At 42.4% G+C, this 118,862-nt stretch overlaps 1 protein-coding gene and 1 long non-coding RNA gene across 4 annotated transcripts; one reads left to right on the top strand and one right to left on the bottom strand.

Annotated features, from left to right (window-relative positions):
- Nucleotides 1-13,123: 13,123 nt before the first annotated feature.
- On the bottom strand, nucleotides 13,124-114,011 carry Rab30 (RAB30, member RAS oncogene family). 3 transcript variants are annotated; one of them, XM_036193254.1, is made up of 5 exons: nucleotides 113,809-114,011; nucleotides 32,653-32,753; nucleotides 27,957-28,040; nucleotides 21,936-22,119; nucleotides 13,124-15,823 (listed from the first exon to the last, which is right to left on the bottom strand). In XM_036193254.1, exons 2-5 carry the CDS (start codon nucleotides 32,743-32,745, stop codon nucleotides 15,573-15,575), a joined length of 612 nt encoding a protein of 203 aa, XP_036049147.1. In that variant the 5' UTR covers nucleotides 32,746-32,753; nucleotides 113,809-114,011; the 3' UTR covers nucleotides 13,124-15,572. The 3 variants fall into 3 exon arrangements, with proteins under 3 accessions (XP_036049147.1, XP_036049139.1, XP_036049155.1); XM_036193246.1 differs by lacking the exon at nucleotides 113,809-114,011 and adding an exon at nucleotides 66,167-66,350; XM_036193262.1 differs by lacking the exon at nucleotides 113,809-114,011 and adding an exon at nucleotides 32,993-34,347.
- A 201-nt stretch (nucleotides 114,012-114,212) lies between these two features.
- Nucleotides 114,213-117,764, top strand: LOC118586138. The gene is made up of 3 exons (XR_004945293.1): nucleotides 114,213-114,985; nucleotides 115,279-115,759; nucleotides 116,827-117,764. It is a non-coding gene; the product is annotated as an uncharacterized LOC118586138 (long non-coding RNA).
- Nucleotides 117,765-118,862: the final 1,098 nt, after the last annotated feature.

Here is a 118,862-nt window from a genome sequence, read left to right as displayed (position 1 = left end):
GACAGACTGTAGGTTGAAGGTTATGTGATTGGGTTGGTTTCCCACTCCCTCTACTTGAAGTCTTACCTGGTCACAGGAGATGGCCAGTTCAGGCTATGTATCTGCTATTGCTAGAAGTCCTAACAGGAGCCATCCCTGTAGATTCCTGGGAGATTCCCTTACACAAGGTTTTTACCTGACCCTGAAATGCCCCCCCCCTTTCAATACTCTCTCTTCCCTAAACCTGATCACTCATGTTCCCATTCCCACCTCCCTTCAGTCTACTCTTAAAATCTTTTGTATTTCCCCTTCCCAGGAAGATCCATACATTCCTCCATGAACTCCCCTTGTTACCTAGTCTGTCTGGGTCTGTGGATTGTAGCCTAGTTATCCTTTATTTTATAGCTAATACCCACTTATGAGTGAGTACATACCATGTTTTTCTTTCTTTTCTTTCCCCACTCAGGATATTTTCTAGTTCCATCCAATTGCCTGGAATCTTGGAATAATTTTGGATGTTGAACATCTCTTTTTTTAAATATATTTATTTATTTATTTTTTTTTCATTTTATAAACCAACCCCAGTTCCCCCTTCCTCCCCTTCTCCCGCCTCCTCACCTCCCTCCCACTCTATCCCCATCCACTCCTCAGAGTGGGTAAGGTCTCCCATGGTAGTCAACAAAGTCTGGCACACCAAATTGAAGGAGAGCCTAGCCCCTCCCCATTGTATCAAAGCTGAGCAAGGTATCTCACCACAGGGAATGGGTTCCAAAAAGTCAGTTCATGCACCTGGGATAAGTCCTGGTCCTGCTGCCAGGGACCGCACTAACAGATCAAGCCACACAACTGTCACCCACATTCAGCAGGCCTAGGGATGTTGAACATCTATCTCTAAGTGGTTTGTTGTTGTCGACTATTTGAGATTCTCCTGTTGAGAATTCTCTATTAGATCTGTACCTAGAACAAGATATCTAGATTCTTGAGTTCCTTATATATTTTGGAAATCAGCCCTCTGTCAGATGTGGGTGGGTGAAGATCTTTTTCTGTAAGCTGCTGTTTTGTCTATTAATGATGTCTTTTGCCTTACAGAAACTTTTCAGTTTCATGAGGTCCCATTTATTAAGTGTTGATCTTAGCATCTGCACTATTCATGTCCTGTTCAGGAAGATTTTTCTGTGCCAATGAGCTCAAGACTATTTCACACTTCCTCTTCAATCAGGTTCAATGTATCTGGATTTATGTTGAGGACTTTGATCCACTTGGACTTGAGTTTTGTGGAGGGTGACAGATATGGATCTATTTGCATTTTTCTGCATGCAGACATCTAGTTAGACCAGCATCATTTGTTGAAGATGCTTTCTTTTTTCTATTGTATAATTTTGGCTTCTTTGTCAAAAATCAGGTGTCCATAGATGTGTGGACTTATGTCTGGGTCTTCAATTCTATTCCATTGATCCACACATCTTTTTATACCACTACCATGCAGTTTTTATTACTATAGCTCTGTGGTAGAGCTTGAAATCATGGTGATACCTCCAGAAATTCTTTTATTGTACAGTATTGTTTTAGCTATCCTGAGTTTTTTTGTTTTTCCATAAAAAAGTTGAGTACTGTTCTTTCAAGGTGTGTAAAGAATTGTGTTGGGATTTTAATGGGGATTGCATTGAATCTGTAGATTGCTTTTGGTAAGATGACCATTTTTACTATATTAATCCTACTGATCCATGAGCATGGGGGATCTTTTCATCTTCTGATACCTTTTCCAATTTCTTTCTTCAAAGATTTGAAGTTCTTGTTGCATAGGTCTTTCACTTGATTGGTTAGAGTTACCCCCAAGATATTTGAGATTATTGTAAAGGATGCTGATTCTCTGATTTCATTCTTTTTTATTTTACTTTATTTATTTTATTACATATGCAGTGTTCTGTCTGCTTGTATGCCAGCAGGCCAGAAGAGGGCATCAGGTCTCATTATAGATGGTTGTGAGCCACCATGTGGTGCTGTGAATTGAACTCAGGACCTCTGGAAGAGCAGTCAATGCTCTTAACCTCTGAGCCATCTCTCCAGCCACCTCTGATTTCATTCTTAGCTCATTTATCATTTGTATATAAAAGGGCGACTGATTTTTTTTTTTTTTTTTTGTTAATCTTGTATCTAGCCTCTTGACTAAAGGTGTTTATTAGCTGTAAGAGTTCCCTGGTAGTTTTGGGGATTGGTTATGTATAGTATCATATCATCTGCAAATAATGATACTTTTGACTTTGGAGAAGGAGCTGAGGATTCTACATCTTGATCTACAGGCCACAGGAAGTGAACTGTGTGTCTCACTGAGCATAGCTTGAGCATAGGAGACCTCAAAGCCCACCCCCACAGTGACACACTTCCTTCAACAAGGCCACACCTACTCCAACACAGCCATACCTTCTAATAGTTGGCTGGTACTATTTTGAGACTTGTAACCTGTCATTCTATCCCCTTCTTGTCTGTTAAGAGTTTCTGCTGAAAAATCTGCTAGATTCTGACGGAGTTGCGCTTAAGTGTGACTTGGGACTTTTCTCTTGCAGATTTTAAATTTTGAACTGTAATTGACAAGTCTGATAACAGAGTGCTGTGGAGAAGATCATTTCTGGCTGTTTGTAGTTGGGGTTACATTTACATAAGCCTCCTGATTTTGGGTGCCTGTGTCATTCTCAAGAACAGAGAATTTTCTGTTCTCATTTCATTAAATATGGTTTCTATTTAACTATTTTGTTTTATTTCTTGAGACAGGTTTGCTGTATAAACCTCAAACTCATGATCTTCAGTTTCTCAAGTACAGAGATTATAGGTGTGTACCACCATGCCCAACATCATTAATAGGATTGCTATGTGCTTAATCTCTTGTTTTGAGTATACTAACAATATAGGTGTTTAATCTTTAATAGTGTGCCAAAGACCATGAATTCTCTCTTCATTCTTTATTTCTACTTTCTTCTTTTTCTGAAGCAGGGTCTCACTATGTACCCCTGGCTGACATGGAACTCACTTATGTAGACCATGCTGACTTCAAACTCACAGAGATCCATCTGCCTTTGGCTTCTGAGTGCTGGGATTAAAGGTTGTGACACTATGGCCAGCTGTTTCTACTATTTTTAATTAGTTTTTCAAATGAGCATACAAAACATTGGGTTTTATTGTGGTATTTTCATATTTACTTTTTTGGGTTTTGATGGTGGTGGGGTTTTGTTGTTTTGTTTTGCTTTGCTTTGCTTTGTTTGAGACAGGGTCTCTCTATGTAGACTTGGCTGTCCTGAAACCATGTAGACCAGTCTGGCCTTGAATTCACAGAGATCCACCTGCCTCTGGTCTCCCAAGTGCTGAGATTAAAGGCATGTGCCATTGTGCCTGGCTTTACTTTGTACTTATCTACATTTTTGTTGCCTTTTTTCTGAATGGAATATTTTAAAACACCTGTCTTCCATGTAGATATGTTGTTTCATTATTTTTTTGAGATTTTAAGTTGAATCTTTCATTTGTTCTTTTGAGGCTTTCCTTTCCAAAGTTTCTGTTTGGTTCTTTTTCAAAATTTCTTTGCAGAATCTTTCATTCATATCCAAGATGTATTCCTAATTCCATCTAACCTTTCATCTGAATTCTTTTAGATCACATTTTTTATCAAGCATTCCCCTGAATTATTTGTCAGACCTTTCATCCATTTCCATTTCTTTGGAATTTGTTGCTAGAGAATGATTTTTAGAAATTTTTTTAATATGATTTGGGTTTCTGCATTTAGATTTGTATATCTCATGGTTCTTTCAGCTGCTTTTACAGTGTGGCTATAGTAAGTGGCATTCTCCCAAAGATGTGCAGGTATCAGTTTGTTTTAAACTGTTAGCTTTTTTCCAGATGGACAGGCACCAAAGTATAGTCTCCTGTAATTTCTTTATAAAAAAAGATTTACCTTAGTACTTTACTTTATGTATATGAGTGTTTTGTCTACATTCATGTATGAGCACCATGTGTATGCCTGGTGCCAGAGTAGGCCATTTTGGTGTCAAATCCTCTGGAACTGAAGTTACCGACTGTTATGAGCCTCCTTTTGAGTGCCAGGAATGGAACCCAGGTCCTCTGCAAGAACAGTAAATGCTCTTAACTGCGGAGCCATCTCTCCAGCCCTTCCCTGTATTTTCTCTAGGTATGATTAGTGGATGTGAACAGGATATGCACTGTTTGGGCTCTGTGGTCCAAACACACCAGCAGTCAGGCAGAGTGATGTGGAATAAACTTCTAAAATCTACATCAGGTGGTAGTGGCATCCTTTGGTGGTGTTGATGTTGGCTGTATTGTGATAAGGGTCTTTGGCACTGCCTCCACCAAGTAGTAAGGAACCTAAAGTACTTATGGTGGTCACACCCAGTCCTGAGAACAGTCCACGGTCATTAGAGCATATGGGGCCAATAAAAGTAGGAACTGTAAAGCAGCAAGGATTGTAGTGTTCTTTGCTGCTACTGTAGAAGTATTAGGAGCTGTACCCTTGCCCCTGCCCCTGCCCCTGCCACACCATGAACCAAGATATGAACCATTGGCTAGGGCTTTTCTCCTTAAGAATCTTTGAACTGGGGGGTTGGGGATTTAGCTCAGTGGTAGAGCACTTGCCTAACAAGTACAAGGCCCTGGGTTCGATCCTCAGCTCAAAAAAAAAAAAAAAATCTTTGAACTGAAGTACCTCCACATATGAGCTTAGTATGTCACAGTCACTCCCAAGGAAACTTCCTCTCTGGACCATATAGTCTAAGACAGTGTAGCAGCACAGAGCTAGGGCATTGTTTCCAGCTACCTCAGCATGCCCTTGTGAGTGGGCATTGGTGGAAGCAAAACTTCCCTCTCGTTGTTTCTGACACCCATGTACTGAACTGAAAGGAGTGGTTAGACCATCATGAGAGACTGACAGGTGTGAATCTACATGGTTTCTCCCATTTCTCATCTCAGAGTGCAAGTCTGTTGATCTTGCTATCCTTTTCTTTTTTTCTTTAAAAGAGGTGTTTCTTTAGCTCGCAGTTCTAGAGGTTCAGGGATAGCACCAATACTGACTGGGGCTTTTATAAAGGCATAATGGCAAGAGCACATAGAAGCCAGAGAGGAGATCTCTCTCTCTCTCTCTCTCTCTCTCTCTCTCTCTCTCTCTCTCTCTCTCCCCCCCACCCCCTGTCTCGACAAGGTTTCTCTGTGTAGCCCTGGCTGTCCTGGAACTCACTCTGTAGACCAAGCTGTCCTAGAACTCAGAGATCTGCCTGCCTCTGCCTCCCAAATGCTGGGATCAAAGGCGGGCACCACCACCGCCCGACAGGACCTCTCCTTTGATCTTTCCCTTCTCCTGTATTTTGCGTCACCCATCCATCCCTACAGTATAGGGTGCTCGATGGATTTTCATCATAGTCACTTTGCTGAGCCAAGTTTGGTTCTCTACTAGGATACTAAGCACTGAGCTAGTGCCACAGAATATGTGTGTGTTATATCCCAGAAATTGTATATGCAGGGGTTTCTGATATTCCTTTTCAAGATGGCTCCTCACTACAGTTCATGGTAGGCTTGCTGAAGAATAATATGAAATCATTTCCCAAAGCAAAACTACTAAGTAGATTTCAGGCTTATCCAGTTACACAAGCCTACAGGGGTTGCAAAACTTTGCAGTAGCCATTAATGTAAGCAGCCTTGCTGGTGGTTCATTGGAACTATTTTTTTCCTCCCTTAACCCACCAGAGGGGCAGTAGATGTCTGGATAGTTCTCTTAAGATACTATTGTCCCAAGATCCTGAACCTTACAGAGTTCCAGGTACTAGTCCATTGATTACAGTGATCCTCCATTATCACTCATCTCAAAATGCAGCAATATTTTGTTGCTTTTGTTTTTCTTTACAGTAGAGCTGGTGAGTGTTGAGTGTTCCTAATCAGCTATTGCATTCAGTCCAAGTCATGCATCTGTCATATGAATGTTACAAGACAGAAGGTGAGAGCCAAGTATTGGAGATGTGTAGTCGCAAGGTTTCTCCAGTCTTGCCCGGCCCCCAGGTCCCACAGCCGCTAGTACTGGCTCTTTCTGTGTACTGTGAATATATGTTGCTATGATTGGTTAATAAAGAAGCTGCTCTGGCCTGTGCAGGATCAGGTAATAGCCAGGCAGGAAATCCAAGACATAGAGAGGAAGAAGAAAGAGTGGAGAGAGATGCTGCTAGCCACCACCACAAGAAGCAAGATGTGAAAGTACCAGTAAGCCACAAAGCCATGTGGCAACTTATAGATAAATAGAAATGGGTTAAGTTATAAAAGCTAGCTAGCAGCTGGGCAGTGGTGGCACACGCCTTTAATCCCAGCACTTGGGAGGCAGAGGAAGGCGGATCTCTGCGAGTTCAAGGTTAGCAGCCTGGTCTCCAAAGCAAGTTCCAGGAAAGGCGCAAAGCTACACTGAGAAACCCTGTCTCAAAAAACAAAAACAAAAACATGATTACCCTAATGTTATACTGAGACAAGAATACAGTTAATACTCCTGGTTACCAATGTATTACCCCATCTAATGCATCATCGGATAAAGCAACTTTCTCATCACTATCAGTAACTAACATGGATGATTTTCACATCCTGAATATGACAGAGTAGTCTCGTTTAATGTTATAGCCTAAAGAAACTTTAAAGATAATTTATTATACGCTCTATCATAGAGGAGAAAATACACAAAATGTTCAATGACTTGTCAAAGGTCTGCCAGCTAGAAAACCAACACTCAGACTCAGGATCTGGAGCCCCACATGCAGGGCACATTTCACATTAGACTGAAGGATATGAGTGTACTTGAAGCTCATTTGGTTTTGACATATTGACACGTATACAACTCTCCAAATGGGGGCAACAGGAAATGTTTATTTATGTACAAGTACACAGGAATCAATTTCCATTCAGCTTTGAAAAAATCATTACAAATAAAAAGATTTTGTTAAATACATTCATTCTTCACACACAAAATACATCCTTTACACTTTTAGTCTCATTACTTCTTAATAATAAAAACTTAAACTAAAACAGTCAGTAGGTTTGGCGATTGGATGATCTTTTTTCCAAGGAGGAAGATCAAATGTTGAAATAGCTGATAAGAAACCATACCTTTAAAATGCTCCTTCCTTGATTGAATGATCCTACAAGGTTTAATGAATGCCTTCTCCAGTATGATTGGTAGCTGTCTTTAAAGGAATGCTGAGCAATTTGGAATTCTCAGTGATGACAATATAATTTCTACAAAGACTGAAGGAGTCCTCATAAAATTGATAACCATATCAAAATGACATCCTCACAGAAAGATTCTCACAAATAAACCTGACAGCTAGGCATTATTCAGGGGTCCTGAATTTAACCAAGATCATAAGTTTCATTCCACAAGCAGGACTTTAAGATGTTCTATTTAAATAAATACAAATTTTTTGATTTGTTAGTCTAATTGTTTTTGAGATGTGTAAGAAACCATATGAACATGTACAAAAATTATATAAATGTTCTAGCAGCATTACTTATGCTAACCAGAAAGTAGAAATAATCTAAATATCAAAATGTGATTAATTCACAAATAAAATAATACACACACACACACACACACACACACACACACACATATACATATATACACATACACACAATGGAATATTACTTAGCCATAAAAAGAATATTCTGTCTCATGCTGCAACACAGATGAGCCTTGAAAACCTTAACAGAAGCCAGGCACAAGAGGCCACACATTGTATGATTATATTATATGAAAGGCAAATCCATAGAGACAGAAAACAGATGGACCATTGCCAAATGCAGAGGAAGGAGAAAGTTTGGCTGCTAATGGATACAGAGTCTTTTGGGAATGACATATTCTGAAGTTAGAGAGCAGTGAAATGTACAATATAATGAGTATACTAAAAACACTGCATTTTATACTTCAAAGCGGTGAGTTACTGTGGATTGTATGAATGTTTAAAAGATATAATTTAACTTTAAAATATTTTGTTTGGGTTTCTGGTTTGTCTTTGTCCCCTTTTTGAAAATGGATTGAATTTTTTTTATAAATCTTCTTTCTATACAATGTATTTAACTAATTGTACTTGAGTTACAAGTGGTTTATATTTCTAATGGCCTTTTTGTTAAGTAAAAATAATACATGGACACAAAATATATATTATACTGTTAATATCTGCATATTGACATTTAAAACCAAGAACTATACTTATATTAAAGTAGATTATTAGAATTTATATAGTGATATATATATATATATATGTGGAGTTTACTGAGATCTTATGCATAAAACCAGTAGCCATATATTAGGAATTGAGTTCATAAAATTCACTGGTCAACCTGTTTGCTGAAACTGTATATGTAAAATATCTGTGTTTTAATGGAGAGATTATGAAAATGAAGAAAATCAAGGATTTTCTAAGTCTTCACAAAGCAGCTTCTGTAAATACTTTAACTAGCTGTTGAGATCTCCAGAATTAAATATTTTGCATTTTATTTCATCCCTATGCTAAAAGTCATGCAATAAAGTGTGTGCAATAATATACAGGGCATACTTTTTTTAATTCTTGTCTTAGTTCTTTATTGAAATTTTTAGCAGAATTTTTTTCTTTTCTGAAAATAGCAATTTTACTCATGCACTAGTTGAAATCGCTTTGTGTATCTTGTTTACCCACCGTCAAGGGAGCGCTAACCATCTGGTATGTCTAGACGGACACTCCAATGAGCAGAAGTTAGAAACCAACATTCCAATCATTCGAAATGTTTTATGTCAGGGACCTGAAAATCCCAACCAGTCCTTAAAAGATAAAATTACTTAAAAATTTCATTTAGCAAATCAACTGACATTCATTGTCAAATAGTCTACAAGAAAGTTCCACTAACATTCTGTAATTGTATAGAACATGAGAATATTTATTCCTAATGATTACATTCCAGAAGCAATATGCTTAGCAGCTGTTTTTCAGAGGGCTTTATCAAGTTTATTATTATTATTATTATTATTATTTTACCCAGGCATAACTGTGTAATCTTAAACAAAAGCTATGTGCCAATCACCAACTAGTGAATTATTCTAACCAAACAGATTCTTTTCTTACTCTGTATATGAATTTTTGCTCTATTGGAAGATTAGTACCCCAATTTTTATTTAAAAATGTAGCACACACATAGAAAGAAGGATAAAAATATCTTGGAGTATTAGTAATACATTCATCAAGTGATGTCATATATGGAATTAAATTCTAAAAGCAGATCATATAACTGGGATTTATGATTCCATTTTTACGTACAGATGGAAAGAAGAGCCACACAGCCAGAATTACTCTTTCTTGGTCATTCACTATACATTATTAGTAACAGGAGAAATGCACAAGTAATTGAAGAGCTAATCAATAGTATCATTATCTAAATCTGATCCCAGTAAGAAACTAAGAGTCAACAACTACCCTGATGTTCACCAAGAGGATAACAATAACCACCTTAACACGCTTTTATGACCTAGTTTTCAAACACAAACAAAGGGCAATAATAGACAGCAAATGTGACCCCTTAAAGATAACAACCAGGGCAGGTCTTCCCGTGGAGAACGAGGCCAGGAAGAGGTTTGCATTGCACTGTGAGGTATTTCAGTTCTAAGAGAGAGTTTCCTGATAAGGAATTTACAACCCTGGAATCATCTATTGAGACAGAATGTCTCCCAAGATATATGGAAAAAAACAAAGTGAATCAGAGATTTCCTTGTAGAAATAGAATTCTTTTTTTTTTTTCTTTTTTCTTTTTTTTGTAACAGACTGCCCCAAACCATTTCTTAAAGTCTAGAAATGGAGTCTCCCTTTGTTTCCCAAACTCCCACCTTGGCTTCCCCAGTTCCTGGGATTAAAGTTACATGTCACTGCCCCTACTACCAAAGTATAAAGTAGGTAGAGAAAAAACAAAAACAAGACCAAAAAACCCTAATATTTGAGTTCTTCCTATTTGCTGAGCAATGTATTTTGAATTTATCTCATCTAATTTTCAGCATATTCCTAACAGGTTCATCTCCCAGATGGGAAAACTCCTGTTCAAACTTTGCCCACAGCCTCCACTAACTTTTATATTGTAGGGCTGCATACAGCTAACCTAGTGCCCCACTGTTACACCTCTCCCTTTATCACCTTCTGGTGTCACCACTGACCAAGAATTTCATTGGAATGTGGCTCAGCATCTGCCATTCTGCTTTAAGTCAGTGGAAAAGCAAGACCAAAAATTAAAAATTAACTCATACACCGGATGAGGCCAAAGAAGAACTGGCAACCAGCCTTTGTCTTCAGATTTCCTCTACAAGGAGTCAGAGAAAGTCCCACCCAAATTAAGTATGTTTCTCCCCATACTGATGCAAGCGCAATGGTTTGCTTTTGTAAAGACTAAGGAAGAGCCACCTGTTGGGCTGGAAAGTGTGCATACTATTTACAAATGGAATTTTATAAATTATAATTGGCAAAAACTGCTTTAAGTGATTTTATTTTCAAGTTAAAGCCCTGTTTTGTTACTTTGTACATAAAGCCAGTTGGCCTTCACCCTTTCAAACTCACTTTCCCCAAAATCAAGAAAGCTTATCAAATGTCATTTGAGACTTCAAGCAGATCTTAAGGATGGATTTCTGCCAGTGACCCTCCTATCTTCCTCTCATGGAACACTGGACTACTGGGGAACTCTTTAATGGAGGATCCTCTTACACTACAACACTTCTAAAATCCTGAAGAGAAGACATTGTGTATTAAGCCAAATGAGATGAATAATTTCCATGATTTCGCACAGCCCTGGCCTAAATGATACATACCTCTCCCATTTTTAACATGGAGGCCATTTTGATTTCAACAGGGACTGACAAGGCATTTCTAGTTTAGGACGTAATGGCAGATCAGTCTTCTTGGCCTAAGGATACATAGTTATCCTTTTCCCTAGACGGTAAGAAGCCTTTTCTTTCTTTCTTTTTTTTTTTAGATTTAGTTATTATGTATACAGAAGAGGGTGCTAGATCTCATTACAGATGGTTGTGAGCCACCATGTGGTTGCTGGGAATTGAACTCAGGACCTCTGGAAGAGCAGTTGGTGCTCTTAACCTCTGAGCCATCTCTCCAGCCCGCCTTTTCTTTCTTACATGTCATTAGTTGTTGGTCAACATATATTTAATTGAGCATAAGGAAAGGTACTACAATCTAGAAATTTGAGTTACTAGAGCATCTGGTTGAACCCTCAATCAACAAGGTAGGTCATCCCCACATGTTCTTTACAGTTTATATCTACCCTTTGCTTGACAGCTGCTACCAGAGGGTTCCAATGTTTTGAGAAATTCTCCCCCAACACAGAGCCCAGTCTGTGGCTCTAGAGTTTTTGTGTGGTGGTCTGCATTCTACCTCTTTGAACTTTGAAGCATCTACTAGTTATATTCCTCTCTATGCCACATCCCACAAAAATCCTTCAAATAATCAACTATCTTAAATGTTAAGTTCATTTACACAGCAAGTTATCCCTCCCTTTGTTTTTAATTTCAAAGATCACCAAGATAGCCAGGGTGGTTCACATCTATACTCCCAGTAAGACTGAGGCAAGAGAATGTTCAAAGCCAGTCTGAACTACAATGTGATTTCTATGTAGACTAAGATCTGGTCTCAAAACAACAACATCAAAACAAAACAAAAGAGGCAGTACCTCCCAGGAGTAATTATACCAAGTACATCCTGAGATTTAGGAAGGAGATGAAATGCCAGCTACATTATTCAATATTAATGACTGATCTGAAGGGATAATATCAAACCAATATTGCCTGTGTGCCCAGTGTAAGGGAAGGCAGTGTTCCTTTCAAACACAGATAAACTCGTGCCACAGGAACAGAAAACCCAGAGGAGAAAATATATCTTCGTTTAGTGTTTAACAGTAATTGCTTAGGTGGAATACATTTTGTCAGAAGGAAGAGATGTGAAGCATACCTGTCAAGACCATGGCTGAAGGAAGAAAGTAAACCATGGCAGTTAAAAATTTTTATAACAAAACAAAACAAAAACCAAAAAACGTCCAAACCTACAATTTCTTCCAGAAGCTAACAGGAAAGCGATCCTTTACGTATGTGCTACAGAGCATCCTGTAGGATTAAAACTCAGAAACTCCCTATCTTTAAGGCCACTGGTATCATACATGGGGAGTGGGGGTCGGGAGACAAGTTCAAAAATGATTCGCAACTGATATCTTTTCAGAATCAGTCTAACCGAAAGTTGATGCTATGGGACAGCTCAAAGAGCAGACTGGCAAATCCTTGACCTAACACTGGGAGTCAGTCACTAGGGTCCTTCCAAGGAATACTTTCATGCAAAAAAGAGAAAGAATCTGCTTCTTCCCTCCATCAAGCCTCATTGCCTTGAATCATACTAGTCCAAACATCCCGTTTGGGTCAGTGGTCTCTTAGTTTCACAATCAGAGCTTGATGTACTGTCATGCTAATACATTTGTTTCATGTTTAGTTATTGTCTTGCCACTTAAGGAAGATGCGGATATCAAAAAGGACTAAAATATGGGTGAGAAATGAAAGCCAGAAAAGGCCAATGATGTCAACTCTCAAGTCTACACAAAAGATAATTGGCTCCATATAAGTAAATATTAATATAATCCAACAGATCTAATAAAAGACTACAAAGGAACACAGCTTTGTATAGGAAAAGGAGAAATCACTAAGTCCTTGAGGATGCAGTCTATACAAAACCACACCAGACAATTATATGATTCTATAGATCTTTTTCCAGCAGGACTCTAGAACCTGAACATGTGTTTTCATTGGAAGCTATAGAAGATTGCCAGGTATTTAATACTTTTATTTAAAAAAAGAACAATATCATATCATAAATGGAAGAAGAGATGGTCTTGTCAGGATAAGCCAAACTACATTACAATAAACCAAATCTTGGTTTTTTTTTTTTCACCATTAAATAATTTTATGTAAAACTGGCTTATCAGAGCAGATATTGCCCTGCCAATAAGAATTATTAGGCAAAATAATATTTATGTCCTTCCCTAGATTAAGATGACTCTTTCTTAATTATCACTTTAAGGACTTTCGTTTAAAAAAACAAACCAACAATAAACATCTTGGCAATGAATCCTTTATTAAACTGGTATTTATTGCACCTATAATATTGTCAAAGATTATTCTCAAATTTGAGACACATCACTGGACAAATATCCAAAAGGCCTAATCTGAAAGTCATAGAACTGTGGAAGGTAAGGGTCCAGCTTCTCAGGTGTCCACACTAACGGGCCAAGGACTGATGACTGTGATCTCCTGAATGTCTCAGAGACCCAGGGGAAGAGGGACCTGGATAGAGCTCCTGAGGTGCTTCTGAACCTGGAGGGCTATACACTTAAGAAATAAGAATAACATAACATAAACATGACCCCAGAAACTGTTATTCTGGAACTAAATTAGTCCATTCTAACAAAGCCCTTAAAGTTCACAAAGCAACATTATTTTTAACAGTGCTGTGAGACAAGGCTGAGTCATCATATGCTGAGGAGATCAGAATTTTTTGGTAAAGAAAAGTAATAAATCTAAATTTAGGGACATTCTCTCACAGTAGAAAGATAAATTCTTCTGTAACCTTGATTAGTTTATCTTTTGATGCCTTTAGTTGTTGGCTTAATAGAGAAGTCAAGGTAATGATAAATGATTTTGATTTTCAATTCAAGTGATTTTTCTCCCTGTATAAAGGAAAAGCGGTGCAAACTTTTGGCACGCCTTTCTCTTTCTTATAGAATCAAGGAAAGCATAGTGAGCAAGTTACAATACCAATGATGGGTAATAATACACACAGTCCCATGTGAAAGAGATTGGACATTATGGAATCTGCTAGATAAACGCTAGGAATGTATTACCAATAGCCTGCTGTGTTGACTCACTGCTTTACAATTCAGTAGCTTTCCAAGAGTGTCGTGTCAGGTCCAAGATTGTCACCATCAATACCAACAGTGGAATTACATGTCATATCCTCATTCAGTGATTCATCACTCAGTTATGCTATACAGCAAGCCCAGAAATACCTGACGGCGCCAACAGCGTACAGACTTAATTGCTATCACAATTAGCATTCATGAGCATGAACAAATTGGAAGGTATCAAATCATGGCACTGAAGAAACAGGAACCCATTCAGCAGCACATCTTCCAATCTGAGACCTGTTTTGAAATTGGCTAAGTAAAGGCATATACACCTCCATTTGAATTGGAGATTTGTGGGAACACATGCACACCAGGATGGGAAGGAAGAAGAGGGAGTGGAAAGGGAAAAGAATGCGTTGTCATGAATCTGAGATCAACATTAATATAAGATGGTAAATGACAACACGGCTTGCTTCCCAAGCAGGCCTTCCCTAAGTTTCTTGAAGATACAAAATGGTTTGTGAAACTTTTCATCTGTTGCTATTCTCGCTTATCATACTAAAAGTGTCTACAAAATCCTAAACCTTGGTCTAGCCAAGGACAGTTCCAGAATGGAGAAGGCATGACTTGTTGGGAAGGACTGTGCTCTGTCTGGAACCCTGCTCTGTAGTCAGTCCGTATTCCACAGTATTTTGGTCATATCTGCTCTGTTTTCTCATGCTACTCAAAATGTCTCACAACTAATCTTTTTATTTTAATGTCATCATCCATTGTATTTTTCCCCATTTTTTTCAGACTTCGATTTCCTTAAAGGGCAGGAAAGGTGTTTGAAAGAATAGGAAAAAGTTAAGAAATTTCAAGGAGAATATGAAAGAAAAAGGATTCTCATGTGCAAACCCATCCTAGAAAAGGTGGTAATGAAGCTTGAAAAAGATTGCTGATTCATGGATTTCCCCCATTTTCTTTTTATTTCTAGGTAATACACCTAAGGGTATCAATATCAATGTAGTAAAACGTTTGGTCTGTGAAATACCATAATCATTAGCACCAAAAGGAGTCATGGAGCTTGTATATGTTATTAGACAATAATTTTTACTGTTGGTCATGAGAAGAGTTTTTGTTTTTACATCCCAAAAGTTTTGAAAGTGCTTATGGACAAAAGAAATAACACTTTTCAAAATCTCCATGGGGTTGTCAATAAGTACCACAGAGACAGAACTGGGCCTTTCCAGTTTTGGTTTACCTGGTAGACAAGAAAACCATGGGCACCAGATTCCCACTGAAGCCTAGAGAACAGCCCCCTCATGCACCCGCTGAAACACAGGAGGGATTCCTACAGTACATGATCCCCTGCACTGTGTTCAGGAATGCATTTTTACTTGCTTTTTAAAAAACAAAAGCAACATGCTCTGCAGATCATGGAGCATTTAGTGCAATTTTCTCCTTGCTCCAATGCCAGACTGCAAAAGGCTGAAACCATTATGTGTTCTGCTAATGCTGGCCTGCAGTCGAGGCCCTTGGCCTGCATGCTTTGTAAGCTCTGGAGCCTACAGGAGTCAGAAGGTCCAAGAGCAGGAGCCATAGTCATTGCCAGATTCCCTAGCAACATACGGCCCACCAAGGCAACTACTGATTCCCTTTGATTCTCTTTGCCTCAGCCTTTAGTTGAAATTACAACAAGTCAAATAGCTGATGCTTTTCCCCTCTCCGGGTAAGGGTGAAGATACATTGTTCACCAGTGTGTTCTGTCTTGCTTCACTGATGAGTCGGCATGCTAAGTCAAGGAAGAGTTTCTCCACATTATCGGATTCCTTGGCTGAAGTCTCCAGGTAATACATGTCCTGAGCCTCTGAGAATTCCTCTGCCCTCTGCTGGGAGACCTCTCTCCTTTCAGCCAGGTCGATCTTGTTGCCTATAACAGTGGTAAATTAGAGAAAGAACAGTCACTTGACTTTGTTTAGGCTGGGAAGCATCGAGATTCAATTCCAGAGCTGAAATCAATGGCCAGATTAAACGGATAGACAGGTAAAGCAAAGCAAATGTGACCATGATCACAGGAATGTTTACCATGCCATTTGTAATGACAAAGACTGGAAACACCCCAAACTCCTTGTATTAAGGCAATGCAGGCACCCAAGTATTCAACTTAGTAAAGGAAACAAGCCAATGTGGAATAGTTTCTACAATGTCATGAATCAAGAATACCAGCAAAGAAGCAAAGCAGGACAAGTATTATCCGCAACTGCCTAAATGGAACACTTTAAAAATTCCACCGTTTGCTTATTTTTTTTAGAAAATAATAAACCAAGATTGTAATTTAAAAGACAGTGGCTGCAGCCCAGGCAGTAGTGGCACCCATCTTTAATTCCAGCACTCAGGAGACAGGAGCAAGAGGAGCTCTGTGAGTTTGAGGCCAGCCTGGTCTACAAAGTGAGTTCCAAGACAACCAGAGCTATTACACTGAGAAACTGTGTTTTAAAAAACAAAACAAGACAATGATTGCCCAGAAAGACAAAAGTAGAGCACAGGAGAGGCAGAACTCAGACCTCTCTGAGCATATTCTGCTTTACAGATTTGACTTTAGAAGCTTACATTTTACAGAGTTAAACAATACAATTGTGTAATTAGTACAAAATTAACATTTAAAAGCAATCTGTAAATATTAAACGTTTGTCATATAGTGGCACAAGTAGAGACAACTATTTCAAGTAAATTGAAAACATGATTTAACCCTGCATCCTTAGGTGTATACACTAAGGACAAAAAGGAACTTAAGGACAAAGTCTTGAACTCATTCAGTAATCATCTTGCAATGGCAGAGCTGGGGTTGGGATTAGGAGGCTGTTACATGTGTATTAAGGGATAAAACAAGTCATTAATTATGCTGATGTCACTTGGAACTGGTATTTTTGACATGAAAAAAATGAAATATAGGCATGAGATTAATGATATTAAGTAAAAATTTTACAGTTTTAAATTAATGATCTAAGTATCTGTATGAATAACTCATGGTATGTTTTATATTTTAAAAGTTTTCTACTCCTTTTCCAGGTCAGCTGACAAAAGTCAACTATGCTACCTGGTAACATTGCTTAAATGAGCTAATTTATAAGTTACTCTGTGTATGAATTATAAATACATAGTAGAATGCCATAACATTGGAAATTCCTGACTGCTGATTCTCCATGACACCAAATGCCAACCTGCTAGCAAGCCAGGTGAACTGTCCTTTGTCTTTCTCAGTGAATGTGATTTCATGTGTGGCTTAAGACTGTCCTGTGAGTCAGAAGACAGCTTGTTGAATCTACTAAGACAACACAATTCATCATATCCATGTGTACATGTCAGCTTTCAATAGGAAACAGTTTTGAGATGACCTACACATAAGGACAACCCAACACTGAGCTGGGGTTCCTAATTATAAACTTCCCATTAGAAAGAAATGCCATCTCCTAAAGACATGGTCACTTCTAGGTCTGGGGCATGAAATGATGTACCTGAGACTTTGCCATGGCAGAGAGCAAGGAAATTGTCCCAAAGGCTCCTGAAAGTCAAAGGGCTTTGGGAGCTCATCTGAAGAAGCTTCTTCCTGTGTCAATGATGAAACAATGGGAACATGGGTAGTAACCACACAGGATATGCTGTATGCACACTTCAGTTCAGAAGTCCACAGCATATTAAAATTACAAATGAATTTCAGTTCTTCTCTTTGGAAGATCCTAGGAAACCAACTCATTACATTGGAAACCACTGAACAAAGGAAATAAAAGGCTAGTCATGGTGATTCAGGTCTTTAATCCCAGCACTTGTGAGGCAGCGGCAGGCAGGTCTCTGTGAGTTTGAGGCAGCCTGGTCTACATAATGAGTTAAGTTAGTTCCAGGACAGCCAGAGAACATGGGGGTGGAGGGTGGGGAGCTGATCCTTCCCTATCTCCCTTTAACTCTTCTTTTATTTTCCTTATTTAAAATGCCCAACAGTAATGCTTTGACCCAAGTTCTCAAGTGTTTCCTGTGGAATACAAGGACAGATTGGAACTAGGGGCATTCAAATGCTTCATGGCCAAGGTTCCCTTAGGCATGAGTGTTTTCAAGACTGGGTCTGAGTACCAGCTCTAAAGAGGCAGCTACTTCACCAGCAGCCAGGAGGAAAAGTTGAGAGGGCAACTACAGAGTATGGCGAGTTGACCTCACATTCTGTTCAATGTCAGATAGAATTTCTTATCTCAGCATCAGTAAAGTTAGGACCCCTAGTATAATTCCTGGTATGTGTACACACCAGTCAAAATGCTTATCATAAAATGTTTGTTCTAGCAAAAACTACCGTCATTCAGACAACATGGCAGCCTACAGAATGGGAAAAGACTTTCATGAACTACACATCTAATTGAGGGCTAACATCCAAAACATATAAAAAAAAAAAAAACTCAAGAAACTATGTATCAAGAAAACAAATGACCCAGTTAAAAAATGAGATACAGATCGAAACAGTAAATTCTCAACAGAGAAAACTCAAATGACTGAGAAACATTTAAATGCTTAACATCCTAAGCCATCAGGAAAATGTAACTCAAAACTACTCTGGGGTTTCATCTTAGGCTGGAAAGATGGCTCAGCCGTTAAAAGCTAGGCTAACAACCAAAAATGTAAGATTTCACCTTATGCCCATCAGAAGAGCTAAGATCAATAACACATGTAACAGTGCATGCTGATGAGGATGTGGAACAAACGAACACTCCTCCCTTCCTGGTGGAAGTGCAAACTTATAGAGCCACTATGGAAATCAATATGGTAGTTCCTCAGGAAGGTAGGAATTGTTCTACTGCAAGATCCAGCTTTGCCACTCTTGAGCATACACCTAAAAGACACTTAATCCAACCACAGAGACATTTGCTCAACTATGTCCATTGCTGTCCTAATCAAAATACCCAGAAACTGGAAACAACCCAAATGTCCCTCAACAAAAGAATGGATAAAGAAAATGTGGTTCATTTATATAATGGAGTATTATTCAGCCATTAAAACAAAATGAAATCATGGAATTCACAAGTAAATGGATGGAACTAGAAACAATGATTCTGAGTAAGGTATCCCAGAGCCAAAAAGACAGATATATGTATTCACTTACATGTGAATATTAGTTGTTAAGTCAATAACCAAGATACAATTTATAGAACCACAGAGGTTAGATATAGAGTAAGGGACTAGAGGGGACAGACGGATCTCGTTACAAAAAAGAAATAGAGCCAGGCAGTGGTGGCACACATCTTTAATCTAGCACTCAGGAGGCAGAGGCTGGCTGATCTCTGTGAGTTCAAGGCCAGCCTGAGCTACAAAGTGAGTTCCAGGACAAGCACCAAAACTACACAGAGAAACCTTGTCTTGAGAAAAAAAAAAAAAAAAAGGAAAAGAAAAATAAATAGAGTAGATATTTATGGATAGATGGGGATGGAATGGGAGGATCAAGTAGGGGGAGGGAAGAGGGAGATGAGGGAGGGAATAAAGGGAGAGACAGATAAAATTAAGGGCCAGTTGAAAGATAGTATGGAAAACTAATACAGTATAAGCTTTCTAAAATATATACATAATGAAGGCAACCTAAATGACATCACTAGCCATCTCTTATCACTAAATGAAGCTTCCAGTACTGGAATTGCATTACATCTAATTGAGTTGTTGGCCAAAGGGATCCCATAGGAATCCACAAATAACCTAGACTTTTGCCAAGACTATAGGTTGCTCTGCAAAAACTAACAAGGTCCCATTGCTGAAGTCAACACCTACACAACTCATTAAGCACAGAGAAGTCGAGCTGGTGCCTACATTGAGCCTTCACCCCTACATTCTAGCATCTTTGGCACAGAAAGGTACTCTACCACTGCACACTACCAAAAGAGAAATGTAAACACCAAGCCAGTCACAACCCTTTGATCTATAATACTGTCTTGCCCACAAGATATGTTAGGGCCATGGTGGCACAAAGCTTGTGGACGTAACCAACCAATATCTGATTTGAATTGAGGCCCATCCCACAAGATGGAATCCATACTCAACACTGCATGGGTGGCCAAGAACCAGAGACTTGATAGCCCAGGGAGGGACCTAGAGTAAAACAAAATTCTACCATTCTTTGAAGAAAAAAAAAGTAGCAATAAAATGACTCCTAATGCTATTTTGCTACACTCATTGATCAGATCAGTGGCTTGCTCAGCCATCATCATCAGAGAAGCGTCCTTCTACGGCAAGAGGAACAAATACAGAGACCACAGGCAGACATTATACAGAGAGTAAAAGACCTTGGAACACTCAGCCCCAAATGGTATGTCTCCAACAAATCCCTCCCCTCGGGACTCAGGGGACCCTGTGAAAAAGGAAGTGGAAAGAGTGCAAAAGCCAGAGGACACACACACCAATGTCCTCTAAATCAGCATGATCAAAGCACATACGAACTCACGGAGACTGGGGCAGCATGCACAGGGCCTGCAAGGTCTGCGCCAGGTCTTCTGCATATATATATGGCTTCCAGTTTAGTGGGTTTTGTTATGGAACTTCTGAGTGTATACACAAATGGATCTCTGATTCTTGTGCCTCCTCTTGGGCTCTTTTCCTTCTGTTTGCCTTGTCTAACTCCAATGTGTTAGTTTTTGTTTTATCTCATTTTATTATCCCTTAAAAGCCTGTTTGTTTTCTAATGAAAGACAGAAAGGTATGCATCCAGAGGGAGAGGAGGTGAGCAGGAACTGGGAGGTATGGAGGGAGGGGAAACTGTAATCAAGACATGTGAAAAAAAAAATTTCAATAAAAGAAAAAAAAATAAAATGTTTGCTCAGCTTATTGTTAGCCATAATTTGTAACTTAATGATGCTTTCTGTAGTTTTCTATATTTCTAAAATTCAAATCATGAGAATATACAGCCAAAATCCTTCCCAAGAAGAAATTTTTTGTTTTGTTTTGTTTTTTGTTTTTGTTTTTGTTTTTTGAGACAGGGTTTCTTTGTGTAGCTTTGTGCCTTTCCTGGAACTTGCTTTGTAGACCAGGCTGGCCTCAAACTCACAGAGATCCGCCTGCCTCTGCCTCCCGAATGCTGGGATTACAGGCGTGCGCCACCACCCCCCAGCAAGAAAATATTTTAACAAGCAGATAGTTGATGTCACTTTTCATTTTCAACCAGAAGAGTTTATAATGATATGGTCCATTTTATGGCAATGTGTGTTTGTGTATATATGTGTGTACAAACATACATTTGAAGACCAATGGTCTAACTTGTTCCTCGCCTTGGTTTGGTTTTTGTTTTCTGTATTACAGTCTCTCAATAAGACCTGGGACTGCATGGTTAGGCTAGGCTGGCTGGCCACTGATGCCCAGGGGTCCTCCTGTCTCTGCCTTCTCTGAGATTACAAGCAAGGTCATGGCTCCCAGGTTTTCACACAGCTACTAAGGATCTAACTCCAATACTCATGCTTGCATAGCAAGTACTTGACCAACTCAGTTATCCCCAGGCACCTGTAACTCCATTTTTAATGAGAGCATTTTTCACCATAGAAAAGCAAGGGTTATTTTCTGGTTTCTCCCCATTAAACAGCCCCCCACCTCCTACAAAACAAACTACAGCATTTCCATTAGTGGATTCTGAAACACAAGAGGGAGGTCTTAAGTCAGCATAAAGTAAGAAGAGAAAAATTCACCAAAGTATATATTTTAAAAGAATAACTGCTTCAATATGAATTCTTCATCAACTTGAAAGATTTATTTATAAATTTATAAATTTATTTATAACCCACCATCTTGTTAACTCTTTCACCTACACTGACAGGAAAATCAGCAATATTTTTGTTTTATTTTTCTAAATTATCACCATGGGACAGAACTCACTTTATGTCCTCCTCAGCTGCATAACTGAATGTTGATTATGTAACTCAGATAACTATATAGTATGTTCTTGGGAGGTACCAGCACATAAGCATTATATGACCATAAATTCTCTGATGCATTCAAATCAATATCCTTCCACATTAGCCCTTACTTACCCACTAACACAGTGATGACCTTATTGCTAGCATACTGTTCTATCTCTCGCAACCACTCAGGAAGGCAACGGAAGGACTCCTCACAGGTGATGTCATAGGTAAGGATCAAGGCATTGGCGCTTCGGTAATAACTTTGGGTGATTGAACGAAATCTCTCTTGACCTGCAGTGTCCCAGATCTGTAACTGTAGAGGCATAAGACAGGTATCAGCTTGGAAGAACAGAAAGCAAACAAATAAACAAACAAACAACAACAACAAAAAAAACCAGCATTGCCTTGCTATAGCTCAGAAATGGGAACATCACCCAAACAATGTCATGGTTGTTTTCTGCCCTGAAAACATTTCTTTCTTTTCACAGTGAAGTATTTTTGGTTTGGGGAAGAGGCTTATTCTCTTTCCTGCTTTTGTTTGTTATTTAAGACTTTTTATTGTTAAAAAAACCTTATTGTACATTTATTATATTCCAAGCTCTATTCTATTCATTTTTTATGTAATAACTCAATCTTCACAATGGTCCTATAAGGTAGGTACTATTATAGTACAATACTTTCCTCATCAGGAAACTAAAGTATAGAAAGATCTATAACTTGCTCGATGTCTCACAGACAATTTAGCACTCACTATGAACTCTGTGTTCTTGCCAACAGGCTGGGGACACACACACACACACACACACACACACACACACACTGTAATAGAGAGAAAGCTGTTGCTCTGTGGTCATTGGCATTTCAGTCAGTAACCAAGAGAAAGAAAGCACAACCTCCCCAACGTTTCCAGCTTAAAATTCTAATGAACAGCTGGGTGGTGGTGGCGCACACCTTTGATCTCAGTGCTTGGGAGGCAGAAGCAGGCAGATCTCTGTGAGTTCAAGGCCAGCCTGCTCTACAAAGCAAGTTCCAAGACAGGCTCCAAAGCTACACAGAGAAACCCTGTCATGAAAACAAAATTCTAATGAACACATCAAGACATCCCCACTGTTGATGGAAACAGAAGTGGTGCTGTCACAGTCATGTCCTCTACCCCACACTAAGTCCTGTGACCTTAGTCACTTTTGGACTCCATTGTGTTAAAACAGGGTTTGATAAATCATCTACTATTTCTTTTTTTTTTAAGAATTTTTTAAAGATTTATTTATTTATTATGCATACAGTGTTCTGCCTGCATGTGTGCCTGCAGACCAGAAGAGGGCGCCAGATCTCATTACAGATGATTGTGAGCCACCATGTGGTTGCTGGGTATTGCTGGGCATCAGGACCTTTGGAAGAGCAGTCAGTACTCTTAACCGCTGAGCCATCTCTCCAGACCCTACTATTTCTAAAGCTAGCAAACTGATGGTTCAATTAAAAAAAAAAGGAAAAATACTTCCCAAATCTCTTCCCCCAACCTCTCTGCACAGATCACACCACAAATGGGAGACAGAGCAGAGTGTTTGGGGAGATAAGAACATCACCATCAGCTTCCCTCCTAACTATAAAGCCACAGGTCACAGGTAAGTTAACCTCTTTACTATTTCCTCAGGTAAGGCCTTCTAGAACCTTCTGCCACCACAGTCTCCCTTGCAACACTTTGAATCATTTCCCCCTCATAGCAACTGACATATCTTAATCATGTACTTGAAACAGTTTGTTTAATGCCTGTCTGGCCTACTTGATCTAAAAATTCATAACAGGAGGAGGCAGGGCCTTGTTTTCCTCACCAAATACAGTACACCTGGGACAAAAAGCAGATGCTGACGTTTTGAACTGATGATATCAATTGTTCCTTACCCCTTTCCAGTGAGGTAAACAAGCTTAATAAAAACTGTTTCTTCCACCCAGGTGCCCACAAAGCTGAGAGTCAGACTCCAGGTCTTCTACTCCCACCCTGTTGCTTTTACCATTGCAAGTTCATTTAAATGTACATTTACATCCAGCAGTCACTTGGTGTCACCCTGGCCCCATAGCAGTTTCTCTGAAGACACTGAGTAGTAAGTGGTAGCTCCTGCCTCAAGCCAGCACACACATTCTCCTTTTGATTTGAAGTTGTGGCAGCTCTTTGATGATATAAACTAAAGTCTGTGTGTGCTTAATGCAAACATACACATGACAGTTTAGGCTGGAACAAAAGCTATTTCTCTTCTCTGCCTCAAAGTAGGGCCATGGTCCTCTTCTGCCAAGATGTGCCTTAGAATAGCAGGCTATTGTTTTAAAGCCCCACTCAGCCTCTAAAACACTTTTAACTGGATTAAGACACTGTCAATCGTTAGGAAGCACTGTGTGACTGGAACATCTTGGGATCCGCTTTAAGCATCAAAACATTTTCTAAAATAGTGATTGTATGACCTTGCCAAGATATACGCCATCCTCTCATAAAGGACTGCCTGTGTCTAGCCTGACAATTATTAAGGATGCTTATATTCCATCGTCTATCACTCAAATTAGTCTCATCATCATCTCTAGAATCCACTGTCTCTTTTCATCTTTTCCAGAGCACTAAGTATAAGATGACTAAAACAAATCCCTGATCTAAGAGATCATCGTAAGAACCCAAATCCACAAGTGATCAGCAACGTCCTCTTAAAGAGGAGCCAAAGAACAGTGTCTCCAAACGTTAGTCTCCCATCTGTCAGCGTGCCACCCACATTGCAGTCCTGGATTTCCTTGCCACTCTCAGCTAGAGCACAGGGCTGCCACACTGCTCACCTGTTCTCTTACTGCACTGCTGTTGCCTGCCCCTCTCTTCACTTGGCTAGGCTGTCCTCTTAAGTAGATTAGTTCTTTGAGGACCAAGGTTATCTCTTTGACTTCGTATCTCTGCTTCCTTCCTAACACAGTCTATAGTGGGCACAGCAGAATAGTGGTTAACGAGATGAGCATAGGATTGTGAAATCACAAAGGAGGAATTGATGAGCTAGTCTTAGAAGATTAGTGGGGTTTGAGAGATCTGAGACAAAATGTTATCAGGGCCAGATTATCAGCAAGTTCCAAAAGTCAGTGATGCTTCACCTACCATGCTGCTCTGCACAATGCATCTACTATAACACAAGATGGGCAGACCGATCATCAAAACAATGAACATTTAAACCTATGTCCATGAATCTCCTATCTGTGTAACTTAGGTGTGATTAGAGATAAAACAACCTCTTCTATCAAGTGGTGGTAGTGCGGGCCTTTAGTACCAGCACTCAGGAGGCAGAGGCAGGTGGATCTCTATGAGCTCAAGGCCAGCCTGGTCTACAGAGCAAGTCCCAAGATAGCCAGAGCTACATAGAGAATCCCTGTCTCAAGGGGGAAAAATAACAACTCTTTTAATCAATCTAAGGTTAAAAAGTAAGCTGACCTTACATTTTTATTTATTACTCACTAATTTGTGATATGCTGAAAAAAATTAAAGGATAAGATTGAATATCATCATTTTATAACTTTTTTTCCTTATGCATGTTTTCTTCTTTATTTTTATATCTCATTCTACATGTTGCTTTATAAATAAATCATAGGCAGCTTGAACTGGATTGGCCAACTCCCATTTCTTATGAAATAGTAGCAATCTAAAGAGGTGTTAATGGCAGCAATTGAGCTGGAAATATAAAAATAAGTAAGTCGAAAGCCCTGCTCTTGGGAGCCTGTGGTCCTGTGGTGGAATCTAATGAAAAAAAAAAAAAAAAGATGGAATTTTAGCCATGTAATAAGCACTTAAAAATGAGATCAGGGCTAGCAAAATGGCTCAGTGAGGAAGGGCCAAGTTTGATCCCCATATTCTTTGGCCTTCACATGCATGCTGTGTGCTCATGTACACACACACACACACACACACACACACACACACACACACTCAGAGACACAAATAAAAACATTTTTAAAAATTGAAGCCATTGTTTTCAAAATAGAATAAATGGAATGGCTAAGCTTGGAATTCATGGATGGAAAAGAGCCTGCTCCGTAACCATGGGACGGTTCCTTATCTTCCCTTGCTCTTGGGCCAAGCTTAGTACATGGTAGGCACTAACATTTCAGGCCAAACAAATGACCTCACAAGTATATATGCAAATGGGAACTCATATCTAGGGGAACCACAGGAAAAGGTGGTTATCCTTTCCTGATCCCTTAGGTTGGCAACTACCTCCCATAGAATAAAAGAAAACCACAAAAGGCTCTTCCTGTCAGTATCTCTTCAGCCTGCTCCTACCTCCTTCCTGTCCCCACACCCTTGCTCCTTCTCTTCATTTTAAATAGTTTTTCTGACCTTCTGGTTGGCATTTATGTAGATTTTACACCCAGTATCCCAGCTTTCTGTTCACCATTATACTTGGTATAGATGTCTCTATGGTAAGGACCTATTTCAAAGAGTCAGGACATAAGGAGATAAAGAGGGTTCCTGTCTCTCATCAAGAGCCTCATATCAGCCCTTGTTTGTGATGGTATTTATGAACTGCTGAAAGAATGCCAGGGAGCTTCTCTTACCCTTCCCAAGACACTCATAAGATGCTAAGTAACAATCGATTGGTTGAAGAATGCAAATAACACAAACTAAAGGGGATGCTTTGACACTTAGCTACATCTCTAGTACCACTATATCATGCTGCAGATGACTGGGATCTTTCCATGGAATTTGACTCTGAAGATCTGACCAAGAAGTTTCAATAACTGAATGGTAGTGCTAAACATCAGCATCCTTACCTCCTACCATGTAATTTAGTGTCTCTTCACATTTTTAAAATGGTTTCATGTTTAACTATGAGAGAGAGAGAGAGAGAGAGAGAGAAAGAGAGAGAGAGAGAGAGAGAGAGAATGTGTGTGTACATACGTGTGTGTGTGTGTGTGCACGCGCGTGGGTGTGTGCAGGCACATGTGAAGATGACTATGTATGCCTGTGAGTGTAGGCTAGAAGAAAATATCAGACAGTTGTGAGCAGCCTTACATGGGTGCTGGAAACCAAACTCAGGTCATATACGAGAGCAGTATGCACTCAACCTCTCAGCCTTCTCTCAGCTCTTCACTTCCTATTTCTTTCCATTACCTCCTTTTCTTGCTGCAAGGTGATGAGCCTATTGTTCCTTTGTTCCCCTCTTATCCCACAGGAGACCCCATGGAGTTAGGAGAGTATAGGTTAGCAAGTGAGATTTAGATCCTGCTTGTTTCCCTACCTCTACAGCCATGATTAAGTAAATTAATTAATTAAGTAAGTAAGTAACCACTGAAGCTTGTATAATAAGGACAATATCATCTACTTCCCAGAAATCATACCAAGAGTTAAAGTAACAAAGGTAACATATGTAAAAGCATCTATCAGAGATACTGACTTATAATACATACTCAATGAACATACTACCTCCTGTTTCTGGACATACTATACTTCTTCTAAGTACCAGCCATCTAGAAGCCACCAAGTGGAAGACAGAGTAGAGATCAAAGATCCTTTCTTTGACCTCTAGAGTTCAAAAACAAAGGTATAGTGGGAGAAAGGATAATTTTTAAGTAATTCATGTTTCTGAATTACCTACACTACCTACAATGAAATGTGGGGATCAGGAAGCATTGTCAAATAGAGCTTTTATTTAGAAGGGAAACATTATTGGTCCAACTTTGAAATCCAAAGAGAATTCCTACTTTGTTTTCACTTCTGACATGACAGGGAAATGTGTTTTCCCCACTGTCTTCCTATAAACATAGCATTCTATGTATTCTATGTAAACATGCTTCTGTGTATTTTTTTTCTTTCTTTTGAGACAGGTTCTCACGTAACCTAGGCTGGCCCCCACACTGCTATGTTAAGTTTGACCTTGAATTTGCAATCCTGACTCCTAGGTGGGATGACAGGTATGCTCTACCACACCTAGTTTTATGTGGCGCTGGTAGTTTAATCCAGAGCTTCCTGCACGCTAGCCAAGTGTTCTGCCAGCTCAGCTCCACCCCACTGGTTCATTTCCAGTGTGGGTGTGAATGAAGCGATTTAATCAACGTTATGAAAAAAGGACTGTACTTACTTCCCGAAACTCTTAGAGAACACATCAAAGGTTTACCATAAATTTGGCTTCTTACCTTTACTTTTTCACCATTAATCTCCACTGTCTTAATCATAAAATCAACTCCAATTGTGGCTCCTTGACCTGGGGGGAAAAGACCCTAAAGAAGAAATAATGGCAAGTAACATTTCAGCACATCTTCCAATTAAGTGCATTCTCCCCACCCCCCACCCGCTCCTAATAAGACATTTAGAAATTTGTCTCCGACATCCTTGGACCAAGGTGACTGGCAGAGAGAGTACTCTGCTTAGTGTCATGTCTGGAGGGGAACAGAGAAGGGAAAGGAAAACGAGAGAGATTCTAACAGGAGCAAACGCAGAAAGAATGACCGGGCAGGAGGCTGACTGTAAAGGAGAGAATCTTGAGGGTGCAGGGATAAAACAGAAAACTCACACAGGGGTAAGGCCCGGGCGGAATGAGTCACAAGAATGACATCGGGACTGTCAGGATGGGGAAAGAAAAGGTAAGATTGGTTAAAACAGAGAGGGAGGAAAGTGTGCAGAGCTCTGCTACAGAATGAGAATGAGTGAAAGACATGAAGCTTCTGAGTTCTCCTGGGCCTCAGGACGGTCACGAGCCTGAGGTACAGTGACCACACACACAAGTACATACAGTCCAGACACACACACACACAAGTACACACAGTCCAGACACACACACACACAAGTACACACAGTCCACACACACACACACAAGTACACACAGTCCACACACACACACACAAGTACACACAGTCCACACACACACACACAAGTACACACAGTCCACACACACACACACACAAGTACACACAGTCCAGACACACACACACACAAGTACACACAGTCCAGACACACACACACAAGTATACACAGTCCAGACACACACACACACACAAGTACACACAGTCCAGACAGACACACACACAAGTACACACAGTCCAGACAGACACACACACAAGTACACACAGTCCAGACACACACACACAAGTACACACAGTCCAGACACACACACACACACAAGTACACACAGTCCAGACACACACACACACAAGTACACACAGTCCAGACACACACACACAAGTACACACAGTCCAGACACACACACACACACACACACACACACACACACACACACACAAGTATACACAGTCCAGACACACACACACACACACACACACACACAAGTACACACAGTCCAGACAGACACACACACAGTATACACAGTCCAGACACACACACACAATGACACACAGTCCACATGGACACACACACAGGTACACACAGTGCAAACACACACACATAATGACACATGGTCCACATGGACACACACACACAAGTACACACAGTCCAAACAGACACACACAAGTACACACAGTCCATATGGACACACACACACAAGTACACACAGTCCAGACACACACAAGTACACACAGTCCAGACACACACACACACAAGTACACACAGTCCAGACACACACACACACACACACACACACACACACACACACACAAGTACACACAGTCCACATGGACACACATACACAATGACACACAGTCCACATGGACACACACACACAAGTACACACAGTCCAGACACACACACAAGTACACACAATCCAGACAGACACACACACAAGTACACACAGTCCAGATGGACACACACACAAGTACACACAGTCCAGATGGACACACACACAAGTACACACAGTCCAAACACACACACACAAGTACACACAGTCCAGACAGACACACACACAAGTACACACAATCCAAACAGACACACACATACACAAGTACACACAGTCCACATGGACACACACACAAGTACACACAGTCCACATGGACACACACACACAAGTACACACAGTCCAGACACACACACACACACAAGTACACACAGTCCACATGGACACACACACACAATGACACACAGTCCACATGGAAACACACACAAGTACACACAGTCCAGACACACACACACACACAAGTACACACAGTCCAGACAGACACACACACACAAGTACACACAGTCCAGATGGACACACACACAAGTACACACAGTCCAGATGGACACACACACCAGTACACACAGTCCAAACAGACACACACACAAGTACACACAGTCCAGACAGACACACACACAAGTACACACAGTCCAAACAGACACACACATACACAAGTACACACAGTCCACATGGACACACACACAAGTACACACAGTCCACATGGACACACACACACAATGACACACAGCCTAGATGGACACACACACAATGACACACAGTCCAGATGGACACACACACACAATGATACATAGTCCAGATGGACACACACACACAATTACAAACAGTCCAGATGAATACACACACTATGACACACAGCCTAGATGGACACACACACAATGACACAGTCCAGACAGCAGAGTGGAAGCAGCATCAGAAGAGGGGGCACCTGGCAACCCTAGACAAACCACTCCCCCTCTCTAGACCTCAAAATCATTGAGTCTGAAGTTGCTGTAAGCATGAAATAAGAGAAAATTGCTTGACCTTAAACTGGAAACGTAACAGTTTCGAGAGAATAGGGACATTAGCAAGACCACATGTATAATGCTGTTTACTTCTCACATTTCCTGTAAGCTTGGGGAGAGGGTTGGGGCAGCAAGGACTTCCACCAAGGAAAAAGTCTTTACCTAGTCTCCTCCCTCTTCAGACTGCAGAATTCCAGGAATAAAGCAAAATGGACTTTATTAGCTCTTGCAACTAAGACTGGGACATCTTTAATTAAATTCATTCCCTAACAAGAGAGTTCCTTAATTAAAGTTTGAACTCAGAACACTGAGCTTCAAACCAAAAGCAAAAGCTTCATTGCATGTCTGCAAGTGATATAAATATAAACATTCATAACTTTATTTACAAATATTGAATCGATTTTTCTGTTTGGCTTGGCTCAGACAGAAGGCTGCCAAGATTCAGGTTCATAGCTCCAGCTGTTTGCAGACTAACAAATGCCAAAAAAAAAAAAAAAAAAAAAAGACAAATCTTTCCCAAATCCCTCCCCCCACTTTGTTCCCCAAACTTTCCTATCTTAAAACCAGCTAAATCTAACTCAATTGCTTACTAAATAATAAAAACATACATAATCCTGACTATGAAATATGAACTTTAGGGAAAACTGAAGGGATAGAGAGATAAAAAGTAGACAGAAAAGAAAACATGTTTGTTGGCAGAACTACTGTTCAAAAATAAAAGCACTTCCATTTTTAATGGCAGGGTTTATCTTATTATGATTTTAAGGAGAGTGGTCCCAGAGGTTAGGGAACTATGGAGAGATCATTGGGCCAAAGAGCAGGAGACCAGGGTCCCAGCTTGTCAGCTATATGCCTCAACATCATGAGCATGTCACTGGGTCCCTCTGGATCTGTAAGAGAGGACTGGATTGAATCATCATTTTTAACTGAAAGTGCCCTTTCAGTTAAAAAACACCGTCAAGCAAACGCTAATAAAGCACTAAGAAACAAATCTTTCTATATGGAAAATGTGTGGGTGTGTTCTCCTTACAGAAGCAAGAAAAGTTGCTACGGTTAGGTGGATGTAAAACCAGCTGGAGTTTCCAGTATCTCTCTGTGATCATTTACTGAACTCCAGACACTGGTTGGCTTTTTACTTTTGATTTCGTCAGACCAAGACTTAGAGAACACATGGGCTCCTGTCTGTGGTCATTCAGCAAGGGAAAAACCTTGACATTCCAGCAACTGTGAGCCCTCAAGCTGTTGGGGTTGCCCAATGTGCCACTCTAGTTCTCCACAGACTCATAGACTGCAGTGCAAAGGGGCTTGGAGCTCACCGGCCCATTGCATGCAGTGGGGAGGCCTGGCCAGGGAATGTGGACATCAGGATCAAGACTAGCACTTGGGTTGAAAACCTTGAGCCATACTCTTTCCACAACACCAGGTCATCTTAAGCCTTCAAAGAGCTCACTCATCTCAATGCTCTCAAGGCTCTTGTCACCAAAACAGGTTCTATGCATGATGATCCATAAAAGGACATCACTTGGATTTTTCACTGGGAAACAAAATCACCTTTAGAGTGATTTTTTTCACGAATTTCCATATAAAAACAAATATGTAACCTTGGCCAGTGATTCTCCAGGAGCCAGCCCTGGAGTGGACTTGCACTTAGGTCCTATGAAAAAGAATCAAATCAGAAAGCATATTGGGTTCATTCAGGTTCATCACTGCCTCAGCTCATTCCTACCTAAGAGACCCAAGCAGACTGGTTATAAACAAAAGAGCTCACTTGGTTTGTTGGATGAGAATGGACATAGGCATGAGACATGGGCATAGGACATGAGAAAGCTGAGGTTTAATCTGTATTGGGGCTTTTTAAAAAATGAATTATTTGGACTTGGTTTAATGCCCAGATTAATTTGTTTCCACCTCTAGATGATTATGATCTATTTTATAAGCCAAATCTATTTTTGATACTGTGCCCTGAAAACAAAACCACCTGCCCCTTTTTGTCTGAGGAAGCAAGATGAGGAATGGGAGAAGCCCCTGGCATCCCTCAGGCAATTTAGAAAACCTTTGGCTATAAACTTAAAGGAGCTTTTAAAGGGTGCCTTAAGAACCTGCATCCCAGGCTTTAGTCCTGGGCCCAATCACCCATCCAGCAGATGGTCACCCTTAAGACAGGGCAGACAAACAAACCCAACCCTGGATTCCAGTTTCCCTTACCTGAGTGAATCTTCGAACTAGGCACGTCTTTCCCACTCCAGCGTTGCCAATTAAAACAATTTTGAACAGGAAATCATAATCTTCCATACTCATTTACACGGCTGCAAACAAACACGGGCGACAGTGAGAAGGGCCGGGCAGTCGTCCCCGGGAGCTCAGGCTGCACCAGCCCCTACTCTCCAGAAACAACACCACGTCTTGCTCATTTGAAGAGCAGCTTAAGGCTCTCTCTGGTGACGTTGCCAGCGAAAGAGGAACATAGGTGTGTGGTCACAGATGGACTTCATTCTCCCCAGCTACCTCGTGCTGTACAAAGTAAATGGCATACATGCCCTTTTACCTGGTAACCTTTATGCCTCCAAGCTGTCAGGTCAGAGGTCCTCAAGAGATAAACTGTGTTTTCTTTTTGTGTGGAAAGCCAGCCTAGCCGGGAGGTGCAGACAAGTAGGGAGAGAGCAGAGCCATCCAGAGATTAAGGCAGTGGATAGGCTGGGTATGAAGAAAATGACAGCTGCCAGGAGACCAAATGCAAGGAGGAAATTATAAAAGGTCTTCACTCTCGTGCAAGTCCGAGGTTCTCCGGGATGTTACCAGTGGGGGATCATCCTGCCTTTCCCGACTGTCCCGGTTCTGTCTCCCTCCTACCAAGCACACTGGTGCTAAATAGAACTGGAGTTACATTTAGTAAATGTCTACTTTGTAGATAGAAAAAGTTCATTAAAGGGCATATTGCTTAGCTGTAGGCATTTGCTTCTCCAATTGTGCTAAGAAGAATATTGCCACTGTGTAACTTAGAGGATCATCAAGATTAAAAACAAAGGAGAACAAAAGAAAACAGAAAGCTCCCCCTAGTCTCAGCACCCTCCAAGCCCCATTCTTATGAAGCCAATCATAATCTGAGTGTGTCCTGGGCCTTCCGCTAACACCTGGAGGCATCTGCCCCAAGACCAACACGAGAAAGTGTAAATAACAACTAGGAAGTGAAAAACAAGCTCATGCTCAGGAGGCCCAGGCTGGAGGAACTTTCAAACTCGGCTACATAAAGAGACCGGATCTCAAACAACAAACAAACAAAAATGGTTAAGGAATAATTCTAGCTGACTGCTGAAACTCATTGTGTCTTAGGCAGGACAGGACAAATAGTTCTCTCTGGAAGAAGAAAAAGACAGCGAATCCTGAAGAGACGGGTTCTTAGGAGGTTGAGGGACGCATCAGGCTTACTCCTCCCAGGAGACCTAAATGTCAGTGACATAGGATGGCAGGCGGAGAACCCAACGTGCTGAACCCGTCAATGAGGTGATCTGCTGTGGGTTTCAACAGTCGTTGGGAGATGACCGACAAACACACATGCAGCAATGCTCACGGGGTTCTGCCTCATATCACCGGAACTGCAAAGGAAGAACACTTCCCTGTGCGAGCATCTGAGCCCATAAACAGTGGCTCCACTGCCTGTATGCCTTGCACTATACTTGACCCTTTATGTACATTCCTTCATTTTCAATAGTCCATGGGGCTAATATTGATTAATATTGTGTGTAATTTGAACAAACTGAGGTTGAGAGAAACCAAGGCTAGCTCCAAATTCTAATAGCCAGATTTCAAGTTCAAAATGCACTAGTGATCAAAGACATTCTAACTGTAAAAACCAAAGAGACCAAGGTTCACCTTCTGGCTGTTTTGTTGTTGTTGTTTGTTTTTTTGTTTGTTTGTTTTTGTTTTTGTTTTTTTGGTTTCTCGAAGACAGGGTTTCTCTGTGTAGCTTTGCACCTTTCCTGAAACTCACTCTGTAGCCCAGGCTGGCCTCGAACTCACAGAGATCCGCCTGCCTCTGCCTCCCAAGTGCTGGGATTAAAGGCCACCACCGCCCGGCTGTATTTTCTCAGTTTGTGCCTTTGGACAAATGATTTGTCTTCCCCCTTGACAAAATGGCGCTCATAGCACCTATCTCACTGAATTACGATGGCTGACAAAATCAGAAGTCTTGAGGACAGTACTTGGTGTTGGTACAGCAATCCCCTTAAGATCATTCACAAGTTTCCATCGTCTACTTTCTGTCTCCATTGCTAGAGTCCTATCTCACCACCTCCTTACAACCCTCACAAGGTACACTGCTTTCCCCCAGAGTCCAAAATACCACAGCTCTGCTTTTCTCCTCAAACCTTTGTGTCACCTCCCCCAAGACAGCTAACTTTCACTTCTGCTTCAGATCTCAGCTGAAGCATCACATCCTTTCATGTGTTTTCCTGACCTGGGGGGGGGGGGGGGGGCTGGGCACCTCTGATTTCTACTTTCCTAACGCCTTCTTCCCCTTAGACAACATGAGGCACCATAATTTTACTTCACTATGTCTACCTGTCTACGCGCCTCCACCACTGCTCAGCATCTCAGTGCTTCTTACACAACAGAACTACAACACTCGCTTACTGTGTCTGGCTAAACCGTGGTCCTGTAATCAATACCATCATCACCATCTTCTCCACCCTCTCCACTATCTGACAATAGTAATTACTCAATCTCACAATGGTCCTCTGAGGCACTGTTGAAGTTTTAACTTGTCAGGTAAAGATATGGGGGCACAAGGAAAGTTAAGTGAGGAAAATATCGTGAAGTATCCCTAGATTCCATTTTATATTCAGCTGAAATTTGATAATTAAATTGCCAGTGATTTAAAATATTCCTTAGCTGGACGGTGGTGGCGCACGCCTGTAAACCCAGCACTGGGGAGGCAGAGCCAGGCGGATCTCTGAGTTCAAGGCCAGCCTGGGCTACAGAGCGAGTTCCAGGAAAGGGGCAAAGCTATACAGAGAAACCCTGTCTCAAAGAACCTAAATAAATAAATACATAAATAAATAAATATTCCTTTGTTGGGGGAGGGGATGGGAGGAGAGGAGGGAGGGAAAATCACAGTTGGGATGTAAAATAAGTAAATAAACTAAAAAAAGTAATTCCTTTATCTCCTTCATCTGCTGTTCCTGGCGAGACATGTACTAAAATGAATTTTTAAGACAAATATAGTATTTCTTTGTGAATACTTTTTTCTCTAAAAACATTTAAGAATGTCATTTTTCTTTGATGGTCCATAGTATAGCAGATTTAATGTATTCTTAGTTTTGAAATTTTTAATAAAATCAGTGTGCAAATCATAAAAAAAGAAAGCACTGAGCTCGTACAGTTCATAACTAAAGGAGTTGATAGTCTAAGTCAACCTTGGCTCAGTTGCCCAATAGTGACTTTCGTCCGGTCTGGTGAATAGGAAGAGCTCAAGAATGATGGGATGAGCTGAACAATGCAGGGAGGGCACTTTACACATGACTCTTCCCTTTTTTACCCACCTCTAGTTTCAAATTCAAACCCTTTCTTATTATATCATTAAATAAAGCAGAAATATCAGTGCCCAAATTATACCTTTGATATGAAGGAAAGAAAGAGGCCCAATTACAATCAGCCTGGGATCGCATGATTACCACCTAGACCAAACTACAAAAGTTAAGATACTCTTTCTATAAGAAATTAACTTTAGGGTTGGGGATTTAGGTCAGTGGTAGAGCGCTTGCCTAGCAAGCACAAGCCCTGGTTTCGGTCCTCAGCTTGGGGGGTGGGGGGTGGGAATTAACTTTAATGCTTTGTTGAATGTTTTTGTGAATATATATTTTAATCCAGAGTCTCACACATGCTGATTAAATGCTCTACCACTGAGCTACACTCCAACCATGAACATTTTGTTAAATGAAACTTGGTGGCAAACAAGTTTGGTCTTTGTACAACTGCAGGCTTTGTGTAGTTAAGACAGGACCATGCACTCCAGGTTACATACTAAGGTGACTGTTCCACTTCTAAAACACACTACATCCTTCTGTGGTGGGTATTGTGTTCCCTGAAATATTGTGTGTTCCCCGAAATAAACATATCTGGGGTCAGAGAACAGACAGCCACTAGAACAAAGCCAAAAATGGTGGCTAGAAAATGGGAAGAGCAAGCCATAACAGAAGTTGGGTGGTGGTGGTGCATGCCTTTAATCCCAGCACTTCAAGGCCACTTTAGAAACAGCTAAGCATGGTGACCCACCCACGGCTTTAATCCCAGAAACCCAACCTTTAATCCCAGGGAATGGGGGCAGAAAGAGAAAGGTATGTAAGGCGTGAGGACCAGGAACTAAGTGTAAGGAGTAAAGCATGTAGTTAGTTAAGCATTTGGTTAGTTAAGCATTCAGGCTTTGGAGCAACACAGTTCAGCTGAGATTTGTGTGGAGGAGGACTCAGAAGCTTCCAGCCTGAGGAAACAGGATCACCTGAGGAATTAGCAAGGTGAAATAGCTGTGGCTTGTTCTGTGTCTCTGATCTTCCAGCATTCACCCCAATAACTGGCCTCGGGTTTGAGTTTCATTAATAAGAACTTTTAAGATTCCTGTTATATCCTTCTGTTTGGGCCATAATGTAAACAGCGCAGGTTTTGTCAATCGCTGTGATGAGACAGAATCCCAGGAGGAGGAACCTCAGAAAAATGAACCAAGCTCTAGAGTGACCATAACAATCACACCTTGTCTACAGAGCAAGTGTGTTGCAAGATGTGCTACTGGCCAAGCATATTATAGGAATTGTCCATTCTGCTAATAACAGTAGTAATAGCTGGCACTTGAGGCTTATTGTGTCCTGGACCTTCTCCTACATGTATTTACTCACAGGATCCTCAAAACAACGCTATGATGTAGATACTGTTATCACCTAAGTTACCACTGTGACTCAAAACAGAATACTGCCACCTCCTGTCTTGTGATTGACAATGTCACTGTCTGAAGTTCAAGACTTTGTGCCCTTTGAACACAGTAGTCTAGAAAGCCCTTGCCACTAAAGCATCAACTCCCTACTGATGGGTCTACACACTGATTCCAGGCCATCCGCTGCTGACCGCTATGGCCCCCACCCCCAGCACACTCTCTGTGGGAGCTAGACACCAACACCCCCCCCCCAAACACCACTCCCATAACTCATTTGGCATTCACCCATAGAACTAAGTACCAGGCAGAGGGGGCTGGGAAATCAATAGGAACACTGAAGTGAACTCATGAAATCCCAAATACTATAATTACCACAGTAATTCTAAACAAATGGATGTGTCTCATCCAGGCAATGAAGTTGAGAGTTGTATAAAGTTTCCTAATCCAGAAAATTGAGATGATACTAAATTCCCTATCAAGTTGCACAGTAGTAAGGAAAACATAGGAATGTGTCCCTTTGAACATACAATCATTGAATGTGTTAATTCTTCTGACAAGTGCAGACACTACAGACAAAAGAGAAGAGGAAATTATCTATAATCCTTTTCTTCCGGGTACAACTAGTTTACATCTTGATATACACTTTTCTAATCTTTTCATTTATATAGCCTTATGTCTATGTGATGTTTTATTGTCAAATTGTGGATTTAAAAGGCAATGGTATCACAGCGTTATAGAAAGGTCTTTGTTGCTGTTATTTTTCCATCTGAACTCATGGTCTGCCAATGGAGATGACCACCATGAGAGATGAGAGATGCTCAACACTCGTTCAGTATCATGAGTACTCAAGATCAGAGACAGTGTGTGTTAAAGTGGCCTCCTAGTGACACCACTGAGAAATAGTCAGTGCTGTAACCCAGCCCAGGAGCTTTAAATACATTGATATGAGTTAAAAAGCAACAATAAACAGTCAACATTGTTTAACCCTAGATTTAGCAAACATGACATGACCTGGGAATTTTTTCTTCATATCAGCCTTCTAACATCCCCTGCCCCTGGGGTACCAGGAGACATTAGGATGATCAGCACTGTTTTACAGGATTTGCAATCAGGACTGCCAGGTAAGGTTGCCAGATATGAGAAAATAGAATGCAGCAGAGAGCCAAGATAGAACTTAAATTTCGATTTCAGATATTAAGAAGTATGTTTTATTATTTTCACAAACATGATCTAATGTATACCTCCCAACAAATATTGTATGAGACACATACAAAAACTTCTTGTATGTGGTGACAAGAACGGCGATCAGGACCCTGCACATCCCAAGCTGAGCTACTTATGCATATGAACATAAGAGTGGCTCAAATGTGATATGGGACATACTTACACTAAACATGTTGTTTTTCTGAACCTCAAAAGTGACTCAGTATCCTTATTTTACTACCCAGGAAAGTGTGAATGGGCAGGTCTAGAAACAAGCCTGTAGGTACAACACCCAGAAGCTGAGAAGAGATGGCTAGGGCATGATAAACCAGAGATCTCTGGCAGATCCAAAAGGACCAAATACAGAATGATGAAGGTAACCAGTAGAATTTCAAGATAGCATTACTAGGCTGGAGTTCTTTAGAAGCAGGAGGAGATTCAAACTGGTAACCAGGCTCTGCAGGTAAGGCCCTCTCTCCTCGATAGCTCCTGAGCAGTGAGGCTGTTTCTCCAACCCCAGCCCTCCAGTGTCAGCTGGTGAAGGCTGTGCAGGGCCATCACCCTGCTGCTGTCCTTAAGGACAAAGACAGTGCTTCAACAACTCCCTCTTCTTTACCTGACCTGCTACTGCGTTCCATGACTGTGCATTAAACTGAAAGCTTTTGATCCATCTTTCATTCTAACAAGGTTCTGTCCCAGGGAGCTCATTATTGCTTCATTATGAGGATGCAGTTACTAACCATTACCATAATCAGTGCTGCAATCCCGCTTGCTTTACAGTGGATGCTAATTTCGTATTATTGCAAGTTAATTATTCTCCTCAGCCAAAGATGTCAGACACCTACCTCTGCTGGGCTACTCCTCTTTTCTTTTGGGGGGTGGGCTACTCCTCTTCCATCAGGATATAAATTCCAACATTTTGTTATGTAGCCCTTTACAGGTTATGAAATATTTTAACATGTGATCTAATAGGGACCTCTGTCATCTTCATGGTCTAGACCGCATCATTCATCAGGTTAGGAAACCAGAGGTTAGATAATGGTGTGACTCACTTTGAGTCACACCAGTGAGTCACAAGGTCCTGGAGACTTTGTTTTACCAAAATACAGTATGTTTTCTCAGGTTTCTGGGAATTTAGATCATGATCTTAACACACTGGGTCAGTTTTCTGTATTTTTCCATACAGAATTGTATTTAATCCTTTCAACAGCCCATTAGATAGGTATTATTATTCCCAATATAAAGATAGGAAACCGAAGCTCAAAGAGGTTAATCTGTTAAAGATCATAGAGCTGGGAGATGGCTCAGTGGTTGAGATTACTTTCTGCTCTTCAAGACAACAAAGGCAGATTCTCAGAACCTACCTGCTGGGGTGGCAGGTCAGGAGAGGCTGAACACAGACAACACAGGACACACAATCAACTGCCTATAATTCTAGTTCCAGGGATCCGATGCCCACTTCTGCCCCTTGCAGGCACCTACATATAACTGGCACACCTTCACACACACACACACACACACACACACACACACACACACACACACATGCATAAAATCTTAAAATCATATAGCTAATGAATAAAAGGGCACCTATATTCAACCCAGGACTTAGCTGTGCGTGGTGGTGCATTCTGGTCCCAGCACTCTAAAGACTAGCCAGATGGATGGTTTCAAGTCTGACACCAGGGTGGTCTACATATTATATTTGTAAGAGTAGTTATATGAACAAATTAAAAGTCCATTTGCACAGAAGTGGTTGTGGCAACCAGACATCAATGGACCAAACAGCTTCAGACATCTTTCTGTAAAATTTATTAAATGAAACAAGGTGAGGAAGGAAGAATGGTATATGGAAAGGGGGCGGAGGATACAGTTCTACATCTGTATATGCCATAAAATATTTTTGGACTGTTACAAAATAAACTGGCAACAACAGTTGGCCCTGGAGAGGCTGTGAGAGTTAGCTTTCTCTAGACAAGAACATAACCGCCAACTCTCGAATTATACCCTCTTCTCTTCACAAGGAAAAGCAAGACAGTTTTCCTAATACACTGAGAGATGATCCTTTAAAATATCTGCCTGGAGGCTGGGATTATAGCTCCATTGGTGGAGTGCTTGCCTACATTCAGGAAGGCCTGCGTTCAATCCCTGTCATGACTAATCTTGGTTGTCAACCTGAATGCACAGAATCAACTAAAATACAAGCTGCTAGGCACTCCTGGAAGGATTTTCTTGATCGCACCCTCAATGTGGACAGCACCTTCTGGTGGCAGCTGAGTTAAATGGATAGGAAAGAAGTGTTGCTCTGTGCCTGCTTGCCCTCACTCACTCTTGCTGGCAAGTTCATCTACCCTGCTGGCAAGTTCATCTACCCTGCTGGCTCAGCACCTCTTCACTGTTATTAGAACCTACTTCTTCAGACTCCAACATCACTGAAGATCAACAGCTGTCCAGGAATCCTCTAGGCCTTCAGTGCCACACTGGCACTGCTGATATACGCAGCTAATGGACTACACTAAGCAACCACCAGACTCTCAATCTACCAGTTCAGCCTTAGTTGGACTACCTGGATCACATCCTGTAAGCCAATCTAATAAATCCCCTTTTGATATAGATAGATAGATAGATAGATGATAGATAGATAGATAGATAGATGATAGATAGATAGATAGATAGATAGATAGATATGGCTGGAGAGATGTCTCAGTGGTTAAAAGCACTAGATGTTCTTCCAAAGGACCAGGGTTCAATTCCCAGCACCCACATGGTGTCTCACAACCATCCATAACTTCAGTTCTAGGAGATCCTATACCCTGTTTAACCTTCCAAGGGTCACATGTTTGGTACTGTTCCTTTACAGAACCTTGACTAACATAGTCCCCTAAACTGCATGAAACATGTAATCACAACACTTAAGAGGTAGGAGCAGGAATATCAGAAGTTCAGGATCATCCTCAGCTAGGGTGATAGTCAGCTGCGGATACATAATACACTTTCACCAAAAACAGGGCAGAAGTAACAAGATGGCTCAGCTTGTCACCATGCCTGAGGACCAGAGTTTGATCTCCAGGACCCGCAGGGTAGCAGGAGGAAAAAACTCTACGAGGTGTCCTCTGGAATCACACACACACACACACACACACACACACACACACACACACACGTACACAAACACATACCAGAAATTTTAGAAGGAACCTGAGGAGTGGTTTGGTAAGAATGTTCGTTGTGCAAGCAGGAGGGCCCAAGTTCAAGTTCATACAGCAGCACATGTGTAAAAAGCCAGACCTACCACTCATGCCCGAAACCACGGCACTATGGGGTAGAGTCAGGGGGATCCCTGGGGCTTAAGGCCACCAGACTAGCTTCCAGGACAGTGAGAGAGTCTGTCTAAAAGGAAAAGGTTGGTTGCCCTGTGTCCTTCTCTAACCTCCATGCATGCAAACACGGCCATGAAAATGTATATACCACAAACCTACAACTCTTTCTTTGTCTGCCCTACTCTATCCTTGCATGTGACGGGGCTGTAAGGAGGAAATTAATATATCCCACCTCATTTCTGGAGGTGCCTTCTCCAGCTCATATCCATCACAACTGCCCCTGTAAAACTGCTGAGGTACAGCAGCCCCTAAAAGGTTTAAATGAATCCCCAGGGGTGCCTTGGTCCTGGAGGACATGGGAATGGAGGGGAGGGGCTGGGGAAAGGTGGGGGTGGAGGCGGAAGGGGGGAGGACAGGGGAACCCATGGCTGATGTATAAAATTTAAAACACATAATAAAGAAAAAAAAGAAAGAAAGACTTGAGTGTGTTTAGCTAACATCTCTCAAAAGCAAGCATCTACTATAAGAAGCCAAAGCCAGGACCAAACAAGTTTTTTGGCACTAAGAAGAGCAAAGCACTCACACATTTGTATGGTTTAGGGGTTAATCTGGCTACACTCTGCCATGACATCCTCACAAAGAGGCAGGGGGAGTCAGTCATGTCTCTCCACTTTCTAAAGACAGTACTGGAGAGCAAGGAGCAAATCTCCTCGGGCCAGGCTGCACCTAAATGATGTCACAATGTTCCCCACTCTAAACCAGAGCTGCTGACCAACAAAAAAGCTCTCCGAGTGTAAATCCCTACCAGGCAAGGCAGGGGCACTTAGATTTGAAGTGAGATTGGGAGAGTTCTAATGCAGACCTCAGAATTCAGGCCTGGGGATGTAGCTCAGAAGACAGAGTGCTTACCTAGCACACACCAAAGGAAACCTGGGTTTGATACTCAATAGCACAGAAAACAGATGTGGTGCTCACATCTGTAATCCCGTGACTTAAGAGATGAAGAAAGGAGAATCCAAAGTTCAAAAGCAATGTCTTATACATAGCAAGTGTGAGGCCAGCATAAATTACATGGAGATTCTGCCTTTAAAAAAAAAAGGGGGGGGGGCTGGAGAGATGGCTTAGTGGTTAAGAGCACTGACTGTTCTTCCAGAGGTCCTGAGCTCAATTCCCAGCAACCACATGACGGCTCACAACCATCCGTAATGAGATCTGGTGCCCTCTTCTGGTCTGCAGGTAGACATACAGGCAGAACACTGCATACACAATAAATAAATAAATCTTAAAAAAAATAATTTCAAAAAAATATAATAAAGCCTAATAAAAATGAAAATAAAGCAGGCCTAAGGTCTCCACAACATATTTGCAAAAATAAAAACAAAATATCTTCTTCACATGCTGTATTTTATACTCTTATTTCTTAGAAATAGGAAGTTGATTTGAAAGATAAAAATTAGTCCACAAAATTGCATTTGACCAGCTGGGCAGTGGTGGCACACACCTCTAATCCCAGCACTTGGGAGGCAGAGGTGGGCGGATCTCTGTGTGTTCAAGACCAGCCTGGTCTACAGAGCAAGTTCCAGGACAGGCTCCAAAGCTACACAGTGAAACCCTGTCTGGGGAGGAGGGGGGGGAGGATTGCATTTGACCCGCATTGAAGCAAGCAAACCTTGCAAACCTCTGACTTGTCTCTCAGTTCTTCTTCACCTGCACCGTGACAGGCTGGAGGGGCACTACACTGATTTTCCACCAACAGGCTGGAAGTGGGGGTGGGGAGCGCCGCTTAGAAAAAGTCCTTGGGCCCCCAAGTGGTTAACTCAAGAACTCATTTGTTTCCTGCCATCTGGGGGCAGGTGCTTGATGAGACTTTCATGCACCTGCAAATCCTGGCATTTTGCTTCCTGGGGATGAGAGAAAAACAGCCCTCCTGCTCATTAATCCTCTCTAAGGCGGGAGCTTCTGTCTGCAAAACATGTTTGCTGAACAGATCTAAAAAAGGTCCTTCCAGGCCCAACTTGCTGTTTCCTGCATTTGTACATGCAGGCTCCCTCTGTCCTCCATTCTCCAAAGCAACACTGTCACCAAAGTCTGGGGTCCGCCCCACAGTCCTCTGGGTTGTGTTCTCCACAGCAAGGCCTGTGTCTAATCTTTTCTCTGCAGAAGCCTTTCTGTGCCTGATGGAAAGGAAGGTCGTCCTTATCTCCCTTTTCAGTCTCCTACCACACCCTACCCATCCCCCACTGCCACACCCTGTCTCACTCCCACCTCTATGCCCCCACCCACACCCACCCCTGCACAGGTAATCAAACAGTGCAGCTAGTCAGTCAGCCTTAGGTCTGAGCTATTACCCAGAATGGGCCCAAGCACTTCCCCAGTGTTCCTCCATCCCAGAGGCCAGAGACCCACCAAAGACAGACTTGTCTCCTCCCTGCATGTCAGGCTGGACCCTGTTCTCCGCTATGTCGATTCCCTCTTCACTGGATGCTGGAGCAGCATTTAAAAAGAAGTGCCTCCATGCTCTGGGAGACAAATGGATGAGGATACAACACAGGGGTCCTAAGTCTGTCTCCCAAGAACAACTGTTTGCCTAGCGTCTAAATGCTTTATACACTGGCCCGTTCCATTTGTCCTCTGGGGAAGGAATTCTTGAACACCATCGCTATCAATAGATTTAATAGCTGGGGTGGATAAAGAAAATACAATGCACACACAGTGCATGAGTCTTAGCTCGCCATAAAGAAGAATAAAAAGTATGACATTTGAAGGAAAATGAAGAAAACTGGAGGTGATCATGTTAAGCAAAATAAGCCAGACTCAGACAAATATTGCATGCTTCCTCTCACACGCAGAATCTGCATGACATGGGTATACACACATGTACACACATGCAACATCAAAGTATGAGGGGGACTGTTTGGGATGCAGAAGACACTTGTGGGAGGGAGCAGGAGAAGACGACAGAAATGAATACGGTCAAATAAACGAAGCATTCCATAAAAGGTCGTCGGGAAAACCCCTCACTTCATACAACATACATATGCTAACATTTTTTCTATTATTGTGTGTAAGACAGAGAGAGAAAGTGGGAGAGAGGACACACAGGTGGGCATTAGCTATAGGATGTGTGCAGGGCAGAGGGCAACTTTGGGGAGTCTGTGGTGGGACCAGGAACTAGAAGAAAAAGCATGTAGTTAGTTAAGCATTTGGTTGGTTAAGCGTTCAGGCTTTGGAGCAACACAGTTCAGCTGAGATTCATGTGGATGAGGACACAGAAGCTTCCAGTCTGAGGAAAGACGATCAGCTGAGGAACTAGCAAGGTGAGGTAGCTGTGGCTTGTTCTGTGTCTCTGATCTTCCAGCAATCACCCCAATAACTGGCCTCAGGTTTGATTTTATTAATAAGACTCTTTAAGATTCATGCTATAGGAGTCAGTTCTTGCCTTCCACCATTTTGAGGCAGGGCTCCCCTCTTGTTTCTGCATACTTCTTGTGCTACATGCCCCAAGCTGTCTAGCTTGAGAGCTTGAGGTTATTTCCCATCTCTTTTTTTTTAAGCTGAGGCTCGAACCCAGGGCCTTGCGCTTGCTAGGAAAGCGCTCTACCACTGAGCTAAATCCCCAACCCTGTAATTTCCCATCTCCACCTCCCAGCTTTCTACAGGAGTACTGGGATTATACATGTAAATCGCATCTGGCTTTTTACATAGGTCCAGGGACCAAGGTCAGGTTGTCAGGCTTCCCACCATACTGCTTCCACCCATGGAGCCATCTCCCTGGTACCACAGGAAAAAAATTAAGTTTCTACATCTGTAGAACACTTCTAGATGACTAAGTGCTTTCTTGTGCACTAATTTATGTGTATCCTGGCAAATTCCTATAGAACAGATAGGGTACAAATTCTCTCGTTATACAAATTCTCTCGTAATACACACACACACACACACACACACACACACACACACACACACACACACCTTGCCCTAAGCCATATGTCACCTGCAGGTTTTCTGTCAGAAATGTATCTTGAACACCCCCTCTCCTCCACCCTTGTCCTGCCTACACCATTGTGGCTCAGGCCTTCAACAGCTCACATGAAGCAGTCTACAATAGACTTCTAGCCAGGCTCCCGATGACCTATCTACCAAGTATTTTTGCTCAAAGAGCCTACTAATTCTCAGCCTTGTAGATGGGTTGAGTTCAAATTCCTTAGGTGAATATAAAAAGACTCTGACCCACATGTACATCTCTCCAATTGCCACAGAACTCAAACTACCATCACACAGGTTTGTCTCAAGTACCTGCTGCCTTTGGGCATTCATCCTTGCCTTTCCCTCCTTAGCCCAGCCTTCCTCTTGATGAAGAACTCCATCTTCCCAGATGAAGCGTCCAAGTCCTGCACACAATGTCTCTTTCTCCGTATCTCCCCAGCCCTTGTAAAGACAAAGCCCTCTCATCTAGCACATTATAAATATTATCCATTTTTCTTAAACTCAAGCCAGAATTCAGTGATCATTACTAAAGAAATGAGAAAAATAAGCTAAAGTCAGAAGTATCTTTCCAGGAGTTCTAGACTTCAAGACATCTAGTTAATTAAGAAGCCCAGCAAAGAGCTGCAAGACACAGAGGTCTGTGTGACAGGTGGTGATGGGTAAAAATCTCCAAGAGATGAAATCTGAGGAAAATCCTGAGGTTAAAAAAAAAAAAGTTTTGTTTTCTGGGAATCTTACCCCAGGAACAAGATGTCTAGGAACCAAAAGCAGAAGTCCAAACCTCTTTTAAGATAATAGATAAATAATTAGCACTGGCATTTAACCTAGAGAAGTCAAGGATGACATCCAAACATCAACAAATGAGGAACAAGAGTACAGTTCCCCCCAGAACATGGTTTCAATATTCATCAAATGCCTTAACAAGGTCCATCCTCTGACCCTGCAATTCCACTTCTAGGAATGTTCCCAGGGTATGCACAAGGATGACAAGTCCATTCCAGCATCACTTGGACGAGGCTCTCAAGATGGAGGGGAGAGTAAACTTATATTGTGCCGTACATAAGTAGATACACTTTCAGAGAGCAGAACGATGTAACATGGGTGATGCTTCTTATTGACAGGACCTAGAAGCAAAGCCTCTGGGCATGTCTGAGGGAGTATCCAGATTACTTAATTGAGGTGGAAGACCCACCTTGACTACTTAACCAAATCCTGACTGCAGAGGCTATGGGACTGTTGTCTCAGGCTCCTGCTGCCATGACTTCCCCACTGTGATGGACTGGACCCTCAAACTGTGAGTCAAAATAAGGCCTCTGTTATCTTCAAGTTACTGCTATCCGGTATTACCTCACAACAACAAGACAAGTAACTACTACATCATGAAATAGATCCTTGGGGGAAAAGCACATTTTTAAAATCTTTACCTCAGGCTGGTGGTATTGGGTAGCTAAGGAGGCATTATCAGGCTTGGAGGCCATTGAAAGTAGACTTCCCCTTCACTGTGGGCTTTGGACCCCACCTCCTACTTCCCAGACAACTCTAAAAAGGGAACTATCACAACTTCCCCCAGTTTAAGATTTAAATTATGATATCAATGGATAAAGGTTTTGGGGCTTTGGTGAAGTCCACTGAGGGGAAGTCCTAGTCAAAAGAACAGAAGGGTGAGCTCTGCCTCTGGCTCTTGATAGAAAAATGGCATTGTGATCTGCTCCAGAGATGAGAACATTACATGCTATTGTCTCCTCCCTTAAGAGTTAATCCAGTAAAAAAAAATAAAATAAATAAATAAAAAGAGTTAATCCAGCTATGTTTGTCAATCACCTGCTCAGGAAAGTATTCTTTAGGAAAGCTGATTTATCTGAAGACAAGCTAAGGAGATGGGAGGAATAATTATTCTCTTAGAGATTATTCATTTAGCCTTCCCAGAGCACCCTCCCTCTCAGCAGCCACTTACAGCCTGCCTGCTTTCTGAGTTCTAACTCAAAAGGTGTAACTTCTTGTTCTTAGTTTTCTTTTGGATACTGGCCAAAGCCTTATTGTGTTTTCCCTGACACTCTGGGCTTTTTCCACTCTTTTTCTGAAACCCCCTTCCCTACTCTGTCATGTAGCTGCTTGTCAACCTCCATTGCCAAACAACTGGCATGCTTAGACCGGGGCTCATTTCTATCTTCCTCTTCTCCATCTCCCTCCTCCTGGCAGCTGCTAAGATTTACAGCTTGCCTACCCTGTTTTTGTTTTTGTTTTTTTCTTCTTTCAAACTTTAATGAAATTGTTCTTGAGCTTTTTTTTTAGTCCATTTTTTTTTTCTTTTTTCCAAGACAGGGTCTCACCATGTAACCCTGGCTGTCCTTGAACTCTCTGTAGACTAGGCTGGCCTGGAACTCTTAGATATCCACCTGCCTCTGCCTCCTAAATTCTGAGATTAGAGGCGTACGCTACCACTGCCCAGCCTGAGTTCATTTCTAAACTGCTTTATTACCAATATTAAGAACCCAGAAGGAACCCTGATTTTCCTTGTAACAGCAAGATTAGGAGTAACTTATTTTTTTGTTTATGCATTTATATATTTCCTATGTTTTCTTCAGAAGATGCCTCCTTGAATATCTAGGACTTATTTAGAAAAAATGGACATTATTAAACTATCCTGGGACTCAATGGTGGTAAAAGAAACATACTTGTGGGTACATAAGTGCAATGCTAGTAGTGGCCATTCCCATTCAAATGGCTCTCTAGAACACCATCTAACTAAAGCCATAGAAGGCACACCTTTCATGCAGAGGCTTTACTGCTGGGAATTCACTTGAAGGGAAGAACTGGACAAATGGAAAATGTTAACTGAACAAATGCTCATCACCTCTTAGCTAATAGAGTAAAGAACTGGAAGCAATACAGATGTCCAAGGAGAGTTAGTTCATATGGAACACACACCATGCTATGCAGGGCAGCCATTAGAAATGCCAATTATGACAACTATGTAGAAATATGAAACAATATGAGCAATAGGAAAGAAATGCACAGAGCTGCTCATTGTTAGGACGGCAGTTATGTATGTGAACACGGGAATTTGGAATGTAAAACATATTCTGGGTTAAAATTATGGGATTCCAGGCATGTTATGTTTTAAATTTTGTCTTTTTTTAAACATCAAATACATGTGTTTCTAATGAGAAGAAGCAGGAAAATAAATCGGCAATAGGAGCACAATCACTTCAGCATACAGCATGTCCCTCCATCTCTTTTTCCTTTTTAGTGGTACACTTAGTCGCATCACTTGGGAGGTAAAGGCTGATGAACTACTCTGTGAGTTTGAGGCCAGCCTACTCTACACAAAGAGTTCCAGTCCAGCCAGGGCTACATAGTGAGACTGTCTGGGGGAAAGGGGAGAATCACACCAGGGTGCTGGAGAGAGCTCAGCAGTTAAAAGCACACACTGTTCTTGCAGAGGACCTGACTGGAAATGGACTTGGTTCCCAGTACCCACATCAGGTGGCTGACAACTGCCTGTAACTCCAGCTCCAGGAGATATGACACCTTCTTCTGGCCTCCAAGGGCACACATATAGTGTACACACCCATACACATAAATAAAAATAAAATAAATCTTTAAAAAATATCAAAATAAAACAAAATTAAGTCAATTTTAAAAGATACTTCATAAAATTATTTCAAATTTTTAAAAAAAAAATGGGGAACTGAACACAAGTCCTAAATGAAAACATCTTGGTGATTTGTTTCAAGGTCTATAAAGAGGCATCAACTAATGTTTGTTTTTAAACAAAGAACAATAAGTATGCCACTGTGACAAAACAGATAGATTATAGTTGGTTGTCCTTGCTCTTTTAGGGGGCCTGACACCCAGCTCCCAAATAAATTATACACGTGATTATTATAGATGGATGTAGCATGAATCTTAAAGGTACTTATTAATAAAATCAAACCTGAAGCCAGATATTGGAGTGAATGCTGGAAGATCAGAGAAGCAGAACAAGCCAACAGCTACCTCATTTTGCCAATTCCTCAGCTGATCTTGTTTCCTCAGACTGGAAGCCTCTGAGTCCTCATCCAGAATGGCTCTCAGCTGAACTGCTGCTGAAAGCCTAAAAGCTTAACCAGCCTAGTTCCTGGTTTTCACGCCTTATATACCTTTCTGCTTTCTGTTATTACTTCCTGGGATTAAAGGTGTGAGTCATCATGGCTGGCTATTTCCAGTGTGGCCTTGAACTCACAGACATCCATGCCTCTGGAATGCTAAGAGTAAAGGCGTGAGTGCCACCATTTTCTGGCCTCTATATCTAGTGGCTATTCTCTTCTCTGACCCCAAATAAGTTTATTAGGGTGCACAATATTTTGGAGAACACAATACCATCACACATGGAGTCTTATTCTTAGTTATAAATGCCTGGCCTTAGCTTGGCTTGTTTCTTGCCAGCTTCTCTTAACTTTAAATTATCCCATCTACCTTTTGCCTCTGGTCTTTTTCCTTTTCTTACTTCTGTATATCTTACTTTTATGCTTACTCCGTGGCTCACTGTGTGGCTCGGTAGCTGGCCCCTAGTACCCTCCTTTCCTATTCTCTTGCTCTTTCTTCTTTTCCTCCCAGACTCTCCTTCTCTTTATTCTCTCCACCTATCCTTTTTCCTACCTTGCTACTGGCCATTCATCTCTTTATTAGACCATCAGGTGTTTTAGACAGGTACAGTAACACAGGTTCACAGAGTTAAGCAAATGCAACATAAAAGAATGCAACACATCTTTGCATCATTAAACAAATGTTCCACAGCATAAACAAATGTAAATATTATTCTCCAGCAATAGATTGCTCCACGTGTCTAACACTGCAGAGGACCTCTTAGATCGATGTCAGTATCAGTGAGCCAAGAGCAAGAAAGCATAGGCTGAAGTAGCTGGAGAGCAGAAGGAATTTTACAAGACTCTGAAAGCAGAAAAAGTACCACAGTAAATATTCAGATCAGAAAGGGCTTGAAGGGAACAAATCCAATTGGTTGTTTGTCCAGAATATTTAACCTCCTGTACATGGCTCATGTCCTTATTCTGTCTTTCCCCTGCTCTGACCTTCACTGAGGCCAAACTCCTCTGCAGGCAGCAGCTGCAGAGGCTCCCCCACCCATCCCTCCCCGCCCCCTTTCCTCTGCATGCAGTCCATGCTTTGCTCTGGGTCCTAGTGAGAGGACTCTGGGTGCAGTTGTCACAGAGGGGATCCATTTCTGCAGAAGTGTGAACCTTCTGTGCTTCCAAACAATGGGTGCCCACAACAGAAACCTACTATTCATCAACTGTCTGCCTATGACACTGCCCTCTGTTCCTATGGAGGAAAGCTGCTTTGTTGTACTGGTTGAGATGCAGTATGTCACCAACATAGCAATGTCCCTCATGGTCAAAGAGAAACAGAACTTGGCATTTGTGGCCTGTGATACTGTCTTTAGAAATCAGCCTCTATACAAGCTGCAATGTGACTCCACTGCAACCTGCTAATGAACTAATCCTTTCCTGTCACTGCAACTTGAAATCTCCCTCAGGGCTCCCTGATGCATTCACAAAGTCATCTGCAGGAGGAAATGCAGTGCCCTGATTGAGAGATAGAACATTAAATTCAAACTGCCTAAGTCAGGAGCCTATCTCTGTCATGAGTTATGTGGCCTTAGGCAAATTTCCTATCCTCTTGGTGACTATTCTATTATTCCTCTGCCTGTGTGTGTGTGTGTGTGTGTGTGTGTGTGTGTGTGTGTGTGTACACTTTTGTGTGCGTGCACGTATGCATGGGTGTACTCACCTGTGCATTCATGTGTGGAGGTCAGAGGTTGAGTTCAGATATCTTCCTCTGTCCTTTCCCACCTTATTTATTTATTTATTTAGGTTTTTGGAGACAGGGTTTCTCTGTGTAGCTTTGTGCCTTTCCTGGAACTCGCTTTGTGGACCAGGCTGGCCTTGAACTTACAGAGATCTGCCTGCCTATGCCTCCCAAGTGCTGGGATTAAAGGCATGCTCCCCCGCCACCGCCGCCGCCGCCGCCGCCACTACCACCGCCGCCGCCACCACCACCACCCGGCTTAAATTTGATATTTCGTTTGGTTTGGTTTGGTTTTGGTTTTAGGGATTTTTTTGTTTGTTTGTTTCTTTGTTTTGTTTTTTCCCACCTTATTTTTTGAGACAAGGATTCTAACTAAACCTGGAGCATGGTGTTTGTCTAAGCTAGTTGGCCAACATGGCCTCAAGATCTGCCTGTCTGCCAGCAACCCTACCCCAAGGCTGGAGTTACAGGAGCACATCACCATGCCCAGCCTCTTTGGCTGGAGATCCAAACTCAGGTCCTCATTTTCACACAACAAGCACTTTATTCACTGAGCCATCCCACCCTGCCCTGGTACCCAAGTGCCTTTATTTGTAAATAAGCATTATAATGATATCTACATGTAACTCTGCCTACCAAAGAGCCTGGCATTCCAGAAATGCTCAGGCAAAGTACAGAGCTGTGCCATTATTATTATGGCCAGATTTCCTAGCATGTGCCAATCTTAGCAGGGCATACAAGACCCAGCCCCTGCACAGCTCTCCGGTTTAGTTTCCTGCAATGTCAATGCCATTGGTGTGACTGGGATCACAAGGTAGAGTAAGCTCCTAGAGCCTGGGTCAAAGTGGGCTCATCCTACCACACATTTAGTCATGGGGCATTTTCTGCTAGTTGACTACTAAGGAAGAACTCTGAAGTCCCCTCCTCGGGGCAATTAGTCACCGTCTTTGGTGCCTCCCCCTGTTCTACAGGAACATGTTCATATGTTTCTTGGTTTACTACCCGCTTGCTCCACGAGGCCTTACGACAGGGGCCCTGTGAATTTCTAGTTGTAGCTTCATAACCCGGCACTTCAATAGACTCTAAGCAAATATTTGTTCAGAAAACAGAACGGAAAAGTTGACCAGTATTCACAAAAGCCAAGGATGCTACTCAAAGAAAGTAACCACCAGGATGAGGATGTCAAACCCTCAGACACCTTGATCCAAATGCAAGTTAACTGGAAAGATGATATAACCGCAAAAGAAAAGGTGAATTTCCCGGGAGGAAGCCACTCCGTGTTACAATGCTGTGTCTGTGCACTGGAAGGGGGGCAGGAGGGGACACCCCCCCCACACACACAGAAATGATTCTAAATTAGCCAACGCTGACCACTTAGTGGATGGTGCTTCATAAAACCTTTCTTCAGGAAAATAAAAACAAACAGCAGCAACAACACACACAGAGTGTGCCAGGCGGTGGTGACACACACCTTTAACCCCAGCACTTGGGAGGCAGAGCAAGGCAGATTTCTGAGTTCAAGGCCAGCCTGCTCTACAAAGAGAGCTCTAGAACAACCAGTGCCTCATAGAGAAACCCTGCCTCCGATGGAGGAAAGAAAGAGAGAGAAAGAGAGACAGGGAGAGAAGGAGGCAGGGAGGGAGGGAGGAAGGAAGACAGACAGACAGACAGACAGATAGACAGATGGACAGATGGATGGACAACACAGGTCTGAAGAGATAAGTAATTAAGAGTACTTGCTGCACCAGGCGTTGGTGGCGCACGCCTTTAATCCCAGCACTCGGGAGGCAGAGCCAGGCAGATCTCTGTGAGTTCGAGGCCAGCCTGGGCTACCAAGTGAGTTCCAAGAAAGGCGCAAAACTACACAGAGAAACCCTGTCTCAAAAAACAAAAAACAAAAAACAAAACAAAACAAAAACAAAAAACAAAAAACCAAAGAGTACTTTGCTGCTCTTGCAGAGGACCCAGGTTCAGTTCACAGTACCTATGTGACAGCTCACAAATATCTGTAACTCCAGCTCCATGGAATCCAATGCCCTCATCTGGCCTCTGCAGGCATCAGACACACACATGGTCCACACACATACATATGCAGGTAAACACTCATACACACAAGGTAAGCACTTGCCATGAACCATCAGGGCCTAAGTCTGATTCTCAGAGCCCATATAAATAAGCCAGGCATGGAAACTCGTGTTTACAGTCCAAGCACAGAGAAGCAGAGAGGGGAGGGTTCTCAGAGCCTGATGACCAGACCATCGACTTCGTGAGCTCCAGGCCAATAAGAGACTCTCTCACAAACTAGGTGAAGGGGCTGGAAAGATGGCTCAGCAGTTAAGAACATTTGCTGCTCCTGCAGACAGACCCAGCTTCTATTCCCAGCACCCACATGGTGGCTCACAACTGACTATCCCATATGTTGTACACATAAAGTCATACAGGCAAACACACATCCATATAAAAAACAAAAATAAGACATGATTGAGGACAACATAGATGTTGACCTCAGACCTCTACAGATATACATGCATATCTACACACACACACATACACACACACACACACACACACGTCACAAAAATCAATCAATCAATACATATATATATATATATATGTGTGTGTATATATATATATATATATATATATATATATATATATATATATATATATATATATATATACCTAAAAGAAGTAGCCTTAGATTTGACATGAAAGCTGCTGAGTAAGAAAGACCAGGATAGTTCTGGTGGAACAGTGGGAGAGGATTAGTTGAGGACAAAGAGTGAAGCTCAACCCACAGGCAACTTAGAAGTCCGTATCAAAAATGAGACATAGAAAGTCAGAGCTGGCGATAGGGCTATCATATCAATATGCTTTTAATTAAGAAAGGAATTTACTTCAGAGAGTTTAAGAGATAACATTAGGCCGAACAGTGATTGGCGCACACCTTTAGTCCAGTATACTAAGGAGGTAGAGGCAGGGAGATAATCAAGTTCCAGGACAACCAGGGATACACAGAGAAACCCTATCTGGAAAGAGAGAGGCGGGTGGAGGATTAGAAAAGTAGGAAAGTTCTTAGGATCTCCCTGGAGTTGGCTTCTTCCTGGATTCCTGGTGAAGAAACAATGGAGCGCGTCTACTTGGCACTGAGAAGTCTCCAGGTCAGAGTAGATTTAATGAGAGTGGAAGGACAGAGCTACAAACTGCAAAGGCCTTACAGGAAAACTTAAAGTCAGTAATGTCCCCACGGTTAAAAAAGTAAAACTAAACTGGTATCAGAGGAGCTAGGTCTGCTCTGGGCGCCGCCCCCCCCCCCCACCCCCCCTACCCCCGCTCCCCGCGAATCCCCTTGTGGCCACACCATCACCATCATCTTCAATGCACACAGAGGTCCTCTGGAAAGATGCCAAGCCCCGGTTCTGAAGATAACCACAACAAAGCTGAGCGAACTGACGAAAACATACATCCCCTTCTGGCATCTCTGTGAGCAAGCTCTGTTCTTCATCACAGACTGAATTTGCTTTCAAATGTCATTGATGTTTGCAATATGTCAGGGGTTCCACTAACTGGGGGACCCTTGCTGGTATTGTTACCTTTTTATGTTCAGAGTACAGTTGTTGAGACAATGGAGTCACAGGAAAACCACATTTCCATGTCAGTAGAAAAACTAAGGAATTAACTCTCCAGTGCTTAACAGAGCACCAGAAAGGCTTTGTGATGTCAGTTTACCTTCAACAAGACTAGGATGGAAATGAAAGCACATGACAGGTTGGAATTTTTTTCTTCGATAGTTTCCTTAGGTTGCAAGTGGCCACATGTTCTAGGAAGTGGCCTTTCATCAGCAGCTCCTTTCATTCGTGACCTGCTTATCACATGGCAGCACAATGCTGCTCTGCCTAGCTGCATCGTTCCATGGTTTTCCATTGCCAGTGCCGGTCTATTCCTGCTCTGAGGTCAATGGAGAGCCATCTCCCTCAGAGTCCTCCTGGCCTCTCCTCTGAAATTTCCTAAGACCAGGTTATGTGAACCACACACCTTTAGCTCTTGATCACATCAAATCTTAAAAGTGTTCTCTGGTTCAAGTGTCAGAGCGGAAGAAAGAGTGCTTCAGGGAATTCAAGACACTTACTGGCCTCTGTTAACAGGAGCCATGGCCTGGTAGTGGACCCAGAAAGATTGGGGTTGGAATTGTAGCTCTACCCTCTTGCTAGCTGAAGGGTCCTGAGCAAGTCACTCTCCAAGGCTTGGCTCCTCCATCCAGAAAGTGGAAACACTATTACCTACGTTGAGGCCTGCTGGGAAAGTTTAATGAGGTACTTTGCTAAAATTCCCACCATGGTACTTGGCACATAGCAAGTGCTCCATAAACACTAATTCTCTTGGCCCCAATGACTTTGTAAATAAATGCCAGTTTCTCCCATAAGAAATTCAGGAAGACAGATCATACTCTATATATTGTATTAAACCGTCCATAGTCCCGAGCACATAGCTCAACACACTTGTAGGCCCTTGACTAAGCATTTCTTAGTTTGATCTCAAACAAGAATGATGGCTGTAGATGTGCCTCATATCAAACCAGGTAAAGCCAGTATCGTGTAAAGCAATAGAAAACAAGGCTGCTATAGTCCTTCCCAAGGACTGATTAAAAGTCGGCTTTACTGGCTTCCATTCACCGGTTTGAACCTGGAGTGGGGGGTGTATGCCTTTAATCCTAGAATTTGGAAGGCAGCGGTTTCCAACAGGGAAACTTTTCAACCTGTTTACAACACCCTCTCAGGTTCTCCTGCCCTGCTTCTAACTCACACTCCATGGCCAGTGACCCCCAGGTATCATGGTAATTCTCACTCTTGAGCTTCCTCTTCAGTTCCTTCAGTCACTGTTCTCTTGTTCCTCAGTTAGACTCCCTCCCTCCCAGGAGCTGCCACCTTCCATCCCCAATGCATAACGTAGCATCTCCTAGCTGGTTCTCTCATAAGACCTAGTATCTACTCCTAATTACAACAGTTACCTCAGCATTCATAAATACTTATTTATAGGACTTTCTACTTCATAAAACTTAAAGGTGCTTTGGGGGAAAGTGTTAGAGGCACATAGATACATATGTAGACTCATAGATGACCTAATTCTTTCACTGTGCCAGGCACTCTATTTAATAGTCTGTGAAATGGTACAAACACAATCTACTTGAAGATTGGGATTAAGTTGACACATTCAGTGCTTATGCAGATGTCAAACATGTTCATTTTATATTCTCACTATCTCCTGTTCGGGATCCTACATTGACCCCACATCCTCCCTGGGAGTCTGCCTGCTGCCTATCTCTATGCTCGAGAAATGAGGGTCCTGAGCACCCAAGCTCCCTTGGGCTCTACCCCAAGAACATCCCCACCAGTGTCCTCTGCACTTTGGGGTGGCTCTCAGAAGTATCCAGTGTAGAAAGGAGACAGAACATGACTCAGACATACATGACTTTCCAGAAGGTAGGGGAGGAGGGTGAGATGACTAGGCACTAAAGGCAGTGCCATTCAAAGAGCAAAGGACTAGACACCCCTAGGGACGGACTGGAAAGCCTCAGAGAGAGTGGCATGGAACTGGACCAAAAGGATTGACTGGAGCAGAGGAGCTGTTTCCGAGCCATGCTCCTCTCAAGATGCACATAGAGCCAGCTCTCTACTATTCTCTCCTCCAGGAGATCTGAAGAAAGGAACACCTTGTCACTGTTTAATCCAGCACCCCAAGCTTGCTCCACAGTAGCTCCCTGTACCTCTCCCCCTGAGGGTTATTTCTAACATTTGTGGGGAAGCCCTTTAAGAGACAACATGCTGTTATCCTTTCATGGTTACATGCTTTCATTTTGAACGGGACCTCACACAGATAATACCCTAACATCAGATTTTTCAAGAATGTATTCAGCAGTTTCCAAAACTCTCCCAATGTTTTGTCCAAAGGGAAAAAGTAGAGGAACACACTAGGTGTGCATCTGTCAATACAGAACGAATGATTTCCTTCTCTAGCAGGAAGCAGAGTGCAGACCCTACCTAGCCTTTGTAGCCGAGGAAGGGGACCGCTGCCTGTCTGACCCAGTTCAGCACATCCTTGCTAAGATGTTTACATGCACGAAGCCCTCCCTCCCTCCTCCTTCTTTTCCAACCTGCTGACTAGGTTAAAAAATAAGACTTGAACACAGAGAAATGACGTTCCACAACAAGCTCACAAAGCACATTGTGCTGTTTAATATTTCCCGCACAGGAGTGCCTTTAGAAGATAATAAGGAAAAGGCCCATTGTATGCTTGCACGCCCCACCCCTGGGAACACAATGCTGAGTTATCCAGTCTGTGAGTTAAGAAATGTGTACTGGGAAGGAAGCATTGTAACCATGATGCAGAGGAGAATAAAACCAAGTCCTGCTCCACAGGCCAATGGGGCAGATAGGCAGGTAAAAAAGCCACAGTGGGCAAGGAAAAGTGGAGGCAGCTGGTTCTCTAAATGGGAAGTGAGTAGAAAGGCCAAGGAGACGAAAAAATCCAGGACTCCTCATCTGTGCCTCAGAAGAGAGGTATGTGAAACCAAGAAGATTCCCCAGTGCCCTGAAAATACCTGAAAGCCTCCCAGGCAAACAAATACATATATAAATAAATAAAATCGGGCTGGAGAGTTGAATAGTCTATGTTGAGACAAGATTGCAAAGAAAAAGTAAGGAGCCAACTTCTGGGGAAGCTGGCTCACAGAACTGCATCTAATTTTACATATTCCCAAAACTGTGTAAGAACTCCGTTAAATGTTCTCCTCTCCCCTCTACTAACAAAACCTTGCAAGTACAGACACAGAGGAAGGTGTCCAATCCAGGAAGGTTGGGAGTAGATGAACAAGAAGTGATGATTGGAGAAATCTGAATCCTGAGACATTTGCGGTAAAAGCCAAGACTCAGTTGTTTGAATGCCAGACTCCTCTAAAAGGCCAGGACAAAGCAAGCCCTTCTCCTAGGAAGTAGCCAGGATGCCAAGAGAACATAGGGAAGAGTTACTCAAGGATGTACAGCTCCAGCTTCCTCCTCACTGAGCAAACTCTGGAGGCCTAGTCACTTGGGAGCATCCATACAAAGGTCTAGCGTTTGCTCCAAATGACTCTGGGGAAGAGGAGCCAAGGCTAGAAAGGCAATAAAAATATCCATAACTGACGGTGGGAGTACTTGAGCAAAGAGAACACTGTGCCTCCTCTCTACCTTTGACATCATCAGGATTTCCCACAGTGGGAAGGCAGCATGTTTCGGCCTGGGAGAACCCAGAGAGGTGGGGTAGGAATCAACACCATGGCTACCAAAGATGCAACACGTAGAGCCTCCTACTCTTCCTCCTGTGTCCCCGCACATGGTCAGGTAGATGCTCCTAGTCTTCCTCCTGTGTCCCCGCACATGGTCAGGTAGACCCTCCTACTCTTCCTCCTGTGTCCCGCACATGGTCAGGTAGACCCTCCTACTCTTCCTCCTGTGTCCCGCACATGGTCAGGTAGACCCTCCTACTCTTCCTCTTGTGTCCCGCACATGGTCAGGTAGACCCTCCTACTCTTCCTCCTGTGTCCCGCACATGGTCAGGTAGAATCTCACTCTGCAAAGAGAGCGGAAGCAGCCAAGGGAAATCCTGAAGACACTGACATCAGGGAGTCCTCACGAAGAACCCACAGCAATCTCTCTCCGGTTAGACTCAGAGCTAGTAATGTGTATCTGACTTGTGGACTTTCCTGGCCACATTTTGAAACAGCTCTATTGAAACAGAATTCACGTATCACACAATTGATCCTTTTAAGCATCCAATTCAACATTTGAAAAGCATATTACAATCAATTTTAGAACTCTCTCCTCTCCCTCAGAGAAACTCCATCCCCGTTTGCAGTCACTCTGCGTTCCCGTTCTCCAATCTGGGCAGTTACTAATCTATTTTCAGTCTCCGTCAGTTTGTCTCGTCTGGTCATTTTGTAGAAATGAAGTCATATTCTATGTGGTCTTTACTGAGCAGCTTCTTTCCCTGACTATAATGTTAAGATCTTGACAGCCTTCCTGCCACTCCCCCCCCCGCCATACTCCCCCCACACACTCCCCCACACATTCCCCCACACATTCCCCCACACACTCCCCCACACATTCCCCCCCACACACACTCCCCCCACACACTCCCCCACCACACTCCCCCCCACACACACTCCCCCACCACACACTCCCCCCACACACACACTCCCCCCACCACACACTCCCCCACCACACACACTCCCCCACCACACACTCCCCCACCACACACACTCCCCCACCACACACACTCCCCACCACACACACACTCCCCCACCACACACACTCCTCCACCACACACACTCCCCCCACCACACACACTCCCCCACACACTCCCCCCCACACACACTCCCCCACCACACACACTCCCTCACCACACACACTCCCCCACCACACATACTCCCCCACCACACACACTCCCCCACCACACACACTCCCCCACACACTCCCCACCACACACTCCCCACCACACACACTCCCCCACCACACACACACTCCCCCACCATACACTCCCCCACCACACACACTCCCCACCACACACACTCCCCCACCACACACACACTCCCCCACCACACACACACTCCCCCACCACACACACACTCCCCACCACACACACACTCCCCCACCACACACACTCCCCACCACACACACTCCCCACCACACACACTCCCCCACCACACACTCCCCCACCACACACACTCCCCCACCACACACTCCCCCACCACACACACTCCCCCCACCACACACACTCCCCCACCACACACTCCCCCACCACACACACTCCCCACCACACACACTCCCCGACACACTCCCCACCACACACTCCCACCACACACACTCCCCCACCACACACACTCCCCCACACACTCCCCACCACACACTCCCCACCACACACACTCCCCACCACACACACTCCCCCACCACACACACTCCCCCCACACACTCCCCCCCACACTCCCCACCACACACACTCCCCCACCACACACACCCCCCCACACCCCCACCACACACACTCCCCCCACACACACACTCCCCACCACACACACTCCCCCAATCCCAACACTCCCCCCCAACACCTCCCCCACACACACTCCACCACCACACACACTCCCCCCACACACACTCCCCCCGCCACACACTCCCCCACCACACACACTCCCCACCCACACACTCCCCCACCACACACACTCCCCACCACACACACTCCCCCAAGCACACACGCCCTCCCACACCCACTCCCCCCACCACCACCACAACACACATACTCTTAATCCTGAGCAACACAGCTAAGGAATCACATCCAGAGTGTTATCTTGAGAAAAGTAACCTGAAAAAAGAAAGATAGAAAGATAGATAGATAGATAGATAGATAGATAGATAGATACATACATACATACATACATACATACATACATACATACTAACATACTAACTACAAAAGCAGGGGAAAATACCACTAATGTCCTCATTGATATAACTGAATAAAATGGCTTAGACATGGCTGGAGAGACTGCTTAGGAGCTGAGAGTACTTGCTGCTCTAGCACAGGACCTGGGTGTGGTGCCCAGCACCCCTACAGTGGCTCACAATCATTTGTAATTTTTGTTCTGAGGGCTCCAATGCCCTCTTCTGGTCTCTGTGGGCACCAGCTACCCACAGGTGCACATACATACAAGCAGGCAAAACATTCATACACATTAAAAATGTAAAAACTCTATATCCATAAAACAAAAACAGGACAGTTTAAGAGAAAAGGCTATGAGAACAAAAAGTTCTTAGAAACTGACAACATAATAGTAAAATTCTTAAAAACTCAATTAAAGTATTAAAAGATAAACATGAGGGCTGGAGAGATGGCTCAGAGGTTAAGAGCACTGATCTTAAAAGCAAAAATCAAAAGATGAAGATGTGGAAGACAGAAAAGGGATGCTATGAATGCTCTGGTAGACTAGTATAATGGGCCTGTGGTCGAATAAAATAAGCTCTCAAGAAAGTGAGAAGGGGCAGCTGGAGAGATGACTCAGAAGTTAAGAGCACTGGCTGTTCTTCCAGAGGTCCTGAGTTCAATTCCCAGCACCCACATGGTGGCTCACAACCATCTGTAATGAGATCTGGCGCCCTCTTCTGGCCTGCAGGCACACATGCAGGCAAAACACTGTATACGTAATAAATAAATATTTAAAAAAGGAGAAGGGGGAAATGAAAGAAATATCATAGCAATGTTATTCAATAAGAAGTCAAAGAAGCAAAGAATTCAGATTGCTGAGTTGAAATGATTCAGCTCACCAACCGCTGTAATGATTTTATGAAATTTCAGAAAATGTCAGACAAAGAAAAGATTCCTTCCATAAGTTGTCATCCAGGGAAAAAAGCAAACAGGCTCTATACAAAGAATGAGAAATCGGAACCTTCAGACTTCTTTCTCCACAGCAGCAAGAAGATGAAGCAATACCTTTAAAAGGCAAAGAAAAATGACTTCCAACACGCACTGCAATATCTAGGTGTGACGGCTCATCTTCACTGTCAACGGGGCTGGGCTTAGAATCACCATAGAAACACACCTCTGGGATGTCTATAAGGGTACTTCCAGAAAGGTTTAGCTGAAGATGAGGATCCACCCTGAATGTGGGCAACACCATCTACTGAGCTGTGATTCCAGACTAAAAACAGAGAAAGCTGTCTGACCCCCAGCATTCACTTCCCTCTGCTGTCTGACGGCTGACACAGTGGCCAGGAGCCTGGGGGCACCATGCCGGTCCCTGTAATGAGAAATTGTAACCTCAGATCGGAAGCCACAATAAATCCTTTCTACCTTAAGCTACCTTTGTTGTGTATGTCAGCTCAGCATCTAGAGGAGTAAGTACTACATTAGGCAAAGCACAGACAGATCCAGTCTAGAGCACAGCCAAAGCACCTTCAAGCCCACAGACATTCACTTTCCATTCACCTTCTTAAAAGTTGCTCCCAAGGAGGTCCTTCACCAAGTGACATACAGGTTTCAGCGACTGAGGTCCCCAGTCAGACTACCACACACAGCAGCCAACCAGATGGGAAATCCATGGTACAGGCATGTGAAAGATGGTCATTACCGCCAGCGTGGTGGCGCATGCCTTTAGTCCCAGCACTCAGGAGGCAGAGGCAGGTGGATCTCTGTGAGTTCGAGGCCAGCCTGGTCTACAGAGTGAGATCCAGGGCAGGCACCAAAACTACATGGAGAAACCCTGTCTCAAAAAAACAAAAACAAAAACGGCCATTACCAACCACTCCACCACCAATAAATCCTTTCTTGTCATAGTTCTGTTTTATATGTGTGATTATTAAATTTCAAACGCAAAAGGAGGTCCTTCCTATTCCCATGATCCAGATTCAACAACTGTCAAGAATTTGGCATACTGACTTAATGTACCACATTTATTTTTGTTTATTCAACCTCACAGTACCCCATCTTTATGAATCTCAAAGTCCATTTTTATATCACCTCTCCTTCAAAATACTATTATCACTCCTAAACATAGTAGTAACTTATACTTATCACCTAAGAATCCTTGATAAAATTTGCCCAAGATCTTTAAAAAAAAAAAAAAAAGTTTTTATAGCTGGGCGGTGGTGGTGCATGCCTTTAATCCCAGCATGCAGGAGGCAGAGTTAGGCATATCTCTGTGAGTTCGAGGACAGCCTGGTCTACAGAGCGAGTTCCAGGACAGGCTCCAAAACTACACAGAGAAACTCTGTCTTGAAATACCAAACAAGGGTTGGGGATTTAGCTCAGTGGTAGAGTGCTCGCCTAGCAAGCGCAAGGCCCTGGGTTCGATCCTCAGCTCAAAAAAAAAAAAAAAAGAAAAGAAAAGAAAAGAAATACCAAACAAAAAACCTTTATATATGTTATGAGCTGAAGTGTGTCCTAACCCCCAAAATTCGCACAGAAGCACTAACCAACTCCCAAGCCCTCAGAATGTAATTATAATTGGGGTCAGGGTTTTTGGTTGGTTGATTTGTTTGTTTTTCAAGACACAGTTTCTCTGTGTAACAACCCTGGCTGTCCTGGAACTCTATAGACCAGGCTGGCCTGGAACTCACAGAGACCCGCCTGCCTCTGCCTCCCAAGTGCTGGAGTTAAAGGCGTGTACCACCACCACCTGGCTGCGCCACCTTACCCAGCGGGGTCAGGGTATTTAAAAAAGTAATAAAGTTAAAGTGGCCCCGATCTGATTGGTATCCATACAGAAGAGGTAACTAGGACATAGAGATGGGGGCATTTGCAGGACAGGACAACAAGAATGGCTTCCGAGAAAACTAACCTACAAGGGCCTTCACCTTGGTCTCCCTGCTTTCAGAGCTGAGGGAAAAGTTTTTGTTTAAGTCACCCAAGCCTGTGGTACTTTGTTATGGCAGTCCCAGCAAGTGAATACATAGTCTATCCCAAACTAAAGCAAGATCCCCATACTTCTGCTACTTATATTTCTTCTTTTAGATGAGGCCTTGCTAGGCTATCATTGAATTTCTCAGCTCAAGCAATCATTCTGCCTCAGCCTCCCAAGTACCTGGAGCCACAGATGTGAATTACTGGGTCCAGCTCTGGTTATAATTCTTAAGTCACTACCTTCTTTGAAAATGTCATTAACTTGTTTCAGAAGCCAAGACAGGTGTCCAATAGAATGTCCTACAATAGAATGTCCTACAAGACCTCCGATACAATGTCCTACATTCTGAATTCATGTGTTTGCTGCTCAGAGTATCATTCCAACTGTCATCCTTCCCCTTGTTTCCAGGAAATCTAAACCCTGGCACTTGGCTGACTTTAGGGGTCTACTGTTAGGTCAGGGCAGTCCCTAAGCATTTCTGCATAGTTTCCTTCACCTCACAAAGACTGCACAGGGAAAGCTGCCAGGGTGCTTTTCCTGACCTGCCGAGGGAGAGCTACACACCTCCTCCTTGGTGCCTGTTTGGGTCGGGGATAGGCACTCACTTCAACTTACAGGAGTTTGACTCTGACCTGTTTCCTAAGAGCTGGAGGAAGGCCAGGGAGACTAGAAAAGACAGAGCCATCCACTCTGTGACCACATGATAACCTTCTGATACCCCAGCAGTGGACGACCTTATATCCCTCACACTTGCTCTCCATGTTTCACACTCCCTTCCTCCTTAGAACCTTTCCTAACCCTTAGGGAGATAAAAGCAGACTGACCCAGGGCTTACCTCCATTAGGGTTGTGCTTGCTTCTATTTTTACAAAATAAAACAGCATAGATTTAAGTAATACAAGCATGACTGGTTAAACCACAAAGATAGTAAGGGAAAGCTGAAGGCAAAAGTCAGGAGAATCACTGTTCTGTTTTGTTTTGGGGAGGGGGGCAGTAACTGTTTCCAGGGAATCAACACTTTCAATTTAAGTAACAGAATGATGAAGACATCATGCTGATCACAGAACTTAAAGCACTCCTTAGTTTGTGCTATGTCTCAGGTTAATGTGGCTTGTCTGTGAGCCGTCTACTACAGCTACAACACGAGCTTCTCAGAGTTACAACGAGAAAGACTGGAAATGGGGTTTACAAAAAGGCAGATGAGCACCCCAGGGATGCTCTTTTGGGGGTACCATCGGGGGATAATTATTCCCAAGATCAACTAAGATGGCTTTCTCACCATCTATCCATCAAGAATGATTAGAGAAAAATCTTTCCTTCTACTAAATTACCTAGCGATGAAATATCTGACATCCTAAGCTTCTCCCTGGGAAGCCCAATAATACGGCTTGATATATTTTTCCAGTAAGAAGACTTCCAGCTTGCCCCCAGGGAATTCGTTTGCCTCCGATTCGTAAATGGCATAAAGCTGGAAGGGAGGCCGAACAAACGCTTCAGATGACAGAACAGGCATGCAGCTCGGTGAGCTGGAGTGACAGGTCAAATCTAGCCCAATTTATAAGAACATTTACCGTTGTTGAGAATATAGGATTTGCCGGAGCTTTACATAATTTGTTTCCTTTAATCCTGAGGAGCACTCAGCAAAGTCCAGGCTGGGACTGTAACTGGTACAAGGTCACAGAGCAAGTTAGCTGCAGAATCACGAGTCACCCAGCTCCTGCGGGGCAGGTTTTACTCTCCAGAGAGCTTCTCTCAGCAACCAGCAACTAACATACTAAAAAGCCTGTCACCCTCTGAGAACTGGCCCCAACCCTGGCCCAGACCCCACTGGGCACATGAAGGTATCAGCGATGCCAAAGAATGATCGGGTCAAGCTGATGCCGTTAATGGGGACCTCCATTTGCCCTTAAGAGCTGGCTGTAACCCACCCATCCCCATGTCTGCCTTCTTGTGTATAATTGGAACTCAACAAACTCAAGCTCTACAGTTAGGGGGTCCCCACCCCCACACACACACACAGAGAGACCCCTGAGCAAAACCCCTCTGCCAGGCTGTTTCCCACCTTCGATTTTCTTTCCTCCTGGGGCCACTGGTATGTGATGGGTGTGCAGCTGAGAGAACAGCACACGCAGCTACAGCACAGTCATATCCAATGGAGCAACCTCGAAAGACAGCCCAAGAATTTTAATGAAAACCAGAAAACCCCTGGCTGCAAGGCAGGACTGCAGTCCAAGCCGGAATGCCCCTCCCTCTGCAGCTAAGAATCCCTGAGCCAGCTTCCTCCCAGAGTGCAGAGGGAAAAAAATTCATCCTGCATTCAGTACTGCTTTTCCCAGCAGCTGCTTTCTGGGGTTATTTAGGTTTGAGCAAGGCACATGCTGACTGCAACAGGACCCAGGACCCTGAGAGGCACAGGGTGTGGCTGCAGCAGATCTGGGTGCCAACAGATTATGAAACAGTCTTTTTTTTTTTTTTTTTTTTTTTTTTTTAAGGCTCCTCTTTCCTTCTGCCAAAGCTGCCTGCCTGCCCACAGCTGCATACGAAGCTAGTAGAGAATCTTAACGAGCTTAAAGGGAAGGGACCAGATTCCGAAAACTTGAAAACCAGAGGGAAAGAAGCGTGCATCTGGAGCACTTACAGGCATCAGTGGTGCTGATCTCAAGTGCGTGTTCTCTAGGAGGGGGGATTTAAATTGTGTGTGATGGAGAACAAGGCCAACTCAGGAGGCTGGGTAACTTCTTCAGGGCGGGGATCAAGACTGAAGTTCAGGATGAGTAATGCACATCACAAATACAAACTATAGGCCTTGCTATGCAGCTTGCTTTGTAGACTGCTTGCCTAGAATGCATGAAATCCTGGAAAGGATCCTTAACGGCACATAACCCAGGCATACAGGTGGCACATGCCTATAATCCTATCACTTGGGTAGAGGTAAGAACTACATCAGTAGTTCAAGATGAATTTGAAGCCAGCCTTCATAACATGGGGGTGGGGGGCGGACAATACAAACTAAAGCTTGGCATGTTGGCTCACACCTGTAAATGCCAACATTGGAAAGCTAAGTAAGAATACTATTGTGAACCTGAAGCCAGTCTGGACTTTATACTGAATTCCAGACCTGACAGAATTACTGGGTGAGCCCTTATCTCAAAACAAAACTGTAGTGCATGTGAAACCATGGATTTGGTCCTCAGCACTGGGAAGAATCAAATTCAATACCCCAAGCTGCCTCCCTAATAAAAAGAAGAGGGTGGGGAACGTTCACTAGCTGCACACTACCCATGTGCATGGCACCAAGCTAAGCTTTTCCCCAGCGTTCTATCATGTAATCCTCAGAACAATTAGATAAGATAGGAGTCCCTTCTATCCCCATTCTCCTATGAAGAAACTACAGCTCTGATGTTAATTGGTACCAGGATTTTAATCCCAGGCTAATTCCCACCTTAAGCACTCTAGCAGCCTACAGAAGGAAATAGCTTAAGCGATCATGCCAAGCAAGCAAGCCTCCCAGAGATTGCTCCTTCCCAATAGCAGATCCATATTCTACGCTTACCTTCGGTCCTCCCTGGTACCCTTCAGCAGAATCACAGAGCCACTGGCCCTGGGAAGGCTGATCACTAAACCTCTACTTTCTCAAGCACATGGCTTCTGCAGACTGCATGTGTGGAAGAGGAAGCTGCCACGATTAACCAGAGACCCCCATTTCTGAGAGACAGACAGTTCCTTCCTGCACACTGCTCCACCAACCCACATAATCTTACAGCAGCCTCCACCCAGCCACACACAGGTTCATTTTGTATTCTTAACAGGAGACCATGTGCATCTACCTAGAGCAGCTGTGATTCCCCAAGAGAAGAGACTGTCTAGACAGAGCATCCCAATCCATCTTGACGAGAAAAGAGCTACGTGTTGCCCGGTTTGCTCACACAGATCTCAGGGTGTGTGCCCCGTGCTCTAGCCAAAGCTCTGGACTTGACATTTCTGGGTGGTTATCACCCAGTCCAACAGCTCATACACTGAGTTAGAACTGTCTTCCAAGCCAGGCAAATGTCTCTGGAGGAGGGGGTATCACACCGGAGTATGACATGCTTGTGGACCTTGCACACACAGGCACACCACACACAGTTACGGGAAGCAGACTGAAACCTAAAGAGCTCTTCGATGCACAGTGAGGTTTCATGATGGCTTTGAGGTAGACTGAGCACACATTAGCCAGGCAGCTGGTGACTTAACCTTGAGAATATTCTGTGAGGCAGACGGGATTGCTACTCAGCAAGGGCAGCAACTGAAGCCAGAGAGTTAATATAATTTGCCTAAAGTCACACAGGAAGGCTTAAAGCTCAAGCTCAAACCTGATTTTTTTTTTAGTTGGTTTATTTAATTGGATTTTGTTATTGTTGTTGTTGTTTTCTCAGGGTTTTTTTGTTTGTTTGTTTTTTGGTTTGAGGGGTTTGTTTTGTTTTGTTTTGTTTTGTTTGTTCGTTTGTTTTTGCAACAGGGTCTTGTGAAGCCTAGGCTGGCTTAGAACTTGTTATGCGATCAAGACTAGCCCCCTGTCTCTACCCCCAAGAGTTGGGATTATAGGAATGCCCCCACCACACTCAGCTCTTGTTACGTGATTGGAGCTGTCCTTGAATTCAGGATCTTTTCACCTCAGTTTCCTGCATGCTGGGATTACGGACATGCACTACCACACCTAGCTTCAAATGCCTTTTTAATATGACTTCCACACCCTCCCATTCTGGCAATCAGATGAGAATCAAGGCAAGCCTCTCTGAGGCAGGAGGATTCCAGCTGAGATCTGGAAGATGAGGAGTCAGCCACTTCGGAAGTTGGGAGCAGAAGGAACAGGAAATGCAAGCACTAACTTCAGGATGAGGCTGGAGTCAGCTGGGGAAGGGGAAGAGGCTTAGCAGGACAAAGAAGGTAAATGGTTCAGAGGAGGCAGGCCCTTGTTAACCATGACAATTAACCGTGTGTGCTAAGGGAAATGGGAAATAAAAGACAAGTTTAATGGGCAAATGGCATGACGTGATTCATGCTTTAAAGACATAATACTGAGCTAAGGCATTCAGTCAGTAAAGCACTGGTTTTGCTGAATTTGATCCCTAGAATGGGGGGGGGGCACACCCTGATGATCACATCATAATAAAATCATTATTGTGCATGCTGAATTTAAAAATAAATTAAAAGAATATTAGGGCAGGGGAATTGGCTCAGCAGGTTAAAGCACTCACCACTAAGCCTGACAACCTGAGTTCCATCCCCAAAGAGCACAGATTTGACCTCCATACCCATCTGCACACAAACATATACACATGTATAGACACACACAAAAATAAATAAATGTAATGAAAAAAAATTAAAAGATTTACTTTAAAAGAATATTAAAATGAGAAAAATAAAACAAAAAATAATAATTCTGGTTGCTCTGTGAAGGAGAGACTATATAAAAGAGACAAGAGTTGGAACAGAGGAGGAAGGATTAGGAGGTTTGGGCCACGGTGAGGGTAGCAGAGATGAATTTTATATTTGCAGATAGGTGGGACTGAAAAACTTTGCTGGTGCATTGTATGAAAACAACGGCAGAGACAAACTCATAGGTCTCTAGCTTGAACAACTGGGTGAATTATTAGTGACTTCCCTGTACCTGGACAAATACAGATGAGCTGCTGAGCATGGTACTGCATGCCTTCAATCCCAGCACTCTAGAGGCTGAGGCAAGCAGATCTCTGAGTTCGAAGCCAGTCTGGTCTACATAGAGAGTTCCAGGCCAGGCCAAGGCTACATAGTGAGATCCTGTCTCAACAAACAAACAAACAAACATACAAACAAGAGGTACAGAGATGGCTCAGTGGATAACATATTTGCCACACTAATATGAAAACCTTAGTTCAGATTCCCAGAACCCGTGGAAAGCCAGACTTAGTACCATACATCTATAATCCCAGTGTTCCTATGGTGGGATGGGAGGTGGAGATAGGAGAATGCCAAGAAGCTCATGGGCCAGTGTACACATGAACACACACATGAACACACACATGAACACACACACACACACACACACACACACACACACACACAGAGAGAGAGAGAGAGAGAGAGAGAGAGAGAGAGAGAGAGAGAGATAGATATGGGGGACGAAGGGAGGGAGAAGAGAGAGATTTAAAAATAGAATCAACTAGGTGACACCTTACCTGGATGATTAGAGGGAAGGAGTTAAGAACTGAGGTCAAATCAAATCCTAACCTCTTGATTTCTCTAGTATGGGACAGAAAAATTTCTCAATCTTTTTTTTTTTTTTTTTTTAAGCAATATGCTTGGGTTAGGCCAAACAGTTTAAATAATATAAGCGTCTGTGTGTTTATTTGGGTCTGAGTGGCTGCAGGTCTGGGCGGGACTAGAGATAACTCCAGCAACAGATTTCTGTAGTTTTAAGATAACATTACTCTAGCTTTTATGCCTGGAGTTTCCCGCAACAGTTCCTTGCTATGTCTTGCTTCTCAGAAGACATGTGAGGCTATTAGCTGGTTTCCATCATTACAAAAGGAACCCTGGTTCACTTCTACATGTCATTAAGGATCCTGAAAAGTTCTCTGCTGTAGGTAGAGGCACAGTTAGTAAATTAGATAGCCCCATAGCTCCAATGTAATAGCTCTATGTCCTCTGGCTAGTTATTAAGAATCATTTCTATCTTCATTGTTCTCAGAATAGCTGGGCATAGTGGCTCACACCTGTAATCTCTGCACTTGGGAGGCTGGAGGCAAGAAGTATGAGTACAAAGCCAACCTGAGCTAGACAAAAACCCTAAACAAATAAGCAGTGGAGAGAAGACAGTTTGGATGCTGGACCACAGCTTGGTTCTGACACTTCCTAGTAAAAATGGTGATCTATTGTACGGACCCTGTGCTCGTGCTGACATGTGCTGTGTGAATTGTTGTAACTAAATTCTTTCAGTCACCAAAGAGTATCCACTATTGTTATCCCTGTTTTAAAAATAACAAAATTGTGCTGGAGAGATGGCTCAGAGGATAAGCACACTGGCTGTTCTTCCAGAGGTCCTGAGTTCAATTCCCAGCACCCACATGGTGGCTCTCAACCATCTCTAATGCCTTCCGGCGCCCTCTTCTGGTGTGCAGGCAAACATGCAGGCACAACACTGTATACATAATAAATAAATCTTAAAAAAAAAAAAAAACAAAATTAATATCCCTGTTTTACAAATAATGAGTTGAGAGGCCATTAACTAGTGATTGTGCAAATTATGAAAAAACAAATTTTAAAATGTCAACAGAGTCTGAAAAAATTAACAAAAAGCCATATGTAGATAATTTGGGGTAGGGGAAGCAGCCAACTACTGAATTTAATATCTTAATTTACTGGCTAAACATTTAGTTAATATATCTTGAACACATAGGTGAATAATTGAATGAATGATTCCAAACAAACACAGTGAATTCCTGTCAGGCAGAGTATCAAGACACTAGCATTAAAGAGAATTCATGGCCCAGTGAGATGGCTTAAGGAGTGTTTACTTAAACGCACATGCTACACACGCCTGGTGACCTTGGTTTCATCCCCAGAATGGTCTCCTGCAAGTTGTCAACATATGCACCATGACACACACATATCCCTATGTATATTACATTTCAAAAAAGTTTTTTTTAATAAGGTTTTTGTGTGTGCTGGGAATTTTCTACCATCAAGATATTCTTCAGCTTTGAGACTCAAAGATGCATTCTCATTCTCTCTCTCTCTCTCTCTCTCTCTCTCTCTCTCTCTCTCTCTCGGTTTTTCCAGACAGGGTTTCTCTGTGTGTGTCTCTCTCTCTTTGTGTGTGTGTGTGTGTGTGTGTGTGTGTGTGTGTGAGAGAGAGAGAGAGAGAGAGAGAGAGAGAGAGAGAGAGAGAGAATGTCACATGTATGAGAGTGCCTCTGGAGGCCAGAAGAGGGTGTGAGATCCCTTGAAGCTGGAGGTATAGAGGGTTGTTTGTGAACCACACCATCTTGGTGCTGGCACTCAAACGCTGGCCAAGGTCTTCTAGAAAGACAAGTGGTCTTAACAGCTGAGCCATCTCTCCTGCCATTCAACAACAAGTTTTAATAGGTTTACAAGATGGTTTAGCAGGCAATGGTGCTTGCTACAAACCTGACAACCTGAATTTGATTCCAGAACCCTCATGGTGAAAGGAAGAGATCCAACACCCATAAGTTGTGCCATACAAGTGTGTGCATACATTCACACATATATGAAATCAATAAATGTAAAAAAAAAAAAAAACTATTAAAATGTTAATAAAGACTCATCACTCATCTGCTCTTTTTCGGGATTTGAAAGAATAACTCAAGGGCTGGAGATATAGCTAAATTGGTAAAGTGTTTGTCTAACTTGCAAGAAGCCCTGAGTTCAATCTCCAGCATTACTTAAACTTAGTGTGGTGGTGCACACTGTAATCCTAGCACTGGGCAGGTTGAGACAGGAGGATCTAAAGTTCCTGGTAATCCTCAGCTACACCACAAGTTGAAGGTCAAATCGTGTACACAAGACCATTTCTTAAATAACTCAAGAAAAATATATATTCCTTCAGTCAGGCTACATTCTTTTACATCACCTTTGAATTCAGTTGGACATACTAGATACAAATGTATGTGACAAATTTATGTTCATGTAACTGGAAGAACATTAACCAGAAATGTTCAAACACATCTGCCTTAGGGTTACTATTTCTGTATTGAAACATCATGACCAAAAACAACTTGGGGAGGAAAGGATTTATTTCAATCACACTTCCATATCACAATTCATCATCAAAGGCAATGAAGGCAGGAACTCAAGCAGGGCAGGAACCTGGAGGCAGGAGCTGATGCAGAGGCCATAGACCAGTACTGCTTACTGAATTGCTCCCCATGGCTTGCTCAGCCTGCTTTCTTATAGAACCCAGGACCATCAGCCCAAGGGTGGCCCCACCCACAATGGGCTGGTGTTGGGGAATATTATTTTAAGGTGTGTTACTTTTGTTTATGTTGTTTAACTCTGTGAAGCTGTGTTACTGTGCCTGTCTAAAACACCTGATGGTCTAATAAAGAACTGAACAGCCAATAGGAAGGCAGGAGAAATGATAGGAGGCGGGGTCATGAAGGCCAAGAGAATATATAGAAATAGAAATATATAGAAAGAGAAAACTGAGAGACAAGATCAGAGAAGGAGAAGGACTCCAGAGGCCAGCTACCCAGCTACACAGCAAGCCACAGAGTAAGAGCAAGATTTATAGAAGTAAGAGAACAGGAAAATCCCAGAGGCAAAGGTAAATGGGATAATTTAAGTTAAGGAAAGCTGGCAAGAAACTAAACCAAGCTAAGGCCAGGCATTCATAATTAAGAATAAGACAAACAACAATATCTTGGTATACCAAGATGTTCTCAAATTTCCATAAGACTGAGAAAGCTTGAAAAGAAAAAGAAGAAAAGAAAAAGGACATGGCTCCTTTAAGAGGCACTGCTTGCTGTTCAGCCAGCAGTGCTAAATCAAATGGCAAGCTAAGTAAAAACCGCTTGTGGCAACACAGTACAGGCTTCCATGGCTAGGAAGGTTGAATGCAGTTCCCGACCAGACAAACCTCTGACCAACTGGCTCCAAGAACACACTTGGCTTTCAATACCCAAGAAGTTGGCAGAGCCAGCCGAGAGCTGCGTTCGGAGGATCCAGGTGTAGGTTAGCAGTTTAAAGGTTTGCTAACACAGTCAAAAAAGGCTAAAAGATATGCAGTAAAAGAGGTCCAGATGGGGAAAAAAAAAAACCAAAAAAAAAAAAAAAAAAACCCTCTAAACAGGTTACAGTGTGTTTAACAATGTGTGCAGGCTTAAGAAAAGAAAAAGGGTATCGTATCGTCATAGAAAAAATGAATAGTTTAAAAAATACTAAAGTCTTTAAAAAGAGAGTAAAAGTCATATAAAAGAAAAAGACACATAAGATGGGAAATACACAGGGAGTCTGGATCCTGTTGATTTTGAATTTTTTGATTGCTGAAAAGCAAAGGACAGCTGCAAAGAGACCTGGAATTGAAAGAGGGGTTGTTGAAATAGATCAGCCTGTATACTTTAGGAATGCCTTAACTTCTAAAAAGTCAAAATATATTTGTCAAATGGAAATGAAAAATGCTTTGGAGTTTTGTTCCCACAGGAGATGAGAGGCTGTGGATTCCTTCAGGGCTAATATGGATCTGGTTTGATCAGGTTGAGACTTCCTGAATCTTGAGTGGTAATATCTATCAGCAAAGGTTACTGCTGGTCTTCCTAGGACTTGGTCATTATCTCAAATTTTCTCTCTGGGACCCTAAAGATAATTCACCCACTGACAGCAGGAAATATGGAGAAAACTACTCCCACATTCCCAAGAGTTGGGGGATATGGGTGGTTTTGGGTTATTTGGTGGGTTATGGATGTTTGTTATCATTTAGGAGTATATAGAATATTGATACAAATTTAAAATTATTTTTGTTGCCGGGCAGTGTTGGCACACACCTTTAATCCCAGCACTCGGGGTTAGAGCCAGGTGGGTCTCTGTGAGTTCGAGGCTATCCTGGTCTACCAAGTGAGTTCCAGGAAAGGCGCAAAGCTACACAGAGAAACCCTGTCTTGAAAAACCAATATATATATATATGTTTCTACTTTTGTTTAAAGGACTTTTGAACATTGACACAAATTTAAGGTCATTTTGTTACAATATACTGTATATATGTTTCTACTCTTGTTTAAGGATTTTTGTATATTGATACAAATTTTTTAAGGTTTATTTATTTATTTATTTATTATGTATGCAGACGAGGGCACCAGATCTCATTACAGATGGTTGTGAGCCACCATGTGGGTGCTGGGAATTGAACTCAGGACCTCTAGAAGAGCAGTCAGTTGTAGTTAGAGTTTTCCTGCCTGGCCCAGTCAGGACAAATCTCTCTCACCCACCAGTCCCACAGTCTCTCAGACCCAACCAAGAAAGCACACAGAAACTTATATTGCTTACAAACTGTATGGCTGTGGCAGGCTGCTTGTTATCTACCTTTTCTATCTTAAATTAACCCATTTCTGTTAGTCTATACTTTGCCACATGGCTTGTGGCTTACCAGTGTCTTTACATGTTGCTTTTCATGGCGGCGGTAGGCGGTGTCTCTCTCCAACCTTCTACTTCCCAGAATTCTCTTCTCTCTTGTCCCGCCTATACTTCCTGCCTGGCCACTGGCCAATCAGAACTTTATTTACACAGAGTGATATCCACAGCAGTCAGTGCTCTTAACCTCTGAGCCATTTCTCCAGCCCATATTGATACAAATTTAAGGTTATCTTTGTTGCAACATATTGTATATATGTTTCTACTCTTGTTTGAGGTATTGTACCTATGCAGTTCATTTAAAATAGAAGGTAAACTTCTAGTTTTTGAAAGCTATTATTATGAACTGTTTAGGATAATCAAGAAGCATAGGTTAGTAATTAGTCATTTATAACAATCAAATTTGTAAATATGTTAGGTATGCTTTCCAGATCATGTGGAGATATATTTTAGATACATAGATGGTTTTCAAATACTTCAAAGACCTATAGAATATGGCATTTAAAACTTTTTGTTAACTTAAAGTTTTTCATGACAATGGGACACCTCTGTTCCTGGCAGCACCAATTTACTTCAGAAATAATGGGCATTGATGAAACACCTTATGGAGTTAGCTTTCATTGTGGCAAAGAAACTGTTCTTGCCTTTGACGGCTGACAATGTGCTGTGCAGACTGGACATGCAGGACACACAGGAAAAAAGACTCTTAAACTTTGCCAAACAAGACAGGACAGTCCTTCAAAATTCCTGCTTCACAGAAGAGTCTGCCAGATATTCTGGAGGACACACAGGAAAGTGAGTGCTGAACTTTGCCAAAACAAGGTAGGACTGTCCTTCAAAATTCCAACTATTCCAGCTTTATAGATAAGTCTGCCAGATACTTTAGGCCTGTAGGCTGAAGATGGATACCCCAAAGTTGCAGAGGAACTTAGAGTGACTGTTCAGGCAGCCAAATGTCTCTGTTGTTAAACAATATTACATCCTTCTGGGTCTTTGATAGAGTTGAAGACTAGATAGTTATAGTTAAAGTTTTTCCTAGTTTTCATAGAAAGTAAGTTAGGTGTAAAACTTTGGATTCACTAAGATAGGATTGATAACACATATTTTCACTGAATATGCTAACTACAAATGGACAAATATTGTGAATGTAATCCTTACTTGATAATTTTTATTGTATTTAGTCTTACCATGCTTAAGTTAAAACCCTTTCATTTTCATTTAGACAAAAAGGGGGAAATGTTGAGGAATATTATTTTAGGGTGAATTACTTTTGTTTATGTTGCATTTGTTTAACTCTGTGAAGTTGTGTGTCTTTGCCTCATGGTCTAATAAAGAACTGAATGGCCAACAGCAAGGCAGGAGAAAGGATAGGTTGGGGTGGCAGGTCAAGAGAATAGATAGAAGGAGAAAACTGGGAGGAGAAATCTAGGAGCCAGAGAAGGAGGAGGACTCCAGGGGCCAGCCACCCAGCTACACAGCAAGCTACAGAGTAAGGTTTACAGAAATAAGAGAACACGAAAGGCCTAGAGGCAAAAGGTAGATGGGATAATTTAAGTTAAGGAAAGCTGGCTAGAAACTAAGCCATGCTAAGCCCGGGCATTCATAATTAAGAATAAGCCTCAGCCGGGCAGTGGTGGCACACGCCTGTAATCCCAGCACTAGGGAGGCAGAGGCAGGTGGATCTCTGTGAGTTCGAGACCAGCCTGGAATACAGAGCTAGTCCAGGACAGGCTCCAAAGCTACAGAGAAACCCTGTCTCAAAAAACCAAAACCAAACAAACAAACAAAAAAGAATAAGACTCTGTGCTGTGGGATAATGCTTTTGTACACTGGTTTAATAAATCACTGATTGGCCAGTAGCTAGGAAGGAAGTATAGGTGAGATAAGCAGACAAGGAGAATTCTGGGAAGAGGAAGGCTGAGTTGGGAGATGCCAGCTTGCCATCCAGAGAGCAGCATGTAATGACACACAGGTAAAGCCACAGAACACATGGCAACATATAGATTAACAGAAATGGGCTGAGTTTAAATGTAAGAGCTTGTCAGTAGTAAGCCTGAGCTAATGGCCAAGCAGTTTTAATTAATATAAGCCTCTGTGTGTTCACTTGGGTCTGAGCATCTATGGACCAGGTGGGACACAGGAAAACTTCCAAATACACCTCTGTGTGTGATTTATTAGGGAGCTGGGTGGCAGGCTCCCCAAAATAGCCAAACAATAGGTTGGGCTCTCCCCCATCAATCACTAATTAATAAAATGCCCTATAGGCTTGCCTACAGCTCGAGTTTAGGGAGGCAGTGTCTCAAATGGGGTTCTCTCCTCTCAGATGACTCTACCCTGTGTCAAGGTGACATAAAATTAAACAGTACAATATCTAAATGCAGGACATGGTACCCCAGGACCTGGCAGACTCCCACTTCAGCCAAAGGACACTTAGCATCACCAATAATCTGGACAAATTACTATCACATGCTTTGTCTTGTGATGCAATGGCAAGAGCAGCTATTCAGAACACTTACCCAAAGTATTTAGTTTGCCTATAACCATAAAGAAATTATTAGGCATATTCTGACTGTGAGAAAACAGGGTTGAAAATTTAAAAACTCCACATACCAAAACAAAACTCCTTTTAGATACTTGTAGGTTTAAAGACATTAAAGATACATAACAACTAAATTTAGTACAATCCTAGTTACACACCAGTCATCAAAACTGAGGTCAACTGAAAACAATCCAACCCTACAGGATCCAACAGTTGACTGCAGACCCATGAGGGCCCCCAGCTTACCAAGAGATCCTCCCTCCTTTACTTTTAGAAGAGCCAGTCAACTTACCCTCTGAACTACAAGGTTATAAATTGAAGTTGTTTCACCCAAATGTTTCTATAATTTGTTACATAGTAATACCAAGGTGACTGCAGGCAAGAATTAAATGCAGACTGTATAACAAAACAATGTGGAATCTTTTACACTTCCAGAGTATAAAAACAGTTTTGTAGATATGTGGAAGGAAAAAGGAAATAAATGTGATGCCCCCAGTTTTAATATACATTTATAAAGAAAGACAATGTAGAGGCAAAGTGGGGCAATAGTACATTCCTGTAATCCTGGTTCTTGGGAGTCACTCTCTACTTTATAGTGAGCTCAAAGCCAGCCTGCACTTCACAAGATCTGTCTCAAAAACCCAAGGGAGGGTGTGCTGGTATATTGTGTACCCTAATAAAATTTGTCTGAAGGTCAGGGAACAGAACAAGCCACTAGATTAAATACAGAGGCCCCACAGTGGTGGCACACACACCTTTAGTTCTAACATTTGGGAGGCAGAGATCTGTCTGGATCTCTGTGAGTTAAGAAAAATTCTGAAAAGAAAGGAAAAGGAGGATATGGACATAATAAAATAAAAAAGTAGATTATTAAATCTACTCTGAAAAAAAAGATATAGATATAGCCGGGCGGTGGTGGCGCATGCCTGTAATCCCAGCACTCGGGAGGCAGAGGCAGGTGGATCTCTGTGAGTTCGAGGCTAGCCTGGTCTACAAAGTGAGTTCCAGGACAGCCTCCAAAGCTACAGAGAAACCCTGTCTCGGGGGAAAAAAAAAAAAAGATATAGATATGATACGACAAAAGGGTAGATTATTTAATCTACTCAGAAAAGAAAAAACAGGAATATAGATATAAGATAAAAAGGTAGATTATTGAATCTACTTTTAAAAAGCAACTACTAGTTTTAAATATTTACATTGGATTAGATTTTTGTATATTGTATACAAATTTTGTATATTGATGCCAAGTTGAGATTAATTTTATTAAAAAATACTATACATACACTTCTAATCTTGTTCAAGGTATTATACCTATACAGTTCATTTAACAACGTAATGCAAATTTCTCATCCTTGAAAGTTATTATTATCAACTAATTAGGATATAAAGAAATGCAGGTTAGTGGTTAGTTACCTACTACAATCAAAATTGTAGTCAGGTTAGGTATGTTTTCAAGGTCAAACAGATATATATTTTAGATAGACAGGTCATCTTCAAAAACTTCAGAGATCTACAGAATATGGCATTTAAGATGTTTTAATAACATAGATTCTTTTTTTTAATGACTATGAGACGTGTCTGCTTCTGGCAGCACCAATCTACTTCAGAGAAGATGGTGGGCATCAGAGAAACTCCATATGGAGTTTACATTCTTTGTGGTAAAAGTAAGTCACTGGGCAAAAAAGTGCCTGTACCTCAACTGCTGACAGTATGCTGTCCAAACGGACAAGCAGGACATGAAGGACTGCTAAACTTTGCCAAGACAAGGTAGGAAGGCATTTTAGAAAATCTTTCTTCACATATGTATCTGTCAGATATGCACGCCTTTAATCCCAGCACTAGGGAGGCAGAGCCAGGTGGATCTGAGTTCGAGGCCAGCCTGGTCTACAGAGCGAGATCCAGGACAGGCACCAAAGGTACACAGAGAAACCCTGTCTTGGAGAAAAAAAAAATTACTAATATCTAAGTGAAGAGGATTTCAACTTCCATACACTAATCTGTTTTGGGGTTTTGTTTGTTTGTTTTGTTTTTTTAATAAGAAGTTAAGCAGAGGACTGGGCATGTGGCTCAATTGGTAAGTGCACTTGCTACTCAAGCAAGAAGATCTAAAATCAAATGTCCAGCACGATGTAGAAAGCCAGGTGTAGCCACAAGTACCTCTAACCCTGAACTGTGGGGCCAGAAACAGGAGGATCACCAAAACTTGCTGTCCATCTGCTTACCTCCAGGTTCAGTAAGAGACTGTCTCAAAGAAATAAGGCTGTAAATGATAGCACAGGGCACCCAATGCCCTACTCTGGCCTCCACATACATAGGCATATGCACACACAAAGTCAAACAGAAAAAAGTGCACAGCTCTCTCCATGGTGATACCAAATCTTCGCTTCCAAAAGCAGGAAACACCAGCAGGAACAGACCGTTATCCTTTCTAGCCAGCCGTAGCCCCTTCCTTTATTATTGAAGACCACGATTGCTTCTGAAGAGCGAGGAGAGCAGTTACAGTTATGGAAAGATGATGGGTAGGTAGATAATAGATTTTATTGTTTCGTGCGAATGATGTTTTCTCTCATGTATTTATGTGCAACTCATACATGCCTGGTGCTCAAGGAGGTCAGAAGAGGGCATCAGATCCACTGATACTAAGAAGTGAACCTGGGTCCTCTGCAAGAGCAACAAGTGCTCTTAACTGTTGAGCCAACTCTACAGCCCCAACTGATAGTTACATGAAAGATGAGTTAATAATTAAGGAATGTTTAAAGGTAGGTGTTAATAGGAAACAATCAATAAGGTAAGTTTTCTTACTGATATAATCAGAAACAAATTCATGTTGGGCTAGATAAGATGTAAAAAGAAAACAAAGCTTTGGCAAGAACAAGGGCAGGTCATCAAGCTATTTTCTATGTTCACACATTTCTCCATTGTGAGGGATTTCTCAACCTACAAATGAGCCGAGTGTCTCACATTCCACCTCTGCCCTTAAAATCCCTGAAGTCTTCTTACCAATGGGATTAAATCTGTTTCCCCACAAACAGTATAATAAAGCTTCCTTTATTTAATTTGGATTATCCTCTAAGTAATATGAAATAATTATTAATATTATATATTAGCTTGTATGAACAAACCCAGGGGCCTAAATTCAAAGGATACAGAGCTGTGAACTCAAATCCAAGGACCCTGGCTTTATTATGCCATATAGAAAACCTCTGCTTAACAATGAACAGCAAACAAAGTCTGTCATTCTTTATATAAAAACAGTAAACTACATAGATGACGATTTTTAGAACAATATCAGTAATCTATTTTGAAAAGTCTTTGACTTAGATGGAGATTGACACATAGACCCGAAACTGAACAAGGCATAAAATAAAATAATAAAATAAAATAGAACACTGCAGAATACGCAATTCATTTTTAATATTATTTTATTTAAAAGTTTTTTTCATTTTACATACCAACCACAGTTCCCCTTCTCTCTCCTCCTCCCCCTCCCCTCCCCACCTTCCCCAGACCCCCCACTCCTACCGACTTCTCAGAGAGGGTAAGGCCTCCCATGGGGAGTCAAAAAGATCTGGCACATCAAGTTGAGGCAGGCCTACGCCTCCCCGCCCAACCCTTGCCCCGCATCAAGGCTGAGAATGCTCATTTCTTAATGGAACACAGACTGCATCCACTCCTCCCAAGGCTCAGGGATCATTTTGGAAGAGGGAGCAGAAAGATTGTCAAGATCCAGAAGAGGTGGATGACTACAAGCACTAAGTGTTTTCTGGACCCTGCAGGGTAACTGCACCTATAAAGCATGCACAAAACCTGTACAGTCCTAGCAATGGAGAGGGGAGCTGGGCATGAAGTCCCGTCCCCAGCCAGGGGGACAAGTTTTAGGTGTTGGCAGAGGAACAGGGTGGTGGTTTGACTAGGAATGGCCCCCATAGACTCTTACGTTTGAGTGCTTCACCATTAGGGGCAGTGCTAATTGACAGGGATTAGGAGGTGTGGCCTTGTTGGACCGGGTGTGGCTTTGTTAGAGGAAGTGTGTCACTGAGGGGGACTTCGAGGTTTCAAAAGCTCAAGCCAGGCCCCACGTCTCTCTCTTTCTGCTGCCTGCTGATCTGGATGTAGAACTCTCAGATGCTGCTCCAGCACCATGTCTTCTCACCACGATGATAATGGGCTAAACCTCTGAATGCCAGGAAGCCCCTGTTAAATGTTTTGTTTTGTTTTTTTGTTTGTTTTTGTTTTTGTTTTTGTTTTACGAGTTGCCATGGGCGTGATGTCTCCTCACAGCGCTGACTAAGAAAAACAGCCCATTTTCTCTAAGAGTGGAGCCATTGGCGAGTCAACCATGTTCCAGCAGAAGGCCACATATCCAAGAATATTTGGGTATCACCAGTAAGTCCTGTTGAATTTTTTGTTAAGGATACACAAAGTTGAGTGGATGAGGAAGTGGATATGGATCTAGGAAGAGCTGGGGGATGAATATGAACAAAACACATTGTAAAAAATTCTCAAAGAACTAATAAAAAATATTGTAACTATCTATTACCATTGTCAGGTGAGGAAAGCATTCAAATTACATAAGAACCGGAAGAAAAAAGAAAGGCACTGCAGGATCTTGTGCCTTTTGTGAGTGGGTTGCACATATCTGTCAGAACTAAAGAAATTATGCTGCAAGGTTATTTGTTTTAGGCATTATTTGGCATGGGGAAAAATCCATGTCTGATTTTTCTTGCAGAATTCCTTAGTTCTCTGGCCCACGAACCCCAGGATGCCTCAGAATATAGTTGAAACCACAGCTTTCAAATGACTGTGCAAAAGGTAAATCCTCCACCACATGCAGAGAGAACCTCCCAGCTGCCCACACAAACTCCATCAGCTTCAGAGGCACCAGCCAGGCTGTCACGCCTTCAGGGAACTTTTGATGCTCAGTAGAGTTCTACTGTGCACATGAACTTTTCTAAGTGTCCAGAGAGCATGGAGCACAGCAGTGCAGACCTGTCATCCTAACACTCCAGTGGCCGAGGCAGGAAGCCTGCAAGTTTGAGGCCAATCTGGTCTATGGAGTGAGATCTTACCAAAATAAATACGTAAATAAATATCAGGAACATGGTAAAGACAACGGCAGAGCCATCAGCCTTCAAGGCCCCTGTCTACGTGCTAACCTGTCTGCTTTATAAAAAGAATAGACACCAGAAGACTTGGACTTGGGTCTGGCTCAGCCACTGAGTTCCTATTTCCTTTTCACCAGGAGTGTCAATCATTGAAAGGAATACAAACTTGTTGGCTCACTGATCTACACATAGCTCTTAAGTGAACTGCACATGTGAAGGCCAGAATAAGAAAGGACAGATGCAGGAGACATGGCCCCTGCCCACAGGGTAGCACAAACTACTACAGAAGCAGAAGCAGAGTCCACACAAGTACTTAGTCAATTTGGAGTCAATGTTTGTGAGCACAGGAGGACTTGGGCCTGAGCCTGAATCCTGACTTTTCAACGAACCCAGTGTGTTATCTTTGGCAATTTGTACTTAATCTCTTCAGATTTAACTTTCTCAGCTACAGTACAGGAATGGATAATCACACCAGTCACATTGATTTACTGTTGGAATTTAAATAGATACTGTATATATTACTCAGCAAGCTACAGTGAATATGAGATAAATCTTGGCTATTGTTGTTAATTATATATGATTCTGATCCTGGAGTTCTACAAAACGAGACACACAGCATCCCTAAGCCTCGGTGCTCTTTGTCTGTCACAGGAGAGGTGATAGCTTAGTGATCCTAAAATGCCATCCATGTCTACAAATGTTAGAAGACTCCCCAGTCTCACTCACATGCATGGTTGCCAATGTCTCAATGTCACTGTTCAGGTAAACTGGTCGTAAAAGAGCAACTGCCACCCCATTGTTCTCCGGTGGCCGCCTGAATCTTTTTCACTGCAGTTCCTTGAACTTCCTCATTACCTCCACGTGCATAGATGAGATGTGTTCTCAGAGAAAGAAAGCAGCAGCTGCCGGGGAAGCTGAGCATCTGTCCCATTGCTCTGGGTTGAGGAGTGACTTCTCAAACTTAAGAGTGGGAGGAAGGTAAATGGCTAGATTCAGGCAGGAGCTCCCTACCCATATCTACATGCCACTGTCCGCTTTGTCTCCTTCCCCACATGCAATGCCAACCACTGACCCACAGCTGAGATGCTGTGGTGCTTAATTCTGCATCCTCGACCCTAAAACAGAGTGCCCAGATAAGGATGGGGTAGACACACAATAATTTACCAACTAAGAGTCACATTCTCTCTGGATATATGTGCAAAGAACCTCAGCACAGGCTCCTTTATGATAAGTCCACAATCCCACTCTGTTAGGAATGAACTCTATGACCTTGGGAAAGGAGGAAGCAGAGATAATCTTCTCGATCATTGGTAAAATACAGAGATCAGGGCTCAAACTACAGCTTGTAGGCCATGAGTTGAAGCCTCCATGCCTAGCTCTGAATGACCTTTTTCATTCACAAAAAAGATTATAAAGACACCATACATATTGGACACCATATGTGTACCCTATTGCCCATTATATTTACTTTCTGGCCTTCTACAGAAAAAGCTTGCTAAGCCCTGGATTCAGTCATCTAAGTTCCCTTAAAACCCTGACATATTAGCATGCTAATTCCACCATGTTTCCTTAAATCGTAATCTGGTTCTGACCTTCCACACACAGCTTGCCGAGTCAGAATGATCCTGGAGACACAACAGAAGTTCATCTGCTATTTGTTAAAATGGCTAAATAGTCTCAGAGGCAACAACCCCAAGAATTAACTCCCCCACCAAGACAGTCTGTTGGGTCAATGTGAACCAGAAGATTCCTGATAAAGGCTGCGGGGATGCCACATGAGAGGAACAAACCCACAGAGCTATTGACTTCACGGATAACACATACAACAGTGAGGACCCAGAGCTCAAACAACCAGGATCAAGACTCACCTTGTTCCATCAAATAAAATATATATGCAGGCATCTAGGAACAACCGGCTTCAGGCAAATAACAAAGCTTACAGGCACACCGATCATCTGAACAGATCATCTTAATAGTCATGGACCACAGTGAATAAATCCTATCTACAACAAAGCACATAAAATAATGTAGCACACAACATTCTGTTTCCATTCCCCCCTGTTGTCATTAAGAATATACAATGCCAAAACAAGGAATTCAACCATTTATGTCAGGGCAGTGAGCCAAGGAAAGCCTAGGATCTATGATCCTATTAACACTAATGGAAGTGTGATCAAGGTAAAAGAGGAAATAAAGCTCCCTGCCCTGACTCAAGCTACACGCAGTTTTCCAGAATAAACAGCCAGCAATTATTCTTTTAATGTGCCTCCTCTGCACACTGATAAATCACCGCACAGCATAAAATTTTTGCTGATTTTAAAAAACAGCTTATTCTTTCTCCTACTCTATTTGTAAATTTACACGTTCTGAAGAGGGTTAGAGGTGCTTTCCCTACCTCTCAATCAAGCTTCTCTTTCTGCAAGTACATTAAGCTATAACCACTGTCACGTTGCTATTTAGTAATCACAAAGTTTGTCTAGAACCAACCTCCCCACCCCTATTTCTCCTGTCCTCTAAAGCAGCTTTTTCTGTGGCTGGAGAGGCTGTTCAAAGCACTGGCTGCTCTTCCAGAGGACCAGGGGTTCGATTCTCAGAGCCCACACGGTGGCTCCCACCCATCTGTAACTCCCATTCCAGGGGATCCAAGGTCTTCTGGTTTCTGCAAGCACCAGGCATACATGTAGTGCACACCCATTCACATAAAAAAATTAAAGTATTCTTAAAAAAGGAATCCCTTGAGGAGCTCCTCTCCCAGAGGACCAGAGAAATCCTTTCACCCTCAAGGCCCCTGTGCCCAAAGACAAGGCAGAGTCACATGCCTTAACCCTGCTCTTTCTCCCCTAGCCACCACAACTGCTAAGTATCCTACTCTGGACATGCTAGCCTGAAAAGTTTGGAAACAAAAATCCTGGCTATCGCAGTGATCCTGTCCAGTCTCCTCATAAGCCAGAAGAGAGAAGAGTTGAAACTTACTTTTTGTTTCTGACTCATTAGGTAAGCATGTTCTAATAGCCAGAACACAAAGATCGGACATTGGCCCTCTCTGTGGACCTCTTTCTGACCCTCCACCAAACATATTTATCTCCCAAAGTCTTTTGATTTCCTTTGTGGTTTGTGTAAAATGGGTCCCACCCCATCTGACATCCTTGCTTGAGGGCTGAAGATCCCACACTCTGAACCCTGGAGCTCTGGCTTTGGGATGAGTTATCGTTGATCGCTGATCTCATTCCAAATCCCGTCACCCACATGTTCTCCAAACTGTATTCCCTGCGGCTGGGACACAGCATGCACGAGTTATGCACATGGCCCTTCTTGGCTGCCCCTCCCTTCTGCCTGCTGGAGCATATGATCTGCAGAACTCATTGGGGCCAGGAAAAAAAAAAAGTCACAGTTAAAAAGAATCTTGTGAGGGGTTGGGGATTTAGCTCAGTGGTAGAGCGCTTGCCTAGCAAGTGCAAGGCCCTGGGTTCGATCCTCAGCTTAAAAAAAAAAAAAAAAAAAAAAGAATCTTGTGCTGGGCAGCGGCGGTGGTGGTGGTGGTGGTGGTGGTGGTGGTGCACGCCTTTAATCCCAGCACTCAGGAGGCAGAGCTAGGCAGATCTCTGGGAGTTCGAGGCCAGCCTGGTCTACAGAGCGAGTTCCAGGAAAGGTGCAAAACTACACAGAGAAACCCTATCTCGAAAACAAAACAAAAAAAATTCTTGTATGTGTGTGTTATGTTCATGCATGTATGTATATGATTATATGTACATGTTTGTGCACATGTGTGCCAGAGGTTGCTGTTGGGTGTTTCCTCAATTGTTTCCCTATCTTATTGTTTGAGACAGTTTATGTTCAGTAGTTTTATGTCAACTTGACACAAGCTAATGTCATCTAGGAGGAGGGAACCTCAATCATGAAAATGCTTCTATAAGATCATAAGGCAAGCCTGTACAGGATTTTCTTAATTAGTGATTGATACAGGAGGGTCCATCCATTGTGGGTGGTGTTATCCCTGAACTGGAGATCCTGGGTTCTGTAAAAAGCAGGTTAAGCTGGGCGGTAGGAGCTCACACCTTTATTCCCAACGCTTGTGGGAGGCAGAGGCAGGTAGATTTCTGAGTTCAAGGCCAGCCTGGTCTACAGAGTGAGTTCCAGGGAAACCAGGGCTACACAGAGAAAACCCCATCACGATAGATAGATAGATAGATAGATAGATAGATAGATAGATAGATAAAATTTTAAAGGAAAAAGAGAAAGAAAGAAAGGAAGAAAGGAAGGAAGGAAGGAAGGAAGGAAGGAAGGAAGGAAGGAAGAAAGAAAGGAAGAAAGAAAGAAAGAAGCAGGCTGAGCAAGGCAAAGGGAACAAGACAATAAACAGCATTCCTCCATGGCCTCTGCATCAGCTCCTGCCTCCAGGTTCCTGCCCTGTTTGAGTTCCATCCCAACTTCCTTCCGTTTGGACTACAATGTAGAAATACAAGCCAAACAAACCCTTTCTTCCCCACCTTGCTTTTGGTCATGGTGTTTCATCCCAGCAATAGAAACCCTAACTAGCTGAGGGTCTCTCACTTAATCTGAACCACACTAAGCAAGCTAGACTGGCAGGTCAGAAAGCCCAGGGATCCTCTTGCTTCTGCTTCCCCAGTACTCAGATAACCTGCACACAGCCAAGCCTGGCTTCTTACGTGGGTACTGGGGAGATGAATTCGGGGCCTCATGTCTGTTTGACAAACACTTAACCAACTGAGCCATCTCTTCAGACCCACAAAATCCTGTTAATAGAATTAATTTTTTTTCAAAAGCGGCCTGCCTCCATAATAAGATAAATCTGATTATTTCCTCACTCTATCTCTATAAAAGATTCATTGATGTTTGTACAAAGAAAGGAGGCACATGTGCCTCTTGAACATGGAGGTCAATAGAAAGTTTGGGGGATTCAAATGGGCTTTGGAGGACACTGCAACCTACTTAGTGATTGTTAATCAGACAGCTATAGAAATAATCCCATATTAACACTCAAAGGAGGCTTCCTCATCTTCTTTACAAGGCACAGTCATGTTAACAGTAAAGACAGTGCAGCCGTCCTCTTTCTTCCATTCATACTGGCCCTTCCCTGCTTTGGAGGCCCAGGTACTCAGACGACAAATAGTAAGGACTATAACCTTCATAGGCTCATTTCTTTACAGAATGGTCTCCCCATGTGCAACTTCACTACCTCATGACTGTCCCTGGGGACAAGGATCTCCACCTGATTCCTTCTTGAGCCCTTAATGTCCAACAGACTGCCTGACACACAGCTGGTGCTTCATAGTAGCAGGGTGAAAGTGGGAGAGAGGAGATAAGGATGTGACTTAGATGCTGCTGCTGCCCTAAAGGCCACATAGTAGATGCCTAGTCCCGGGCTACAGTGGTGCCACAGCCAGAGGCAGCCAGAGCTCTCTGAGTTCAAGGCCAGTCTGGTCTGTACAGTGACTTCTGGGACAACCAGAACTCTGTCTCAAAAAACAAAACAAACAAACAAAACAAAACAAAAAGCTCGGCCCTGATCCCAGTGTCTCCTTGGACCTCTGCTCACCATGTGCTCTCTTCCTGCAATCTCACTATCATCATCAGCCTTGGGACCCTGGCAAGAGCCTGGTCCATGCTCTTGGACTTTCTCTCCGAAACTGCAAGCTACAGGAAGCTTTTTCTTTATACTTGACCTGGCTCACCAAGTTTTTGTTAATCATAAAATAAACAAACAAAAACTAATACTGTCAGGCTAAAAAAAAAAAAAAAGGACAAACACAGGGACGGGAGCTCAGTGGTTAAAAGCACTGGCTGCTCTTCCAGAAGACCCAGGTATGAATTCCCAGCACTCACATGGTGGCTCACAACCGTCTGTAACTGCAGTTCCAGGGTATCTCACACCCTCTTCTGCTCTCCACAGGTATCTATATAATGAACACATAAACAAACAGGCAAAACACCCAGACACATTAAAGAAAAAGGTTTGTTTGGGGGCTGGAGAGATGGCTCAGTGGTTAAGAGTACTGGCTGTTCTTCCAGAGGTCCTGAGTTCAATTCCCAACAACCACATGGTGACTCACAACCATCTGTAATGAGATGTGGTGCCCTCTTTTGGCCTGAAGGGATACATGCAGGCAAAACACTGTATACATAATAAATAAATAAATCTTAAAAAAAAAAAAAGGCTTTTTTTTTTTTTTTTAATAGGTATGGATTATTTATATGTTTGGCCTGTATGTATGTCTGAGCACCAGTTGTGCATCTGATGGTCATGGAGACCAGAAGAGGGCATTGGATCCCCTGGAATTGGAGCTACAGACAGTTTTGAGCACTATGTGGATGCTGGGAACTATACTCAAAAGCAGTATGCACTTTTTGTTGTTGTTGTTGTTGTTAACGTATACAGTGTTCTGCCTGCAGGCCAGAAGAGGGCACCAGATCTCATTACAAGTGGTTGTGAGCCACCATATAGTTGCTGGGAATTGAACTCAGGACCTCTAGAAGAGCAGCCAGTGCTCTTAACCTCTGAGCCATCTCTCCAGCCCCAAAGAAAAAGTTTTAAAAGAGGAAAAACAGTAAGAGTGGGTGTAGACACCTGAACATTAATAGACTGTTATCTGATGCACAAATGTTTTGTAAATAGACAAATGGGAAAAAATGAAATGAGCAGTGATACCAAGGGATGAAAGTATAGAGCTTTGTTGTAGGATATATACAATCTTTCACCGGTTTTTAAAATATTTTTCATTGCTGGGAGGTGGTGGCACACACCTTTAGTCCCAGCACTTGGAAGGCAGAGGCAGGTGGATCCCTGTGAGTTCCAGGCCAGCCTGGTCTACAGGAAGTTCCAGGACAGGCTCCAAAAGCTACACAGAGAAACCTTGTCTCGAAAATCCATATATATTCCTTACATTTTGACAGCTTGGAAATTAGGATACATTCCACAACAGATGACATCTTCACTTAGTGCCACCTTGCATTCAAACCTGCTTTTGTCTTTCTTTCTCAGGTATATATAAAATAGGAGTGCATGTTGGAAATCATGGTATCCAGAGACTCAGTGAAGTAAAATTACTTGGTGTGGCTTGGGTAAGGGCGGTTGGAAAGGTGACTCTAACGATGTACTTACTTTTTCACAGGAGTACAAATGATTGGAGGAACTGGGCCTTGTTTGTGGTTGGCTTACTTGACCTTTCCTCACAATGATTCTTTCCTCTCTAAGAGCAAATGGGGCTCCCACATGGTACATTGATCACTTTGTCTTTCTATTGGCCAATTGATAGTCACATGATCCAAACTAGACCAATCATTATCTTTGAGATATTCTACTAAGACACAATTAGAGCATGGGTCAGTCCTTTTTTCCTAACAACAGTGAGACTTAACATAGGAACATAATTTAAATTGCACTCAATTTTCTGCAAGTCTAGAAATAAAGAGAGGAAATCAGTAGCCAAAACTCCTGCCACACAACAGAGAAACAAAGGCAGGGAACAGAATCTTGACAATTTGGAGAGCCCAGTGTAGTTTAGGTGCCCAAGCAACTCATTTTTCTCCTTCATAGACAAACAAAGCATGTGTTTTAGCATTCTTTACTGTTCACTGGAACCACACACTGATTATAGTTGGTGTAATGAGAACACAAGAATGGTAACTCTCCCACCCCATTACTCATTAAAACTTTCCATAGGGGATCTTCCCCAACTTGGCATTCAGAGGGAAAAAAAAACCTCAGAATTTGGAGACAAGAAAGAAAGACACAAGAAAGGAGGAGCCTGGCCTCCTGGAACTTTAAAAGCAGCCTAATCAGAACAACGAGGTTTACCTGGTTAACACAAATCACTAAATTTGGGGGCTGTTCAGCATTAACTGCTCTAATACTTTCTGGTCTGAGATGATTCTTAAGACAGTTATGTAATACTTCAGTGTCCTTCCTAAAGGGTCCCTCTTTGCTCATGTGAGAGTTAGGTTTCTTTCACTTACAACTTCAAGAGGTCTAACAGTCAGGAAGAATAAATAGTAACCATCTGAAATGTCAAGGAGATAGAAATGTATGACAGCTGAATGGTGGTGGCACAAGCCTTTAATCTCAGCACTAGGGAGGCAGAAGCAGGCGGATCTCTATGAGTTCAAGGACAGCCTGAGCTACAGAGTGAGTTCCAGGACAGCCAAAACTACACAGAGAAACCCTGTCTCGAAAAACCAAATGTGTGTGTGTGTGTGTGTGTGTGTGTGTGTGTGTGTGTATGTGTGTGTGTGTGTAGCAATCCCCAAATGTCTAGGGAACACCTAAACATTTTCTCAGAACAGAGTGACATTTCCAATAAACTGAAGAGACAACATACAAAGACATTTTTCCCTATTTCTAGGAGCTACTAGCTTAAGCTCACACGCAATAGCAAATTGTTCTTTTCCTCATCCCCTCCATCCTAGAAATGTGCATGAAGTTATAACAGCCCTGACTTGGGGTTTCCCTATTGCTATGCCCTGAGGAACTATTATCTAGAATTCTAGCAAGCATGGTAAAGCTCACTAATCATAAGTAGCCTCTGCTGCTGTTCCAGAACTTACTAGGAAAGAGATCAAGACACGACTCCAAGAATTTGACTCATGAGGCTGGGGTAAACAGTATCATTTGGATAAGTATAGGAGCCCAAGCAGTGTTTACAACAATGAGTATTCAAGAGTCACCAAAGCTTAAGAGCATTTCTAAAACAATAAATGAGAAGGTTACAACTAAACAGGAGAGTGATGCTAGAAAGCCATGTTGCCAATGACAGCTGCCAAGACTTGGACCAAGGGTAAGTATGCTATGCAGGGTCTAGAATGGTCTCTCGAGGAGCCAAATTTGGTCTGCAACAACAAGCATGGTAACATAGTATAATACATTCTGCGGCTTGTTATTAAGCCCTTTAACACTACATGGTGAGTTTTTTGACTTCCAGAACAACCAAATAAAACTGGGGTTGTCATCAGCCTTCATTTATGGCTAGGAAAACAAGCGCAGACAGGTTGATGCTCACAGCCCTAGAACTTGTGACTTGAGCCAAGTCTTGGCTCCAACCTCCTGAACTCTGATCCTGTCTCCAGTTCACTGCAGCCCACAGCTAGAGAACACAGGGCACAGGAAAGCCTGCAGGAGAGCCTTCCCAACACTCACAATTCATCAACATGCCGGCAGTTGGTTTCAGTGTTTCATAAAGCTACATGTCAGCACTTTCTGGAGGGTTTAAAAGGCCTATGATAGATGTGTGACTTTTCTAAACCAGCTGAGAAAACATTCTCTGACTAGACACCAGGACCACCAAGGATCTTGAATGAAGAGTCAAAGGATTGAAAGTACTGAGACTTCCATGTGGTCCAGCCAGAATCTTGTTCAAGTTCTCTGAGGACAAGGAGACAGGGTATCTTAAGAACTAAAAGATAAAATCTGGAGAATAAGTAGAAATTACCCTTAGTTAAAGACAGAGCCAGGATCAAACCATACACCTACCTGGCCTCAGTGAGCATTATCTCCGATGATTTTTATGAGACAATTCTAAGACACTAACTCGCAAATACTAACTGGGAAAGACAAAATAATAATAATAATAATAATAATAATAATAATAATAATAATAATAATAATGATGATGACGATTTAGTAAGAGCAATTTAGATCTGGGAGCTGGTGATGGATCACCTCAGAAGATAACACAGGAAACTGGAGGCACAATTCCTTCCCTTCAGTGAGTTAGAAAACTTCAAGAGTTGATACCACATGATGATCATTGCTCTCCTAAGCTCCATGGAAGAAAGTGGGCTTATGTTTCAGCACTCTTCCTTGAAAGACAAAACGAGGTTTAGGACCTGAAGCAGCACAGAGTAAAAGATGAGCAAAGTTTGACAACTTGGCCTTGAGCTACTGCTCAGTCTCTTGTTAGCTGTGGCCTTAATCAAGCCATAACCTCTGTGAGCCTCAGTCTCTATATCTCTAAAGTGATATAGAAATATATACCTGCCTTATAATACTGTGGAGAAAATAAAATAAATCTGTGGATGTAAAACATAGGGACTGGAGAGCTGGCTCAGTCCTTAAGAACACTTGCTGCTCTTGCAAAGGACCCAGGTTCAGTTCCCAACACCCATATCAGGCAGCTCACAACTACTTGTAACTGCAATCCCAAGGGATGCAACACTCTCTTCTGGCTTCTATTGGCTCCAGTACAAACTTACTTACATGAACTCACACACAGAGGGAGGGAGAGAAGGAGGGAAGGAGAGAGAGAAATAAAATAATAAGAGCACTTGCTGTTCTTTCAGAGGACCTGAGGTTCGGAGTTCCCAGCATCCACATGTGAGCTTACAACTGTCTGGAACTCCAGTTCCAGGGGATCTACCACCCACTTGTGGCCTCCATGGGCACAAGACACACATGTAGTATACTTGCATACATTCAAGCAAAGCACTCATACACACAAAATAAAAATAAACCTTGGGGCTGGAGAGATGGCTCAATGGTTAAGAGCACTGGCTGCTCTTGCAGAGGTCTTGAGTTCAATTCCCTGAATTCAACCATGGTTCACAACCATCTGTAGTGGGATCTGATGCTCTCTTCTGACATAAAAGCATGCATGCAGATAGAGTACTTATATACATAAAAATAAATAAACCTTTAAAAAATAATAAACCTCTTTTAAAAAAATAAATAAGTAAAACTTAAAAAAAAAAAAATAGTATAACACAGTCCTGGCTTAGTAGCTACTTAATAAATGTTAGCTACTGACTATACCAGCTTCCACTTTACCCTTTTGGTATTAGAATTCCAATATTCAGTAATTCCTAGTACTTTACTAGTCCTCAGTATGAGAGGTTTGTTCATTCCACCCAGTATCTCGACCATGTCATTCGCTTTTATGAAACACAACCATCTGTGACTTTAGTTCTCAACATCTCAAATAACTCTGGGTCCTTGGGCCTCTTACCAATCTGCTCCATGCTTCCCAATTCCTTTTAAAATAATTTAACCACTGGATCCCTCTTCCATTTTATAATCCTTCTCCAATACAAGAGGAACACTTTGTAGATACCTACACTTGGTGTGTGTGTCTGTGTGGTGTGTAGTATATGTGTATTTGTGTCTACAGGTCTGCCCATACACATGCATATCCAGAGTAAGATGGCAGCTGCCTCCTATCACTTTCCACCTTACTCTCTGAGATAAGGTCTCCCCCCAAACTGGAAGCTCCTGGGATCTGCCTGTCTCTACCCTGAATTCTCTTACCCACTGAGCCATGTCTGCACCCCCGATACTTAGATTTAACTGTCAAATTCAACTAGACTTAACACAAGATAAAAGGGACTTCAGAGATGACCAAAGCTTATTAAATGGTACTACTCCTATGACCGTGAGAACAATATAAGAAGGGCGAGGTTCAGTGATCTCCCACGTCATCCTCCTGGTCTGTAGAATCACTTCTTCAAAACATCTTCCTATCCAAAAATAGGTCTGGTGCCCCTCCTCTGTGTTCCCGGGTCCTGCGTATGCACCCATATTGGCACTCTGACCAAACTATATGGTGTGTCTCTTTTGCTGGCCTAACACTGCGTTGTAGGCAATGTCCTGCTAAATCTCAATTGCTAGTATCCAGAATAGCTGGTAGTATAGCAGACATTAGTGTTTAGTTAATTAATTAGTGGTGATGGGACACAAATATAGTACCCTTCACCATATGGCAGAAATCGATCAGCGAGACCAAGAGAGACTATAAACAATCTGGTCTAATACAGATCATCCGTTCATTGAGACGGAAACCAAGTCTCAACGATGTCAAATAACTCCTCCCAGGTACCCTCAAAAGCATGGAGCAAATGACAAGTGATGGCAGTCACCTGCCATTGGGACTGAGTTCAAAGACAGCCATCACCTCACACTTAGCCCAGAGAGAGGCCGTGTAGTTTACCGGAGGCATAGGCTCCAGGTATCATTTTGTTTCCGCCATCTACCAGTCACGTGATTTCTAGCAGGTTACTTCATCTGAGTCATAATTTCTGTATCTGTTAACTGGGCTATTAATAACTCCCAAGTTGTTGGGAGTTATTAAATCTGCCAACATACATAAAGTGCCTAGCAAAGCACCAGCACTATGTGCTAAAGAGGCGTTTACTGAATGAATCATGAGTGAGTCCCTGTCCAGCACAACACAACTTCACGAAGCTGGTTTAGACTTTGCTTTTAAGTCTCTGCTGACATGGAAGGTGGCAAGGTTACCTGTACTTGTAGAGTCATATAATCAGAGACTGGTTCCTTGGTAGAATTAGATCTCAAAGCCACTCTTTAACTGAACCTCTTTCAACCTACTCACAGTTTCCTTCATCTGAGTTGCCCTCCCCACGGTCCTCACATCACAGGAAAATTACCCATCCTCTACTGCCTAGCCAGATTTGCCCTGTCATAGGGTACAGTGGTTTGGATGAGAAATGTCCCCCAGAGACTCAGATATTTGAACACTTAATCCCCTGTTGGATGGACTGTTTGGGGAGGTTAAGAAGGTGCAGCCTTGCAGAAGGAATTACATCACTGGGGGTGGGCAATGAGAATTTAAAGCCCCACACCACTTCTGGTTCTCTCTCTGCTTCATACTTGCAGTAACAGATGTGTGCCCTCAGCCTTTTGTTCTAGCCACCACAACTGCTACCGACTGATATACTGTCCCTGCCATTAGGTCTCTAACCCTCTGGTACCCTAAGGTAAAGGAAACTCTTTCTTCTATAAGTTGCCTTGGTTATGGTGGTCTAGTGCAGTTACCGAAAAAAATGACTAATACACAGGAAGTAGAAAGGCATCTCTAATGCATGTGATCTCATCAGTCCTTCCTTCCCTTAATGGTCACTTTCTACTACACAGTGAAGAGTCCTACAGTCTGAATGCCTGTGTCCCCTCCAAAATTCACACTGAAACTGCAGTTTAAATACAGTGTTAAGAGTATTCATGACTGAACAGACCACAAGGGAGGCCTATGCTCTCATAAATGCATTAGTGACCTAGTAAGTATTTAAATGGGCTGGAGCCATGGCTCAGTCATTAGGAGCACTTAATTGTTCTTGCAGAGGACCTGAATTCAGTCTCCAGCACCCTGCCAGGAAGCTCACAATTACCTATAACTCCAGCTCTAGGGGATCTGACATTGTCTTCTGGCATCTTTGGGCTACTGAACTCACACAAATAGGCAACATGCACACACAGAGATTTAAAAATAATATAAATAAATATTGTGTAAGACATCTCGAGGGCAAGTTCACCCTCCTGGCATTTGAAGACAGAGACATATGTATCCTCCTGGAGGCAGAAAGAAGCCACCAGCAGATGCCTGCCAGCACCTTACCTTGCCTTCCAGCCTGAACTGCCTGTAGAAATAAACTTTTATTGGCAGGTGTGGTGACACACATGTGTAATCCCAGCACTTGGAGGCTGAGAGAGAAGGAACACCACAAGCTCATGACAAACTTGGGCTATACAGTGAGTTCTAGGTCAACATGAGCTATACAACAAGACCCTGTCCCCAAAAGCAAATAATAATAACTTTGTCTTTAGACAGAGTTTCTGTATTTCAGCCTGGCTGTCCCTGAACTTGACCTGTAGTCTAGGCTGGCCTCCAACTCTGAGATTTGCCTGCCTCTGCCTCCCAAGTGCTGGGAATAAAGACATGACCAACCCTGCCCAGCAATAATAAATTTTTTAAAGGAACTTCACAGCCTCAGTCAATATTTTATTGCAGATCAAGTTTACTAAGACAAGGCATGTTATCTATTTTATTTTAATCATAGAAAGATACACCCAATCTAAAATGTATCATCTTTTTTTTTTTTTTTTTTTTTTTTGGTTTTTCGAGACAGGGTTTCTCTGTGTAGCTTTGCACCTTTCCTGGAGCTCGTTCCGTAGACCAGGCTGGCTTCGAACTCACAGAGATCCTCCTGGCTCTGCCTCTCAAGTGCTGGGATTAAAAGTGTGCACCACCACCACCCAGCAAAATGTATCATTTTAACAATAATCAATCATTTGACTAGTAAGAGGCAGGTCTAGGACCAGAAATCAAGGTGGTCCAATGATTTTAAGCATTCCACTGAAGCTCTCAGACATAAAGCTTCCTCTTAAGATTTCTGTCATAATTATATGATATAATTTATGTTGTCATTGCAGTGCTTAGAATATAAAATTTTCAAATGTGTTCAATATTATAAAGTTATAATAAAAATGGCTTATTATAGCCGGGCAGTGGTGGCACACACCTGTAATCCCAGCACTCAGGGGGCAGAGGCAGGTGGATCTCTGAGTTCGAGGCCAGCCTGGTCTACAAAGCAAGTTCTAGGACAGGCTCCAAAGCTACAGAGAAACCCTGTCTCGAAAACCACAAAAAAAAAAAAAAAAAAAAAAAAAAGGCTTATTGCACATTCAACCATTTCTTAGCCATAACTATAAAAGCAAAAAGTGGACAAACTTTTTGTAGGTAACATTCCAAACAGAATTAAGTCCTACAGAAATAACACTGGCTCCAGATTGATGTCACTGAATTTGGAATCTTCAGTAACACAGTTATAGCTCTAGCCAAGAATGGTCGAAGCAGAGACAGACGGAACTCTGTGAGTTCAAGGCCAGCCTGGTCTACGTAGGAAATTCCAGGCAAGCCAAGGAAGGGTACATCATGAGACCCTGTTTCAAAAACAAAAACAAACAAACAAACACATACAAAACTCCAGCTCCAGCAGGTGGGGCTTTCACCACCTCAAAGAGAGCACTTAAAGTACCACACTAGGTAAGGATTGTCCAATGTTTTCAAATTTTATTATTTTAATTTTTATTTTATGTGTATGGGCATTTTGCCTGCATGTGTATTTATATGCCAGGCACATGGCTGATGCCGGCAGAGACCAGAAGTGGGCATCAGATACCCTGAAACTGGAGTGACAGATGGCTGTGAGGTACCATGTGGGTGCTGAGGATGGAACCCAAGTCCTCTGGAACAATAGCCAGTACTCTTCATGTTGAGCCATCTCTCCATCCCCCTCATAAATAAATTATATACCACTGAGCTAAACCCCAACCCCCATAAATATTTTTAATCAGGATTATTTGAGGGTCTTTGTTTTTGTTTGGGTGTATGAACCAAATCTGTTTTAAATGTATTAGATGTATTTATTAAATATATTTATGTGTGTGTGTGTGTGTGTGTGTGTGTGTGTGTGTGTGTGTATATGTGTGTGTGTGTGTAAACATATGCCATGGTGCACATTTAGAAATTAGAGGACAATCTGTGGAAGTAGGGTTCTCTTCTACCACATAAGTCCCATTTGGGTTGGGGATTTAGCTCAGTGGTAGAGGGCTTGCCTAGCAAGCACAAGGCCCTGGGTTCGATCCTCAGCTAAAAAAACAAACAAACAAACAAACAAAAAAAAAAAACTTAATCATTCATATATTGAGGCTTGAAGAAGAAAGACAAAAATGAAATACTTATTTCAGATAGACATATTTCTTTCAGTCTTTCTCAAAAGCTTGGTTCCCCATCCCACACACAATTCCTCTAGGATAGAGGTAGGATAGAGGAATTTCTTCTGAGATTTACTACCTGAATTTTCTGGACTAGTGGCATTCTTCCCAAAGTTAACTCTTAGAAAGCAAAATTATTGAATCTTGACCAGAAAGACTTACTCAGCTTTCTTTTGTCTGCCAAAACAATTAAAATTTGGCATAGCTAATTAAAATTGCTCTCTAAGACAAAATCAGAAGCCTATGTGTGGGTAGGAAAGAGAAAAGGAAGTAAGAGACAGATTCAGAAATGCTAGTGCTGGCCCAAAAGTTGCCCAAATGCAAAGGTGACCATTTTTCACAACGTTCCTGAGACAATCAGAGTTCCACATAAAACCAACATTAGACTAAGACGATTTCTCCTTACAATGGCCGCTAATGTGATTTGGTGTATGTACTTTCACAAGACTTTTCAAGTCAATGAATTTATAAATAAGGGAGAAATTTCCATCAGACCATGAGTCCAAATTTATTTATTTGTTTTTAATGAATGAATTTTATTTTGACACCAGGTCTCACTATATACCCCTAGCTAGCCTTGACCTTGATATGTAGAATAGGCTGGCCTCAACTTCACAGAGCCCAGACTGCCTCTGCCTCCAGGTGCTACTACTGAAGATGTGCACCACTATTCCTGGCATGAATCCCAGTTTTGGTTCAAAACAATACCATCACCATATACCATATAAACCTTTTTTTTTTTTTCATTTTACAAACCAAACACAGTTCCCTCCTCCTTCCCCTCCTCCCACCCAAACCCTTCCCTTCATTCCACCCTCCATCCACTCCTTAGAGAGGTTAAGGCCTCCCATAGGGAGTCAACTAAACCTGGCATATCAGGTTGAGGCAGGACCAAGCCCCTCCCCACTGCCTCAAGGCTGAGCAAGGCATCCTTCCATAGGGAATGGGCTCCAAAAAGCCAGTTCATGCACCAGGCATAACTCCTAGCTGCACAAACAGACCAAGCCACACAAGTGTCACCCACATTCGGAGGGCCTAGTATGGTCCCATGAAGGTTCCCCAGCTGTCAGTCCAGAGTCCATGAGCTCCCACCAGCTTGGGTCAGCTGTCCCTGTAGATTTCCCTATCATGATCTTGACCCCCCTTGCTCACATAATCCCCCTTCCCTCTCTTCAGCTGGACTCCAGGAGCTCGACCCAGTGCTTGAGTGTGGATCTCTGTATCTACTTCCATCCATTCCTGGATGAAGGTTCTATGATAACAATTAGGGTATTCATCATTATGATTACAGGGGAAGGCCGGTTCAGGCACCCTCTCCACTATTGCTAGGAGTCTTAGCTACTGTCTTCCTTGTGGATTCCTGGGAATATCCCTAGCACCAGGTTTCTCCCTAACCCCATAATGGCTCCCTCTATCAAGATATCTCTTTCATTGCTCTCCCCCTTCATTCCTCCCCAAACACAACCATGCCATTCCCTCATATTCTCATCCTCTATCCTTGCCCCCCCACCCCCAGTTTACCCAGAAGATCTATTCCCCCTTCCTAGGGTGATCAATGCATCCCTCTTGTCTTCCTTATTACTTAGCTTCTCTGGGGCTATGGATTGTAGCCTGGTTATCCTTTGCTTTACATCTAATATCCACATACGAGTGAGTATATACTGTGTTTGTCTTTCTGGATCTGGGTTAGCAGGTAAACTTTTTTAAAGATTTACTTTTATGATTTTTAGTTATGTGTGGGTTTGTGTGGGTGTCTATGTGAGGGATGTACATCTATGCATGGCAGGGTGTGTGCAGAGGCAGAGGTATTGGCTCCCTGGAGACAAAGTTTTGCTGCTGTCTAGAACAGGTACTGGGACAAACGTGGATCCTTCTCTAACCGTTGACCCATCTCTCCAGTCACAAACACAGGTTCACTTCAATTGGACTCCCAAATCATGTCTAAGAACCACCACTAGCCTTGCTCACTGGAGGATGGCCAAAATCTCCCTGGTACGAGGCACCATCCTGAGACCTGAATCGGGTTTAGTGCTCACAGCCAGAGTGAAGTCTAAGGAATGATGTCTCTCCTCCCCCCAATTTTATCCTTTTATCTCAAATTAATTTCAATCTTACCAAACAATTTCAAGTCAGTTACTAAGAATTTATATATAGCCACCACCCAAATTACTCAAATGTTAATAATGTTTTATCACATTTTCCTTATCATTCTCTCTGCTACAGATACTGCTTTATCTCTCAGTATGTAGTATTTCATTAAAAGCCAGGATTATTCCCTCATATTTCCACAGTATAATTATCAAAATCAGGAAATTAATACTGACCCTAAATCTAATCCAGTTTCAACTCTTAATTGATTTTTTGACCCACTGTACAAACAGCATTTATTATGGCAATATGAATTATATTAATAGACCATGAGAAAAATTTCTTTGATCCAAGAACTAATCCAGGACCATGTGTTGCATTTAGTTTCTATTTGTCCTTCAGTCTCCTTTACTTTAGAAGATTCCTGTCTTTCACACTCTGCCTTATTTTGTGAGACGGGTCTTTCACTGAACCTGAAGCCCCTGTTTCAGTTACACTGGCTGGCCAGCAAGGCCCAAAGATCCACCTGTCTCTGCCCTTCCAGTGTGTGGGATGACAGGCATCCACAAGCACACTCAACTTTCAAGTGGGTGCTGAAGGTGCAGATTCAGGTCCTTGTGTTTACACAGCAAGGCCTCTTACCCTGCGAGCCATCTCCCTAGGCCCTTGAAGTTATAAATTTGGGGAGGGATTCCACAAAGTGGTGGTTTGTTTCTCTCAGAAATATAGTTGCCTCATGGTTGATATTAACTTTGGTCAGTTAGTAAAATTGGTGTCTGCCATCTTTTTCTATAGTTAAGGGTTTTTTTTCCCCTTTACAACTAATGAGCACCTATCTGTGAGGTGATGCTGAGGTAGGCATCCCTGCCATAGATAATGAGAGTTTTGGAAAAAATGGGACTTGTCCATTGTCATAAAGCTTAAAGATAGCAAAACATAAATGCAAAGTCATATGCAAGTTCCCACACTGAGGTCTCTCCTAAAGGTCACCAGCCCACCATGGCTAAAGCAGCCTCGTCTAATGCCCTAACCCTGTGTGGAGGGAGCTCAGAAAAGGACCTCAATTCTCAGAGCTACTTCTACTGAAGTGTAAGGCATCCCGAGGGTAGCCCTTTAGACCCAAGGCCTCTACACTCCGGACAATGAATGTGGGTGTGCTAGTGGAAGGCAAGCCAGGGGACTAAAAAGCCTCCCAGGAAACTGTGCATGCATTTGGACACCCAGATGAAAGGGGAAAGCTAGGCAGCGTCTCTGCCTTGAAACCATCTCTCACACACTGACCCTTCAACTACGTGGCTGAAACTTTTCTTTCTGAGCTCCTACTTCTTCCATTTTTTTTTTTCAAGATTCCCTTTTAAAATTTTGTAATTTTTTTTTTTTTATGAGTATGGACGTCTTGGCTACATGCAAGTCTACGTACTACGTGCATGCCTGGTTCCCACAGAAGCCAAAGAGCTTCAGATCCCCTAGAACTGGAGTGAAATACAATTGTAAACTGCCATGTGAGTGCTGGGAATTGAATCCAGGTCCTCTAGAAGAGTAACCAGTGCCCTTACCACTGAGCCATCTCCCCAGTCTCTCTTCCTGGGTTTTTATTTTAGTTTTGGAATAGATATTACATTGTTAATGTACTGACACAGTCCAAAACTCAACATGCTATATGCCCACTAGAATAGATGCAATGATTTAAAAAAATGTGGAAAAACTGGAACTCTTCTAAATAATTCATTATTTTTCTTTTATCTATTGCATTGTATGAGTGTTTTGTATACATGTATACATATGGACCACATGCTTAACTGGTGTCCAAACGGATTGGAAGATGGTGTCAAATTCCCTGAAACTGGATTTGCAGACATTTGTGGGCGCTGGGAATCAAACCCAGGGCCTCTTGAAGAACAGCAGGTGCTCTTAACCACTAAACCATCTCTCCAGCCCCCAAACTAGAACTCCTTTTTGTTTGTTTGTTTGTTCTTGTTCTTTGGGTTGTTGTTGTTGTTTTTTTTTTCAAAGTGAAGTTTCTCTGTGTAGTCCTGGCTGTTTTGGAATTCACTCTGTAGACCAGGCTGGCCTCAAACTCAGAGATCCACCTGTGCCTGCCTTCTGAGGGCTAGGGTTACTCTTACACACTGCTGCTGAGAATTCCAAGGGCTAGAACTGTCTGGAAAACAACCTGGAAGTTTCTCAAAAGGTCAAACATAGTATTCCCAGTTGACCACCCAATAATTAATTATCAAAACATATATCTAACCAAAATGTAAATACATGTTGACACCAGTATCACTCAAAATGGTCAAAAAGTATAAGCAACTCAAATACCCATAATATAATAAATGATACATAAAATGCAGAATGTCCATACAATGGAATACTATTTGATAATAAAAAGTTAGGCAGTACTGATGGAAGCCTATGATCTATGAACTTTGAAAATATTATGCTAATGGGAGATGTCATTCACACAAGACCACATAGAATATAATTCCATGCATATTAAATGACTAAAATAGACAAATTTATAGAGACAGAAAACAGAATAGAGGTTGCCTTAAACTGGGCAGGTAGGGTATGAAAAGCAGCAAATAACTGCTGAGAGGCATGAAGTTCCTTTTGGTGGTGACTAAAAAAATCCTAAAGTTGATTGTGGCGAAGATTATACAACTTGATAGACAAACGAAAAAAATTACATTGTATGCTTTAAATGGGCAATTTATGTGATACATGTGAACTACATATCAATAGAGCTACTTTCAAACTCAGTACTATATACTTGGTATGGTAGCTCTAGCCTATAAAATCCCAGCACTCAGAACACAAGATAGAAGAACTGCTTTAAGTCTGAAGCCACCCTGGGCTACAGAATGAGTTCCAGACCAGCCTGGGCTACAGTGTAAAACCCTGTCACAAACAAACATGATACATGTCTACTAAGAAATCTCAAAAATAAATAAATTAATTAAATAAGCCAAGTGTGGTAGCCACAACAGCACTTGGGGGCTGGGGAAGAGGCAGGCAGATCTCTGTAAAGTCTAGACCAGCCTGGTCTACAGAGCAAGTTCCAAGAGCCAGAGCTATGTAGAGAGACCCTGTCTCATAAAACACACACACACACACACACACACACACACACACACACACACGAGTGTGCAAAGAAATCTCAGTATACTTGTATACACGTACATTATCCATAATCCATACATTGTCTATTGCCTACTTTCTACCAGTAACCATGGTACTTTTTTATAGTCTTCCAGGGTTTCTTTGTGAAAATTCAAAATATCCTTATCCCTCATGAAATAAACACATTTCGTATTTCCTTCTGTCACTTAATATATATCCTCAGAGATCATCCTAACTCTTGCTTATAGCTTTAAAGCTTTTCCCTCGTGTAAACATGTCCAGTCCCATGATGTTGCACACTTCCAATCATTTTCAATCAGCAAGATGCTGCAATGATTGCACTCTATGCTTTAAATTCATTTCAACATGAGACATTCTGATCCTAGATGTGAAGATGAGCGGGGTAGGAGGGCCATTGTGGAAAAAAAGAATAATAGTCACAATTTGACTCACCTGTTAACTGGCTGTGACCAGGTTACTTGTCGCTTCTCAGACTTAGTTTCCCTGCTTTCGTGAGCATCTTGCCTCCTTTATCACAAGCTTTTAAGGATTAATAAGATAGGCTCTCCCAGGTTACATCCGAGATATTTTGAGTATCAGAAAGCACAAGAAGACTGATATACAGATTATAATGCATTGGACGGGAAAGGGATGAGAATGAGTAGTGGTTTTCTGAAGTGGCAGGGAGGGGCGGGAAGCTAACTGAACATATGATAAGTGTAAAATGAGGGAATTTAGAAAATATTAGATGGAAGTTGTTGAGAAACAGGATATCCACATACCCTCAAGATATCCCCCCTACACATACAGGTCATTTAAATATGATGCCCCTTCAGTGGGAAGAGCTGACCTTTCCTCCTTAACCACAGGCTCAAACCTTGCATCACCAGTGATCTGACAAGCTGACCCTGCATATCCCTAAGATGCAAGGGGGTGGGAATGCAGTGTCCCTAATGGAAAATTCTAACCACAAATCCTTAAGCCAAGTTTAATGATGAGAAAAATGATCAGAAGATTCCAGTTCTAGCCTCCAGAACAAGCTTAAGACATTCAAAGATAACACCAAGATAAGAAGATGGATATTGTGCTACACTAAAAATAAACAACCAAAGGACACAATTATCTGGTACAAAACATACCTGACTAGATTTTGGATCAAACATTTTTTAAGACAAATTTTTTCAACAGATTTTTATTGGGAATGGGTCAGTTGATAAAGTGCTTGCTGTGAAAGCATGAGGACATGGGTTCAAATCAGCAACCATGTTTTTAAAAGTCAGGCTGAGCTGGGCGGTGGTGGTGCACACCTTTAATCCCAGCACTCAGGAGGCAGAGGCAGTCGGATCTCTGTGAGTTCGAGGCCAACCTGGTCTACCAAGTGAGTTCCAGGAAAGGCGCAAAGCTACACAGGGAAACACAGGGAAATCCTGTCTCGAAAAACCAAAAAAAAAAAAAAAAAAAAAAAAGCCAGGCTCAGCCAGGTGTAGTGGTGCATGCCTTTAATCCTAGCTCTTGGTGGGCACGAGCAGGTTAGTCTCTAACTTCAAGGCCAGCCTGGTCTACAGAGCAAATTCCAGGAAATCCTATGTCAAAAAATATAAATAGATAGATAGATAGATAGATGATAGCTAGAATAAACAAACGAATAAATGAAAATAAAAAAGAAGGGCTCCAAGGCACAAGCAGGAATCCTAGCACTAATGAGGGAAAAAAAGAGGATCACTGGAACTCATCAGCCAGACAGCCTAAATTAGCTTCAAGTTTATGAAAAGACTGAGTTTCAAAACTAAGGAGGGGAGAGATTAAGAAAGATCAGACATTAACCTCTGGCCTCTACACACATACACACACATGCAAACACGTAAGCATGAAAGGTTTTAGTTTTTTAAAAGTAAATTGGGGCGGGGGGGGGGGGGGGGGGGGGGGGGGGAGTGATGGCACACGCCTTTAATCCCAACACTCAGGAGGCAGAGCCAGGCGGATCTCTGTGAGTTCCAGGTCAGCCTGGGCTACAGAGCAAGAGCCAGGATAGGCACCAAAACTACACAGAGAAATCCTGTCTTGAAAAACAAAAGCAAATAAATAAATAAATAAATAAATAACAAATAAATAAATAAATTGGAAAGGAAGAATCAAATAAAACATAAATCTCCTAGTGCCGGTTAATGTTAGCACAGTGTGCTTCAGCTAACCCTTCTGTGTCTGACTGTAACATGTGTGAAGCCTAGACTTTCAATCAGAGAGCAAGGCAAACAGGAGGCAGCTGAAGAAGTGGGAGATTCTGGGCTCCAGCAAACCTACAGAAACTATATCAACATCATCATCATCATCATCATCATCATCATCATCATCATTTTAGCTAGGTTAATTCCAAATGTCAGAACAGCATTATTTTTCCCTTGGACACCTTCCCACTCACTGTCCTTATTAAATCTACATTTGCTCTGGGGGAGAGGGGGAAGTTGTTTAACCACATAGAGACTTGTTCCCTTATTTACATATAAAAATGGGCCTAAAATCTGCTCCATATGGGCCAATGAGATGGATCAGAAGAAAGTACTTGCTAATCTGAATGAGTTTGCTCCCCAGGTCTCTCTCTCTCTCTCTCTCTCTCTGACACACACTCAATCAATTAACGTAATTTAAACTTCTTTTTCTCTTTTCTTTCTTTCTTTTTTTTCTTTTTGAGATGAGGTTTTTCTGTGCAGCCCCAGCTGTCCTGGAATTTGCTCTGTTTACCAGGCTGGCTTCGAACCCGAGTGCTGGGATTAAAGGCGTACACCACCACACCCGGAAAGTTTTTAAGCATTTTTAATCTGCATAGGATTTAAAGAATGAAGGAGCATGCAGAATGCACCTTCATAGTGCATCTCCTTCCAAAGACCCTACTATAGGATCTGAATCTCATAGAATAAAGTGGGGTAGGAGGAAGCTCCACCTGTGTCTCTGTCAGCACACCCAGCTCAGGACCTTGTATTTTATTGGTGACAAAATAAAAAAGACTTTATGAGAACAAGAAAAACCTTCTGCCTAAAAATGACCTTGGAATCACAGGAAAGGTCAACATGAACCAGCTTAGTCAGAGGTGCCAGCACCTTACAGACAGCATATATTTATGTGCTTATGTGCATGCAAATTAGTCAGAGCTAATTTACGAACATGTCCTAGTGAGGTTTCTGTTGCTGTGATAATACACTAACCAAGGGCTGGAGAGATGGCTCCGAGGTTAAGAGCGACGACTGCTCTTCCAGAGGTCCTGAGTTCAATTCCCAGCATCCACATGGTGGCTCACAACCATATGTAACGCTCTTCTGTGTACATAATAAATAAATAAATCTTAAAAAAAAAAAAAAAAAAACTTAACCAAATGCAACTTCCGAGAACTTAAACCAGAAACATGGGGGCAGGAACTGAAGCAGAAAGCATGGAGGAATGCAGCTTGCCGTCTTGCTTCCAGGCTCAGGTTCAGCTACCTTTCTCAAACCTTCCAGGACCACTTGCCCAGGGGATGGTGCCACCCACAGGGGGCTGGGCCCTTCCACATTAATCAATCAAGAAAATAACCACAAATACGCCCTCTGGTTTGCTATGATGCTCTTGAAAATGTTTAACAACAGCACCTGAAGGACACACTAAAATATCCACACATTGAACCAAACAGTGGACTCATTATATCCAATAAGGATTTTTGTTTGTTTATTTAGTTTGGTTCTTTTTGGGGGGGGTTAAGATTTATTTTATTAGATGTGTATGAATATTTTGACAGCATGTATATAATTGTACCACATATAGGCCTAGTGCATGCAGAGGTCACAAAAGAATGTAAGATCCCCTAAAACTTGAGTTACCATGTGAGTGCTGGGAAATGAACCCAGATCCTCTGCAATGGCAAAAGAACTCTTTTCTTTTTTGGGGGGGCGGTGTTGTTTTGTTTGTTTGTTTTGTTTTGTTTTTGAGACAGGGTTTCTCCGTGTAGCTTTGGAGCCTTTCCTGGAACTCTGTAGCCCAAGCTAGTCTCGAACTCACAGAGATCCGCCTGTCTCTGCCTCCCAAGTGCTGGGATTAAAGACACGCGCCACTAACACCACCAGGCGGCAAAAGTATTCTTAATTACTGAGCCATTGTCCAGCTCCATGGCAGCTATTTTAAACATTACACTTACTGATAATTTTCAACATTTTATTTATTGGGTGATTCCTATTTAGTACTCATAGTGACAAATGAGAAATGGTGTAACAAGACCAGCTGAAGTTCACATCATCAGCACTGATTGCTGGAATAGATATCAATGTTTGTCAAAAATTTTAACCTGCATCTGATCACGAGGAAATAATTAAACAAATCCAAATTGTGGAATGCACTATACACAACAATAGGCTTGTGATCTTCAAACATTGTGGATGATTCAGAGTAGAATGAAAGGTAAACATTAATGGAGATTAAAGAAATTAGACAAACTTAAAGCCGCCTGTAATCTTTGATTGAAGGCCTAAAATAAATCTTATTTTGTGTTTGTTTTTTCAGACAAGGTTTCTCTGTGTAGCCCTGCTGTCCTGTAACTCACTCTGCCTCCTAAGTGCTAAGGAAAACAAATCTTATAAGGACATTTGGGGAAATGTGAATGGAAGCTCACATCAGGTGGCCATTAAGATCCTTATTGAAGCTGGACAGTGGTGGCACACATCTTTAACCCTGGAACTGGGGAGGCAGAGGCAGGTGGATCTCTCTGAGGATCTCTTTGAGTTCAAGGCCAGCCTGGTCTACAGATCCAGTTCCAGGACAGCCAAGACAACACAGAGAAACCCTGTCTTGTGGGGGTGAGGGGACAGAGTGGAGGGAATAAACACCAGTTATATCAGGCTTAGTGCTAGATACTTAAAATAGAGAGATGGCTTGGTGGTTAAAAGTATTGCTATTCTCAGTCGGCAGTGGTGGTGCACGCCTTTGATTCTAGCACTTGGGAGGCAGAGCCAGGTGGATCTCTGAGTTCAAGGCCAGCCTGGACTACAGATAGAGAGATCCAGGACAGGCACTAACGCTATACAGAGAAACCCTGTCTCAGAAAATAAACAAACAATAATAACAAAGGAGTATTGCTATTCTCACAGAAGACCCAGGTTCAGTTCGCAACACCCACATGGTGGTTCATAACCCTCTATAACTTGTTACAGAGGATCTGATGTCCTCTTCTGGCTTCGGAGGACACTAAACGTGTGTGTGTGTGTGTGTGTGTGTGTGTGTGTGTGTGTGTGTGTGTGTACGCACACACACACATTTATACACATAAAATAAAATAAATCTTAAAACATTTTCGGTGTTGGGGATTTAGCTCAGTGGTAGAGCGCTTGCCTAGCAAGCACAAGGTCTTGGGTTCAATCCTCAGCTCCAAAAAAAAAAAAAGAAAAAGAAAAGAAGAAAAACATTTTCATTTAACCTTCAAAACAATCTTACTATAGGTTCAAAGAGCACACACACACTAATAAGAGAAAATGCAGAGATCCACAAATAAACAAATTAACATGTGACTTTATGGGTCCTGTCTTCCTGATGACTTTCAAGGGAACCTTATGTTTTAGATTTGGTCCCCAGCACTGAAAAAAAAAAAAAAAAAAAAATCACAAGAATCTTTCTTTTAGAATAATCTTGAGAAAGCCTCTAATTTTCAAAGTTAGATTCCCATGGGAAGGAACCTGAAAATAAGTTATCTGTGGATCACATAAATTCCTCTTCACTTGGAAATGTTCATTTGGAGACTAGCCATATTTCTACCACAGCCAAGAAAATACAGAAATTACTTCCTAAGTAATTATAACATTGTGATGTTTTATTTGTCTCTTCCCCCATCCTGTGCAATAAAATAAAGGGGAGAAGACACATTACAGAATTTTTTTAATATATCTTTACTACAGAAAATATTGTCAATAGTTCACTCAATTGTATTTATTTTGTGTATGTGTAACTTTGCTTATTCATAAAATTCAAAAAGTTCAATGATTTAGGGAATATTATGGCCATTAGAATGATTTTTGAGAAACTAACTTGAATTTAGGAAGTTGAGCCCTAAAAGAAACCAGAACTGAAATACTTCTGAATTTCCCTAAAAATTTACCCACAAAACATTTCAAAGGCTATAGGTCTCAGAAAATGATCTGCTAATAGCATTTACATTTGACATTTCATGATTATTAATGGAATCTTTCAATATATTGAAATTTTTCTTTATTTAGAAAATATCCTTAGAGACCTAGTTTAACAAACACACAGAGCGGTCAGGCAGTGGTAGCTCATGCCTTTAATCCCAGTACTTGGGAGGCAGAGGCAGGGGGATCCCTGTGAGTTCGAGGCCAGCCTGGTCTACAGAACAAGTTCCAGAATAGGCTCCAAAAGCTACACAGAGAAACCCTGTCTCAGAAAACAACAACAACCACACAGAGCCCCTAGTTTGTGCAAGACCCAGGAACCTAGAGCCAAATGCTGCAGGCCACATTGTTAATCTCCCCCCTCCCAAGAATGAATGCCTCCTGCGGGGCTGTGCTGTCCCAGCATCCTCCACACCCCTCCCCATGGCTCCACACCCCTCCCCATGGCTCCACACCCCTCCCCATGGCTCCACACCCCTCCATAAGTTCACGTGTCTTTTCTTCTTCAGAGATTTTTCTTGAAAGCAAACACTACCTCACTTGATGATTCCTAGCATGGTGCACATACATCTGAACATCAAATACTGTAGTGTGATAAACCCATTTTATAATGAGAAAGCTAAACCTTGAAAATGAATACGCCATTCCCAATATCATACATTAATTCCCCCACTTCCTGAACAAACACCCCCCAATCAGCTGTCTCTTTCTCTGTAAAAGTCATCTGGATTGCTTAAAAAGGAAAAATGCAAGGCATATTCTACTTTTTCTTCCTATTCTCACATCTAATCAATCAACATATTTATGCAATCACAATTTTCAAATATGGCGTCTCTCCAGTCTCCACCAATGGTCGAGTATCAACATCCCTCTTTCCAGTCTCAACCAAGAATCAAACATCATCCACCACCAAGACTTCAGAAGTGACCTGCTACTCAGTCTCCAGATTCAACCTGGCCAAGCACTTCCTAAGTTCACATTGCCCTGAGGATGAAGACCAAAATCACCTTGTCATTCAAAACTGCCCAAGCTCCAGCCTCTTCCCATCTCTTCTGGCTCCTTCATTCTACTCTGTCTACTACTCACCACTCTTCTCTCTGTTTGCTGAATGGGCAGTTCCTTCTGCCAAAAACCCTATTTGCTCCACTCTATCAACTCCCATTGCTACCCCAAACTACTTCCTGATCACTCAAGTCCCTTCAAGTACCACCTCCTACAGGAAACTTTCCCTGATTGCTCCAGAAAAGGGAAGAGAGTCATACTGGTTACTGCATCCCATCTTCAACTCATTCACCAGGAAGCATAGTACATCATACTTGGAATAATTCAATGCAGGGGAAACACTTCTCTTCATTGATGTACCACAGCACACATCACACAATACCTGCTCATTTGATCTTTGCTGTCAGAATAAGTTTCGGGCTTTATCATGGAGGGTTTTAACACCAGGTCAAGCAAACCAAGAAGCAAAGATTGGTGTCCCTTTGCAGATCTACAAACTGAGGCAGAAAGACATGTGCAGCTCTTGAAAGTCACAGGACAGCAGGTATAGAGCCAAATCGAATCCTCCCTCCATCTCATCTCTCCTCTCTATGTCACTAAAAAAAAAAAAACCCAGTGAGGGAGGGAGCATTGCAGGAGAAGGGATTTAGTAATGTAAGGTGGTACAAAAGAAGTCCCGTCCATAGGCTGACTTCAAATGGTCATGGGTCTTTGCATGCCTGAAGAAACACTACTAAAGAGACACAACTGCCACCACACCCAGCTCCCGGGGAGAGCAGCATAAAACAACAAACTTCTCTCCGCCACAAAGAAGACAAAATGGCAGGAACTCCAACTACCTTCAGAAACACAAATGCAGCTTTGCCACTCTCACTGTTAAAAGCATCATGCCAAGGGATAGACTCTTTCCCCACCACTCACTGGAATACAGAGAAGAAATAAAAACACTAAATTAATCAGAAACTACTGAAGACTACTTCTTTTAGGGATCATTTATGAATTATCAGTGTAAAGCACTAACACAAATTGTTAAACCCTGGCCACTTCTTAGCAGGTGTCATGGAAAGTAAAGGTACAAGAGTTCCACGGCTGCATTTCATTGTCCATAATGCTCCTGGGCCCAGGTTACGTCTGTCAGGAAAACCACAACCCCAGCCCTGGATCAGGCTCACTGCTGTCATCCTTCCAAGCACAGACTCCAAGGAAAAGAAATGCCAGAGCCTCTTCAAAGAGGACTCTGAATAAAAATTCACATACAGCCTACATCCTCCAACCCCAGGGTTCCTTGGGGGTGGGGTGGAGGGGTGGGGGGTTGGAAAGAGACTTAGAAAAAGAGATGTGATACTCTCCTGACACAGGGGAGATCCTGAAACAGAGAAGAAAAACCAGCATTTGTTGCAAATAGACAAGGAAAGAAATGGAATTTGGAAAGGTGGGAATGGGATGGGCAGAGAAAGAAAGGCAAAGAAGAGAAGGGCAGAGTGTCACCACAAAGAAGTAGGCAACAGACTGTTGATCTTCTCCCAAATCCAAGAGCTGCTCCTTGCCTGCCAATGAATCACTCTCCTTCCAAAGCCCTTACAATGGACTGTCCTTCGCTTTCAGTAACACACAGCATTTAACAAAGTGTCACCCAGCTGCAACTTTGGAGGCCTGAGCATCTAAATTAAAAATGAACAAAATTGGTTCACAGAAGCTAAAACGGACAGTAATGACTCCCCCCTCCACCCCCAAAAGAGCCTGACTCTGCTGTGAAAAGCTTTAGCATTTTAGAGTTAAGCAAATACTCTGGCATTTCTCTTTCTTTTGACATTCCTAAAGGGGGTGTGGTTGACCCTAAGTCCATTCATTTCCAAGGTTGTATATCTCTCAGCTAAGACTGGCCCCATCTGTTCCGGAACCAGCCAGCTGTTTATCTCAAAGGAACATATTTATTGCAGTGTTCATCCCTGTATCTCTTAAAAGAGGGGAGCCAGCATCACACAAGCCAGAATGTTGCCTGCCTTACGAAATGTGTCAGTTCACTGAAAAACAAAATTCAAACAAAAAGCACACTAGCATGCTCCCTGGTTTCCCTGGTCAGGCTCACTGTTCTTGGATACCTTTCAGTAATGGACCGTAAAGGGTGGCAGCACGTCTAACTTTTCCTTTCCCTAAAATGTTAAAAACAACAACAACAACAACAACAAAGTATCCAGGTTTCCTAATCGATTACGTCTACAAACCGTTAAGTAAGTGTGCGTGGAGACTGAGCCTCGGGAAACGGCAGCTCGTCACAGTACCATTGTCAGTGGCAAGAGCCTATTGCGATGTGATTTAAAACACTCACAGAAGCACAAATCTATCAGCTCCACTTTCAAACAACCCTGAATCCCGCAGTCGGAAAAACGAAAAAAAGAAAAGAAAAAAAAAAGCCACTTAACAAAAATATTGCTTCTAGCAGCCTGAGAAAAACCTCTATACACGTGAAATATTTCTGACTGGCACGGAGTGCACCATTAAAGGACACTGTCACCTCAAGTCAGCAGGGGGAAAAAAAAAAGCGAGACAAACGACACAGACATGCAAACATAAAATAAATCCCTACAAAACTTAAGCGACTCAAGAGAAGCAACCTCGTCTTAAAAAATAGTGTGTGTTAGTTCAAGAGACACAAATGTTCCAAAGAAGCACGACCACCTTAAATCACTGCTGTCTCCATTTCTCCCCACACATCACCCTTTCCCACTCAAACCTCAGCACTGGGGCCGGAGAATGACAGGACTGCAGTCCGCCACCTCTGCCCTCCTCCTATTTTCCAAGTGCACTTCCCAACATCCTCGCCATCCCAGCCCCCTCTCCCAGCCTCAAAAAGGTTTAAAGGAGTTGATGTGAAGAAATTGGCAGGCACCAGTCCTCTGGCGGGGGCAGGTTGCTGGAGTTGTTCTTTGCAGTGACCCAAATTGCACAGAGCGATTTAGCTCTTAGCAGCGCCAGTGAGAACCTCCCGAATCCATACCCCCATTCCCGGCCCCATCTTCCAAAAGAAAGCCTTGAGCACTAAGCGGGAGGAATAACTTGGGAGAACGATTTGAATAAATCACTTCAACTCACCTGGTTTGGGATTTTTCTCCCCACCCCAGGCATAAACAGAAATGATATGCGAATGAATCACGCACGTAAAGGAAGGTGCTGCGGTGTCCTAAGTCCAAGGACTAGAGTCAGTCCCTGCCCAGGTCCTGCTGCTACTCAGGGCTCAGCTGGAGCGAGCGGCAACAGCGAGCCCAGCAGCAGCAGCAGGGGGGTTGGGGGGTGGAGAGACCGTAGCACAATGAATGCAGTGGGGTTTTGCAATGACATCATCCCTCTGTCCGAGCGGCCCCAATAGCCATGCTCCAGAGCTGTGCATTCTGGGATCTGTAGTCCTCTGAAGTCCGTGAGGGACGCAGAGGCGACAGCTGGAACTACAATGCCCAGGATGCTCCGGTCGGAGTGCCCAGAGAGAGACCGGACCCGCCGCCATGTTGAAGCTCGGGAGCTGCTGCGGGCCGAGGCTCCGGCGCTCGTGGAGCTGAGAAGTGGCGTGGTGAGAATGGTGAGGCCGAGGATGTAGGGGTCGATAACCTCGAGCACTGGCTGGGACTGGACGGAGACTACACTGGGGATGGGCAGGGCCGTGGGACCGGCGATGGCCTCGAGTCGGCGTGAGCTTCAACCCGCAGGGGTTGCACAGGGCCTCACCCCTTTTCCTGGGCTTTTTACCCGGGGACCCAGGAAGTCGCTTCACTTCTGGGCGCGAAGGACACCTTAGATTGTTCCTAGCAGGACAATCTGGGCGGAAGGTGTCTTCGTTGTGTTTTGGGGGCCGGGGACGGCGGGCCTCGCGCCAGGTTGGACAAGAAGCCCGCTTGCACCCGATGAGTGAGGCTAAACCTAGGTTAATTTTTTGTCGTGTTGCCATTTTTTTTTCTCTATCCCTCGTGCCTTCTTCCTCAGGTGTCTGACGCCCCCCTCCCTCTCCCTCCTTCCCTCCATCTCTCTCTCCTCCCCTCCCCCCCGTAATGATTTGCAAAAGGCCTCAAAGAAATCATTGGTAGATAACTGAGCGCGGAGGGTTGACTTTGGTCCCGAAAATAAGGAAGACAAGGAGCTACCAGAAGAAGTTAGCACCTAATCTTTCTTCCTCACCAGCGAAAGTGAAAGATATTGAAAAAGGACTGCAAGTGAGCAATTTCACTCAGGACTAATGCCGAATGAAGCTATGCTAAAATACTTCGGATCCTCAAACTCGGTAACCATGCATCACCAACTTACCTTTTCTTCCTTTGTTAGCATATGTTAACAAAATTATGCAAAACAATGTATTTCGTTGTGACATATTAATGCAAATAACCTTAGTTAATGCATTAACCAACTCCTTCTATTACCCACTTTGGTATCCAACCAATTAAAGTGCGTTCAGTGTCGTCTTTGCCGTATTTCGAATGTATGAGAACTTTTCAGCCCTTTTTTTTGTTCAGCATCTCAAATTATCTGTTTTCCTCAGTTTCATAACTAAAGCAGTACTGTGTGTTTGTTTTTCAGATTCTGAAGCTCACTATGGAAAGATGGGAAATTTTACTTCCTACCTAGGGTCTTTGAAGAGTTAAAAATGCTGATAAGCATAACTTGTGGTGTTTATTCTCCTCTTTGGCATTTAAATCTGAAAACTGAGTTTTGTGCAGGAGATGTAGCGCAGTGATGAGGATTCACCTAGCATATTCAAGGCTCTGGTTGGATCCCCAGCCGTGGTTTGTTTGCGTCAGTGAAAATACACACTGTGCCTCCGTGAGAAGTTAATAAAATTCACCTTCCTTTCAAAAAACTAAGCACATTGGTTTTTAAATTGCCAAAATACAGTAGGAACAGTGAAAAGGTGTATGCAGATGATGGCAGTTTAAAAAAGTTTTCCAAGATTCATCTTATGTTGTGAGAAGAAGCCAGAGAGTGGCAAAAGCCATTCTTGAATAAATTCAACCATGTAAAAAGCCTCAGAAATATTGCTGTTCTTCTACCTGGAACGATGGTAAGTACTAGAAAGGAAACAAAGTGTTTACCATTTCCTTTCTGCCCTTAGATTTAACTGTAGGGTTGAGGCTAATGAATCTTTATTTTATAAGACATTTATATGAGCAATAATCTTAGTTTGAGTTACTGTGGAAGACTGATTGATTGAAAAAAAATAACAGATTGTTTGGAAATAGTGTGAAAAATGAGACCAATATAATGTAATGGATTCTATAATTTGTCATGTGATTGAGTGCTTTGAAGTGTTTTAGCCTTAAATATAATGGATATTCAACCATAAATGTGTGGGGGGAAAGTATCAGTGTGTTTTAGAAAGATTCTACAAGTTAAGTCTTTAATAGGAAAAAAAATCCATATTCTTTGGAAACATAAGGCAAAAAAAAAAAAAAAAACATTTTACCAGGAAAAAAAAATGTATCTTTCAGACCTCCTCTTTGATTAAGGAAAATGTTTGCCATGGTGTACATTTCCATAAGTGGACACAGATGGGCACACTATTTGGATTTAGCTACTGTGGGTTTGGGGTTGTTTGCTTGCTTGGAACAGTCTCTCTTTTTTTTTTTTTTTTGAGCTGAGGATCGAACCCAGGGCCTTGGGCTCTACCATTGAGCTAAATCCCCCCTGGAACAATCTTTTAATTCATTTCAGATAATAAGAAAATTTATTTTTCATATTTTAGACATTATTGGAATTGACAATAGTTAGGAAACAAAAGTCTCAGATTAGTACCATAGCTGTGGTATTTGTAACAGTTTGGCATAGATTTTACTTCTGGATTTACTATCTGGCTTAACGTAAATGTAACAAATGTCTCAGGGTCAAATTTAAAGTCTAGCTAGGCAGTAGTTGTGAACACCTTAATCCCAGCACAGGAGTGGCAGGGGCAGGTGGATCTCTGAGCTCAAGGCTAGCCTGGTCTACAGAGCGAATTCCAGGATGGCCAGGGCTACACAGAGAAACCTTGCCTCTAAACCTAAATAAATAAAAAAGTCTAAATGACTTCAAATTATTTTACCTAGAAAAGCATCTACCATCTTATTTCTATCTTAACATTTTATTTCTCAGATTTTAACAGGTTTGGACAATTAAAGGGACACTTAGAACATGTCTTTGCAGGAAGATAATGCTGATAAACTTCTGTGTGCTGGTGAACATAACCATTTCAGGAAATTTAGGTATGCAGAGATGCTCAACTGTAACCAATCATGTAAGTAGGTATGTGTTCATAGGCCTTTGTTTGAGATGCTGTCTGCAGGAACTAGCTGTAAAGAGTAATCTTCTTGAGTTGTATCTTTTTTTATAAACAGCTTTATTGAAATGAAATTCACATATGCAGTTCACCTATTGAAAGGGTATAGTCCAATGAGTTTTAGTTTGCTCAGAGTTCCAGCCATCAACATCTTTGTACAAGAAAACTATACAAAACCATGCACTCGTAAGTATGAGGAAATAATTGTGGAAAGATTTGGGTCTTTCCCTAAAGAGGTAATATACAAACCTTATTATTATGAGTAAAGTTGACATACAGTACTTCAATTACAGTTGCAATACTGCAAGTAAATAGCATGTTCCTTGTGTGTAATACGTGGGTTTTACTGGAAACACTATTGTGGAATAGGTAAGTGACAATTACATGATACAACACTGTCAGAGTTGAGAAGTCATTGAGGGTGATGCACTGTTTTACATTGATTGCTTTTTCTGTATGATTATACTGGGCATTAATTTTAGTCCGATGAGGCTATTCCATTTTCAGTGTTCATGTTTGTGTGCCATTCTAAACCCTCACTTCTTCTGTTTCTTGCTGCTTTGGATATGGTTTCTGAACATTTTTTTTTCCCCAACTGCCATTGTTTCTCCGTGAAGGCTTACTAAAGTTTGTTATTTTTCATGTAAACTGAATTAACGATATAGTGAAAAGTCACCAGATTTCATGGTTTAAGGAATGAATTGTGGAATAGAGAAAAGTGAGTGCCAAATAAAGATAAGAGGTTTGAATCTGAAAAAAAAAAAAATAATAATGGTAAGGACTGGCAGAATTAAAAGGGTTTCTTTTTCTTTTTTTAAATATTTATTTATTTTATTGGTGTTTTGTTTACATGTATGTCTGTGTGAGGCTGTCGGATCCCTTAGAACTGGAGTTACAGACAATTGTGAACTACCATGTGGTTGTTGGGAATTGAACCTGGGTCCTCTGGAAAAGTAGCCAGTGCTCTTAACCGCTGAGCCATGTCTCCAGACCAAGGGTTTCTTTTAAGATGTTAGAAGCAACAGCCTATTTATTTTTAAAGGTTTGTATGTATGGATGTTTTGCCTTCGTGTATGTGCTTGCTGCCCATAGAGGTCAGAAGAAGGCATCAAATATTCCCCTTGGAACTAGAGAAATAGATGGTTCTCAGCCACCATTTGAGTGATGGGAACTGAACCTGATCTGCAAAAGTAGCAAGTGCCACTGAACCTTCTCTCTCACAACTTATTTAATCCCTCTGTTAGAAGCTACCATCCCATCCTAATTCATTACACAGTGGTCACTTTCTTCCTAAGGAATCTGAGGACATTGAGCTCCCACTCAGCTGAGACACCCAGCCAAGAAGACAAAGGAGACAATCTCTGAAATACTTTGCGATCATTTTCCTGCATAATACTTAATGGTTTAGCCATGGGGTCTGATGGCACTAGCCTGTAATCCTAGGACCCTGGAGGTAGAAACTGGGAACTGACTTAGAGCTCAGCCTTTTCTGCCTAGGGAATTCCAAGCCATCTTGAGTTACAGAGTAAATCCCTGTCAAACCACAGAAAAGATTTTTGTTGAATTCTTTTTATTTTCATAACTCACCATTTTATTATTTATATATTTATATAACCAAACTTTTTTGATTCTACTTAAAAAGGGGGGGAGGAGGCATAAACAGTGGCCATTAACCTTACTATTGAGTAATTTCATCCTAAAGGGTAGTGTTTGCTCTTCGTGGGTATATCATTAATGCACAACAACCCCAACTGGGATCCAGGTAACCAATATTGGAGAAAGTATTAATATACAGTGAATGGGGCTGGTCTCTGCTCAGCTACCATTATGAATGTCTGTCACTGACAGGAGA

This window comes from Onychomys torridus, chromosome 1 (assembly GCF_903995425.1).
Source record: "Onychomys torridus chromosome 1, mOncTor1.1, whole genome shotgun sequence".
Lineage (NCBI taxonomy): Eukaryota > Metazoa > Chordata > Mammalia > Rodentia > Cricetidae > Onychomys > Onychomys torridus.
This window is presented reverse-complemented; position numbering and strand designations above follow the sequence as displayed.

What these genes read in the sequence shown, in the direction of transcription:
- Rab30 (XM_036193254.1), bottom strand. Translation starts at nt 32,745, where the DNA reads ATGAGTATGGAAGATTATGATTTCCTGTTCAAAATTGTTTTAATTGGC. An exon ending in TTAATGGTGAAAAAGTAAAG is followed by an intron (nt 22,120 to 27,956) that starts GTAAGAAGCCAA and finishes ATGCCTCTACAG; the next exon opens with TTACAGATCTGGGACACTGC. An exon ending in GGTCATCACTGTGTTAGTGG is followed by an intron (nt 15,824 to 21,935) that starts GTAAGTAAGGGC and finishes CCACTGTTATAG; the next exon opens with GCAACAAGATCGACCTGGCT.